The 144,179-nt window shown below is 47.4% G+C and overlaps 3 protein-coding genes and 1 non-coding gene across 11 annotated transcripts; 1 reads left to right on the top strand and 3 right to left on the bottom strand.

The window, feature by feature from the left end:
* Window positions 1-12,176: 12,176 nt before the first annotated feature.
* Window positions 12,177-12,249, bottom strand: trnak-cuu (transfer RNA lysine (anticodon CUU)). The gene has a single exon. It is a non-coding gene; the product is annotated as a tRNA-Lys (tRNA).
* A 21,725-nt stretch (window positions 12,250-33,974) lies between these two features.
* LOC140489381 (ATP-sensitive inward rectifier potassium channel 11-like) lies at window positions 33,975-47,289 on the bottom strand. Of its 3 annotated transcripts, XM_072588881.1 has the most exons (3): window positions 46,955-47,289; window positions 36,990-38,118; window positions 33,975-34,573 (listed from the first exon to the last, which is right to left on the bottom strand). In XM_072588881.1, exons 2-3 carry the CDS (start codon window positions 38,105-38,107, stop codon window positions 34,534-34,536), a joined length of 1,158 nt encoding a protein of 385 aa, XP_072444982.1. In that variant the 5' UTR covers window positions 38,108-38,118; window positions 46,955-47,289; the 3' UTR covers window positions 33,975-34,533. The 3 variants fall into 3 exon arrangements, with proteins under 3 accessions (XP_072444982.1, XP_072444980.1, XP_072444981.1); XM_072588879.1 differs by having other exon boundaries at window positions 33,975-38,118; XM_072588880.1 differs by having other exon boundaries at window positions 33,975-38,118; window positions 47,068-47,289.
* Window positions 47,290-54,716: 7,427 nt separating this feature from the next.
* On the top strand, window positions 54,717-98,276 carry scaf1 (SR-related CTD-associated factor 1). Of its 3 annotated transcripts, none has more exons than XM_072588873.1 (12): window positions 54,717-54,843; window positions 68,681-68,798; window positions 74,765-74,883; window positions 76,250-76,325; window positions 77,538-77,665; window positions 78,255-78,391; window positions 81,185-81,318; window positions 82,398-86,468; window positions 88,578-88,651; window positions 90,807-91,070; window positions 92,553-92,681; window positions 95,436-98,276. In XM_072588873.1, exons 2-12 carry the CDS (start codon window positions 68,705-68,707, stop codon window positions 95,616-95,618), a joined length of 5,409 nt encoding a protein of 1,802 aa, XP_072444974.1. In that variant the 5' UTR covers window positions 54,717-54,843; window positions 68,681-68,704; the 3' UTR covers window positions 95,619-98,276. The 3 variants fall into 3 exon arrangements, with proteins under 3 accessions (XP_072444974.1, XP_072444972.1, XP_072444973.1); XM_072588871.1 differs by having other exon boundaries at window positions 81,182-81,318; XM_072588872.1 differs by having other exon boundaries at window positions 54,731-54,838; window positions 81,182-81,318.
* Window positions 97,641-124,072, bottom strand: irf3 (interferon regulatory factor 3). Of its 4 annotated transcripts, none has more exons than XM_072588875.1 (9): window positions 123,795-123,930; window positions 119,670-119,835; window positions 118,732-118,903; window positions 116,159-116,259; window positions 113,400-113,454; window positions 110,162-110,401; window positions 101,184-101,549; window positions 100,246-100,367; window positions 97,641-99,568 (listed from the first exon to the last, which is right to left on the bottom strand). In XM_072588875.1, the coding sequence occupies exons 2-9, from the start codon at window positions 119,832-119,834 to the stop codon at window positions 99,416-99,418; spliced, it is 1,374 nt and encodes a 457-aa protein (XP_072444976.1). In that variant the 5' UTR covers window position 119,835; window positions 123,795-123,930; the 3' UTR covers window positions 97,641-99,415. The 4 variants fall into 4 exon arrangements, with proteins under 4 accessions (XP_072444976.1, XP_072444978.1, XP_072444977.1 ...); XM_072588877.1 differs by having other exon boundaries at window positions 113,400-113,451; XM_072588876.1 differs by lacking the exon at window positions 123,795-123,930 and adding an exon at window positions 123,530-123,615.
* Between the last annotated feature and the right edge of the window lie 20,107 nt (window positions 124,073-144,179).

The raw sequence follows: 144,179 nt of genomic DNA, 5'->3' as shown, positions 1-144,179 counted from the left end.
ACGCTCCCTCACCACCAGACACCTGGAGGAAGAACGCCTCATCTTCCGCCTTGGAACACTTCAACCCCAGGGCATCAATGTGGACTTCAACAGTTTCCTCATTTCCCCTTCCCCCACCCCAGTTCCAAACTTCCAGTTCAGCACTGTCCCCATGACCTGCCTATCTTCCTTTCCACCTATCCACTCCACCCTCCTCTCTGACCTATCACCTTCATCCCACCCCCATTCACCCATTGTACTCTTTGCTACCCTCCCCCACCCTCCTCCCTGACTTATCACCTTCATCCCCACCTCCACTCACCTATTGTACTCTATGCGACCTTATCACCACCCTTTACCCTCCTCTCCTTTATCTCGCCACCTTCAGGCACGCTGCCTGTATTCATGATGAAGGACTTTTGCCCAAAACATCAATTTTCCTGCTCCTCGGATGCTGCCTGAACTGCTGTGCTTTTCCAGCTCCACTCTAATCCAGAATCTGGTTCCCAGCATCTGCAGTCATTATTTTTACCTCTGAAGAGTAACCCACCCAGACCCATTTCCCTCTGACTAATGCACCTAACACTATGGGCAATTTAGCATGGCCAATTCACCTGACCTGCACATCTTCGGACTGTAGGAGGAAACCCACACAGACACAGGGAGAATGTGCAAACTCCACACAGACAGTCGCCCGAATCTGGAATCGAATCTGGGTCCCTGGTGCTGTGAGACAGCGGTGCTAACTACTGAGCCACTGTGCCGCCCTGTAACATGTACACCTGACTCTGTCCAAGATTTGTTTTCATTTTGTGATCTATATTTTCTTGCTTACTATGATCTACCTGTACTGCTCGCAAACAGAGCTTTTCACTGTACTTAGGTACACATGACAATAAATCAAATCAATCTATCTCCGTGGTTGCTACCTGAACCAAAGAGCAAAACAGAAGTCACGAGACACCAAGTTATAGTCCAATAGGTTTATTTGAAACCACAAGCTTTCGGAGCATTGCCCCTTCACCCGATGAAATCACTTCAGCTGACAAAGGAGCAGCGCTCCAAAAGCCTTTGATTTCAAATAAATCTGTTGGATTATAACCTGGTGTCATGTGACTTCTGAATTTTGCCCACCCCCAGTCCAACACCGGCACCTCCACAGTGAATGAACAAAATGGCACAGGAACAGGCCCTTCAGCCCTCCAAGTCTGTGCCAACACATTTTGCCCTTCCATACTAAAACTGTCTTCACTTACAGGATCCGTGTCCCTCTATTCCTTCCTATTCATGTATTTGTCCAGGTGCGATTTCCAGCATTTTCTGTTTTCAGTACAGATTTCAGCACCTGCAATAATTTGTTCCTACAAAAACAGAGATTGCTGGAAAAGCTCAGCAGGTCTGACAGCATCTTGTGCAGAGATATCAGAGTTAATTTTTCGGGTCCAGTCACATCGCTTCAGAACTGTTAATTCTGATTTCTCTCCGCACATGCTGCCAGACCTGCTGAGTTTTTCCAGCAATTCTGTTTTGTAGCTAGGAAAATGTTGGTTTACATGCAGAAGATAGATTGAATGGTGGGGATAAGGAGTAAATAATAGGATGTGGATGGAGCCAAAGTGAGAGAAGAACAGTTGTGCAGACAAAGGAGTCGATAATGATCAGGCTAGGAGACTGAATAGCTATCAATGGGGACTGTTAGTGGCTAACAATGGGAGGTGTGTAACAGTAGACTGTGGTAACAAGGCCTGGTGTGTGGGTGTTGGGTTAAGGACACAGTCGAGCTCAAGCCCTAACGTTATTGAACTTGATATTGAGTCCAGAAAACTCTCAAGTACCTGGGCAGGTTTGCCAGAGAGCTACAAAGACTTTGCAGAGGGAGACTGACAAGTTAAGGGAAGGGGCAAATGTAATATATTAGATTAGATTCCCTACAGTGTGGAAACAGGCCCTTCGGCCCAACAAGTCCACACCGACCCTCCGAAGAGTAACCCACCCAGACCCATTTCCCTCTGGCTAATGCAGCTAACACTACGGGCAATTTAGCCTGGCCAATTCACCCTAACCTGCACATCTTTGGACTGTGGGAGGAAACTGGAGCACCTGGAGGAAACCCACACAGACACGGGGAGAATGTACAAACTCCCCAAAGACAGTCGCCCAAGGCTGAAATTGAACCCAGGTCTCTGGTGCTGTGAGGTAGCAGTGCTAACCACCAAGCCACCATGCCCCCCCCATGAAATATTTCATTTTGGAAGTGTCAACATTCATATTTAGATGGAGGAAAGCTGCAGAAAGCTGTGCACACAAAGGGACATGGGGCTGATATAAATACTGGAAAATTAAAACTAAAACAAAAAGTGCTGGATAAACTCAGTTGTCCAGACAGCATCTGTGGAGAGAGGAACACAGAGTTAACGCTTCCAGTCCAGTGATTCCTTCTGGAGACGTTAACTCTGTTTCTCTCTGCACTGACTGCTGAGTTTCTGCAAAACAGAATCTGTTTTCAGAAAGCAAATAGAGTGATGGAAGGCTCTGATGGTGAGGTGGTAGTGTGCCTGCCTTTAGACCAGGAGACCTGGGTTCAAGTCTCACCTGCTTCAGAGGTGTGTCATAACGTCCTGAACAGTTAAGAAATGGAATGTTACCCCTGATTTGAAAAGGATTGGAGTATAAGAGTAGGGAAGTCTAACTGCAATTGTGCAAGGCGCTAGTGGTGTGACCACGTCAGGAGTTCTGTGAGCCACTTTAGCTCCCCTGTTTCACGTTACAAGCTGCGGCTTCTTTATATTAATTCCACAGAAAGAGCAGCCTCCTCAAAGGGGTCTACTGGATTGCCTGTCTGCATTGGTGTGTGAATGAAAAAGTGACCCATTGACAATTCTGCTCCTGTTTCTCCAATCCTAGAGTCACACAGTATTGAAGGAGGACATTTTGTCAACGTATGTGACTTGGAAAAGAGACACGGTGGCTGAGTGGTTAGCACTGCTGCCTCACAGCACCAGGGAACCAGGTTTGATTCTAGCCTCAGGTGACTGACTGTAAGGAGTTTGCACATTCTCCCAGTGTCTGTGTGGGTTTCCTCCGGGTGCTCCGGTTTCCTCCCACAACCAAAGATTTGCAGGTTAGGGTGGATTGGCCATGCTAAATTGCCCACAGTGTGCAGGGATGGGTAGATTAGGTGCATTAGTCAGGGGTAAATGTAGTGGAATGGGTCTGAGTGGGTTACTCTTCAAACGGTTGGTGTGGGCTTCTGGGGCTGAGGGGCCTGTTTCCACACTATAGGGATTGTTGGAATTTTATTGCTTTTATATAATGTCTTTCACAAGTTCAAGACACATGGGGGTCCTGCCAATGAAACTCTTCAGAAACGTATAATACCTGGGAAACGTGGCATCCAATTTGTGCACAGCAAGCTCCCACTAACAGCAGTAATGGAAGGGTTTAAAATACTTGCGAAGTCTTCGGGTAAAAGTCACATACAAAACGATTACACTATACAAAGGAAAAAATGAACGAACCACCGATGCTGGAAATCTGAAACGAAAACACAAATTGCTGGAGAAACTCAGCAGGCCATCCAGCATCATTGGAGAGAGAAACAGAGTTAACGTTTCAGGTCCGATGACTCTTCTTCAGAACTAGTATACTGTATGTTGTTACTCAGTCTCTCTCTCTCTTCCTTCATTTATAGAGTCATAGAGATGTACAGCACGGAAACAGACCCTTCGGTCCAACCCGTCCATGCCAACCAGATATCTCAACCCAATCTACTCCCACCTGCCAGCACTTGGCCCATATCCTTCTAAACCCTTCCTTTTCATATACTCATCCATTCCCATGCAGAAAGCCATGTTGACTATCTGTAATTTGTCATTAACCTCTTTCACAGTTCATTCATTCTGTGTGTTTCGTCCCCCTATCCCTGTGCTGCTATTGCTGGAGAGCACTAAGACCCTGAGGGCAGCTGCATGTCTAGGGAGGTGCTGCATTGTTGGCATTCCTGCGGTATATGGATGAGGAAGTGATTCATTGCCCTTTCTGCCAATCAACCCCGTGTTTAATACAGTAACTTGAACACTCTGCCGATTGGGGGGGCTGAGGGGTTGAAGGAGTGGTGGTCGGGAGAGGCTGTGAGCTTATTATCTTCCTCAGTCACATGATGGGGGAGTGGGCTGGGCACCAGTCAACAGCCTGCGAGTTTGGACAGGCCTGGCCTTAAACGGACGGAAAGATCAGAGGTTCAGAAAGTCTGTTAAAGCTGCACTGTGTTAGCCGTAACTCAGTGGCTAAAGCTCTCTTTGGCGAATCACAACCAGTGGGTCATGGTTAGCCGTAACCAGTGGAGTTCCACTCCACAGACAGGACCCCCGCATGCGAAATAGTGCAGGGACAGGGCTGAGAGGGGGCTGCACTTTTGGAGGTGCCTTCCCCTGCCTGAGAAATTAAACTGAAGCCGAGTCTTCCTTCTTGGGAAGCTCCAAGGTGCTATTTGGAACACAGCAGGGGTATTCTCCAAAGCTTTCCATCAACTAATGCCACCGAAATGGGACATCTGGGCATTAGAACTTGTTGGTTATGGGAGCTTGCTGTGCACAATAAGTAGCACCTGATCGCACGAGGAAAATCCCTAACCTAAGCACAACATGTAAACTGAATCAACTTCTGAAGCCCAGTGCCACACTTTGGGCAACAGCCGGGCCTCATTTGTGCACAGTGAGATCCCATAGACAGCAAATGAGATGGACGACTGGCCAAGTCTGTTTTTAATAAGGGAGTTGCATCGGCTGATAACATTTAAAGAACATATGACTCCTGATTGAAAGCTAACATGTCCACTTCTGTGTAATTGGAACCTGGCCCCAATGAATCACGAAATGTGGATTCTTCATGGTACTGAATCACACAGGAAGGTGCTGTCAGTAATCCCTGAGTTAACATTACTGATCCACGCCAAGTTTCAAAAGCAGCACTACAATGTCCTATGTTAGAGAGAGAGAGAGAGAGAGGAAATAGTCTGACTCAGTCCCTACCTCCAAATCAACCTCTGGGACGGCTTCAATCAATAGTATTTCAAAACAGGCACAATCACATTGAATTACAGAATAAACTGAAAGGGTTGAATGGCCTTTTCCTGTTCCTATGTGTAAAGGGGAAGTGTTTCTCCAATCTATTTAGCCTTTGTTGACCAGCTCCAGGGTGACCATAGACTATATAGTTCTTCCTGTTTCACAGTCCTCCTTTAAGATGCTCTTTAGAACTTACCTCTTTGACCCCACAGATTACCTGCCCTAATATCTCCTTATCAGGTTTGGTAACAAGTTATGTCTGATTAGATTTCTGTCAAATAACTTGTAACATTTCACTGTGTTCAAGGTGCTACAGAATTACAGAATTGTTAAGGTGGCCATTCAGCCCATCATGCCTGCCAGCCCTGGGTACCAGTATAACCGGCCCAGCTCCACTGTTGCCCCATTGACCTCTGCACTCACCCAGTTAACTATTTTTACTCTGGATTGTCCTGTGCCTTTTTCCTCCATTACCTTAACTCTTACAATATAATGACCCACTTTTCCCTAAACGGTCCCCTGCTCTCATGTGCCATGCTTAATCTACCCCGTTCCCAAGAACTGAGTCAGCAGTGTCTCCTCTGTTGTTGAACTGAGCACATATTGATGTACGTACACCGTTTTCCTCAGCACTATCCAGGCATGCCCATCTCTTGCTGCTCTTTACCGCTATCTCAGCCTGAATTACATAATTAAAGTCCCTCATTATAACTAATTTATGATGTTTGCAACTCTCTGTAATTTCTTTGCAGATGTTTGTTTTCATTCACTTGTGGAATGTGACTGTCACTGACTGGGTCAGCATTTATTGCCCGTCCCTAGTTGCTCTTGAGAAGGTGGGGGTGAGCTGCCTTCTTGACCCACTGCAGTGCATGTGCTGTGGGTAGACCCACAATGCCCTAAGGGAGGAATTTCCAGGATTTTGACCCAGTGACACTGAAGGAACGATGATGTATTTCCAAGTCAGGATGGTGAGTAGCTCAGAGGAGAGCTTGCACATAGTGATGTTTCTGCATGGGGTGTTTGATTTTGAGTTTATTGTCATGTGCACTCAAGTAGAGTGTATAATGAAAAGTGTATAATTGTCACCACACAAGGAGTCATCATAGGTACAAGTACCTGGGTACAGAATCATAAGGACCAAGTAAAAAGAATAAAGTTAAAAGTTAAACATTGCAGTAATTATAGTACAACGTAAAACATACAAAGTAAGTTTAAATGTTGCACATTATTTTCTAATTAAACCTAAGAAGGTCTGTAAAGAAATAAAGCTGGATGTTCAAGCCATTCTTAACCAGCGGGACCACACTTCAAGGAATCACCTTGAGGTCGGAGGTCCATGCTGAAGCCACCCTGGGCCAAGAGACTGCCCATCCCAGGCCGAGAGATTGCCTCACTGGGTCAAATGACCACCCACATTGGGCAAAGAGACCGCTACACCAGGCCGAGAGTTTGGTTCACTGGGTCTGTGCTGAGTACATGGCTACAAGTCTGTGGCTGGGAGAAGAAAGAAGAGAGAAGAAAGAAAAGAAACCCCAAAAGACAAGAAATAAAGGAAAGGAAACAGACTCAGCAGATGAGCTCTATATGATGTGTCCTACTCCGCTGCCATTTTGAATTGACCTGCCCTTGTCCTTCTGAATAGAAGTGGTCACGGGTTTAGAAGGTCTTGTCTGAGGAGCTATAGTGAGTTTTTTTTAATTTCAAAAATATACTTTATTCATAAAATTATTTTGATATCTATACAATTGGTGATGCCATTCATATGTGAACATTGCATTTCTTTACATACAGAGATTGGAATTAATCATTCGTATAAACAAGTCTGTACATTGACTATCCGGCTCTTCTGCTGAGGCATCAGAGGAGCCCAATTACTAAATGGGCCCCCTGTTCTTTTTAGGCAGGCAGATGTTACACGGTAGTCTTTCCCCACCGCGCCTTGGCGGCAGCTGCCCCAAGCTTCAGCTCATCCCTCAACACGTAGACCTGGACCTTGGAATGTGCCAGTCTGCAACACTCAGTCGGGGTCAACTCCTTCAGCTGGAAGACCAACAGGTTTTGGGAAGACCAAAGAGCATCTTTCTTTGAGTTATTGATCCTCCAGGCACAGTTGATGTTCGTCTCGGTGTGCGTCCCGGGAACAGGCCGTAGAGCACGGAGTCCTGCGTCACGGCGCTGCTCGGGACAAACCTCGACAAACACCACTGCATTCCTCTCCAGACTTCCTCTGCATAGGCACATTCCAGAAGGAGGTGTGTGACAGTCTCATCCCCCCCCGCAGCCACTTCGAGGGCAGTGTGCGGTGCGGCAGAGAGTCCGGGTGTGCATAAAGGATCTCACAGGCAGAGCCCTTCTCACCACCAGCCAAGCCACGTCTTGGTGCTTGTTGGAAAGTTCTGGCGATGAGGCATTCTGCCAAATGACTTTGACAGTCTGCTCAGGGAACCGCTCGACAGGATCCGCCCTCTCCTTTTCCAGAAGAGTCTCGAGGACACTATGTGCTGACCACTTCTTGATGGACTTGTGGTCAAAGGTGTTTTTCTTCATAAACATCTCCATGAAGGACAGGTGATACGGAACGGTCCACCTACTCGGAGTGTTCCGCGGCAGCGAGGCCAGGCCCATCCTTCGCAACACCAGGGACAGGTAGAACCTCAGTACGTAGTGACACTCAGTGTTTGTGTACCGGGGATCCACGCACAGCTTGAGTTGTGCCATCAGGATGAGGGTGGCATTGGACGTGCTTTTTTCCCCGTTGCCCTGATCTTTGTACATTATGCCCCTTCGGACCCGGTCCATCTTTGATCTCCATATAAAATGGAAGATGCCTGGGTGACTGCGGTGGCACAGGTTCTGGGAATATGCTAGACCCATGCCACATATAACAACACTCACACCTGATGACCAGATTTTTTCCCACGATGGAGAGTGACCGTTGCTCCCATCTGCCCAGTTTCTGCCTCACTTTGCTGATACGCTCCTCCCAAGACTTGGCGCATGCCCCAGCCCCCCCGAACCAAATACCCAGCACCTTCAGGTGGTCAGTCCTGACGGTGAAGGGGATAGAGGATTGGTCGGCCCAGTTCCCGAAGAGCATGGCCTCACTCTTGCCTCGGTTTACCTTGGCCCCCGAGGCCCGTTTGAACTGGTCACATATGCACATGAGTCTGTGCACGGACAGTGGATCTGAGCAGAAAACAGCGACGTCATCCATGTACAGGGAGGCCTTAACCTGTAGGCCCCCGCTGCCAGGAATAGTCACCCCTCTCAGGCTCGCATCCTTCCTGATGGACTTGGCAAATGGCTCTATGCAGCACACAAACAAGGCAGGAGAGAGAGGGCAGCCCTGCCTGACTCCAGATCTGACTGGGAAGCTATCTGATTCCCACCCATTGATTGAGACTGCACTGACAATGTTGGTGTAGAGCAGTTGGATCCAATTGCAGATTCCCTCCCCAAAGCCCATTTTGGAGAGAACATCTCTCATACACGTTTGTGATATCCTGTCAAAGGCTTTTTCCTGGTCCAGGCTGATCTGGCAGGTGTCCACCCCCCTGTCCTGCACGTAGGCGATCGTATCCCTGAGGAGTGCGAGACTCTCAGAGATCTTCCTGCCCGGTACAGCACAGGTTTGGTCAGGGTGAATCACCGACCCCAGAGCAGTCCTGACCCGGTTGGCGATTACCTTTGACAACATTTTGTAATCTACGTTTAATAGTGAGATTGTTCTCAAATTTCTAATTTCCTCCCTCTCCCCCTTCCTCTTGTAGATGAGGGTGATGATGCCTTTCCTCATGGATTCACTCATGGTACCTGCCCGAAGCATACTGACATACACCTCCAGCAGGTCCTGGCCAATCAAGTCCCACAGTGTGGAATAGAGCTCGACCGGTAAGTTGTCGCTTCTGGGAGTTTTATTCTTTTCGAAGGACTCAAGGGTCTTGGTCAGCTCATCCAGGCATAGCGGCTGATCCAGCCTCTCCCGTGTTCTGTCGTCTAGGACCTCCGTGATAGAGGACAGGAACGACTGGGAGGCCACATTGTCGGTCAGCTTCACGTCATACAGACTGGCGTAGAAGGATTTACTGATCCTCATGACGTCAGCCTGAGATGACATTACCGAGCCATCTTCTTCCTTCAGGCTGCTGAGCACGGAGTTCTCTTTGTGCTCCTTCTAGAAGAAAAAACGTGAGCATATCTCGTCCTGCTCCACCGAGCGGACCCTGGACCGGAAGATTATCTTGGAGGCCTCCGAGGCAAAGAGCGAGGCTTGCTGGCCCTTCACCTCCTTGAGATCCTCCGTGACATCGACCCCCATCGTCTGCAGCAGGAGCAGGTTCTGCATACTTTCCTGGAGCTGGGACAGTTTTCCCCGCCTCTCTCACGCCTCCTGAACACCTTTGAGGATGAAGAACCTCTTGATGTTCCCTTTTACTGTGTCCCACCAGTCTGCTAGGGACTCAAAGAGGGGCTTCACGGTTCTCCAACCTGCGTAGTCCCTCTTGAGCTCCTCAATGTTTCCCGGGGTCAACAGCTTTGTGTTCATCTTCCACATTCCCTTACCAGCCCGCTGCTTGTCCTGTAGGTGACAGTTGGCCAGCAGGAGGCAGTGGTCAGAGAAGAACACCGGCTTGATGACACACTGCTGCTGCTGAGTGTTGGTGGTGGAGGGAGTTGGTGTTTGTTCCACCACATCCTTCCCACTTCTACACCAAACAATGTAATTGCACCCTTTTGGTTCCTCAACTTCAACTAAATTGACTCTGTCATTGAACTCTCTGGAATATGCTGTTTCTGCAGAAAATCTCACAGGCACGAACAATGCCCAGTAAGACAATTGATCACTTTCAGAAACAGTGCAGAAGTAGGACATGGTCAAGCAAATCTGTTAAAGGGATAGAACAGCCTACAATATGACAAAAGCTCAAGGTATCTCTGGGGAAACCATTTAATCCAGATTTTGACAAGAAGACAATTATGTCAATGACATCTCACTAATTTAAAAGTTGATGCAGGGGCGAGTGTATATTATCAGATAGTGCACCTTGAAGGGGACTAATATACTGGCAGTGAGATTTGCTAGAGCTGCTCGGGAGGATTTAAACTCGTAAGGTGTGGGGGGGGGGGGGGGGGAGGCGGGGGAATGGATGTGGCACCCAGGGGTATAGTGAGGAAAGAGATCAATCTGAGACTGGTACAATTGAGAACAGAAGCGAGTCAAACAGTCAGGGCAGACAGGGACAAAACAGAGAACAAGGTAGGACTGAAAAATTTAACACCATTTACTTCAAGGCAAAGGGTCTAACAGGGAAGGCAGATGAACTCAAGGCATGGTTAGGAACATGGGACTGAGATATCATAGCAATTACAGAAACATGGCTCAGAGATGGACAGGACAGGAAGCTTAATGTTCCAAGATACAAATGCTACAGGAAGGACAGAAAGGGAGGCGAGAGAGGAGGGGGAGTGGCGTTTTTGATAAGGGATAGCATTACAGCTGTACTGAGGGAGGATATTCCCAGAAATACATCCAGGGAAGTTAATTAGGTGGAACTGAGAAATAAGAAAGGGATGGTCACCTTATGAGGATTGTATTGTAGACGCCTAATAGTCAGCGGGAAATTGAGAAACAAATTTGTTAGGAGATCTCAGTTATCTGTAAGAATAATAGGGTGGTCATGGTAGGGGATTTTAACTTTCCAAACATAGACTGGGACTGCCATAGTGTTAAGACTTTAGATGGAAAGGAATTTGTTAAGTGGGTACAAGAAAATTTTCTGATTTTCTTTGTGGATGCACCTACTAGAGAAGGTGCAAAACTTGACCTACTCTTGGGAAATAAGTCAGGGCAAGTGACTGAGGTGTCAGTGGGGGAGCACTTTGGGGCCAGCGACCATAATTCTATTCGTTTTAAAATAGTGATGGAAAAGGATAGACCAGATCTAAAAGTTGAAGTTCTAAATTGGAGGAAGGCCAATTTTGACGGTATTAGGCAAGAACTTTCAAAAGCTGATTGTGGGCAGATGTTCGCAGGTAAAGGGACGGCTGGAAAATGGGAAGCCTTCAGAAATGAGATAATGAGAAACCAGAGACAGTATATTATTGTTAGGGTGAAAGGAAAGGTTGGTAGGTAGAGGGAATGCTGGATGACTAAAAAAATTGAGGGTTTGGTTAAGAAAAAGAAGGAAGCATATGTCAGGTATAGACAGGATAGATTGAGTGAATCCTTAGAAGAGTATAAAGGAAATAGGAGTATACTTAAGAGGGAAATCAGGAGGGCAAAAAGGGGACATGAAATAGCTTTGGCAAATACTGTTAAGGAGAATCCAAAAGGTTTTTACAAATACATTAAGGATAAATGGGTAACTAAGGAGAGAATAGGGCCACTCAAAGATCAGCAAGGCAGCCTTTGTGTGGAGACACAGGAGATGGGGGAGATACTAAACAAGTATTTTGCATCAGTATTTACTGTGGAAAAGGACATGGAAGATATAGAATGTAGGGAAATAGTTGGTGACATCTTGAAAAATGTCCATATTATGGAGGAGGAAGTGCCGGATGTCTTGAAATGCATAAAAGTGGTTAAATCCCCAGGACCTGATCAGGTGTACCCTATAACTTTGTGGGAAGCTAGGGAAGTGATTGCTGGGCCTCTTGCTGAGATATTTGTATCATCGATAGTCACAGAGGAGGTGCCAGAAGACTGGAGGTTGGCAAACGTGGTTCCACTGTTTAAGAAGGGCGGTAAGGACAAGCCAGGGAACTATTGACCAGTGAGCCTGACATCGGTGGTGGGCAAGTTAGATTAGATTCCCCACAGTGTGGAGACAGGCCCTTCAGCCCAACTAGTCCACACCGACCCTCCAAAGAGAAACCCACCCAGACCCCACTCCCCCTGACTAATGCACCTACCTCCATGGGCAATTTAGCATGACCAATTCACCTAACCTGCACATCTTTGGACTGTGGGAGGAAACCGAAGCACCCGGAGGAAACGCAGACATGGGGAGAATGTGCAAACTCTACACAGACAGTCACCCGAGGCTAGGTTCGAACCTGGGTCCCTGGGGCTGTGAGGCAGCAGTGCTAACCACTGAGTCACCATGCCGCCCCAAAAACTTAGCACATCGCCCAACGTGGGGCTCAAACCCATGACCCTGAGATTAAGAGTCTCATGCTCTACTGACTGAGCTAGCCGGGCACCACACAAAGTTGTTGGAGGGAATCCTGAGAGACAGAATGTACATGTATCTGAAAAGGCAAGGGCTGATCAGGGATAGTCAACACGGCTTTGTGCGTGGGAAATCATGTCTCATAAACTTGATTGAGTTTTTTGAAAAAGCAACAAAAAGAGGATTGATGAGGGCAGAGCAGTAGATGTGATCTATATGGACTTCAGTAAGGCATTCAACAAGGTTCCCCATTGGAGACTTGTGAGCAAGGTTAGATCCCATGGAATATAGGGAGAATGAGCCATTTGGATGCAGAACTGGCTCAAATTAGATTTGTGAATGGACTCTCAAATTTTCAATTTAATATTATGATTTGCAGGTGCCAGTGTTGGACTGGGGTGTACAAAGTTAAAAATCACACAACACCAGGTTATAGTCCAACAGGTTTATTTGGAAGCATTAGCTTTCATTGCGCTGCTCCTTCATCAGGTAGTTCTGGACATAACCATCTGATGAAGGAGCAGCACTCCAAAAGCTAATGCTTTCAATTTAATGTTGACCTCGCTCTTTGCGCTTGTTCTCTGCAGCTGTAACATTGTGTTCCTCACTCTTTTTAACCCTATTGGTGTGATCTGCTTATACTGCATGCAAGACAAAACGTTTCACTGTACCTAGGTACATGGGACAATAATAAATCAAATCAAGCTTCAGAGTTAAGATATACAAATTAGATCTGTTTTCTTTAGAATTTAGAAGGTTAAGGGATGATCTGATTGAAGTCTTCAATGTATTAATAAGAAAAGACAATGATGATAAAGAGAAACTATTTCCACTGGTTGGGACTTCTAGAACTAGGGAGCTTGGGGTCAGATAGAAGAGATGTTCAGAAGAACTTCTGCACACACTGGGTGGCAGATATTTGGAACTCTCTCCCAAAAATGGCAATGGATGCTAGATCAGTTGTTAATTTTAAATGTGAGATAGATACTGTTTTCATTAATCAAATGTACTATGGGATATGGGCCAAATGCAAGTTTATGGAGTTAAGCAACAGATCAGCCACAATCTCATTGAATGGCAGACCAGGCTTGAGGGGCTGAATGGCCTCCTCCAGGTCCTATGTTCCTGCTGTTGGCTGCCTCAGTCTGTGAGAGCAGATTTTTATTCTCAATCTGCAGCCAAACCTGTGTTACAGTACGTAGACTCATTGTTTCAGCTTGGGTTTTGATGCTTTCATTTTCCCACAATCATTGCATTATTGGTTAAACCAACAAGATTACTTCCTCAAAATGTACAACTTGTAAATTGCCTCTTGTCTGGCATGATCTCTGGTGCTGATACTGACAATACTTCCTGAAAATAAAACAAGAACAAAATATTCTGCTCGAACTTGCGTCTTCTCAGATTCTGATGTTATGTTTGAGTCTGTCATCAAGATGTATTGAATTCTGAATCACATTGATTGAGAATTCATCAATGAACACAAGTTGTGTTTGCTTCTCATATGCTCCCTCATTATCACCAGCATTGCCTTGTAAACTTTGCAGATTGAAAAATCTTCAGTGCTGATCAGAGTGGAAACCATTTTTGCCAATCTTGTATTGGCATCTTGCTCACAGTATGAGACAAATTTCTTTTGCCAATATAATTAACCTCAATCTCTGGACTGTGTCTTTTGTTTGGATATTCATAGAATCCCTAGAGTGTGTGCAGCAGGCTATTCAACCCATCAAGTCCATACTGACCCTCTGAAGAGCATCCCAATCAGACCCACACCCACACCCTAATCCTGTAATCCCACCTTTCTCATGGCTAATCCATTGAGCCAGCATATCCCTGGACACTACGGGCAATTTAGCATGGATAATCCACCTTAACCTGCACATCTTTGGACTGTGGGAGGAAACCGGAGCACCCAGAGGAAACACAGACACACACATACATGCATGTGCACAGACAGACACACACAGAATGAGCAAACTCCACACAGCTACCCGGCTCCCTGGCACTGTGAGGCAGCAGTGTTAACCACTGAGTGACTGTGCTGCCCATTTACTATGAATCTAGAAAGCCCTTTGAAATCTTTTACCGGTTAACCCATGACCATATGTTCAGGAACTGAAATTTATTTGACCATTCCCTCCAGGATTGCCTGTTGCTGAAGCACTGTTATTCCAATACCACAAGAGGAATCAGGTCAATACAGATATTTATGCTCATTCGTGAGTATTCTTGTCCAAGAAGAACATAAACGTTCTCTACATCTGATATGCCTTGTGCAGTAGAATCTTTTTTGCATATCTTTAAAATCTTAAATGATATATTTCCCAGCCCATGTAGATGCACTGCATTAGAATGTAAACTGTACTTATTGAGTCATAGAGATGTACAGCATGGAAACAGACACTTCGGTCCAACCCGTCCATGCCGACCAGATATCCCAACCCAATCTAGTCCCACCTGCCAGCACCCGGCCCATATCCCTCTAAACCCTTCCTATTCATATACCCATCCAAATGCCTTTTAAATGCTGTAACTGTACCTGCCTCCACCACATCCTCTGGCAGCTCATTCCACACACGTACCACCCTCTGCATGGAAACGTTGCCTCTTAGGTCGCTTTTAAATCTTTCCCCTCTCACTCTAAACCTATGCCCTCTAGTTCTGGACTCCCTCATCCCAAGGAAAAGCCTTTGCCTATTAGAAACCTCTATGAGGTCACCCCTCAGCCTCCGACGCTCCAGGGAAAACAGCCCTAGCCTGTTCAGCCTCTCCCTATAGCTGAAATCCTCCAAACCTGGCAATATCCTTGCAAAGCTTTTCTGAACCCTTTCAAGTTTCACAACATCCTTCCGATAGGAAGGAGACCAGAATTGCACACAATGTTCCAAAAGTGGCCTAACCAATGTCCTGACATGCCTTCCAACTCCTGTACTCAATACTCTGACCAATAAAGGAAAGCATACCAAATGCCTTCTTCACTATCCTATCTACCTGCGACTCCACTTTCAAGGAACTATAAACCTGCACTCCAAGGTCTCTTTGTTCAGCAACACTCCCCAGAACCTTACCATTAAGTGTACAAACCCTGCTAAGATTTGCTTTTCCAAAATGCAGTTCCTCACATTTACCTGAATTAAACTCCATCTGCCACTCTTCAGCCCATTGGCCCATCTGATCAAGATCCTGTTGTAATCTGAGGTAACCTTTGTTGCTGTCCACCACACCTCCAATTTTGGTGTCATCTACAAACTTGCTAATTATACCTCCTATGTTCACATCCAAATCATTTATGTAAATGACAAAAAGTAGTGGACCCAGCACCGACCCTTGTGGCTCTCACTGGTCACAGGCCTCCAGTCTGAAAAACAACCCTCCACCACCACCCTCTGTTTTCTACCTTTGTGCCAGTATCTGTATCCAAATGGGCTAGTTCTCCCTGTATTCCATGAGATCTAACTTTGCTCACCAGTTTCCCATGGGGAACCTTGTCAAACACCTTACTGAAGTCCATCTAGATCACATCCACCGCTCTGCCCTCATCAATCTTCTGTTACTTCTTGAAAAAACTCAATCAAGTTTATGAAACATACACAAAGCCATGCTGACTGTCCCTAAACAGTCCTTGCCTTTCCAAATACATGTACATCCTGTCCCTCAGGATTCCCTCCAATAACTTGCCCACCACCTACGTCAGGCTCACCGGTCTATAGTTCCCTGGCTTGTCCTTACCACCTTTCTGAAATAGTGGCACCACATTAGCCAACCTCCAGTCTTCCGGCACCTCACCTGTGACTATCGATGATACAAATATCTCAGCAAGAGGCCCAGCAATCACTTCCCTAGCTTCCCACAGAGTTCTTGGGTACACCTGATCAGATCCTGGGGATTTATCTACTTTTATGCATTTCAAGACATCTAGCATTTCCTCCTCCGTAATATGGACATTTTTCAAGATGTCACCAACTATTTCCCTACATTCTATATCTTCCATGTCCTTTTCCATAGTAAATACTGATGTAAAATACTCGTTTAGTATCTCCCCCATCTCCTGTGTCTCCACACAAAGGCTGCCTTGTTGATCTTTGAGGGGCCCTATTCTCTCCTTAGTTACCCATTTGTCCTTAATGTATTTGTAAAAACCCTTTGGATTCTCCTTAACTCTATTTGTCAAAGCTGTTTCATGTCCCCTATTTGCACTCCTGAGTTCCCTCTTAAGTATACTCCTACTTCCTTTATACTCTTCTAAGGATTCACTCAATCTATCCTGTCTATACCTGACATATGCTTCCTTCTTTTTCTTAACCAAACCCTCAATTTTTTTAGTCATCCAGAATTGCCTATACCGACCAGCCTTTTCTTTCACTCTAACAATAATATACTGTCTCTGGATTCTCATTATCTCATTTTTGAAGGCTTCCCATTTTCCAGCCGTCCCTTTACCTGCGAACATCTGCCTCCAATCAGCTTTTGAAAGTTCTTGCCTAATACTGTCAAAATTGGCCTTTCTCCAATTTAGAACTTCAACTTTTAGATCTGGTCTATCCTTTGTCATCACTATTTTAAAACTAATAGAATTATGGTCACTGGCCCCAAAGTGCTTCCCCACTGACACCTCAGTCACCTGCCCTGCCTTATTTCCCAAGGGTAGGTCAGGTTTTGCATCTCCTCTGGTAGGTGCATCCACATACAGAATCAGAAAATTTTCTTGTACCCACTTAACAAATTCCTCTTGATCTAAACCCTTAACATTATGGCAGTCCCAGTCTATGTTTGGAAAGTTAAAATCCCCTACCATAACCACCCTATTATCCTTACAGATACCTGTAACTGAGATCTCCTTACAAATTTGTTTCTCAGTTTCCCGCTGTCTATTAAGGGGTCTATAATACAATCCCAACAAGGTAGTCATGCATTTCCTATTTCTCAGTTCCACCTAAATAATTTCCCTGCATGTATTTCTGGGAATATCCTCCCTCAGCACAGCTATCCCTTACTAAAAACACCACTCCCCCTCCTCTCTTGCCTCCCTTTCTATCCTTCCAATGGCATTTGTATCCTAGAACATTAAGCTGCCAGTCCTGTCCATCCCTGAGCCATGTTTCTGTAATTGCTATGAGATCCCAGACTCATGTTCCTAACCATGATCTGATTTCATCTGCCTTGCCTGTTAGGCCTCTTGCTTTGAAGTAAATGCTGTTTAATCTATCAGTCCTACCTTGTCCTCTGCTTTGTCCCTCCCTGCCCTGATTGTTTGACTCACTCCCATTCCCAACTGTACCAGTCTCAGATTGATCTCTTTTCTCACCTTCTCCCTAGATCTCCCCCCCACGTTACTAGTTTAAATCCTCCCGAGCAGCTCTAGCAAATCTCCCTGCCAGTATATTAGTTCCCATCCAATTCAGATGCAATCCATCCTTCTTGTACAGGTCACGTCTACCCCAGAAGAGATTCCAATGATCCAAAAATGTGAATCCTTCTCCCATGCATCAGCTCCTCAGCCATGCATTCATCTGCTCTATCCTCCTAGTCCTATCCTCTCTAGCTCGTAGCACTGGGAGTAACCCAGATATTACTACTCTCGAGGACATCCTTTTTAAATTCCTGCCTAACTCTCCATATTCTCCCTTCAGAATCTCAACCTTTTCCCTTCCTGTGTCATTGGTTCCAATGTGTACAATGACCTCCTGTTGGCCCCTCTCCCCCTTGAGAACATTCTGCACCCTCTCTGAGACATCCTTGATCCTGGCACCAGGGAGGCGACACACCATTCTGACTTTTCGCTGCTGGCCCAAGAAACATCTGTCTAGACAGTCCCCTATCACAATCGATTGCTTGGAACCTGACATACCCCTCATTACATTAGAGCCAGTCTCAATTCCAGAAACTTGGCTGTTCAAGCTACATTCCCCTGAGAGTCCATCACTGCCCACATTTTCCAAAACAGTATACTTGTTTGAAATGGGGATAGCCACAGGAGATTCTTGCACTACCGGCCTCCCTCTCCTAACGTTCCTGGAGTTAACCCATTTATGTGACTGTATCTGCAGCTTTTCTCCCTTCCTATAACTGCCATACATCACACCCCTGGCTCTTGTGAATTCATTATTGCCTCTAACTGTCACTCCAACCAATCCATGCGATCTGACAGGATTCACAACCAAAGACACTTCCTGCAGACATAATCATCAGTAACATGGAAACTCTCCCTAAACTCCCACATCCAACAGGAAGAGCATACCACTCCACTAAAGACCGTCTTTGCTCCTTCACAATCTACAGACCCAGAAAATAGCAATGTCTATTTGCTCCACAAAACAGTGCTCCAGGCTAACTTAGTACTTATTGCTTAAACTTTTAAAATTTAAACGAGACAGATTTCAATGAAACATATAATCAAGAACAAACCCTCTCTACTCACTACAGTAGACTTACAGCAAGGTTACACATTAAAAACTATGCACTTATCTGTTCCTGTGCTGTCAGCTCCCCCACACAGGTTCCTCCAGGGTCAGCTGTGAATTTTGCTGTTTGTTAATTTTCCCTAGATGCACTCCAATGTCCAGAGATGCATGAACTCAAACAGCAAAGGCAGTAACTGTGCAGATTCACTGCTGTGTCAGTTAGCAATGTGGGTTTCTTTCTCTCCCCCTCTCTCTCCTTCACTGACCATGTGCTGCCTATTGTCTGCCCTTCTCCCTTTTAAAAGTGCTGTTGTTTTGATCTTTTTCCCCAAAGTTCCAAAACATTGCAACGGCATATAAAACAGTAATTGCTGCTCCTGGAATTTGAGGAAATCACCTCCATCATGTAAAACACCTCAAAAAAAAAGGATTGTGAATCTGTGGAATTAGCTACCCCAAAGTGCAGTGGATGCTGGAACAGTGAGTAAATTTAAGGAGGAGTTAGACAGAGTTTTAATTGGTAATGGGTTGAAGGGATATGGAGCAGAGACAGGAAAATGGGGGTGAGGAGCATATCAGCCTTGATTGAATGGTGGAGCAGACTGGAGGGGACAAGTGGCCTAATTCAGCTCCTGTATGTTAAGAACTTCTGAACTTGTGCTCAAATTCCCGACCAATAAAGGCAAGCATGCTATACACCTTCTTTACTACTTTATTGTTCATCCCAGGGGACAGCTAAGAGTCAAATCATTGCTATGGGTCTGGAGTCACATGTAGGCCAGACCAGGTAAGGGTGGCAGTTTCCTTCCCTAAAGGACATTAGTGATCCAGATGGTTTTTTCCTGATAATTAACAATGGAGTCATGGTCATCATTAGACTCATAATTCCAGATTTTTATTGAATTTAAATTCTACCATCTGGCATGTCAAGATTCAAATCAAGTCCCCAGAATATTATCTGGGTCTCTAGGTTACTTGAGTCATAGAATCCCTACAGGGTGGAAACAGACCCTTCGGCCCAACAAGTCCACACCAACCCTCCAAGGAGTAACCCATCCAGACCCATTCCCCTGCCCTATTACTCTACATTTCCCCCGATTAATGCACCTAACCAACACATTCCTGAATACAATGGCAATTTAGCAAGGCCCATCTGTCCTAATCTGCATACCTTTGGACTGTGGGAGGAAACTGGAGCACATGGAGGAATCCCACACAGACACGCGGTGAATGTGCAAACTCCACACAGACAGTTGCCTGAGGCTGGAATTGAACCCAGGTCCCTGATGCTGTGAGGCAGCAGTGCTAACCACTGAGTCACCATGCCGCCCTATGATAATACCTCCAGGCCATTGCCTCCCCTAAAGAGGACATTTTATGTACTGGATTGCTGATGATGAGTTTCCCAATAAAACAGGAAATTCCTCTGTTAGAATATTAATCCCATGAATTTTCTACACAAAAATAAGGTGAGAATTTGTCTTCCATCCAGACTTGGAAATAAACTTCCTTCACTGTCACTGGGTCAGAATCCTGGAATTCCCTCCCTCAGGGCATTGTGGGTCTACCTACAGCACATGGACTGCAGTGGTTCAAGAAGGCAACTCACCCCCACCTTCTCAAGGGGCAACTAGGGACGGGCAATAGACACTGATCTTGTTAGTGGTGTCCACGTCCTGGGAATGAATTTCAATAAGTGTCAGCAAAGGTTGAAATTAAATGATAGAAACTTAGACTAATACATTATGGAACAGGCCCTTTGACCCATTGAGCCTGTCCTACAAAAAATAGACTGCTACATTGGGGAGACAGGCCACTACTTACGGAAAGTTTCAGGGAATTCCCCTCCGACGTGGTCGACGATGGTCTCCACCGCATCTCCTCCACTTCCCGCACCTCTGCCCTTGAACCCCACCCCTCCAATCGCCACCAGGACAGAACCCCACTGGTCCTCACCTTCCACCCCACCAACCTCCGGATACATCGTATCATCCTCAGTCATTTCCGCCACCTCCAGACAGACCCCACCACCAGGGATATATTTCCCTCTCCACCCCTATCAGCGTTCCAGAGAGACCACTCCCTCCGCAATTCCCTCGTCAGGTCCACACCCCCCACCAACCCAACCTCCACTCCCGGCACCTTCCCCTGCAAATGCAAGAAGTGCAAAACGTGCGCCCACACTCCCCCCTCACCTCCCTCCAAGGCCCCAATGGTTCCTTCCATATCCGTCGCAAATTCACCTGCACCTCCACACACATCATTTACTGTATCCGCTGCACCCGATGTGGCCTCCTCTATGTTGGGAAGACAGGCCGCCTACTTGCGGAACGTTTCAGAGAACACCTCTGGGACATCCGCACCAACCAACCCAACCGCCCCGTGGCTGAACACTTTAACTCCCCCTCCCACTCCGCCAAGGACATGCAGGTCCTTGGCCTCCTCCATTGCCAGACCATAGCAACACGAGAGCTGGAGGAAGAGTGCCTCATCTTCCGCCTGGGAACCCTCCAACCACACGGGATGAATGTAGATTTCTCCAGCTTCCTCATTTCCCCTTCCCCGCCCACCTTATCTCAGTCCCAACCCCCCAGATTCAGCACTGCCCTCTTGACCTGCAATCTTCCTCCCGACCTCTCCGCCCCCACCCCCTCTCTGGCCTATCACTCTCACCCTCGCCTCCTTCCACCTATCGTATTCCTAGCGCCCCTCCCCCCTACCTTTTATCTCAGCTGCTTGGCACACCAGCCTCATTCCTGAAGAAGGGCTTATGCCTGAAACGTTGATTCTCCTGCTCCTCGGATGCTGCCTGGCCTGCTGTGTTTTTCCAGCACCACATTTTTCAACACTGGTCTCCAGCATCTGCAGTCCTCACTTTCTCCTGCTACTAATACGAGTCCCACTTTGTCACATTTGAATGTTATGGCACTTCAAGTGCTCATCCAAACGCTGTTTAAAGATTGTGAGGTTTCCTGCCTCTCCTACTCTCCCAGGCACCTCCCCCTGGGTGAACAACATATCCCCTCTAAAACTCCTTCCTTTCACTTTAAAATTATGCCTCTCATTATTGCATTTGATAAGGTTCCCCACGGGTAGGCTATTGTACAAAATACAGTGGCGTGGGATTGAGGGTGATTTAATGGTGTGGATCAGAAATTGGCTAGCTGAAAGAAGACAGAGGGTGGTGGTTGATGGGAAATGTTCATCCTGGATTTCAGTTACTAGTGGTGAACCGCAAGGATCTGTTTTGGGGCCACTGCTGTTTGTCATTTTTATCATTGACCCAATTGAGGGCGTAGAAGGATGGGTTAGTAAATTTGTGGGTGACACTAAGGTAGGCAGAGTTGTGGATAGCGGTGAAAGTTATTGCAGATTATAGAGGGACATAGATAAGCTGCAGAGCTGGGCTGAGAGGTGGCAAATGGAGTTTAATGGGGAAAAGTGTGAGATGATTCACTCTGGAAGGAGAAACAGGAATGCAGAGTACTGGGCTAATGGTAAGGTTCTTGGTAGTGTAAATGAGCAGAGAGATCTCTGTGTCCAGGTACATAGACCCCTGAAAGTTGCCACCCAGGTTGATAGGGTTGTTAAGAAGGCATACAGTATGTTAGCTTTTATTGGTAGAGGCATGGAATTTTGGAGCCTCAAGGTCATGCTGCAGCTGTAGAAAACTCTGGTGCTGCTATACTTGGAGTATTGCATATGGTCACCGCATTATAGGAAGGATGTGGAAGCTTTGGGAAGGCTTCAGAGGAGATTTACCAGGATGTAGCCTGGTATGGAGGGAAGGTCTTATGAGGAAAGGCTGAGGGACTGGAGGCTGTTTTCATTAGAGAGAAGAAGGTTGAGAGATGACTTAATTGAGACATATAAGATAATCAGAGGGTTAGATAGGGTGGACAGTGAGAGCCTTTCTCCTTGGATGGTAATGGCTAGCACGAAGGGACATAGCTTTAAACTGAGGGGTGATAGATATAGGACAGATGTCAGAGGTAGTTTCTTTACTCAGAGAGGAGTAAAGATGTGGAACACACTGCCTTCAACAGTAGTTGCCTCGCTGGCTTTAAGGGCATTTAAATGGTCATTGGACAGACATATGGATGAAAATGGAATAGTGTAACATAGATGGGCTTCAGATTGGTATCACAGGTCGATGCAACATTGAGGGCTGAAGGGCTGTAATGTTCTGCATTTTATTGACCCTTTGATTAAGGGCAACTATTGCTTTCCCTTCACCCTGTCTATGCCCCTTATAATCTTATATACCTCAATCGGAATCCCCCCTCAGCCTTTGCTGCTCTAAAGAAAAACTATCTGAGCATATCCAATCTGTGTTCATGCCTGAAACGTTCCATCCCAGGCAACACCCTGGTCAACCTCCTTTGTAACCCCTCCAGCACAAGAAAAAGGGTTAACGTTCAAGACCCTTCCCCAGAAAACACTGAGGGGTCAACACCAGAGTAAAACACTTTAGGCTATTTGTTTCCGAAAACATTGAAATATAAGGTGCACATGAATGAAATCTGCATTGCAAACTGAGTTGGGTATCATTGGATACCATATACTGTGTTTAACCAAAGATCCATTTTACTGTCATTAGTGAATTCTGGAAGTTTAGGAATGAAGCATATTTTTCTGAAACTAGTGTGGAAATTCCAGCTGCTCCTTACTGACGCTCAAGCTGCAGTGTCAGTAGGGAACTGTGAGGAGATCTCTCACCCTAGCCCAACATCTTTGGTTGCAATTAGCATAGTGCGAGGATCATGGCTTTAATCTGTCCAACCTTGTTAAACACTGGCCTCAGTGAGGAATACAATATAAACTCCACAGCCTCCAGGCTCTATGTAATTCTTTTGTTCCTTATCTACACAGGAAACAATTCAATCTCTGCCCATTTGTGAGCACTTTGGGCTCGTCAATTGTGAAACCAATGTACAAAGTTAATCAGTGTTGTGAGTAGTTCCTGTTGTGTGATGTCTCACCGTCAGCATGTTTATAAGAGACAAGCAGATTATATCACAACTTCATTATAATATGTGACCTGAGAGTATAAAGATCACAGTCATTTTACCTCAAGGATCATTTAAGGTTTAAAAATCATACACCACCAGGTTATAGTCCAACGCTACCACCTGATGAAGGAGCATCGCTCCGAAAGCTAGTGTGCTTCCAATTAAACCTGTTGGACTATAACCTGGTGTTGTGTGATTTTTAACTTTGTCCACCCCAGTCCAACACTGGCATCTCCAAATCATTTAAGGCTTGACACTCTATAGGAGACCGAAAGTGAACTTAGAGAATGGTTCACTGAGCATCTCAGCCGGGCCCACAGGGGCCAACCAGACCTCCCAGTCACCACCCATTTCAATTCCCCTTCCCACTCCTTCTCCAACATGACCATCCTTGGCCTCCTCCATTGCCTCAGTGAATCAGACTGCAAGTTGGAGGAGCAACACCTCACCTTACACCTGGGCAGCCTACAGCCGGGAGGACTCAACATTGAGTTCTCCAATTTCAAATAACCTCACTCCCCATCCCCCGACTCCCTTCCCAGCCCTTCCCTCTCCCTTCCATTGGTCCCAGCCACCAACCAGATTCATTCCTCCCTTTGACCAACCAGGTCTTACCCTCTGCCTGTCTTCACCTATCCCCACTTCACCACCCTGCCCCAACCACCTCCTTTATCTCCACCCCCCCCACACCCACCCCCAGTCCTGAAGAAGAGTTACACCCGAAACGTCGTCTCCTCCACCTCCTGATGCTGCCTGGCTTATTGTGTTCTTCTAGACTCCTGCGTGTCTACTTTGGATTCCAGTATCTGCACCAGAGTATGACTATTGAGGCTGGCAGCAAGGCCATGGCTAGCGTGGTCGGCCTGCTAGCCATTGTCACTGCTCCCAAATATACGGGAAGGCCGGATTTTTGCAGAGGACTGAGCAGGCGGTCCATCTGACTGTGGACATGGGGCTCACTGTGGGCAGGACACATCTACCCATCGATCCATTGGAAGTCATGATCTCTCATGTCCCACCGTTCATTTCCAGTGAGCTCCTTCTCCCCCATCTCAACACCTCAGGGAAAATCCGGTCAGGTGTCCAACCGCTCCTGCTCGGTCTAAAGGGCCCTGCCCTCTATCGCGTATATTCCTTCTGTTGCCAGGTGTTCATTTGCCTGGCCCGGGAGGAGGTCACCAAGAGCTCTTTCACCCTCTTCCACGAGTGCACAGCCTACAGCGTCTTCTGGACGGTGAAAGGCGTGCGGTGCCACCTGTGCCGCGAGGTGAGGCGCATAAGGAAGAACTGCCCCATCCATTTGGCTGCCCAGCCCACACCAACGGCTAAGGGTGGTGCCGCCGCACCCACTTCTCCTCCCCCGAAGCAACACCACAAGCCCTGCCAGTGGGGGGCTAAGCCAGGGGCTTCTAGTTCCTCGGTCTCTGGCATGGAGGGGGGTGAGCGCTGGATGGACATAAGACGTGGAAGAAGACCCAACATGCCAAGCATACCCCATGGATGGAATCCCATGGCCCCCTCAAAATCAGACCCTCACCCTGCCCCACCCTGGCGCAACAATGCCCTTGTGGCTGCACCAGCATCACCCTGGCACAGGAACCCTGACCCCTAGTCCCCCGATTCCATGCCTCCTGACCCCATGCCCAACCCTGCCCCATTACGGCAACCCCTGGGCACCAATGCCTGGTCATTGCCCAACAATACCTGGCCCAAAGGTTTCTGAGCCCAAGCCCTGCCCACCTCACTCAGACTCCCGCACCAATCTTGGGGAACCCACTGCTGACCCCCATCCTGCAGCAGCTATGTCTCTGGGGTCTGAACAGGAAGCTGGGCCCCTGCCCCATCCACCATCACCTGATAACCCAGGGGCAGGCCAGGAAGTGACACAGCTGGCTCTCCCTGCTCTTGCCATGCCCCCTGCCTTCCCCCAGCCAATTGTATTCTGTGAAAAGCTGGGGGAAGGAGCCTCTGTCCCCATGACCATCAGGGCGGGCAGGGAGTCAGCGCTTTCCCCATGGGTACTGTCACCTCAGGGAAGAGGCGCTCCTCCAGGAGGGGGAGGACTTCTCCGAGGATGCCGACAGTGCTGCCCCCTCCCAAGAGGGCGTACCCGTACCCCTGCCTTTCCTGCACTATGGGCTGACCCACCTGGAGCCTCGGGGGTCACAGCAGAATCACCTGATGCTGCCATTCCACCAGCCCCTGGGGATGGGCCTGTATGCCATGTAGGCCACGGTGTGGGCTGCAGTATTTTAAAGACTGTTGGATCATCGAGCGGTGGAGGACAGGAGGGTGTTATCCTCACTGCTCCCTCTCAGACTGCTTTTCTGGGGGCCTTGGCCCTGGGGGAGGACCTTTTCCCCAAGGAGCCAGGCATCCCAGTGTCGGGAGAGGAGCGGGGCCCCAAGCCTCTGCCACCCGACGACCCGACCCCAGGGCATTCTGGGAAGGAGTGTACTGAGGAAGTTACCGCCGGTGACCCTGGTGTTGGGAGCTCTGGAGTTTGAGGCCAGTTGGCGGTGCCGGACCAGTTCCCAATTTCATGGTGAGGGAGGGGCCGGTTACCGAGATCGACTTCCAGGAAGAGGATTCAGGTTCGGTGGTGGGCACTGGGGATGACATGGAGTCGGTTTCCAGTGATGTTTTTGAGTCCCAGATGCCCCCCACCGATCTCCCCCTCATACCCCTCGAGGAACTCTGGGAATTTGTCGAGGAAACTCGGGAGTTGCCTGGATAGATCCTAACTGGCACTCGACCGCTGGACCTCCTTTGAGCGAGTGTACTGATCGACCCACACTGCTCACCAGGCACCTGGGCTTGACATGAACGAGCAAAAGCGAGTCAGGAACTTCCTGGGTGCAATCCTGGTGAGGGTGAGGGACTTCTGCACCCCTCCCTCGTCCTCCCAGTAACTGTTTTAATTGCATTGTGGTGGTTGCATGATACTGCTGACATGAAGACAACTATAGCCAGTCTCAGCATCAACGGCAGCAGGGAGTCACAGCGCAGATTCCAGACCCTCTCGGTCCTTCGGCACAGGAGGTATGCGGTGTGCTTCCTGCAAGAAACCCACACTACCCCGGGAGACGAAGCCACCTGGCTCCTGGAGTGGAGAGGGGGGGTCTACATGAGTCACCTCACCCGCAGATCTGGCGGGGGGGGCTATCCTGTTGGCCCCACATTTTCAGCCGGAGATCTTGGGGGTCAGGGAGCCAGTGCCAGGCCGTTTGCTTCACCTGACGGTTCGGCTGGGGGGCGCGGTGCTTCACTTGGCGAACGTCTACGCTCCCCTGGCCGGGCCAAGGCAAGCGAGCTTCTTCGAAGAAGTGTCCGCTCATCTCGCTTCCATCGACGAGAACCAGTGCGTCGTCCTCGGGGGAGATTTTAACTGCGTCCTCGAGGGCAGGGACCACGGCGGTACCCGCACTGGCTGGGCGTCGGGGAAGAGGTTGGGGGACTTAGCCAAGTCCTTCGACCTGGTGGGCGTCTGGCGGACTCTCCATCCCGACTCCATCGCCTTCACCTTCGTGAGGCCTGGGATCGGAGTGTCCAGAATCGACCGGCTGTACGTTTCGCGGGCGTACGCCTCCTGTTTTCTGAAGGCCTCCACGCGGCAGGTGTCGTGCACGGACCATCGCCTGGTGTGGGCGGAACTCCTTCCGTTCGGCGCCAGGCTCGGCTCCGCGTACTGGCACTTTAACAACCTGCTGCTGGAGGACGAGCGGTTCCGGGACTCGTTTCGTCGTTTCTGGGCCGGCTGGAGAAGGAAGCGGGGAAGCTTCCCCTCCCTGAGGCTATGGTGGGACGTGGGCAAGGCTCACGTCCGCGTCTTCTGTCAGGAGTACGCGAGGGGGTCGACCAAGAGGCGGAAATCCAGGATCGTGGAGTTGGAGAGGGAGATGCTCGACCTGGAGTCACGCCTCGGTCAGCCCGACGCGGACCCGGCCCTGCGCGGGGTGTACGAAGAGAACAAGGCCGCGCTCCGGGACCTGCAGCTCGTCGGGGCTCGGGGCGCGTACGTGAGGTTGCGGATCCAGCTCCTCCAGGACCTGGACCGCGGCTCCCCCTTCTTCTACTCACTGGAAAAAAGGCGTGGCACCCGTCAGCAGCTCCTTGTGCTGCTGGCCGACGACGGGTCCTTCGTCTCGGATCCGGAGGGGATCAGGGCCCACGTTTGAAACTATTACACGGCTCTGTTCTCTCCGGATCCGTCCAGCGAGGATGCTCGCAGAGTTCTGTGGGAGGACCTGCCGCAGCTCAGCCCGGAGGACGCCGGAAGGCTCGACGCTCCCGTCACTTTAGAGGAGCTGACCGGTGCCCTCGACCGGCTCTCGAGGGGCAAGTCCCTAGGGCTGGACGGGCTGACTGTGGAGTTCTTCAGGGCATTCTGGGACGTCTTGGGGAACAACTACGCACAGGTCCTGGGGGAGTGTCTAAATGCTGGAAAGCTGCCCCTTTCTTGGCGCAGGGCGGTCATCGTCCTGCTGCCAAAGAAGGGGGACCTTCGTTCTTTGAAGAACTGGCGTCTGGTCTCCCTCCTCAGCACGGACTACAAAATCTTCGCCAGGGTGTTGTCTTCTCGCCTGGCTTCCGTGCTGGCCCACATGATTCACCCGGACCAGTCCTACACGGTCCCGGGCCGGAGGATACACGACAACGTCCACCTGGTCCGGGACCTGATCCATTTCTGTCGACGGGCTGGTCTGCCGAGCGCCTTCCTGTCTCTCGACCAGGAGAAGGCGTTCGACAGGGTCGATCACGAGTACCTGCTCGGGACTCTGCGGGCATTCGGGTTCGGGACACAGTTCGTCACCCGGATCCGACTTTTGTACGCCGCTGCAGAGTGTCTGGTTAAAGGTAACGGGTCCCTGACGGCGCCCCTTCACTTCGGGAGAGGAGTGCGTCAAGGCTGCCCCCTGTCCGGCCAGCTGTATTCCCTGTGCGTGGAGCCTTTCCTGCGCCTCTTGCAGAGGAGGTTGTCGGGGCTGGTTCTGCGCGGCGCGGGCACAGGGGTGGTCCTCTCGGCCTACGCCGACGACATGCTCCTCACTTTCACCGACCCGGCTGACCTGGGGAGGATGCGCGAGTGCCAGGCCGTGTACTCGGCAGCGTCTTCCGCCAGGATCAACTGGGCCAAATGTTCCGGACTACTGGTCAGTCCGTGGCGGGTGGACTCTCTGCCGGAGGAGTTACGGGGGTTCAGCTGGAGTACCACCCATCTCCTCTACCTGGGGGTCTACCTCAGCCCGGCTGAGGAATCCTGGCTGGCCAACTGGCAGGAGCTGGAGGCCAAAGTCTCGGCTCGCCTAGGCCGCTGGACAGGACTGCTCCAAGTGCTATCTTACAGGAGTCGAGTGCTGGTCATAAACCAGCTGGTGGCCGCCATGCTGTGGTACCGGCTGGTCACTTTGGTCCCTCCTCCTGGCTTTGTCGCTGACATCCAGAGAACGTTGGTCGACTTCTTCTGGGACAAAAAGATGCACTGGGTCGCCGCGCAGGTTCTGAGTCTCCCTATTGAGGAGGGCGGTCAGTCGCTGGTGTGCGTCTGCACCCAGGTCGCGACGTTCCGCCTTCAGACCTTGCGGCGATACCTTTACGTCGAGCCTCCTCCTAGGTGGTGCGCCCTGGCAACGTATTTTTTCCGCCAGGTGCGTAACCTCAACTACGACACGCAGCTCCTGTTCGTCGACCGCGACGGTTTGGAGGTCGCCCTCAAGGTGCTGCCTGTCTTTTACCAGGACCTGATCACTGTCTGGAACATGGTCGAATCGCGTCGCGCCTACCCTCCGGCTGGAGTAGCGGCTGTCGTCAGGGAGCCGTTGCTCAGGAATCCGCACCTCCGTACTCGCGGGTTCGAGTGGCTGTCGGAGGGGAGGGCCGTGGCGGCGAGGGCGACCAGGGTCGGGGACGTGCTGGGTGCCGGGGGCCTGGGCTGGACGCTGCCGCAGGACATAGTGAGCAGGGCAGCGGTAGACGTCCGGTACGTGGCCACCGCCATCCGACGCCTTAAAACGGCGGTGCTCGGACCCGACGTAGTGCACCGGTTGGAGGACGCTCAGGTGTGCGGTGGGATCCCGTCCGCGCTCACCCCGGCCCGGACGGAATTTCACATTGGCCCCAAGGTCCCGTACTTCCTGCGGGAGCCTGTGCCTCACAACCTGAGCCGTCTCCGGAATTTTAATTTTGTTTCTTTCAAGGATATAAAAAGGAAGGCCCTGTACAGATCGCTGCTGCACATTGTCCACCTCTTCTCCCTCATCCACCACCCAGACACATATAAATTAGTGGGGTGAATTTGTACGTGCAGACTTACATTGTATTTTGCTCAAAAACTGTAATTCATTTTTTTAGATGAGAATCAGCCTAAACATTATGGCACAGACAGCAGCAGACGGGGCTAACACCTCCAACACATTATCTGGGCTGATACCAATTGTTAAAGTTCACCTGAGAATGTAACTTTTAAAAGAAGTTTTGTGACTTACATATGAAAGCAGTGAAACTATCATGGTCATTCTAACAGATGAGAGACTTAACAAACAATCAAGGTATTTTTCAATGTATAATTTCAGTTACATCACTCTGTAAGCGGTTGCTATAAATTCTGTGTCCTACGATCTTATACTCCACAGCCACCTGATGAAGTAGTGCTCCGAAAGCTAGTGCTTCCAAATAAACCTGTTATTTATTCACGGGATAAACACATCGCTGGCTAGGTAGCCATCCATTTATTGCCCATCCCTAATTGGCCATAGGGCAGTTCAGTGTCAACCCCATTGCTGTGGGTGCTGAAGAAGATGTTTGGTATGCTTGTCTTCATTGGGCAGAACATTGAGAATAGGAGTTGTGGGGTCATGTCCCAGTACAGGACATTGGTTAGGCCACTTTTAGAATGTTACATACAATTCTGGTCGACCTGTTATAGAAAGGATGTTGTTAAACTTGAAAGGGTTCAGAAAAGGTTTACAAGAATGTTGCTGGGACTGGAGGGTTTAAGGTATAGGGAGAGACTGAATAGGCTGGGGCTACATACCCCATTGAGATGTCTTTTAAGTGTTGTCATTGTACCAGCCTCTACCACCCCCTCTGGCACATCATTCCATTCAGACACCATGTTGCCCCTTAGGTCCCATTTAAATCTTTCCCCTCTCGCCTTATACCTTAGCCCTCTAGTTTTGGACTCCACTATCCTGGAGAAAAGACCTTGTCTATTTACCATACCCATACCCCTCATGATATTATAAACCTCTATAAGCTCACCCCTCAACCTCCAATTCTGGGATAACTGTTACGACATAGAAATCAAACCCCTCTGTCAATTAAACCAAACATCCCAAAAAACTCACCTCATGTCATAACCTGTTAAAATAGAGTGACAGAGAACTCCTAAATTCCACTATTGAAAGAAAAATAACAATTTATTTTCTTAACTCTAATAGTGAACACTAAATAACAACTATTCACAATCCCAAGCTTCCCTTTTCTTAATGACTATCTTACCCCAACTCTATAAAAAATATGCTGTTCCAATAACACACTTATTAAACATTACACTAACTCAATCTCAAAACCACACAGTCGCTCTCCTCTTCGCTGCCTTCAATCTTCCAACTGCTCATCTGCCTGGGTTGTTTTCTTTTATTTTTACTATGTGTAGGTTTAATATGAAAAGGGAACCGTTGATAGAATGTACTTTCTAATTTCTTTGAGAGCAAGATATTAGATGAACATTTACGTCCTTGACTCTATGTCAGTTGCTCTGTTTGATGGTGGTTGCTCTTTGACCAATTTTCAAGATGTCTGTGTTTTTTACAACTCCACACGATACATTAAATCCTTATAATTTGATTGGTTTCCAGGTGTCAAAACAATAAAATTCAAATTCCATTGGGTTTTAGCATCCTGGGTCTAATTTAAACTGGTTAAATTCAAAGCATTGTCAAAACAGCAGTCAACACTCAGGTATCCATTTAACAGCCATTTGCTGTATGTATCTATTTTCGAACAGCTCATCTTCCAGTCTTTCCACTTGGGGAGCTGAGCCTGCACTTTACTTCAAAATTCAGAAAACACTTCCTACTTTAAAGTGAATATACATGCTTCTGACTTTAAAACATATCTAAATTAAAGTCCTTCTGCCTCTCCTCAGTCCATTGGCCCATCTGATCAAGGTCCCATTGTAATCTGAGGTAACTTTTTTCACTATCCACTACACCTTGAATTTTGGTGTCATCTGCAAACTTTCTAACTATACTTCCTCTGTTCACATCCAAATCATTTATATAAAAGCCATGGACCCAACACCAATCCTTATGGCACACCGCTGGCCCTACTCTTGGAAGTAAAACACCTTATTTTCCGCCTTGGGGCCCTTCAACCCCAGGGCACCAATGTAGATTTCACAAGTTTCCTCATTTCCCCTCCCCCCCAACCTCATCCCAGATCCAACCTCCCAACTCAGCACTGGCTTCACGACCCGTCCTACCTGTCCATCTTCCTTTCCACCTATCTACTCCACCCTCCTCCCTGACCTATCACCATTACCCCCACCTCAATCCATCTATCACACTTTCAACTACCCTCCCCCCGGTCCCACCCCCCTCCCATTTATCTCTCCACCCCCTTGGCTCACAAGCCTCATTCCTGCTGAAGGGCCTTTGCCCAAAACGTCGATTCTCCTGCTCCTTGGATACTGCCTGACCTGCTGTGCTTTTCCAGCATCACACTCCCAACGCTGGTCACAGGCCTCCAGTCTGAAAAGCAACCCTCCACCACCACCCTCTGGTCTGTTTCCATGCTGTATGACTCTATGACTGTAACAGGGTTTGCTTGTAAATATTCAATTGGCCATAAGGGTGTTTTCCTGGTGGAAGAGTAAAAAAAAATAAAGTCTATTCACAACAGTGTCTCCTTTACCTTTCTGTCTCACTACATAAAGACAGAAATAGGAGCAGGAGTTGACCATAAGGTTGTTTGAGTTTGTTTTGTTATGCAATAAGATTATGGGTAATTTTCGACACTTGACTCCACTTTCCTGCCCTCACACCCTTGATTCCTTCAATGCCCAAAACCATGGTCTTGAAATATTTTGGGCAACCTGCAGCCCTCTTGGGCAGGGAGTTGCAAAGAGTCACAACCCTGAGTGATGAGATGTCTCCTTCCCAGCTCAGTCCTGACTGGCAGAACCTTTCCCCAGCGATCGGGATCCCATAGTTCTAGACTCACCAGGAGAAATAACTGACAGGAAAGTTCCTGATCAAGCTCTCTTCATATTTTAGATATTGCAATAAGATTGTCTCTCATTCTTCTATGAACCAGAACTAAAAAGTCCACCTTGGCAGCACTGTGGCTCACTTGTGGAGAAAGAAAGTTACCCTTTTGGATGTCCAGTGACTCTCTACCTAATTGGATAACATTAAATGTTAGAAATTTATTTTCACCAAGACACTAGTAACAGTTGCTCGTAAATCACCAGGTTATTACTTAGTTGCAGGCAACACGGTGGCTCAATGGTTAGCACTGCTGCCTCACAGCAGCAGAGATCGGGGTTCAATTCCAGCCTCGGGCAACTATCTGCGTTGAGTTTGCACGTTCTCCCCATATCTGTGTGGGTTTTCTCCAGGTGCTCTGGTTTCCTCTCACACTGCAAAGATGTGTGGGTTAGGGCAGATTGGCCGTGGGAAATGTGAGGTTATGGGGGAATAGCTTTGGCCAGAGTGTTGTCCTCTAGGTAGGATGTTCTTCAAAGAGTTGGTGCAGATGCAATGGGCTGAATGACCTCTGTCTGCACTGTTGGGATTCTGTGTTTGGTTTGGAAATTGAGCAATGCCATACCAATGATACCTGTGACTGTGTCTAATACATGAGTCAAGCCTAAACTATCATTATCTGTCCATGAGATGCTTTGTCTTACAGTCTTAAGAATTGTAACAAGTAAACCCAATAAACAATCGTGTGTACCTTTCATAATTTACATGTAATTGACAGATCCATTCAATTTTGAAAGGTACGTTTTGATCTTCCTCTGTCTTACTTCAAGACAAAGAGGGAGTCGCCAGTACCCCCTGCTGAAGGCTTCTTTTAAACATACTGTCAATTCCACCAGCTAACTATGAAGCTGTGGTTGATTGGACACTCCCCAAATATCTGACTACATGTGTGACAGTTGCCTCATAGATCGAAGTAAAACTTTAACAGAACAGAGTACAGTACAAACAACACTAGACTTCATTGTTTGGAATCAGGAAATGCACGAGTGAAGTTCTAATCAGACCTGTTGCATTTCTTCTTGCTTCTGCATAGTTTTATTTCTAAATAAACCAGATTTGTAACTGTAGCCTGAGAATTACTACATGTCAGAGAAATATATATCCTTCAGTCAGTGAGGTTTGATGTTGCTGCTTCCAACAGACACGCCATATAAGTTAAATATAAGCCAAGAGGACGCCACCTGCCAGATTACTTTATGCATCAGACATGCTTTGGTTCATAGCAATTTACAGGTGTGCCTTTGTAAAAAGGCATGATAAATTCATATTGTAGCACATGACAAATTGTAATACCCAACACCGACAATACATGTTATAGTGCAACCTTCCAACAACCATAAAACAGAAATGAAGACTTGCTCATATTTTGTGCCTCACTTTGGTATGTGATGAGGGTTAGTTTAATTAAAACATTAGCAATTTTAATCACATATGTTCCAACGTCCTGGTGAGAAGATGAATGCACCTTGGTGGCTGGTTGGTTGATGAAATGTTGAAGTCCTAGTTTGCACCATGGGGAATCTTTGCCATCACCAGAAGTGCAGACGAGACAACGATTCATCCTAAGATTTATTAATAAATGCAGAACGTGGTCGTAATGTTCTGGAGGATCAGCTTCAATCACACCTTCAGATCTCGGAGTGAGTCTTGAACCCTGAATCTCTGGCTCTGCAGAAGAGATTGATATGGACTCACCAAATCAGGGCAAATGTAGAGCAGCAAGGAAGAAACAGAGACTTGCACTTATATACCACTTTTCACAAATTCCAAAGTACAAAGTAAATCACATGAGATTCTAAATATCTCCTGGACCTCAATGAAAGGTGACAAATCATTACATAGAACACAAATGGATTTGTTGGAACCTCACAGGAAACTTCATTAAATAGTATTATCACAACAATAATGATAAAATGTGACGTGCTCAGTCCTGAGATGTAGAAGAGCAGAATGAATTATGGAATAGGCCAGTACAGCATGAAGCCATTCAGCTCATATCTTTTCTGTAGCAGCATTTATCTTCATATAAATGATCAAGTCCAACTCTTCTGAATATTCTTTTAAATAACCATAATTCCCTTTTAAAACAGATGATGGATTCATTCTCAACATGAGTTTGTCTTTAGAGGTTTTACACTTATCAGCCTTTCTGTCAAACGATTATTTTTTCTTACCTTCCCCATTAGATCTTTTGAAGACCATCTGAAGTTTGTGCCTCCTTGTCGTGGTCATACAAAACTAGAAGTTAATTGTGTCTTCTTCAATAAGACCAATCTCTGCTTCTGTGTCTCATTGGATCTTCAGACTGGAGAAGGACATATGCCTTAACTTAAAAAAAAGCAAGATCTAACAGCATGGTCCCTGGACCGTGCTCTTCCATTTAATAAATAGCTGATCTTCTACCTTAACTGCACCACCCTCCCTCAGATTTTCCTACAAGGCTCAACCATTTGATCACCCAAAGATATATTGCTGCCTTGTCTTGAATTTAATGAATGACTTAGCACCCACTGATCAGTGGAGTAGTCAATCTCAAAGATCCATAACCTTCAGTGAAGAAATTTCCCCTTATATCAGTTGTCTCCTTATTCCTGAGACTGTGAACTTGTGTTCTAGAGTCTATGGCCAAGAGGAAAACAGTCTTTCAGTATCTATCCGCCAAACCCTCTAATAACTATTTTTGTTTCAATGACATTTGCCACCTTTCTAAAATGCAGAGACCCTCACTACCAATTTTCCTCTCATTGCCTCTCCCCATAGTCATGTTGTCCATAAGACATAAGAACAGAAGTAGACCATTCAGCCCATTCATACTGTTTTGCCTTCTATTGCTTCCTACTTCCTTTGCCAGCTCTTAATTGGACAATCCCATCAGGTCAAGGGTAATATCTAATGAGCTCCTTCCCATACCTCACCCCACCTCAAAACAGGTCAACCAGTGATATAGGAAGATGACACGGTCATGTCACATTAGGACACTGCAGACAATAACAGTTGCTTTGTGCTTCTCACGTAGCATTTGTGCTTTATTCCAATCATCATGAGTCCATGTGCTCCCAGTTTTGGTCTATTAAAATGTCTTTCCGAATCTTGTGCTTCTTGTGAGGAATGCAATGTTGGGGAATGGAATACATTTCAACAACTCACATCATGACCAAACACACACATTAACCTTCTACACGGCTCAAACAATTAGATTCAGCGCAGCCTGTGTGTGTGGCTGTGATCCTTTCCAAATCCCATCCATTTGTTGATCACCCAATGATTTGTTCAAGGATGTGGATGAGAGAGCCCATCTCATGTCACAAAGGGGTCTTAGTTTGTGGCATTGGATGTTATCAGTATGACCAGTGTCTAGATTGCTCCATCACTTGGTTTTTACTTTTAAAGAAAGGCAGACAAACTAAGGATCAAAGGCCCATTGTAGCATTGCTACTACTCCTCCAAGTCTTGGCAAAGATAAAAGTATAATGGGAAAAGAGTATCTACTGTAGACTATAAAAAGAATAGGAAGACTGAAGAAGTGACTTTATTGATCTCAATCTGGAGAGTAAATTTCAGCCCAGGATTCCTGCTCTGATTGCCATGTCAGTGGCCAAGATTTCTATAGATGTGTCAAGATAGCAAGACTAGTTTTGAAGGACCTGCAAATAGTCAGAGCAAATGGGGAAAGCTTGGGATCTCAGGATTAGTTAGACAGCTCTTTCAAATGAGCCAGCCCAGGGTGACAAAATGAAAGGCCATTCGACCAAAGTCGGCTTTACACGTGAAGGGGAGATTCACAGTTTCAAAAAAAAAATGCCTGAAAAAAATAACTCAACTAACCCCATATCTCTTACTGCCTTCAGCTTTCAAAGGAGTGAATGCTAGCAGTTGAACTGATTAGTCTTGATGGTAATATCATGAGGATGTGATTGAGTAGGAGGGATAATGAATTTTGCAATGAAAGAAGGGAACTCAGAGGAGCAATGACCTTGACTCAACTCCCTCTTGTGACTCTAAATCTGGCAAAGAATCCAGGGACTGAAAACGCACAGATGATTTCAGGCGTGTTCCAGGGAAACTGACGGACTTGGAGAAATACCTTTCCCTGAGGGCACTCATTGGCAGGTTGGGGCCATTGTGCGTCTGATTTTGACTTCTCTCCTGTGCTTCGAGTTCTCTGGCACTGCACAGTGGCGTTTTGGACCTTGTGGTGTTGCCAAACTTGGAATAATCAACCGAGTACCTTCCCTCTTCTTCCGTCACAATCGACACAAATCTGTGGCCCCAAAGTATCTCCTCCGGCAAATAGGATGTCCTCGCCTGGGTGGTGATGCCGGTGGTCTCCACCACCCCTTCAAGGATGACCACTACCTCAAGGTCCTCTTGTTGGAGGCCAGCTGCTGATAAGTCATAGAGCGGGCTCTTCTTATCAATGGTGTGACTAATGATGAGGGGAGAAACCAAGAAGATCGCATTGATACCAACTGGGTTCTCCACTTGGATGTCAATCTGCGAGATGGGGATAACCTCGCCTTCCTGAGTGGTGGTCTTCTTAACCAGTTGCATTTGGATAGTGGCACTAATGATCATACTCTTTCTCAAGTCCCCCACCCGGAACATAAAGCACAATTTCTTATTTCTCTGAGCGATTACTGCATACTTGCTGAAAATGATGGTTTCTGCTCTTCGGTTGGCCTGGGCAGTCTTCATGAAGATGCAGCCCAGCATGACTGCATTGACAATGAGGCCCGAGATGTTCTGGATGATCAGGACTGTGATAGCCAAGGGGCATTCCTCGGTCACCATTCTGCCTCCAAACCCGATGGTCACCTGGACCTCGATGGAGAAGAGGAAGGCGGATGCGAATGATGTGATGCTGGTGATGCAGGGAACAATATTGTCCTGATGGGTGTCCAGGTCACCATGGGCGAAGGCAATGAGCCACCAAAGCATCGCGAAAAGCATCCAACTGCATAGGAAGGACATCGTGAAGATCACAAGCGTGTAAGGCCACTTGAGGTCCACCAAAGTAGTGAAGACATCTTGAAGGAAGCGGCCTTGCTCACGGATGTTCTTGTGAGCCACATTGCAGCCTCCATTCTTGGTGATAAAGCGAGCTTTCCTGGACTTGGTTTGGTAGTGAGGCTGAGAGAGGTCATCTTCCACCAGCCTGGTCAATAAATACTCTTCTGGAATGATTCCCTTTCTCGCCAACATTGTCCTTGTGCCTGTGGGACCATAACAAACAGAAACAAGAGTTAATATCTTCACTGCCTTAATGCAAATTGAGATCTAGTCATTGGGCTATTTTGTCTATGGCCACTTTTGTCTCGCCATGTTGTAAATGTGTGTGCCAAGCAGCCGTACATTTTTATTTCTCTTGTAATTTCCTCCTCTGCCCCATCAATTGTCTCTTCCCCAAGCTCAAATGGTGTCCAGTGTCTCACTGAGGATGGCAAAGACCACATGGTGCTAAGCTATTTCAATATGAGACCATCATGACTGTTGCAATCAGCTCATGGGCGGCCCGGTGTCACAGTGGTTAGCACTGCTGCCTCACAGCGCCAGAGACCCGGGTTCAGTTCCCGCCTCAGGCGACTGACTGTGTGGAGTTTGCACGTTCTCCCCGTGTCTGCGTGGGTTTCCTCCGGGTGCTCCGGTTTCCTCCCACAGTCCAAAAGATGTGCAGGGTCAGGTGAATTGGCCATGCTAAATTGCCCGTAGTGTTAGGTAAGGGGTAAATGTAGGGGAATGGGTGGGCTGCGCTTCGGCGGGTCGGTGTGGACTTGTTGGGCCGAAGGGCCTGTTTCCACACTATAAGTCTAATCTAATCTAATCTCATGTCTTGGATGACCATCCAGTTGATTCTCTTGCCCTTTTTTCACCTCAGACTCTTCAGATTTAGAGAATTCTATCATTGCCACCCCATTGTAATCAACATTTCCTGAATGACAGATGAAGCCAGAGACCAAAAACTAAGCTTGCTTTTTTTTCCCTTTTTTTTCACTCAAGAGCCAGCTCTCAGTGAACAGAACCTCAAAACAGTCCTGTTTATTTTTTTACCCTTTTTCTTTAGGATGTCTGACACTCCTTTTAAGCTTGCATTTTTATAGCACCTTCCCAAATCTCAAATGAACCAAAATGCTTCATTGCCAATTAGCTACTTCGGACTGTGGTCTCTGTTGCAACGTAGGAAGCGTGGCAGTCAATTTATGCAGAGGAAGATCCCAAAATAGCAGAGATAAATGTCCAGTTCATTCTGATAAAACTCTTTTGACACGGGATTAGTGTGGAGGACAGCTTTTCAAAACTTTCAGGTACTCGGAAGCAATGATGAACTGTGGGGTAGAGTGAGGGATCTCAAGAGGAAGCAGATAAGTTGGCTGTAATGGGTGGACAACTAGGCATGAAACAGAAAGAGCAAAGTGTGAAGAGATTCACTTTGGGGAGAAAAATAAAGAGAGAACAATGCAAAAATAAAGGGAAATATTTAAAAAGGAGTCACAGAAGTAGAGGGACTAGTGATTTATATGCACACAAATCACTGAAGGTAGAGCACAGGTTGAGAGAAAGTGATGAAGAAAGCCCACAGGTCAAAGACCTTCTAAATGGAGACATGAAATAGGAAAACAAGGGAATATAACAAACCTTTTCCGAATCCTGGTTTAAACCACAACTGGAAGATAGTGTACATTGCTGGTCATCACACTTAAAGGAAGGATATAAAGTCTTTATAGAGAGTTCATAAAAATTCACAAGGTGGGTCATGGACGTGAGGATAGAAGATGGGATTGTTCAACTTGGAGAAAAGACTTTTGAGCGATTTAGTAGATCTGCTGAAAACCATGAAGGGGCTGGATGGGATTGTTAGGGAGAAACTGTTGTCATTAGCACAGGGCTGATACCAATTTAAAAGGGTGACTGGCAAAAGAAACAAGTGACATAAGGAAAAAGGTTTATACACGTTGGGTATTTTAGGGTCTGGAATGGACTGGATGTGGGGTGAAGGCGAGGTCACAGGGGATTGTGGGATTGGTGAATCTAGATGCTTGATGGGGTGAATGTCCTCCTGCTGTGCTTCAATCATTTTACACAAATGAGAAGAGGTTGGCCATTTGACAAGATCATGGCTGATCGAAATATTGTCTTTATTTTTCTGTCTACCCCCATGCCATTAGTCAAGACATTATCCAACTCAGCCTTAAAGATATTTGATGGTTCCGCCTCCAGCACTTTCTAAGGAAGAGAATTCCACTAATCCCAACCCTCAGAGAAAGAATGTCTCCACACCTTTGTCTCAAATAGGAGATCTCATTACTCCATGATAAACTGTTGCCAAAATACTGACTGAGGATAAATATTGGCCAAGACCCTGGAGAGAGTTCGCCTTCAACTCTTCAGTTGTGGCTATTGGGGCTTTTGTATCCACCTGCCAAGATAGTTTATTATCTCATCCAAAAGTTCACATCTCCAACAACGCTGCACACCCTCAACACTGCGTCAATGTTTAGACTTTGTAATCATGTCTGTCATGGGACTTTAATGTCTAACACAGGAACAAGAGAGAGTGCTACCACCAGTGGTTCAGGAAAACTCCAACAAATTTATTAGAGTTCAACCAATTTATAGGCATTATTTGAATAATTAACATGTACTGTGGATAAAGGGGAGCTAGTAGATAGACTCCCATATCACCATGTGATGAAATATGATTAAGAGCTAACATTGACATGGATAGGACATTGGCAAGTTAGCAGGTAACACTATGTATAGGGCTAGTGTTTTTTGCTGAATCAAACAGAAATAACTGGAGAAACTCTGTAGGTCAGCACAGTGGTTCAGTAGTTAGCACTGCTGCCTCACAGCACCAAGCACCCAGGCTCGATCCCACCCTCGGGCGACTTTCTGTGTGGAGTTTGCACATTCTCCCTGTATCTGTGTGGCTTTCCTCTGATTACTCCGCTTTCCTCCCACAGTCCAAAGCAGTGCAGGTTAGGGTGAATTAGCCATGCTAAATTGCCTATAGTGTCTAGGGATGTGTAGCTAGGTGGGTTAGCCTTGGGAAATGCAGTGTTACAAGGATAGGGTAGAGATTGGGTCTGGCTGGGATGCTCTTCAGAGGGTTGGTGGTGGACTCAATGGGCCGAAGGGCCTGCTTCCACAATATACAGTCATTCCCTGTACCCACAGGGGTTACGTTCCAAGACATACTGCAGAAGCCTGTAACAGCAACTAGAAGTGAACCCATTTATTTAAATGGGATAATTTGCAGCCCCCGGTCCCTGGTTCCGGAATGTTCCATATAATATGTTCGGGCCGTGGTAAATTGGGGGTAACTGAAACCGCGGAAACCAACTCCACCGATAGGCAGTCACTCTGTATTCTAAGTCTGACAGCATTGATGGAGAGAAAAACAGAATTAATGTTTCTCTACTGATGCTGCCAGACCTTATGAGTTTCTCCAGCAATTTCCATCTTTGTTTCAGATCTCCAGCATCTGCAATTCTCTGTATAATTTTTGGGTATTTTTCTATTGGCCAGATGTAATAAATGGCGTGGCATAGGGATGAGTGCTTTTTACGGTTTATACAAGTTACTTGAAAGAACCAAAGGTGCAATTGCTAAATTTGCTGATGACACAAAAATGGGGGGGCAAACAAGTTGTGAGGAGGATATAAGAATTTAGACGTAGGTTAAGTGTGTGGGCAACGATCTGGCAAATGGAGTATAGTGTAGGAAAATTTCCCGATTTGGCATGAAGAATTAAAACGTTCATTATCCAAATGGTGATAGATTGCAGAGTCTGGGATGGAGAGGAATGTGAGCTATAGGGAGAAGCTGAACAGGCTAGGGCTAATTCCCCCCCACAGGGACAGAGGCTGAGGGGTGACCTTATAGAGGTTTATAAAATCATGAGGTGCATACATAGGGCAAATATACAAGGTATTTTCCCTGGGGTGGGAGAGTCCAGAACTAGAGGGCATAGGTTTAATGTGAAAGGGGAAAGATTTAAAAGGGACCTAAGGGGCAACTTTTCCACGCAGAGGGTGGTGAGTGTATGCCAGAGGAAGTGGTGGAGTCCGGTACAATTACAACATTTAATAGGCATCTGGATAGGTATATGAATAGGTAGGGTTTAGAGGGATATGGGCCAGATGCTGGCAAATGGGACTACGTTAGTTTAGGAATGGACGAGTTGGACTAAAGGGTCTGTTTCTGTGCTATGACTAATGCTTGAACATCAAAAGCACAGCAAGTGCAGAGTGTTATTGTTCATTGGGAGGAGACTGGATTACAAAACTATGCTTCATTTAAACAAGGCACTGATGAAATTCCATTTTGACTCCCATGTACATGATTAGTCTCCCGATAAAGAAGGATATAAATGCATTGGTAGCAGTTCAGAGAAGGTATGGCAGACTCATCCCTGGAATGGACAAATAGTCTTTTAGGAAAGATTGTACAGGTCAGGCTAGTAACTACTGCAGAGTAAGATTGATGCACACAAGATCCAGAGAGGTCTTGACAGACGGATGCCGAAAAGACGTTTGTCTTGTGGGAGAATCTAAAACTAGGGGTCACCACTTAAAAATAACAGTAACTAACAAGCTCTGCTGTGTATGTCCAAAATTTCTCTTAAGTTTTAATTAAGATAATGTCTTCAATTCCTGAAATGTTGTTTTTACTATGAATTATAGAAGGGCCATAATGTCTCAGGAAATTCCACAAGGACTCTTACCAATTTTTATAGGTGCACCATACAAAACGTCCTATTGATACATCACAATGTGGTCTGGCAACTTCTCTTCCCAAGACTGCAAAACCTACAGAGAGTTGTGAGCACAGCCCAGTCCATCACACCAACCAGCCTCCCATCCATTAACTCCATCTACACTTCCCGCTTCCTCAGGAAGGCAGCCAACATCCAAGACCCCTCCCAGCCCGGTTATACCCTCTTCAGTCAGATAAAATATATAACAGTTTGAATACATGTATACGAACAGATTCAAGAACAGCTTTTTCCCTGCTGTTATTAGACTTCTGAACAGATCACTCAAGTGTTAACTCTGATTGCCCTCTCTCTGCACCATCTGTGTGGCTGTAACACTATTTTGTGCTCTGCTACCCGCTGCACTTTGTATGGTACAATTTGCCTGTATTGTACACAAAACAACATTTTTCACAGTATCTCGGTACAGGCGACAACAAGTAAATAAATGCATAAAAGAGTTGATGTTCCACTTTGATTTAGCTTAGTGTATCAACAGGAATAAAAAGCAAGGGTGGCTTAAGCCTTAGAGATATCGTGGGATAATGGGATAGAGGAGGGAAAGGGACACAAAGTGCAAGATCAGCCATGAACTGTAGAATAGTTGAGCAGACTCAAGGGGCTGAATAGCCTGCTGCCACCCCTACTCCTAATTCATCTGTTTAGATGAGTCACCAGTTTTTTATTCAATAGCAAGAAGAGGCATGATACAACTTTGGGCTTTTGACCAGGTGATCTGACAGGTATTATTACTTCCCAATGACACACACATCTGAAAATAATGCTAATTTGATGACCTAGGCCAGGACCTCTCGAGTGTCAAAGAAGAAAGCATCAGATTTCAGCAATTTTAGTTCTGGTCAATCCCGTGATGCAGAGTTTGAGACTCACCTGCCACATTGCAGGAGTCCCACAGCCACATCTGGAATTGAATTGTTCTTAAAATGAGTTACTAAACAAAAATCTACTCAAACCTACCAAAACCAACAAAAAAGGTGGAAACAAAGAGGGAAGTTGGTCAATGTGAGAAATATACACCTGAGACAGATGTGAAAACAATCAGACTGGAGGTAAGCCAAGAGACAAGCTAAATTATTTATGCCACACTATATATAAAAAAACAATAATTAGAAAGTCTGGAGATAGATGCAGAGGTTTGTGTCAAAGTTCATCCCAAGCAGCCCTCCATGACATGGGACTCTGTGCTCTGCGGTCTGTTCCCTGGGACACACATCGAGATAAATGTTAACTACGCCTGGAGGACTCACTGAATAGGACTTCTATCAACTCGGTGAAAGATGCTCACTGGTTTTCTGGAGTTTTTTTGGTCTTCCAGAGCAAGGAGTTGACCCTGACTGAGTGTTGCAGACTGGCATATTCCAAGGTCCAGGACTACGTGCTGAGGGGTGCACTAAAGCCACCAAGGCACAGTGGGGAAAGACCACTGTCTGAGGTCCTTCTGCTGAATGGGAGTAGTTTCCTCCCACAGTCCTGTGCAGGTTAGGTGGATTGACCATGGTACATTGCCTCATAGTATGCAGGCTAGCCATGGTAAGTACACTGTTACAGGGACAGGGTGGGGGCTGGGTCTAGGTCTAGGAGGGCTGGTGCAGACTCAATGGGCCAAATGGCCTCTTTCTGCAGGGTAGGTATCCTGTGATTCTAAGGTGGTGGGTGAGCTGCCTTCCAAAACCACAGTCTTTGCATTGTAGTACACCCACAATACCCTTAGGGAGGGAGTTCCAGGATTTTGACCCCGCGCATTGAAGGAACGGTGATGTATTTCCAAGTCAGGATGGTGAGTAGCTTGGAGAGGAACTTGCAGCGGGGTGGTGTTCCTATGTATTTGCTGTCCTTGAACTTCTAGATGGAAGTGGTCTTGGGTTTGGAAAGGATTGCCAAAGGAGCTTTGTTGAGATATTAAAGTGCATTCTATAGATGGTCAACTGTGCATCTACAGTTGTGGTGGAGAGAGTTAGATACATGCTAATCAAGTGAATTTCTTTGTCCTCAATGGTGTTGAGTTTCTTTAATATAATGGATATTGGATGAATGCCTTGGCCAGTGTAAGACTCGTCAGTGTGTGTTGAGCTCCCTTTATAGGTCAAGTGCCCTTGACTGGCAGAGTGTCAAATCTGCCCGTACACGCACTGTCGGACATTTTTCAGCTACTGCCCAACAGAAAGCACAGGGAGACATCAGGTGAAAACAGGATTGAGACAGCCAGCAACGACCTACGTAGTTGAATAGCCCACAACCCAATGGCCGCAGTTCACACTGAAGGAGTAGGCATTTGAAGGAGCAGGGCTGGAGGTGGCCTGAATCACAAAAGGCTAACAAAAAATTGTAACAGCTAATTGGGAAGGAAAGTGGGGTGTTAGCCATTAATTCAAAGGGAATGGAGTATTGAACAAAAAAAGGCTGGCAACTTGCTCTCCAGGAAAGAAAAAGACGGAGAAAAATAGATATTGAGACCACTGTCACATAACAATGTAAAGTACCACATGCAGGGCTCATGCTTACTAACAGACAGTGTCTCCACTAAACAATCCTGAAATCACCACATACCACAATAAAGGGAAACAAACATTCTCACTACGTTGAGGAGATGGAGAGAAAATTCAGTCCTTGCCATCAGAACTTACAAACCGTGAACAGGTGAAGGCTGAAAAAAACGTCCTTGTTGGGGATTGAGAAACTATGATGGTGGCAGTGGGGGCTGAGGGGGATTAAAAAGAGAGGCGGGGGGGGGGAGCTCAATGGCAGGTGGACCCAGGAGAGAAGGTAACACCCAGCTGCTGTAAACCGCCACACCTTTGCCTGTAAGACAGAAGGTTGTAGAAATCAGCACTCCACAGCAAGGCTCCAAACACAACATCAATATTGACACTCCAGTGCAGAAGTGAAGGAGCCCTGTTCTGCTGTAGATGCTGTTTTTCACTATTGTCATAGAGCCAGACTCATGGAGTCATACAGCACAGGAACAGATGCTTCAGTCCAACTCATCCACACCAACCAAGCTTTCCCAAACTAATTTAGTCCCATTTGCCTGCATTTGGCCCATATTCCTCAAACCCCTTCTTATTCATGTACCTGTCCAAATGTCTTCTAACTGTACCTGCACCTGCCACTTCCTCTGGCGGCTCATTCCACATACAAACCGCCCTCTGTGTGGCAAAAGTTGCCCCGCAGATCCCATTTAATACTTTCTCCTCTCATCTTAAAAATATGCCCTCTAGTTTTGAACTCTCCCACCCTAGGGAAAAGGCCTTTGCTATTCACTTTATCCATGCCCCTCGTGATTTTATGAATCACCGCAAAGTCATTCCTTGACCTCCTACACTGCTCTCTCATTACAGAGAGTGACAACTGGTGATGGTTTAACCCAAGGGTCACAGTGCCTCAGGCGAGGGGAGGGGTTGAGAAGGTGGGACCTTTACGGTGACCTCAGCCGGCAGCAGAACTGAAGCCACTCTGTACGTGTTTGTCTGTATTGCAAACCAGCCATCCAGGCAACTGAGCTAACTGAGGAACCATTTACAATATAGACGGGGGAAGATGGGGGACACAAACAGAAATTGCTGGAAAAGCTCAGCAGGTATGGCAGCCTCTGTGGAGAGAATTTAGAGTTAACATTTCAAACGTGTCCTCTGCAGATTCTGCCAGACCTACTGAGCTTTTCCAGCTATTTCTGTTTTTATTTCTGATTTACAGCATCCACAGTTCTTTTCCTGTGGATGGGGGGATCCTGCCTGGTGTCCAGGCTTGGAGTCATCCTTGAATCAACATCACAAACACAGATCATTATCGCAATGCTGTATGTGGGAGCTTGCTCTGCACAAATAGGCTGCCCCATTTCCTGTATGATAACACTTGCTATAGCACTTAGAGTCATAGAGATGTACAGCACAGAAACAGACCCTTCAGTCCAACACATCCAACCAATCAAGTCCCATTTGCCAACCCTTCCTATTCATATACCCATCCAGATGCCTTTTAAATGTTGCAATTGTACCAACCTCAACCACTTCCTCTGGCAGCTCATTCCACACACGTACCACCCTCTGAGTGAAAAAGTTTCCCGTTAGGTCCCTTGTAAGTCTTTCCCCTCTCACCCTAAATCTATAACCTCTAATTCTGTTCTCCCCCATTGGGATGTGGTGAAAGGGCGCAGCACAAATGCAGTTCTTCCATCCTTTCTCGTGCATCAGAACGTCACTTGAAACGTTAAAAAAAATCTAATTGTGGCTGTGTCTTCCTAACCCAGCCACCAGCTGAAGCAGTCACAAGCTTACCTGAGTAAACATAGGATGCACTCGCTGTAAAATAGCCTCGAACGCCCCTTTATCTTGTTGCAAAATTCTGTGGACGCACAATAAAAGGTCCAGAAACCGGAACACTTACTGACCTTGGATGCAAAGGGGATTCAGATCAAGGATTGTATCCTCCCTGTGTCTTGGCTGTTCCCCCTGGAACCTAGAGGTGTGAATTGAGCATCCCCTGTCGATCAGGGACCTGGCCTGACTGGGGAGAAAAAATATTTACTGAATAGCCTGGTCCAAAAATACAAGAAAGCCTGGGGGTTGTGCTTCCAAAGAAGTAACACAAAAGAAGCAGCTGATCCATCTATTCCCATGGAAACAAGTAATAGATAGGACCTTTAAAGTGACGGCTTAAGGGCAACTGGTGGATTTTATTTTGCCGAATTGCCCTTAAAGGGGAAGTACAACATTTAAAATGCGAGATTTTCCTCATGGATTCCCAGCCTCGCTCGTTTGGCGTTTTTTTTATTTCTTTAAAATTGCTGACAAAGTGGAGCCTCCAAAAATCGCTTCTTCACAGAATTCTAAAGATTTGCAGGAAGGTTAGGCATTACTATAATATTCTCTCATCTGTGTATTCTCCAGGAGGCGCCAGATCATTGTCCCCAACCTAGCTTTCTGTTACCGACGCTTCATGAATGGGCCAGCTCAGAAAGACGCCATTCAGCCCATTATAGCTGTGCTAGCTCCTATCCAAACATACCCTGTTTTGTTTTGTTCATAGCCCTCGAATTCCCTCACCTCTCAAAAGAATTTCTACACTGTGAAGGCAGGTCAAAATAGTTCTGCTGACCCTATATTGGCATGTTGCTGACAGTATGGGACAAATTTCTTGTGCCAATATAACTAAGCTCATAATTTCTAGGCTTTGTCTTTTGTTTGGATTTTTCATCAAACCCCTAGAGTGTGGAAACAGGTCACTCACCCATCAAGTTCATACTGACCCTCCAAACAGTGTCACACCCAGACCCATACCCTTGCCCTATTCCTATATTACCCATGGCCTGCCCATCCCTGGACACTATGGAGCAATTTCCCATGGCCAACCCACCCTGACCTGCACATCTTTGGATTGTGGGAGGAAACCCACACAGACACGGGGGAGAATGTGCAAACTCCACACAGACAGTTGCCCAAGGATGGGATTTGAGTTTGTGTCCCTAGCACTGTGAGGCAGCAGTGCTAACCACTGGGCCACTGCATCACCCCTCTGTTCATAATTTCCTCTTGAATATCATAATTTTTAAAATCTGCTTCCACTGACCTTTTCAAACTACACACTCCAGATTGTAACCACTCACCATTGTAGAAAATGGATTTCCCCCACACCTTCCCGTTGTCCCCTTTACATTCTCCGAGTCAAGCGAAGGTGATACTTTAAAATGTCTGCTCCATCTTTGTTCCACGTTCCTGAAGAAGGGCTTATGCCTGAAATGTGGACCCTCCTGCTCCTCGGATGCTGCCAGACCTGCTGTGCTTTTCCAGCTCTTTTTGTCTGTCTGTTCTCAAACCCATTCATCCAAACCATGCAATCTTTTATTGAGAAGGACAACACAGATTTAATGAAACATTCCCATAATCTGTTTGTCTTTTCTCCTGAAACAAACAAAAACAGAAATTGCTGGAGAAGCTCAGCAGGTCTGGCAGCATCTCTGGACAGAGAAACAGAGTTAACATTTCATGTCCAATGACCTTGCTTTCTCTTCACAGATGCTGCCAGCCCTGCTGATTTTTTTCCAGCAATTTTGGTTCTTGTTTGTTTCACGGTGGCTCAGTGGTTAGCACTGCTGCCTCATAGCACCAGGGACCTGAGTTCGATTCCTACATCAGGCAACTGTCGGTGTTGAATTTGCACATTTTCCTCATGGGTTTCCTCCCAAAATCCTGGATACAGAACTGGCTCAAAGGTAGAAGACAGAGGGTGGTGGTGGAGGGTTGTTTTTCAGACTGGAGGCTTGTGACCAGTGGAGTGCCACAAGGATCGGTGCTGGGTCCTCTACTTTTTGTAATTTACATAAATGATTTGGATGTGAGCATAAGAGGTACAGTTAGTAAGTTTGCAGATGACACCAAAATTGGAGGTGGAGTGGACAGTGATGAGCGTTAGCTCAGATTACAACAGGATCTGGACCAGATGGGCCAATGGGCTGAGAAGTAGCAGATGGAGTTTGATTCAGATAAATGCGAGGTGCTGCTTTTTGGGAAAGCAAAACATAGCAGGACTTATACACTTAAAGGTAAGGTCCTAGGGAGTGTTGCTGAACAGAGACCTTGGAGTGTAGGTTCATAGCTCCTTGAACGTGGAGTTGCAGTAGATAGGATAGTGAAGAAGGCATTTGGTATGCTTTCCTTTATTGGTCAGAGTATTGAGTACAGGAGTTGGGGGGTCATGTTGCGGCTGTACAGGACATTGGTTAGGCCACTGTTGGAATATTGCGTGCAATTCTGGTCTCCTTCCTATCGGAAAGATGTTGTGAACCTTGAAAGGGTTCAGAAAAGATTTACAAGGATGTTGCAAGGGTTGGAGGATCTGAGCTACAGGGAGAGGCTGAACAGGCTGGGGCTGTTTTCCCTGGAGTGTCGGAGGCTGAGGGGTGACCTTATAGAGGTTTACAAAATTATGAGGAGCATGGATAGGATAAATAGACAAAGTCTTTTCCCTGGGGTCGGGGAGTCCAGAACTAGAGGGCATAGGTTTAGGGTGAGAGGGGAAAGATATAAAAGAGACCTAAGGGGCAACTTTTTCACACAGAGGGTGGTACGTGTATGGAATGAGCTGCCAGAGGAATGTGGTGGAGGCTGGTACAATTGCAACATTTAAGAGGCATTTGGATGGGTATATGAATAGGAAGGGTTTGGAGGGATATGGGGCAGGTGCTGGCAGGTGGGACTAGATAGGGTTGGGATATCTGGTCGGCATGGACAGGTTGGACTGAAGGGTCTGTTTCCATGCTGTACATCTCTATGACTCTATATGCAGGTTAGGGTGGATTGGCTATGCTAAATTGCCCATCCTGTTTGGTGCATTAGGCAGGGGTGAATTTAGGGTAGGCAAATGGGTCTGGGTGGGTTACTCTTCTGGAAATCAGTGTGGACTTGTTGGGCCAAAGGGCCTGTTTCCATACTGTAGGCAATCTAATCTAACCTCCAGTTTTATTGTTTTATCTTAGTGCCTTTTCTGGTTGCCCTGAAGTTTGGGTTTCCATGAGATTGGGTCCACACTTACAGGCAACATACTGCAGTGGTTTGTGATGGAGAGGGTGCAGAGGAGGTTCACTCACTTGATTCTGGAGTTGAGAGGGTTGGCTGATGAGGAGAGCCTGACTATACAAACTGAAAAGAGCATAGACCCATGGTCTGGGGTTTGCTTGTGGAATCCATCTGTGTGACTTAATTGGAGTTTAAGTGCACCTATTCTTTTGGAACTTGACATAAAATTCAAGATATTGCAACCAATATCCACCCAGATTTTTGGAGATTCTTTCAGACTAATAGCATTTTTACGGGTTTAAGAGGGAGATTGTATAATTTGCTCACTAAAGAGTATTTGAAGAATGAAGAGCCTTTTCATTAGTTGTGTGGCTTCTAATTATCACAGCTGATTCATTACAGGATTAGACTGGGTTCACATCCATAAGTTTAGCAATGCTGTGAAGTAATTTCTCTAACACAATAGCGTTAAAGCATTTTTTCCCGTACAGATGCTCGGTCGAGGTGTGACCCATGTTAATGAAACGTTCAACAGTCCCCTCCCCACTCAACCCCTATCCTCCCAAGACAGGCCTTGTGACCCCAGAAACAGCTGCATTACCTTTACAACATCAACTTACATTCACACAGTGTCTTTATGCCCAAAATGCTGGACAAGCATGACTATCATACAAAGCAAGCCCACATAAAGGAGACTTGGTCAAAGATCTATATTTGAGGAGGATCATAATGGTGACAGAGAAGCGAAGAAGGATTTTCAGAGCTTAGGGCCTTGACACTCGAAGACAATGATCACTAATGGTGGAACAGTAAATATTTCTTTAACAGAAACGCAGGAGTGTGGTAGAAATACTTCACACTGAGTAGACAGTGTTGGTGTTGAATACACCCTCAATTGTGGCTTTTGTACTTGCAGTACCATGTGAGCCCTAGTGGGGGTAGTAATGGGCTCCACTGTGGTGGCGCCATCTGTAAGAACAATATGGCATTGCACCCTGGATTGGCAAGCAATTGGCAACATACACAAGATCCATAAAATAAAAATAGACTTTGAGTTTGAATTGGATTGATTGATGTCACATGTACTGAGATACAGTGAAATGTGTTGTTTTATGTGCTATACAGGCAGATTGTACAATACAAAATGCATCAGGGTAGCAGAACCGAGTGCAGTGTTATAGCCGCACAGAAGGTGCAGAGAGAGACAGAGATCAGAATTAATATTTTTGGGGTCCATTCAGAAGTCTGAAAAAAGCGGGGGAGAAGCTGTTCTTGAATCTATGTGTACATGTATCCAAACTCCTATATCTTCCGTCTGACGGTAGAGGGTGGAAGAGAGTATAACCAGGATGGGAGGGGTGTTTGATTATATTGATTGCTCTCCCAAGGCAGCGGGAAGTATAGACGGAGTCAATGGAAGGAAAGCTGGTTTGTGTGATGGGCTGGGCTGTGCTCAGGACTCTAGTCTTTTGCGCTCTTGGGCACAGCAATTGCCATACTACGCTGTGATGCATCCAGGTAGGATGCTTTCTATGGTACATTGATAAAAATTTGTGAGCACCTTTATGGACATGCCAAATTTCCCCAGGCACTTGAGGAAGTAGTGATATTATTGTGTTTTCTTGACCATCACAACAATATGGGTGGACCAGGATAGGTTGCTGGTAATCATCACTTCCACCAACTTGACCTGTTTGACTATCTCCACCTCAGTCCCCCCATTGATGCAAACAAGGGGCATGCCTTCCATTCCACTTCCTGAAGTCAACTACCAGCTCCTTCATTTTGCTGATATTGATGGAGAGATTGGTGCTTTTACATCATGCTGCTAAACACTATCTCTTTTCTATACTGTTTCTATTTTTTGAGATCCACTCCACATGGGCAGTGTCATCAACAAACCTAGGAATGGAATTGGAGTGGAATTGGGACACACACTCACGAGTGTATAAGGAGTATAGTAAGGGGCTGAGTACACAGTCTTGTGGGTCACTGGTGTTCAGGATTATGATGCAGGACGTGTTGTCACCTATTCTTACTGATTGCAGTCTGTGGGTCAGGAATTTGAGGATCTCGTTACAGAGCGGGGAGCTGAGATCTTGGTATCAAAATTTTGAGATGAGTTTGTATGGAATTATAGTGTTGAAGGCAGAATTGTAGGCAATAAGTAGGAGCCTGATGTAGGTATCCCTATTATCCAGACATCCCAGGGATGAGTATAGCGCCAGGGAAATGGAGTCTGCTGTGGACCTGTTGCTCCAGGAGGCAAATTGCAAAGGATCAAGGCAATCTGGGAGGCTGGACTTGAGGTAAGACTCTTCAGAGTTATGGAGGTCAGAGCCACCAGACGGTAGTCATTGAGCAACACTGCATGATTTTTCTTTGGCACCGGGATGATGATGGTCTTTTTGAAGCAAGTGGGGAACACAGATTATAGTAGGAAGTGGTTAAAGATGTCCACTAATATTCCCACCAGCTGGTCCACAATAGGATCTGAGTGAATGGCTGGGGACTCCCTCAGTGCAGTCTCGATGGACTGAATTGCCTCTATCTGCACTGTAGGGATTGTACAAAAGCCATGAAGTGCTCATAGAATAGCGGTCGACTCTATAAGGAGGTGTTTGTAGAGCTGAAACAGGATTTATGCCCCCAATCCCAAAGTATGAGGGCTAGAAATTAGGACCGCTGTTCCATCAGATTATTTCCTATTTGAAGATCGTGGTGCTGGAAAAGAACAACCGGTCAGGCAGCATCCGAAGAGCAGGAGAGTCGACGTTTTGGGCATAAGCCCTTCATCAGGAATGAGGCCCGTGGGCCATAGGGGCTGAGAGATAAATGGGAAGGGGTGTGGCTGGGGGGGGGGGGAAGGTAGCTGAGAATGCGGACAAAAGTGATAGGTCAGAGAGGAGGGTGGAGGTGCTGAGTTGGAAATTTGGGACTGGGATGGGGGGGGATGGATGGGGAAACTGGTGAAATCCACATTGATCCCATATGGTTGAAGTGTCCCAAGGCGGAAGATGAGGCGTTCTTCCTCCAGGCGTAGGGTGGTTTAGGGTTTGGCAATGGAGGAGGCCCAGGACCTGCATGTCCTTGGCAGAGTGGGAGGGGAAGTTAAAAAAGATGTTGTGAAACTTGAAAGGGTTCAGAAAAGATTTACAAGGATGTTGCCCGTGTTGGAGGATTTGAGCTATAGGGAGAGGCTATCCCTGGAGCATTGGAGGCTGAGGGGTGACCTTATAGAGATTTACAAAATTATGAGGGGCATGGATAGGATAAATAGGTAAAGTGTTTTCCCTGGAATCGGGGAGTCCAGAACTAGAGGGCATAGGTATAGGGTGAGAGGGGAAAGATATAAAAGAGACCTAAGGGGGTGGTACAGGTATGGAATGAGCTGCCAGAGGAAGTGGTGGAGGCTGGTACAATTGCAACATTTAAGAGGCATTTGGATGGGTATATGAGCAGGAAGGGTTTGGAGGGATATGGGCCGTGTGTTGGCAGGTGGGACTAGATTGGGTTGGGATATCTGGTCGGCATGGACGGGTTGGACCGAAGGGTCTGTTTCCATGCTGTACATCTCTATGACTCTATTCAAGCGTTAAAGCGACAGGGCGGTGGGGTTGGTTGGTGCGTGTGTCCCAGAGATGTTCTCTGAAACAATCCGGACGTAGGCGACCTGTCTCCCCAATGTAGAGGAGACCACATCGGTTGCAGTAGATGACATGTGTGGAAGTTCAGGTAAATTTCTGTCGAATGTGGAAGGATCTTTTGGGGCCTTGGACAGCGGTGAGGGGGAGATGTGGGCGCAGGTTTTGCAAAACACCAACTCTCCTGCTCCTCATCTCCAGCATCTGCAGTCATCACTTTCTCCTATTTTCTGTTTGGTCTTAATGACCCATGCATACTTAGACACTCAAAACTTTCTTTGGCAGTCTATTACAAAAGTAAAACTCTGCAGATGATGGGAATCTGAAGTAAAACAGAAAATGCAAGAAATTCAGCGAGTCAAGCAGCGCATGTATTGGGAGAAGGCAAAGTTCATGTCTCAGGTCAATGACCCTTTGCCAGGGTTCCACTGTTTTCAGCTTGACACCATTTATGATGATGCATTTTGATAGAATCTTGAACTTAGAGCTAACCAACGTATTTCTCGATCCATCTTTCCCTCATTTGCTCAAAGTGGAAACTGGATAAAAATGAGTGTGCTTTTCCCTTTAAGAAACAGGCTTCGTGGACTTCCGTCAACCTTCGGTCACTCTCCCCTTCTGCCTCTACCCAACCTCCACCCCTCCTTCGGTGATCTCCGGCGACCCTCGGCCATTTCCGGAATCGTCCGTCCGCATCTCGTCCTTCCCCGCTTCCGCTCGGATCCCCTCTCTCCGCTGTAGCCGGGCCGCCGCTGCGCAATGCACCTTGGGAGGTGTGGTCCCTCTGCGGTAGGTGCGCCGTCCGCTTCCATGGCAGCAGACGGAGCTACTGAACTACAATTCCCGGCCCGCCCGGCGGTACCCGCGCCTGCGCGCTGCGCTGTGGGAGCCGACAGTGCATTGTGGTAAGATGGTGGCTGCTCCATTGTTCAGCTGTATGTTTGCAAGAGAAAAAAATCCCCTGAAAACGACCGGCGGAGGAAATAAGGCCTGAAATTCATATGTAAGGTAATATTAAACCCATCTGTACAAAAATTAATGAAGGTACAACGTGTTTTTAGGGATTTGAGGTTTTGACTGTAATGGATTGGGAATATGTTAATCTCAGTGGGGGCAGAGCACCAGAACATCTTCAGGGATCTCCAGTTAGGAGAGCCAGATTATTGCAGTTCACAGCCACTGAGGATATTTCAAACCCTAAGAGCTGCTGATGCTTATTGCTGCCTCTCCATTGCCTCCCTCTCCATCCTTTTGGATTTGCAAGCCACAACCATCAGACCAAACTTTGGAAAAATCTGCATCGAAGCCCCCCTCAGCCCTTTCCACCCTGTCGCTCTTTGGGAAAATGTAAGGTTCTGCTCTCACCGCAGTGCACAGTTTGTGATACCATTGCACTGTAACGCGACGAGCAGAGGGAACTTTAATATGCACTCCCCAGCCTCCTGCTCCCACCCTCCCCACTTCATCCCTGTGCCTTGCCCGTCTCTGCCACACTCTCTGAAAAATTGTCAACTTGTTCTTTTATTGAGCAAAATTTAACACCGTTGTATGTGCTTGTTCTTAGCATTGCTTTCTCTCTTTTGGAAAATTGTGAATCATAAGATGTTCTAGGTTGTCAATGTGTCAAAACTATTAATGCATGTAAGAGGATGTCTTGTGTGCATTGACAAACTTTAAGTCTCATTTGAGTTGAATCTGGATGGGGGGGCTCATTAACTCGTGACTGAACTAAAGGATAATTTTTATTTTATTTTCCTGCTCATGATTCTTTTTGTGTATTTTCTGCTGGATGTCCGAGACTGGAGAAGTTGAACTTTTGTCTGTCTCAGGGATCCAGATTTCTCATTAAGCATGCACAACGCAGTTGGATACAGAATAAATCTTCTTTGATTCAACCCAAAACTCAGTATTCGGCATGTAAGCTTGTGGTGTCATTATCTTCCAGAGCTTGAATTAAGACTAACACAGTTAAGAGTTTTTACAACCATCAGATTATCACAGTATTAGACTGTGCTAGATTGGAACTTAAGACGAGGGACAAAAGCCTAGTGGACTCTAATTTCAGGAATATTTTCTTTAAATATTTAAGCAGTTCAAAGAAAGAAGTAGGCAGCTAAGCATCCATGGAGAGAAAGCAAGTTTTGAGTCCATATGACTCTTTGTCAGCACATTTTTTTTGTTTTCAATACAGATTCCAGCATCTGTAATAATTTATTTCTAAAGAGGCAACTGACCTCAGGTTCTCTGTCACTCCAGATTTTGAGTCATCCAGGTACCATTGGGATGATTTTTGAGTTCCCTCCTTTGAGCATAGCAATTGGATAATATCAACATTACCTTCCTGCTGGCTTTGATGCCTAATTCATATCAGCAGGTCAACTTTCATTGTTATTCACTGAGGAATTACTGTTTCTTTAGCAGACCAACACCCCCGCCTGCACTCTCTCTCTCAGGTATCTATTTATTCAAGTCTGAAGTTGCACCATAAAAATATCAGAAGGCTAGCTCAATCCATAATATATTTTCCAATCCATTTTATAATAGTCATTGGAGGCTCTGCATGTAACTAATATTATTGTAACAGTTATGGCATCGGGCTTGCAATACCGAAGTTCTGAGTTGCAAACCAACCCTGACAAGTTGTGAAATTCACTTTGATAAATCTAGTAATTTGTGGGCTAGTACAGGAAACGAAACGTATGAACGTTGGTGGATTGTCTTAAAGTACCCATGATAATCTCCAACAGTTAAGATGGTAATGGGCTCCAATGAAGTAAATATAGAGAAACTATTTCTGGTGATTGGCCAATCCAGCATTCTGTGACATAAGTCTGGCACAAATTTCTTAGGCTTTCAGGAGTGATGTATGGTAGAAATCAGAAAGTATTCCATGAAAGGCAAGAGATCGATGCTAAATTTTAAATATGACCTATGTGAACTCTGCTATTACAGAGGTACAAGGGCCAAGGGCATGTACGTGGATTTAGGCGATTTGATGGTGATCTCATTGGTGGGGAAACTGAATGATCTCCTTCCCTTCCTACGTTAAGGGATAGGATCTTATCATGCGTACTTTGTCCGGTCAACATGTCTTCACTGTCCTGCATGTCTGAGGCAGTTTGACACAACTGAAAGTGACCAAACTCATTCGACATTGGCTGATACTCTGTGACCATGGAATCTTGCTAACTAAGAATGTCTGGTTTCATTGGAACTTTTGTGTGTGGGGAGGGGGAAGCATTTCAATGCAGACTATGAGTAAAAAAAACCTTGGCTTTTACCAGGAAGTTCTCAAATTTGATTCCTCTGTAGTCTGTGTTGACCTCAACTCAAGCAAAGCCTTGAAGTGAGGTGATGCTTGCTCCGTTTTAACATTGACTGCGCATCAATGGCTGAGAAGAGCTTTGGAAATCCTGAATTCTAGAGGTGCAAATTCTTCCCTTCTTCCCATTAACTTCATCCATCTCAAAGTACTTGAGGTCAATTTGGGATTTGTCTGTCATGTGCCTGGTGTTTCCAAGCATTCAGTCCCACCAAATTTGAAGAGGAACCAACCACTAATTCAGAATGAAACCTAAATAGGGCTGAGTTGCTTTAGAACTGAGACCTTGATTGTGGCATTTTGTCCCTGAGTCAGCGTGAAAGCTATTTTCCTCTTACCTTGGCTCATTTGGCCTACCAGAAAACAAAATTGGAAAAAATGACCAGTAACTGCTTGGCAATTTTTACATGTAATCTCCAACTGCACTTGGGAGAGGAGGGGAGAAAATTGTTCTGTTTCTGAGGTGCTGTTGGTTTGGTGGTGATCTGATAGTCTTGTAACCCACTTGCTTTCTCACTGGTCATCACCGAGATCAGGATTTGAAATTTATACTTACTTCTGTCCCAGGACCTCAGAACACTTGGGCCTTTTTACCTCTGTCAATGGTCCCTTCTGCATAAAATCATCAGGTTTCAATTCCTGACTCACCCCATCTTTTGTCTGACTCCACCCAAAGTTGCCAGCCTTTTGGAGGGAGACTCCACTTGATCTTTAATGTCACTACTTTGGCTTACTTCTCCCTCAGCAGCAGGCGTTGGGAAATGTGGGGAACTCAAGAGAAATCATAACATCTAGCCTGTGGAAAATTTTTCCCATCCTTTGCTGGTTCTTTCTCATGGCAACTGGATTTGCCTAAAATCCTTCCTCATAAACATTTTGATTATTTTGTTTTCAGTGTACAGAGGAACCTCGATTATCTGGAATTCGATTAACCAAATTTCAGATTATCCTAACAAGATAGTAAGGTCCCAATGCTTGGCTAACTATGTCATCCGGCATTCGATTAACTGAACAAAATACTCCTGCCCGTGTCCTTCGGATAATCGAGGTTCCTCTGTACTTACCTTCCTATCTTATTTACTGTTGCTATTCCCCTTCTTAGATCTACTAGGTATGATATCAGGTGTATTTGGAAGGAATTGGGTTAGTGCAGGTGCAGTGGTGCCATTTAGTAACCAGGAAGTGCTGAGGAATAACTGATCCACTTCACAAATCACTTGAGCACTGTGAAAGGGATGTCACCAGGGAACTTGCATTGCAGGTGAAAATGTCCATCTCATTCTTGTCTCTCCTCTCTGGACGCTTTTAACGACTGGCGACTCTCAAACATCTTTGTCCAGCATCCGGTCTTCACCAAAGAGCCCAGACCAAAGATTATTGATTGACGATTTGACAGCGAGGATGTAAAATGGAATTGTGGATCATCAGCCTGCATCCAGTAATCCTTCCAGACGGTGTTCAGTGTTATTGCACAGGAGGGAGAAGTTTGTCTGATTCTCTACCTCCTGTCCCCTTCCCAGATTACACCAACTCTTTCCGCGCCCTGAGCCAAGTTTGCTATGTTTGAACTACAATGATAACTAGTGATTACAAATGAATGGGGACTGGAGACCAGGATGACCCCAAATAGCTGTGATGATTGATGTGATGAACAAATGAAATAAGATCAGAAATAGACCATTTGACCTTTTGGGCTTGCTCCACCATTCATTAAGATCATGGCTTATTTGCTTTCATTTTGAATTCTACATTTCCTTTTACCCCCAATGACTTTGATTCTCTTTGCTAACAAAATGTATGTACTTTGGAATGGTCGGCAAGGACGGGTTGGACCAAAGGGACTGTTTCCATGCTGTACATCTCTATGACTGTGCCTCTAACAGCTTCTGAGGCAGAGAATTCCAGTGTCGCACAGCCAGAAGGCACAAAAATTCTCTTCATCTGTGCCTGAAAGGGGCACGTCCTAACTTTAGAGCAGTGCTCCCTACTCCTGAACTGCCCCACTAGAGGAAATACCCTTTTCACATTGACTTTGTTAAGACCATTCAGGATTTTATTTGTTTCAATCAGTCACTCCTCTAACTCCAGTAGGAACAAGCCCAGTCTGTCCAATCTTTCTTCATAAGATAACCCACTCATTCCAGGTATCAGTTTATTAAACCTTTTCTGAGCTGCTTCCTCATTTACCTAAATCCTTTGGTGATGTGTTGCCTGTTTGCCTTCAGTTACATTCACTGCTGATGAGACTGGAAAGAATGGCTTTGGTACAAAAAGATCCTAAACAGTTCTGTTGGGTCAGGCAAGAGCATCTTTATGCCATGCCAAAGTGGGACCCAATGCCCATCTCAGCCCACTAGGAGACACACCAGATACTTCCTAACATCAAGGGTCGATTAAAGGCAAATGAGGTTCTAGGGACCTTCATCTGCCAGTCGGTGCTGGCAGGTGCCTTGGAGATGTTCCCAAGGACAGCACTTGCTTCCCTCCCCACCCCACCACCACCACCACCACCAGCTAAAGTGCCTTAGGTTGTCTGAATGCTGTGAAATATGCAATGGAACAAACACAATAAGCATGCAGGATGTTTACTCAATTAAAGTCTCAGGTTCTTGCGAATCCTCTCCCCATCACACCTTCCTGAGCATTATTGCTGTTCTTGTATTGTCACTGTGTGAAAATCCTGAAACTCCCTCCCTATCAGCACTGTGGATGTACCCACATCCCATGGACTGCATAGTTTTGGAAGACAGCTCAACACCATGTTCTCGAGGACAGTTAGAGGTAGGCAATAGCTGTTGCCCTAACCAGCCTATGTTCCATGAATATTGTAGTGTTCTAGAACAGAGACCAAGGGATTTAGGTACATTATTTTTTGAAATTTGCGTTACATGTAGAATGGTGGTTAAGATGGCGTTCAGCACGCTTGCCTTCATTGCTCAAACCTTTGAGTATGGGAGTTGGGATGTTACGTTGAGTTGTACGGGACGTTGGTGAGGCCCATCTGGAATACTATGTCCAGTTCTGGTTGCCCTGTTAAGGAATTATTAAGCAGGATAGGGTTCAGAAGAGATTTACTAGGATGTTGTTTGAGTGACAAGGAGACACTGGATATACTGGGACTTTTTCACTGGAGTGTAGGAGGCTGAGGAGTGACCACATAGCAGTTTATAAAATCATGAGTGGTATAGATAAGGTGACTGGTCGGTGTCTTTTCCCTAGGATGGGCAATTTCAAGACTAGGGGCATATTTTTAAGGTGAGAGGAGAACAATTTAAAAAAAGAAATGAGGAGCAGTTTATTTTTTTTACACAGTGGTTCGTGTGTGGCATGAACTTCCAGAGGAAGTGGTGGATGCAAGTACAATTATAATGTTTAAAAGACATTTGGATAAGTACATGAACAAGAAATGTTTGGAGGGATATGGGCCAAGCGCAGGCAGGTGGGACTAGTTTAGTTTGGGAATATGGTTGGCATGGACTGGTTGGACCGAAGTGTTTGTTTCCGTGCTGAAAGGCTCTATGACTGTAAAATAACAAAAGAAGCTGATAAGCTGCTCTGAAGATGAATAAATTGACAAAGCAATGGACCCATGTGTAGAGACTCTGGTTTGAGGTCAGCGACAAATTCGAAGCAGCAGGATTTAATCGTGGATGTTTTTGGTTCAACAAACATGGCTCCACTTGTGAGAAAAACCTAAACTGCTTGCAATAAATATAAGGCAGTTGTTTATAAATTCTGTCGGGAGCTCAGGAGAAATATTTTGAAGCAGAGCGCAGTGAGAATGTGGAACTCTCTCCCGCAGAAATAATTAAGGTGAATCTTAAATGCATTTAAGTGGAAGTTAGACAAGCATAGGGAAGAATGAAATAGAAGTATATAGGTACTGATAGGCTGGCAGTAGAGGCATAAAGACCAACAATGCCTACTTGGGCCAAGTGGCCTATTTCTGTGCTGTAAATACTTGGTAATTCTCTTCTTCATTATTTACAATTATTTATGAGATCTCTTCTTAAATCTTCTAACTTCTTTTTCTTCCATTGTCTCCTAACCTCACCTAGAAGGTACTGATTCCATTGGTGGCTGCAGATGGATATTTTCTGATCCATCTGTTCAGAGATGTTATTACACACCTCTGAAGCAGACGGTACTTGAACCTGGGTGTCCTGGCCCAGAGGTAGGGATACTACCACTGCAGCACAAGAACCCTTGAAGTGTTGTGATGTACTTTCTGATCACCCTGTTCAGAGATGTTACTCCACACTTCTGGAGCAGGTGTGTTGGGCCTCCTGGTTTAGAGGTAGGGACAGTACCACTGCGCCACAAGTGACCTTGAAGTGTTGTGATATGTTAGTTGAATTTCCACCTCCAGTCTCGGGAAGCTCCTTAGCTCTGGGGGTGTGGCACAAACTAACCTGCTTCTCCCCAACTGCACCTTGCAAGTTGATCGGTTTATTTGATCACTAGCCCATTGGTGCTGAGATCAGTGGGCAGTGCTTGAATTACAGACCTGCCGAAAATGAGTGAATTAAGATCAGCCTGAAGTTGACCTTCCTGATCCATGTATCTTTGTGTTTCACTGTTTATCTGCTGAGCTATCAGTGGGGCTTCCATTGTGACTGCTGAGATTTAAAAAGGGCCTGGGGTGATCTCTGATCGTGGCCTGGTGTGTTTGTTGAGGTAATGGAGTCCACGTAGGAGGAGGTGGATAGTGGTAATGTCACTGGGCTAGTCATCCAGAACCGCAGATTAATATTCAGGGGAGATGGGTTCTTTATCCCACCGTAGCAGATGGTGAAACTTTAATTCAGTATAAGTCTGGAATAAAAATCTAGCCAATGCTGACCATGTAAGCATTAAGGAACCAGTTGGTTCAGTAATGTAAGGCAGCAGCAGTCAGGTTGTGCCACCATCCACCCACCCCCACCCAAAAAAAGGATTAAATAGCTCCCTGAGTCTGCAGGTGGAAAAGACTCAATCAGCTGATGTATTGTGATCCTTCAAGGTCTCCTGTGGTGCAGCGGTACTATCTCTACCGCTACCTTCCCATTAAGGAAGGAAATGATTAGATTAGATTAGATTGCCGACAGTGTGGAAACAGGCCCTTCGGCCCAACCAGTCCACACCAACCCTCCGAAGAGTAACCCACCCATTTCCCTCTGACTAATGCACCTAACAATGTGGGCAATTTAGCATGGCCAATTCACCTGACCTGCACATCTTTGGACTGTGGGAGGAAACCGGAGCACCTGGAGGAAACCCACGCAGACACAGGGAGAATGTGCAAACTCCACACAGACAATTGCCTGAGGCTGGAATTGAGCCTGGGACTCTGGTGCTGTGAGGCAGCAGTGCTAACCACTGAGCCACCGTGCCGCCAAATCTACCACCCTTGCCCAGTCTGGCCTTCATGTGACTCCAGACTCACAGCAGTGTAGTTGATTCTTAACTGCCCTCCAGTGATGGGCAATAAATGCTAGTGATGCCTACTTCTCATAAATGAACACAAAACAGTGAAGTCGGCATAGTAGCTCAATGGTTAGCACTGCTCCCTCACAATGCTAGCGATGCAGGTTCGATTCCACCCTCAAGTGACTGTCTGTGTGGAGTTTGCACATTCTCCTCAAGTCTGCGTGGGTTTCTTCTGGGTGCCCCAGATTCCTCCCACAGTCCAAAGATATGCAGGTTATGTGGATTGGCCATGGGAAATGCAGGGTTATAGGGATAGGATAGGGTAGTAAATGAGTCTGGATGGACGCTGTCGAAGAGTTAGTGTGGACTTGTTGGGCCGATCGGCCTATTTCCACACTGACAAAAAAACTATTTGCTGTTCATTTAAGTTCATAGGTTCCTTTCTAGATTTCACACAGGTAACTACTGGCAGATCCCTCACTGGAGTAGCCTGCAGCTTTGAGTGTAATTGACCCAACAGTGCTGCTATCCCATCAGTATATAACTGATCCCTCTATAATACTCAATAGTGCTGTTCTGTCACTATATGACTGACTGGCTAACCCCATGTTAATGTAGTCTTGTCACTGTAACTAACCTCATGTTAAAGCAGACGTATCACTCTGACTTACTCTATCCAAACTGCTGTTGTGAGTGGGGTGTATTTCACTCCTGTGTACTTTCACCTGAATGAGGATTTATTAACCTTTTAGTCATTGTAATTCTGACCTAAGCCACCGGTAAATAGCTTCTGGATGTTTTTCTTTCTAGTGGTACACTCATTGTGTATGCAAAGAACAAAGAGGCTATGATTTGGAGGTGCTGGTGTTGGACTGAGATGGACAAAGTTAAAAGTCACACAACACTAGGTTATAGTCCAACAGGTTTATTTGAAAGTAAAGCTTTCGGAGTGCTGTTCCTTTGTCAGGTAGTTAGCTGATGAAGGAGCAGCGCTCTGAAAGCTTGTACTTTCAAATAAACTTGTTGGACTAAGACCAGAAAGGTGATGAATGTTCAGTATATGAGCACTCAACGAGAACTCAGTATTTTCCTAATGCACCAGAGGTTTCCAGCTGCAACCCTCTCCCACATCGTGGAAAATTGAGAATGATTAATCCCAGAAAAAAATTAATAGCATTAGTATCTTAATGTGTTCCTGGACCTTTGAGGGTAAAATTAGGGGTGCCTCTGTTCATTTGACTGAGTTGAGTCTGACTGTGAATTGATATTGATGGGAAACAGTATAAAGTACCAAGTTATTGCAGTGAGTGAAATGGTTAGGTAAAGTCAGACTTGGACTTTATTAGCTAGAAGACTGAAGTAAGAAGAGAAGATCAAGCATGGTAAAGAATGCTATGGTTTTATGCCCGTGGGAAAATCTTAATTTGAACAGGAAGTTGTGTGCTGTATTGTCATTTCAATGTAATGAAGTTTTAATGCACACAATCCATTCAAGAGCATCAGGCAAGGATTTTTTCCACTTTCAGAAGTTCCTTGAACTGACCCATACTTTACTCCATCTCTCCCCAACAGAATGCAGCTGCTTACTGGGAGTGTAACAAAAGCAACATTGTGGAAAGTCTAAGTGACTGATACAGTATGGCTGTGCAGTCAATGTAACGGTTGAGGAAAGTGTGGCTGGAGTGTGTGCAGTGCACGGGTGCATACATGGTGTTAATTTATCTTTAAGATGTTCAATAGTGCTATGGTATCGTTCCATAAAGCTACAATGAAGTAAGAAAGACTTGCATTTGTATAGCATGTTCATGTCCTGGGGACCTGTGAGAACTCTTCACCGGCACTGAGATGATTTTTGAGTTGTCATCGTGCACAGTGTAGGGAAACAAAAGAGCAAATTTTAGAAATTTACAGCGTTAGGGACCTCTTACCTGGTCCAGCTTTGACAGCTCTGTTCAGATCATGCCGTAAGTACTGTAATCCACTTCTGGCCACTGTGACACAATGAAAGCATTCAAAAGCTGAGGTGATGATGAGGAGAGACTTAAAAATCTAGGTGCTTTGATTCAGGATTAATCCAACAACAAAGCAATCCCTTTCTAAACCTACAGATACACAAGCATTTTGACTTCTGCATTTGAATTTTTGTTAGAAGCTTAAGTTCTGAGGAGCAGCTAGAGAAATGTGAACTGCATAAAATACAGGCAATAAAGTATGTAAGTTATGAAGTATTATAGTCAGGCTCAGCTGGAGCAGGTCTTTGAGGTTCATCTTGAAAGTACAACAAATTAGGTAGACGCATATGTTCAAAATGCTGAACGTTAAATTCAGGACTGAAAATTCTGGAGATTCTTTACACTAAGTGTGACTAGCTTCCCAATAATGTGGGGCAAAGACCTGAGTTGTTGGAGAGACAGTTGAATGCTATACCAGTAAAGCAAGCTGGTGTTGAGCTTCTTAGTTGTTGTTGGAGCTGCACTCATTTGGGGTAAGTGGTATTCCATCAGACTCCTGACTTGCGCCTTTAGACGTTGGAGAGGTTTTAGAGAGCCAGGAGTGGATTAAATGCTACAGAATTCACAGCTTCCGACCTGTTCTTGTAGCCGTAATATTTATATAGCTGGTCCAGTTCATTTTCTGGTCAATGGTAAGATTAGATTAGATTAGATTCCCTACAGTATGGAAACAGGCCCTTCAGCCCAACCAGTCCACACCGATCCCCCGAAGAGTAACCCACCCAGACCCATTTCCCTCTGACTAATGCACCTAACACTATGGGCAATTTAGCATGGCCAATTCACCCTAACCTGCACATCTTTGGACTGTGGGAGGAAACCGGAGCACCCAGAGGAAATCCACACAGACACTGGGAGAATGTGCAAACTCCACACAGACAGTTACCTGAGACTGGAATCGAACCTGGGACTCTGGTGCTGTGAGGCAACAGTGCTAACCACTGAGTCACCGTGCCACCCAGTTATGTTGGTAGTGCGGAATTCTGAGATAGTAATGCTGTTGAACATCAAAGGTTCATAGTTAGATTCTGTTTTGTTTGGGATGGTCATTGTTTCACTCTTGTGCGTCGTGTATGTAACTTGCCAACTATCAGACCTTAGCCTGAATGTTGGCCAGGTCTTGCTTCATGTAGGCACAGACGGCTTCAGTTTCTGAAGAGTTTTTAATGGCAGTGAACACTGTACAATTGACTGTGAGCATCCCATTTCTGACCTTGTGGTGGAGAGAACGTCATTGATGAAGCAGCTGAAGATTGTAAGGGGCTAAAGCACTATCTGACAGAATTCGAGCCGTGATGTATTTGGTCTGAAGTGATTGACCTGCAATGACCACAACCGTTTTCTTATACGTTCAATGTAACTCCAGCCTGTGGAAGGTTTCCTCCCTGATTCTCATTGCCTCCAGTTTTACTCAGACTCCATGATGCCACACTTGGTGAAATATGACCTTGTTGTCAAAGGGGCATTATTTACTTAACCTCTTGAATTCAATTCTTTTGTTCATGTTTGAACCAAGACTGTAATCGTGTCAGGAGCTGAGAGGCACTTGCAGGAACACAAACTGCATCAGCCAGCAGATTATTGCTGAGTAAGTGCCACTTAATTGCACTGTCAACAACAACTCCCATCACTTTGCTGATGTTGGAGAGTAGATTGGTGGGAATGGTCATTGAACAATTTGGACTTGTCTTGCTTTTTGCGGACAGGGCATACTTAAGTAATTTATCATTTTGCCTATGTAGATGTCAGTGTTATAGCTGTATTGGAACAGCTTGGCTAAAGATGTAGCCAGTTCTGGAGCAGAAATCTTATCTTCAACTGCCAGAATTTTGATAGGGCCCTTATCATGTGCAGAATCAAGTGCTTTCAGCCCTTTTTTGATATCGTGTGGAAGAATCAAATTGGCTGAAGACTTTAGAAGCCTCAGAAAGAGGCTGAAATGGATCATTCACTCAGCACTTTTAGCTAAAGATGGTTGAAAATATTTCAGCAAGTGCTGGGCCATCCCATTACTGAGAATAAGAGTATTTGTCAAGGCTCCTCTTGTTACTGATTAAATTTCCACTACCATTTATGGCTGAATGTGGCAGGACAGCAGAGCTGATATCTGCTATATTGGTTGTGAGATTGCTTGACTCTAGCACATTTAGTGTAAGATTACCAAAAAGGTAGCTTCTAAGTCCAGAAAACTCTCTTAGGCAAAGCTTGCATCTATACAGTGCCTTTCACTTCCTCAGGACGTCACAAGGTTCATTACAACTAACTAAATACATTTTGTATTACAGAAGTAGAGAAATGCCAACTTGTACACCAGAATGAAACGAGTGACCAGTTAAACCTCTCTTGGTGTATGTTGAGAAATATAGTCCAGGACACCGAAGGGCACTCCTCTCTGTTTTACAAATAATGCCAAGAGATCATTTTCATCCAGTTAAGAGAGCAGATGGATATCATTTTAATGTTTCATCGAAACATTTGCACCCTATATGGTGATAGTATCATAAAAGTATTTAATTGGTTGTAAAGTGCTTTGAGACATCTATTTGTGAATAGCACTATATAAGTGCAAGTCTTTCTGACTTTTGGGTTTATCCCTATCTGACTTTTGTCTGTCTGGAGTTTTGGAAAAGGCTGTTCTTGATATTTCAGAGGTGGATAAATCCTAAATCAGAACACCAAGACCCTTTGGTATCAACAACTGGAATAAATACATGTTAATGGGAACTTGGACTTGAATATTATGCACACCATCTAGCAGAAACATCTTTGAAGGGGTGCCCTTGTGCAGTGTGACTTAGAAGTCGCCCACAGCTGAATGGGTATTGGGTTGTCTCTGTACAGTGAAGTTGTGCTGTGGTTCATCTGACTATCATTTATCTGTGGTTAAACAATGTTGCTGCAGAATTTCAGGAAAGAACAATGCTTGTTTTGTGAACATTTCCCATGTCTGAATTATGTACAAGAGCCCATAGTACAGTTTCTGATATTGTTCATCTAAAATTTATATGTGTGTGGAGGGAGCAGCCCAATCTGTTTTCCTAACAGGGTTGAAGTACAGGTGGTGATAATGAGTGGTAGCAATTTGAAGCAATTCTGAGAAACACAAGAAGCAAATAGTGCATCATTAAAAATCCATTGCATTAACTTTTTATTCCCTGTAATTTATAAGGTAACTCTGTGATCTTTTAAGTATGAGACTTCCTGCTGCAGTTTGTCATCACATTTCAGGTATTTTTGATGTATCCTTTGACTCTCGGTGAACATCGCCAGTGGAGATCTGAAAACACACCTTTTTTATAATACTAACAACTTGCATTTTATAGTGCCTTTAACATCACAAACATCCCAAGTGTTATTACAAAAGTGTTATTAATCAAAATTGGACCCTGAGCCAAGGAGATAATTGACAAAAAGAGGGGGATTTTATGGACCATCTTAAAGGAGATGAAAATATTCAAGAGCCCACCTCTACTGCTCTCTAAGGAACAAAGTCCCAAAGGCTCATGACCATCGGAGAGTAAAAAAATCTCTTCATCACAGTTTTAAATGGGTGACTGCTGATTTTTGAATTGTGTTCCCCTCATTCTAGTCTCTCCTATAAGAATAATTATCCTTTCCGCATCAGCCATGTCAAGTTCCCTCTGGATCTTGTATGTCTCAATAAGGTCACATCATTCTTATAAATTGCATTGAAAAGAAACTGAGACCTGTCCAATTTTGCCTCATAAGATAACTCTTACCCATCTCATATATCAGTTGAGTGAGCCCTCTCTGAACTGTCTCTAATGTGTATACAACCTTTCTTAAAGACCAAAATGTTTAGTAAGAGAATTCCAGAGCGGAGGGCCCAACAGTGATTGTTAGCAATTGCTGACTGAGTCTTAGCTACAGTCTGAAACTATCAAATAATTTCCAAGCTGCAGCAATCAAACTCTGATTGTTCTTATCCTGTGTTTACCCGACACATCTTTGTTGCCTTGAAGGCCAGGTCCCTGAGCAGCACAATATTACCATTACATTCCAGTCTTCAGCACTCTTGTCCTTGTTAACAGCATGACATACTTTCAACACCGTACTTATCAATTGTGTCTCATTTCTGTAGTGGTTCTTCTCCTGATCTGGAATTATGGAAGATGATGAAAACCGGGATCCACAGCAGAACGAGTGCTCAGGGGATGAATCCGAATCGGATCAATGCACTGAATCTTACAGGGAGCGAGGTACCAGAAACAATCTCTTTCTTTATTTCCTCCAATTTCCTGCCCTCCTGAAGGTGCTAATTCCAGAAACATCAGTATCACTCTGGTACCTTACCCAAATGGGAATTCTACCTGTCTGAGTTAAGATGGTTATTACTGGTTGACTAATAGATAGAGAGATGGTGGTAAAGAGAGGGGGCTGATGTTGAAAGCAGGTCAAGTCCGTCCAGTTCTTTAGGTCTGTCTGCTATTCAATTTGATTATGGTTGATTTGTACATTTTGGTTTATTTTCAGGGACTAGCCCTGCTGACCAGGTACCCGTTGAGGTTATGTTCACTGGAACCATCTGAGGTGCTTTGGGGCAGATTAGTTGCCACCAATTCTCCTTCTTGACATTAGTTTTAGTTACTTATAGCGAGTGGCAAGGGTGTCATACAATATCTCGAGGAGATGCTTGGTCTTGAAAGCTGAAATAGGTTTACTACATAGTACTGAATGGCTAGTTACATCTGAGTTACATGAGAGGTTTTTGTAAGACCTCAAGCTATACTTAAGAGTAAGTAAACTTTGCAGTTTGCTACATACACTTAGCACGGACCTAGAACTGACTTAGAATTTGTTCTTCTCCAAACAATCCTTGAGATTTTGGTGGAGCTCATCTCATGACATCAGTTAACCCTTTCAGGTGCTAACTGCAATATACAGCAACCTTGATTCCTCACCTTTCCAAACTGTTAGAGTTTTGTTAGGTACAGATACTATCTTCTATAGAAGAGCCCTATTGGGCTCGAGACATTAATTCTGTTTCTCTCTCCACAGTTGACCTTAGATCTACTGAGCTTCTCGGTAGCCCTTTGTTTTATGTTAAAAATTTATCAGTCTCAGTTTATCACTTCCAACTGCTGTCCTCAATGCCCTGAAAGATTAGCAATATTTGGGCAGAGGGAGCATACTATGACTGGTAGAGCAGTGGAAAGTAATGAAGGTCCAAGGGACCTCGTTCTGAATATCCACAGATCCCTGAAAGTAGCCGAACATGTAGATGCAGTAGTTGGGAAAGTATATGGAATACTTGCCTTTATGAGCCAGAATTCCTGATGAAGGGCTTATGCCCGAAACGTCGATTCTCCTGCTCCTCGGATGCTGCTCGACCTGCTGTGCTTTCCCAGCAATGCACACTCAACTTTATTAGTCAAAGCATAGAATACAAGAGCAAGGAGGTTACACCGAAACTGTATCAAATGCTGGTTAGGCTACAAATAGATTGCTACATGCAGTTCCGGTCACCACATTATCGCAAGGATATGATTGCAATAAAAATGTTGAGGAGAGATGTACCAGAACACCACCGTGGAGGATCTGAGCTATGAGGAAGGATTGGATAAGCTGGGGTTGGTTTTTTTCTTGTAGTAGTGAAGGTTGAGAGGTGTACAACGTATGATGGACATAAGAGTGGATAGGAAAGCAGTTTTTTTTATCAGTTAATGTGTCGACAGCCAGGAGGCACAGGTTTAAGGCACGAGGTAGGAGGCTAAGAGAAGAATTTGGGAGATTTTATTTTCACCTAGAACATGGTGGGAGTCTGGAAATCACTTCCTGAAAGGATGGTTGAATCAGAAACTCTCATAACCTGCTAACAGTATTCTGATTTTCACTTGCATTAGAATAGTTTCAATGGATGTAAACATCCATGAGTTCTATATTTTCATTGCCTTTTGTTTGAAAAGGTGTTTTGTAACCCAAGGAACATAAGCCTGTGTTTTTGGTTTTAAAAGAAACAGAAATGTTGTTTGTTTTTCACATTGGGCGGACCAGTGGGGATATAATTGCGAGTGGATATGCAGTGATGGTTCAGAACCACATGGTGTCAGTGTTTGGTCACCAGGCCATCCACATGTTCCTTAGTGGGTTCATTCTGGTGTTACTGTTGCCTGGGTTCTCTGGTAAGCTAGGTACCATTTAGGGCTGGTTTCACATTTAGCCCAGATCAGTGGGATGGAGTGGAGTTTCCTTCACTCATTGGCTACGTGCTTATGCAAAATAAGTCAGGTGATCGAGTTTTAGTTGGCATTCATCCATAGCAGAACTTATCACCTAAGTTGACACTCGCCTATACCCAGCCTAACCAATAGCAACCACCTGTTTTCTTTGGGTCCACCATTGATCCTTCTTGGCTTCCCTGACCCATCTGCCTCCCCTTCGGTTTTGCTTTCATGATGCTCTCGTTTTTTTTTAAACTACTTCTTATGAGAAACCATCAATAATCCAGAGAGTCCAAATCCATCCCAGACTTGAATGTTAAAGGTCTGACAAAATGCTATCGGCCTGAAAAGCTGAATCATTTTGTTCCTCTCTCTCTCTCTCATGGTGCTACCTGACCTGCTGACCATTGTCAGCATTTTCACCTCCTCTTTCAGATTTGTAGTATCCACCCTATTTTGTTTTTATTTTGTTAAATGCTAGAGAGAGTACTTTTTAACATCTTGTGGATGGCATTGAGCTTGCCTGAAAGATGATTCCTGTCTCAACTCTCTACACTCTCTTGATTCCTTGGTCTCTTTTATTGATAATTTCTAATTGACCTTCTCAGAGATGTTACTACACATCTTTAGAGGAGGTGAGACTTGAACCTAGGCTTCCTGGCTCAGAGATAGGGTCTCTACCATACTCCACCAGAGCCCTTTTTTGCTCTGTTTTATTGCTCTGTACTTCCTTTAGCTTTCTAGTTTATCAATGGTACTATGTCGTTGTTCTGAACTTTGTTTCTAAGTTCCAAAAGCCTTTGCCCCAATATTCAATCAAAACTTGCCACCCAGTCTTTCCCAGAACTCAAGCAAAACTCAAGTATGTCAGTCTTTGATTCATTCTCTTATTATAGATTTTTTTTTAACAATCCACAGAGCACAGCTGACTAGTAGTTCCTGATTTGTCTGATTACTTCTGCTCTTTCCAATATCACTGCCATCTTATCTTATAAACTTCAATCCTTCAGCTTGATTTCTTAACTAAAAAGCTAGAAATAGCAGCTCCACTGGGTGGAATCACAATTACATGTATTTATATGCAAGCTTAAACATAGTAAAACATTCCAAGCTACAGGACAGGTAGACCACTAAGAGATGTGGATATCTGTCACATTACACATTAAAATGTTGTCATAGTCCTAGAGAACCATAGGACTGCTCGCTCATTAGAATGAAACAAATAGTGAATTTAACCCGAGGGTCACTCTGTGTCAAACGAGGTTGAGAAAGTGAGACCTAGTTTGTGACCTCCGCTGTTGCCATCACTCTGCATAATAAACGAGCCATCCAACCAACTGAGCTAACTGACCTCCAAAGTATTGGACATTCTTCTGATGATGGTGTAAAGTCCTGAGAGCTCTGCACTGCACTTAACCATCCTACCAGTGACCTGGGAATGCTGGAAGTGCTCAGTTCTCCAGCACTAACGTCCTTTGCTTTGCTGAGATCACTCGATGACGTCTTCGAAACTTTGATTAGCCCAGAGGCGCTCCTGCTGTGGAATCCCATTTGAACTGTGATTACTTTCATCTTGCTCGTTGTTGCAATCTACTGCAGGGCGGAGAGGATGAGCAGAAGCCTGCTCACAGGCGTCTGTTACTGCCATTTGTGAGACAGTGCTGAGACCTGCAGAAACTGGTCTACAGGCAAAATTCAATTCTTGCTGCTCCCTGCTGTAACACATGAACCATATGTAGTTCATGCAGAGATGTACTAACAGACCCTAGGGTACTGCACCTTGCAACAGTCCCCACTGCATTGACTTTCAATGGAAATTCACACTCTGAAAACAAGAGCCAGTATTACAAGGATGCTTATACTTCAAGAACAGGGTTACCCCGGTATAAAGTATTATTTGATCATGATAAAGATTATAATATTAAATGTGCTGTCATTGTTTGTTCGTCAGTATAAAAGTGCGAGGTAGCATAGAGATCTTTAAGATGATAAGGATAGACTTATGGATATACAGATATTTGAATTAGGAACATGAGTAGGGTATTCAGTCCCTTGAACCTGTTCTGCCATTTGATGGAATCGTGGCCTGTTTGGTTGTGGCCTCTGTTTTGTCTACTGTCTTTCCTTCAATACTTCGCCAGTCAAGAATCTGTCGAACTTGGCTTTAGCAGTACTCGATGGCACTGCTTCCACTGTTCTCTGAGGAGGAGAATGAACAGATCAGTGATCTGCTGACAGCAAAACAATTCTCATCTCCAACATTAACCGGAGACGACTTACATTTAAACCATGTCCCCTCATTTCAATTTGTCCCACAAACATGCATTCAGTGTCAATCCTGTCAACTTGGGAACAGCTTTTTCTCTTTGTGGGGAAAGGTCAGTCACCAAGAAATCCTGTGCTGAATTAAGGGGAGGCTTCTGTCCTTGAGTGGGGTAAGAATGTTGTACTCACTGACACAGGGAGTATTGAGCCAAATAGTATATCTGTGGTCAAAGCGTTGCTGGATAAATGCGAGAGAAAGGGATAGAAGGGAGAGAAAAAAAGCAAAGAACTGCACATGCTGGAAATCAGAAACTGCTGGGAAAACTCAGCAGGTCTGGCAGGATCTGAGGAGAGAGAAACAGAGTTAACCTTTTGAGTCTAACGACCCTTCTTCAGAATGTTAGCTCTACTTTCTTTCCATAGGTGCTGCCAGACCTGCTGGGTTCTCTCAGAAGTTTCTGTTTTTGTTAAAGGAATAGAAGGATATGTTGATAGGGTGCGATGGTTAAAAGTACTTTGGACAAGTTGGGCCAAATAACTTGGGCGGAAGTGAGGACTGCAGATATTGGAGATCAGAGTCTAGCTTGGCGTGGTGCTGGAAAAGCACAGCAGGTCAGGCAGCATCTAGGAGCAGGAAAATCGACGTTTCGGGCAAAAGCCCTTCAAGGCCGAAACGTTGATTTTCCTGCTCCTCGGATGCTGCCTGACCTGCTGTGCTTTTCCAGCTCCACTCTAATCTGGGCCAAATAACCTGTCTTTGTGTGGCGCACACTGTAATAATCTCTTTACTCATAATTCTTTAATTCCTTAATTCTGTCATTCCTTAATCTCCTCACATCAAAACCAACTACGTAACCTCTTATACATTTTTTAAATAGAAATAAAACAGAAAATGCTGAAATGTTCACTAACATAGATCTGATGATGTCACACACCTGAGATGTTAATGCTGCTTTCCTCCACAGAGACTTCCAAACCTGCAGAGGATTTCCAGCCCTTTCTGCATCCTCAGTATTTCTTTCATTCCTAGCCTTATTCTTCTTTAAAAACATTGCCCGAACCATAGGAGCAGGAGGAGGCCTTTAACCCCTTGAGTGTCCTCCACCCTACAGTAAGACCTTGAGTGATCAATGATCTAACACCAGGTGCCCATCTCTGCCCTATATCACTCATACCATTGAAAATCTGGCAATCGCGGATTTAAAGTTAGCAATTGACCCACTATCAACTTGTACTTGTGGAAGGGAGTTTTTGGAGTTGTTCTGGCATTTATGGTGTAGAAACGTTGCTTCTTTTGCTCCTGATTAGGTTATGTTCCCTAATCCGATATTCCCCAACCAACAGAAATAGTTTATCTCCATCTACTTTATCAGTCCAGCGGAAATAGTTTCTCTTTAACTACCCTATCAGTTTCCCTTAATAGCTTAAAACTTTGGTCAAATCTGGCCTTAATCTTTTAAATTCCAATTTGTGTTAATCTCTCTTTGCCATTTCGTAGATGGAGTTCAGCTTTCATTCTGATAAATCAACGCTGCATTCCCTCCAGGGTTGATATTTCTTCTGAAAATGTTTGTCGGAGTCGCAGTGTACTTTTTTCAGCTTACAGCAATGCCTCCTTCAATTTCTTCTAAATCAAATTTATAAAACAGGCTCTCTCATTGTTAGTCATTATCAGGAGTCCACATTCCTGGTTTGCTGGGTGTTGTTTTAAGCAGTGGCTTTGGTTCTGTGTGTTGCAGGTGCTGAGCAAGTACGGCTGATCCTACAGCCACTGGGGAGGAGCCCACTCGATAAATGGACTGAGTGCAACACTTCGACACAGGTCAACTGCACCCAGCCTTGTGTGCAGCAAGTTAAGGTAATGTTTAACGTTGTAACGCTGTGCGGACATCTCCAAAAATTCCTGCTATTCTCAGGGAGCTGCAGATCTGATATTCAAATATTGAAATTGGAGACATTAAGGATTGCAGATGCTATAGGCCAGATATGAGGCTGGAAAAATACAACAGGTCAGACAGCATCCGAGGAGCAGGAGAGTCACTTTTTTTTTTAAGACTAGATTAGCTACAATGTGGAAACAGGCCCTTCGGTCCAACCAATCCACACCGACCTCCGAAAAGTAGCCCACCCAGACCCATTTCCTTCTGAATGATGCACCTAACACTATGGGCAATTTAGCATGGCCAATTCACCTAATCTGCACATCTTTGGACTGTGGGAGGAAACCGGAGCACCCGGAGGAAACCCACACAGACACTGGGAGAATGGGCAAACTCCACACAGACAGTTGCCCAAGGCTGGAATCGAACCTGGTGCTGTGAGGCAGCAGTGCTAACCACTGAGCCACCGTGCCGCCCCAAACATTGACTTTCCTGCTGCTCAGATACTGTCTGACCTGCTGTGCCTCCAGCTCCAAATCTGTTGACTGTGATTGAAGTTGGTTGGCCATTCTCAGTCAGAAGGTTAGAGAGTTAGACTGGATCTCCTTCAGCACTACTTGAAAGACAAGTACTAGGGATGTACACCCTGGTTTCCATGCCACTGTCGAAACCTCAAATAATATTCATAAAACAGCCTTTTAGGCCCTTACCTGTTGCTGTTCATAGGATCTGCTTCGCCTTTCACTTCTCAAATCACTTTGCATTCTGTACAACAGTTTTTGAAGTTAGATGCTGTTAGGATGTTGGGATGATAGCAGCTAGTTTTCAAGCAGCAAGATCCAACGTTAAATAAGACAGTGAGGAGATGATCTGGCCTGGTGTTAACTGAGGGATCAACATGGAAAGATGACCTGTTCTTCAAAATAATACCAGAGGGTCTTATATGTCTAGAGGCTAGAGTGATAGAGTCGACGGGGGTCTCAGTTTAACATCTCATCTGAATGACAGTAACTCTGACCTTGCAGCACTCCCTCCATATTTCAGATCTGCCACCCTAGAGCTCTCCAGAGAGGGATTGAACCCATACTCTTCTGACTTTGGGATGGAATGCAATTCAGTAAGCCATAGCGACACTGACCTCACGCTGTAGCTAACATATCATTAGTCACAGTAACTCGTATATCAACTATTATTTCTAAAGTGTTTCACAGTGATGTAGAGTTGATTGAAGACAAGAGTGCTCCCATTCAGTACAGAGTGCAGAATGCTGGGTTATGGATGACTGTGAGTGAGCTGACCGTCACATCAGCCTGTGTCAAAGAGAAACCGTGATTTATTTTCCAGAACACGCTGCAGCACTTAAGAGATTTGAATGCAGCAACTCGACAACCAAATGATTGCGGGAAAACATGTCAACGAGGTATGTGTGACCCTTCATAAAGTGCATCCGAGCTTGAATACAGTTAAAACTCTCCTGCGATCAGGTCCGGAGATGATTATTATCTGAATTATTAGAGGTAGGACGTTCAAGAGTCAAATCAGAAAGTGCTTCTTCAATCAAAAAGGCTGGTGGAAAACTGGAAACCTCCTGTATGTACAGTAATTGATGATGAGATAATTCAAATTTTCAAGAGTTCAGGTCAATAGATTTTTGTTATGCAAAGGTACAAATGATAATGGAGTTGATGTCCATGCTCCAGGGGCTGAAAGGGGCTGTATATCTGTAAAGATACCTGTCAAGGGTGTGCTTGATGTCACTTAATGAGGTGTGGGGATCAGCAATCTTTGAAGCTTAATCTAGTTGGAGAAGTGTGCAGTTGCCAACAGAGTTGCCTTGTAACAACCATGTCCTGTGGCAGGAATAACAAAGGTAATTAATTAGCGATTGATGTAGATATTGACACCTGTGTCTTGGAGGAGAAACCTGTAATTTTGATTTCTTGTCTGCATGTGTGTTAACCTTATTTATCATCTCAAGTTGGACCTGCTGCCTTTTTTATATTTGTGGGATGAATGCTGTTAGCAAGGTCAGCACTTAATAACCATCCCTAATTGCTCTACATTGCCAGTGTCTGGTTTGTGCACACGGCACTATTGTGACTGTTTGAGAGATGCAAACCCACATTTGTATGGCTGAGAGCACTCCAGTAAACATTGTGTGAAGATGTCCTATCCCAACCATTATTCTTCACTACAGTCTAGATAACAGCACAGTGGTAGTGCTGCAGGGCTACATGTTGACTTATTTAAGGTCCATTGCGTCTGTGTATGTATAGAAGCACTGTAAATACACATGCAGTCCCATTGCATCACACAAACCTGCAGTGTGTTCTGGGGCTGTGACAGAATCTGAGATCCCAGTGATGTTGTAAGCTTAAATGTGAACCTTTATTAAGCTACGTGGAGGCTGTCTCTGAGATAGCCCTTCTACGTTCCTTTGGTGATCTGAAAGGGCAGTGCAAACTGATCAAGCAGTCAAAGGAGAATTGAGTTTCTACTTGAATACGAGCAATTTACAGGATTATAACAAGAGAGCAGCAGGTAGTTTTGCCAAAGAGCCAGCACAGCTGAAGTGGGCTGAATGCCCTCATTACACACTGTATGATTTTATTTGTGGCTCCTATTCCCCCAGATTCCAGGAAGCAGAAACAGATTAGAAGGAGGAAGACATGCACACCAGCAGGTTCAAATGCCATCACTAGGAACTCACCGGAGATTGCAGTGGCTGGCCTTCACAGTACAACCAGCAATGGGAACCCGGTAAGATATTGGAACTGCCTATTGGCTGTTAATTTGCCCTCACATCCTAGAAACGTAAGAGTTGCTGGACATTTTAAAAAATGCACAGTCCTGCATTCTCCCTTTCTAATAATCTCCTAGTCACATTATACCATGATAACACAATCACTGATTAATCTCAGTGATCATTCTCTGTCAATGACTTTACAACAGACATGAGGTGAGGACAACCTTCAGTGCAAGAGTTTTTTTGTGAATGCAAACTCCAAACTTGCTTTTCCTTCCACTGCCCGTACGTTATGTGTCAAATTATTCATGTACTGATCGTCCTATCAGCCTCTGTCAAACAGAAACCGAAACAGGTGTTACTTCTGGAAAAAATCTGTACAATTTTGAAACAAACACAGAAAATGCTGGAGAACCTCAACAGCTCTGGCATCATCTGTGCAGAGGGAAGCAGTTAACATTTCCAGTCAGATATGATTCTCATTCAGATTACCAGCATCTGTAGGATTTCACTTTTGTATTTAACACTGTCTGCTTCCACCATCATTGAGACTGTGCTAGAGATTGACTTTCTGCACTCTTTACTGTTCTTTTTCCTTTGAAGGAGAAGGAAGTGGTATCTGTTTTACTGTCCCACCTCACCAGTGCACTGCAACATATCGGATCCACATATGGAGCCACTTTCCGAACACGGCTGAATCCAGAACCTGAGCCTGTTGCAGATCTGGGAGCTTCTTATTTGTAAGAATCACCTTTCTTCTCCCTTTATTGCTGAGTTAGATGCTACTGTCTCTCTTCCCTAACACATACACTTGTTAAGTTATAGAAGAAACAAAGAACTTGCATTTCTTTAGTGCCTTTCGCAACGTAAGAGCGAGAGTAGCCCATTCAGCTTTTTGAGTCTAATCCACCACATTCCAAATTCCTTTACAATCATCATAGTTTGTCTTGAGTCAGTTGCTGTTGTCTTTTTAGGCACAAAGTTACCAGTTTGCACACAGCAAGCACTCACAAACAAGAATGAGATGATTATGAGAATGGGCGGCACGGTGGCACAGTGGTTAGCACTGCTGCCTCACAGCGCCAGAGACCCGGGTTCAATTCCCGACTCAGGCGATTCTCTGTGTGGAGTTTGCACGTTCTCCCCGTGTCTGCGTGGGTTTCCTCCGGGTGCTCCGGTTTCCTCCCACAGTCCAAAGAATGTGCAGGTTCATGCTAAATTGCCCTTAGTGTTAGGTGCAGGGGTAAATGTAGGGAAATGGGTCTGGGTGGGTTGTGCTTCAGCGGGTCAGTGTGGGCTTGTTGGGCCGAAGGGCCTGTTCCCACACTGTAAGTAATCTAATCTAATCGAATCAGGCAATCTCCATTTTCTTTTCATATTATTGGTTATAGAGTCATAGTCATACAGCACAGAAACAGACCCTTCGGTCCAACCAGTCCATGCCGATTACAATCCCAAACTAAACTAGTCCCACCTGCCTGTACTTGGCCCTTATCCCTCCAAACATTTCTTATTCATGTACATATCCAAATGTCTTTAACACGTTGTAACTGTTCCCACGTCCATCACCCCCTCTGGAAATTCATTCCACGCACGAACCACTCTGTGTTTTAAAAAAAGAGTTGCCCCCTCCATTAGCTTCTTTTAAATTGTCTCTCCTCTCATCTTAAAAATATGCCCCCTAGTCTAGAAATTCCCCACCCTAGGGAAAAAATACTTACCATTCAACCTATCTGTATCTCTCATGATTTTATAAACCTTTATAAGGTCACCTGTCAACCTCCTACGCTTCAGTGAAAACGTCCAAGCCTATCCGGCCTCTCCTTATAACTCAAACCCTCCATTCCTGGCAACATCCTGGTAAACCTTCTGAATCGTATCCAGTAATAATATCCTTCCTATAACAGGGTGACCAGACCTGGATACGGTACCCCTGAAGAGGCCTCAGCACAGGGAAAGATCAGTACTGGCAGCCATGCCTTCAGCTGTCTGGTGATCATGGGACCTTTTATTCCACCTGGGAGATCTGTTCAGTGTCACATTCAAAGAGAACAGGTCTCACAAGCGCAGTAAACCCTCCTTTCTAGACTGGGGGCTTATACATTGATTTTGTCCTTGAACCCTCAGACCCTCTGACTCAAAAGTGAGAGTGCTACCCAGTGAAGCCACAACTGCAATGCCTCATATTATACAAAGTTAAAAATCACACACCACCAGGGTTATAGTCCAACAGGTTTAATTGGAAGCACTAGCTTTCAGGTGATGACGGAGCGACGCTCTGAAAGCTAATGCTTCCAATTAAACCTGTTGGACTATAACCTGGTGGTGTGTGATTTGTAACTTTGTACACCCCAGTCCAATACCGGCATCTCCAAATCATATTTATATAGTACCTATAACCCAGTTAATCTAGTATTTCAAAGCAGCTACCTAAAGAGATTTTCAGAAGTGTGGAGGATGCAGGTTTCAGAAAGATGTGCTTGAAATCTAGGCATCTGAAGGTGCGACTGTCAAAGATGTGCAAAAGGCCAGACTTGGAGGAGTGCAGTTATAAAGCTGTAGGAAGGATTACGGAAATAGTGAGGGGAAGAATCAATAGAGGATTAGAACAAATAAACTGCCTGCACTTCAACACAGTGACCGACTGTTTCACCTCAAATTCTTCAGATTAGCTGTTGCAGGAAATGGAAAAAATGCCATTGATGTGTGACTGATACATTGAAGCTGATTAAAGGATTTGATCAGGTACATAGAATCTGCATCCTCTGGGAGAGTCCAGAACAAGTGTGCATAATCTCAGAATAAGAGCCAAGTAGTTCAGGAGCGATGTCAGGAAGCATACATTCACACAATGGGGATGGAAATCTGGAACTCTCTGCCCTCTCCTCCCCAAAAGAAAACCTATCGTTGAAAACGAATTGTAAATTTCAGAACTGGGTTTGCTAGATTTTTGTTCTGCAAAATTTTGGGTGTTCTGGGATCAAGGTTAGAAGCGATTAAGGTGCAGCTCAATGGCAACATAATGAGATGGCAGCGTGCACTATCTCTGGAACCTTTTCTAGCCCCACGATCTTTTAATTGCATTCCTCACATTCAGGCCTCCTGAAATCCTCGCATTTGATCATTTCACTGGCAGCCATGCCTTCAGTTGTTTCAGTCTTTCTCCTCCTTTAAAATGTTTCTGCAAATTCCCTTTTTCATTGGACCTGTCTCTCTGAATAGCTGCTGCAAAGCAGCTTGGCATATTTTGCAAGGTTAAAGTGCTACACAAATGCGCATTGCTGTCATGGGTTGAATGCTTGCATTCTGTTTCAGTGTAAGTGCCCAGTTCCATGTTGAATGTTTGCTGAATATACGCCATCATTAGAAAAATGACACCTGTCATTTTTTTAGCTGGCAGCACAATGCAAGCTCAGGACCTCCTGGACTGTTGGTAAATTTGATTGCTTAAGTTGGTGGTCTTTGTTTCCATGAGGTTGAGTTTAGCTCCATTAGGAGTTCTTTAATCTCTGCATTGGTTTGGCTCCTAGTAGCAGGTTGGAGCCGGAAAGCACGGAGGCCACAAGTGACCTGCAAGAAGACGGCATCTCCAGTCTTGGGATCCGCGTTGTGCATCACCCAGGGTTTACGCTCAAGAAGGATCGAGCCTGGAGATACAAAAAGTCAGGTGGGGAAAGGTCTTTCTTGTTTCCTTTCCACTGTCTCTCCAACAGAAGCAACTCAGGATGAGTGACACCTGTCATTGGGTTGCATTACTCTGGGTTGATGCACTGTGATATCTTTCAGGTAGATCTACAAGGTGTGTTGCACCACTCGTGTGCTACACTCAAGGTATGAATGATGCTGTTAAACATTGAATTATTTGTTGTCCTTAAATTATTTTTGGGGTGAGTGGGGATGATGTACAGAATTAAATGGAATGTACATCATAGAAACAAGCCATTTGGCCCAACCAGTCCATGCTAGCACTTATGCTGTATGCAAGCCTGCTGTAACCTACTTCATCTCAGCCTAGTTTATCCTTCTGTTCCTTTTGTGTTTGTCTAGCTTCCCCTTGGAGCCATTCACACTTCTCGTCTCAACCATACTATGGTTCTCTGCATCATTGCTTCCCCACTCACTGCACATGGTGTAATCGGGTAATTTGACATTTACTTGCTGAAGATGACCCTCTGCAAATAGAGGTCCCACAGTGCTCTTATTGCATATAAAAAGCTAATTTCCATACCATAAGCTTTACATGGGCTATATTTAGTTAAGTTTCATGGAAATTGCATAAAAAGGTGTACATTTTAATATTACTCTTCCTGTATAAAGAAGGCAGAGGTTCTCTGATGTTAAACCATACGGTTCAAGAAATACCTCATTTCATTTCTTAGTCTCCACTGAGATGGCTATTTTCAGCCAAAGTATGCATTCAGAAGGTTTCATTTGACTTCCAAGTCCCTGGGCTAGATATTTTGCCATCTAATAGTTCCAGTAGCAAATGGCAAGTTTGGTACCTTCTGGTGAGGATAGAATTAAACATTCTCCATGCTCAAATAGGCCACCCACCCCCACTCGCTGCCTGAGTTCTTACACACTGTCTAACATCTTGGTTAAGGCTCTGCACTGTAACCATACAGACTAGCAGAAATCACCCTCTACAAGAAAGAAAGAGGGGAGGGCATTGCAATTAATTAAAAATGTGACTTCTGATGAGTCAGTTGCAACTTACTGATGTATGTTTTGCATTTCTCCTTGCAGCGTCGGCTGGCCTACCATCTTCATCACAGAGAGTACCGTTTCACAGCATCTTGGGAGAAGCTTTACCTTACCAAGATTGCGTATGCAGTGGTGGACTGTCCGGCATGAGAGACGATGCAAGCCCATCTGTGGAGTCCCATGGCGTTAAAAAAATAAACAATGGATTGCATTTATTGGATCGATATATGTTGTCACCAGCATCCTTGGAACTTCTGAGACAAGGTTTGCTGAGGAACACGGGCAGCCTAGAGGAATCTGAAACTCTGGGGATCTCTCGAATGAGAAACACAGAACTAAGGACAGAGACAGGTAGTCAGCCAGTGACTAAAAACTTCAGAACCCCAGTTTTCTCCCCAGATAAAGATTTGGGAATGAAGAGAAAACTGGATCTATTGGATGTGGAGCTCAACTGCCTATCTCAGAGAGGCAGTGGGCTCGGTGGAATTGCAAACCCTAGCACAGATCAAAAATCATCGGATTCTCCTTTAAAAAGGCTAGTGGGTGATACCCAGAGCTCTCAGCCCTCTGAAGGAGCCAACTGGGGCCTGGTTCTTGGGAATGGCAGTGGTATCTCAAATGGTCAACAAAGACCATTGAATGGAGGTGGGTGCTCCAACTCAGGGAACCAACCAAGTTCATCAAGTGTCTCTCAAACATGTCCAGAAAAGGCTGAATCCAGCTCTGTCTCTTGCCAGCAGAACATTACAAACCGGATTACTTGTTCTGATAGTCGATTGGGCCCTGATACCTATGACCCATTCAGTCCAACTGATGAGGAGAATGTCAACGGAGAGTTTATGGGTGGTGACTTCTCCCCAAAAGACAGGATTGAATTGGATGACGGTGAGGAGGAAGCTGAAGAGGAGGAAGAGGATGAGGAGAAATATGATCCTTTTGATCCCACAGGGTCCATTGCAAGTTCTAATAATTTAAGTCCATTAGGAGATGATTCAGAAGGTGAGCTGAAAATTGTAAGTGATGCCGGGCTAACTGAAGAAGAGGATTGTGAGAGTCCTGAATACGAAGAAGACCAGTCACCGGAATCAACAACATGTGCTCTGTCAGATGTGGAACTGCAGATTGACTGTGGCAACGTGGTCAAATCCAGTCTGGAACCTGACCTCTACAGCTCCCCCGAGTACAGAGATTTAGAATCTGAGCTCCAGACGGGCTTTGCGGAAGGGTTAAGCTGTGCGATCAAAAATGAATTTGAAAGTGATTCCAAACTGCAGATCAATGTTCAGCTGGACTCAGTCTCACAACAAGAGACTGAATCGATTGACTCAGAAAATGATATTCAGTCTCAAAATGAGCTGGCTAGAGAGGGGACCAGCGATGCAATGTTTGAAGATGAGGAGCCATTGTTATCACCAGTTGGCATTGATTACAGCTTAATGCAGAGTCCGGACCCCAATTTACAAATGGAGAATGAAACAGTGAAGCTTTCATTGAAATCGGTGCAGAAAGATGTCTTAGTCTGCTCCTTGCAGGAGGGAGACCTTTGGAAAAGTGAACACACAAAAGAGCTGGGTCTTGAAGCAAAGGGCAATTCTGGCCTCCTGGAGACAGCGAAACAAGAAACAGATGCAGGTTCGCTCAGTGCCCCCAGGTACCGAAAGAATTCTGAAAGGACCATCTCTGAGCCAGTGGAATCGCTGGAATCCCAGAGCCGGTTAAAAGCAAAGTCGAGCTCAAGTAGCTGTGTCACGTCCAAGTCTGCATCGAGGCAGCGGGCAAGAACTGAAGTGGTTCGAAAGGACAAATCCGACTCCAAAGTGCATTCAAAGGCAGAGCACAAGAGCAAGTCTGCTTCTGCCTCCAGGTACCACCACAAATCCCACCGTACTGTGGAAAGAAAAGACAATCTGGTTTTCACGGTGAACGTTTCCAAGTGGCCAGAGGATGCACGTAAATACGAAGACTCTGAAATCGAAGAGGGCGAGATTGTGCAGCAAGATGAAGAGAACTTCAGTCCTGCTAGAACCTTTCGCAGTCGCGGGCGTATCTTTGAGCGCCTGAGGGGAGTTGAAGGAGATGATTTCATCTCTTTGCACGCCGATTCCGACGAAGGGGCACTGCAGATAGATCTGGGCGAGAGCTCAGCAGATGGAGGGCGAAAGAAAGTGGACCAGAGAAGAAAAGTGACAAACCAGCAGAGGGAGAAGTATGTGAAAGAGTCCAGGTCGCCAGCAGAGTCCAAGACCCAGTCTGGGTCACATTCCGAATCCAGCTCCCGCAGCCGGAAAAAGCGCAAGAGAGAGCACAAAAAGGCCCGGTCAAAAGATCGCAAACGATCCAGGTCCCAGTCACGGGAACGTAAAAGGTCCTCATCTAGAAGTAGGTTGCGAATCCATCGCAAAAAGTCCAGATCCAGATCCAGATCCTGGGAACGAAGGAGGTCAAATTCCAGATCACGTCATAAGGTATCTCGGTCCCGGACCCGTTCTCGAGAGCATCGTAGATCCAGATCGTGGTCACCCTCCAACAGCACTAGCATTTCTGCGCTTGGGCCTCTGAGGGCTTCAGCCGAGAGGTGGAAAAACCGCGTGCCCCAGTCGAAGGAGAGTGGGTCATTCCATCGTTCCCGGTCAAGCAGCAAGTCCAGGAAGGAGAGGAGGAAGAAGGAGAAACACCGGGAGCTGGAAGCAGTGAAACGCCGAAGGCATTCAAGGTCCAGGTCCACAGAGCGGTCACAGAGGGAGAAGAGAGCACTCAGCCCTTCTCCCAGAAGATCGAAAGAGAGGAACGAGAAAGAGAAGGACAGAAGTAGAGAGAGAAACCCCCCAAGTGAAAAGAAACATGAGAAGACTGTAAAGGGAAGGCGGGACAGCAGAATAGTGGTCCCCCCCTCAATTCAAGACCTAAACGATGATGACATCTTAATTAAAGCTCGCTCAATTACCAGGACCATTACTGTGAATCCAGGTGAGGAAGACCAAGACGATCCCATGGAGGTGGCAGCTCTGTCTCCAACCCGGGAAGCCATGTACGACTCCGACGAGTTGGGCTTTGAGAACAGTTTCTCTGACGTTGAGGCTGGGGACCACGCGCAGGAGAGCAGGGTTCCTGGAAAGGGGCAAGGGAGCAAGAACGAGAGGCGAAGCAGTCATGAGAAAAGCCACAGAGCCGGAGACCCTGGGGCAAAGCTTCTCAAAGTCAAAGACCGAAAGCGAGCTCATGCAGACGAGAAGTCGGGCAAAGAGAAGCGAAGGAAAAAGCTAGCGGACGGGCAGAAGGGGGCATCCGGGTCAGAGAGCTTGAAGGCAGAGAAAAAAGGGAAAGAGCACTTGATTGGCAGCCAGTCTGGGAAAAAGGTCAAGTCTGTGCCCAAGGAAAGCAAACAGGTGCCCAGGAAAGTGAAGCTCCAATCCAAGGTAGCAGTTCTAATCCGAGATGGGGTGAGCTGTGCTGCCTCAATGAAGGAAGACCGTGGCAAAGGTGGAGGCTTGATTGGCGTGAAGTTCAGCCGCGATAGGGAGAGCAGATCGCCGTTTATGAAAACCGAGGAGCAGATCCATGACTCCAAGCCCGGCAGGCACCGAGCCGTCAGTTCAGAGAGCAAAGGCATCGCCTTGCGGGCGCCAAAGGGAAAGGCCGTGGCCAAGCCCCGCTCCGCGCCCAAGAAAACAAAAGCAACCGGCGCCAAGGTGAAGGGATCCGGGAAAAAGAAGAAGGAAGCCAAGCCGAAAACGGCCCTGAAGAAGGCAACGACTGACAGTGGCAGCAGCAGCAGCAAAGAGTCCAGTCCCTTCAGGATCAAGGAAGAGCTGTCGTGGTCTTCGTCGGAGAAATCCGACGACAAAGTCAACCTCCCGAGCCCGTCGAAGGACACAGTGGAGCAGGGGCTGTCCCCCCTCTCTCAGATCTCAGAGTGTGCTCCCCAGCCCGTGGAGGCTGCCTTCACGCCAAAGGAGCCAACTGTCCACCAGCAGCCCCCTCCCCCACCCCCTCCGCAGCAACAGAAGGACTATCACGAGCACAGCGACACTTCAAAGGTCAATGGAGACAAGCCGAGAGCACTGAGCAAACCGTTGTCGTGGGACCTGCAAACAGGCGGAGGAATGTTAGCACGTAAGTGACGTCTCTGTGTAGTGTTGGAGAGGAGGCCCTAATGAAGCCTGGCTTTGGCCACATGCCACACAAAACCGAGCTGAATGATCCTGTGTTTCAGACTGATGTGCAAACCTTTCTGAGTTGCACTGTATATTTTATCCTGGAAGTGAAACCAGTGTTAGAAAAGGAACCGTTATTAAGATCAGTATACTTTGTATTCCTCTCACTGACCTCACCTCAGGGTGTTATTTCAGGCAGGCATGAGGTTTACACTGCCAAAGGTGGTGTCTGATGTCTCCATTGAGTGATTGCTTTAGGGGAAGATCTCCCTGTCAGATTTCTTTGGGCTTGTCTCGCTCAATTCCGATCCTCTGCTTGTGTGTGCCTGGGTAGGGGAAGGCAGGGCTGATGTTCCTGCAGCGAATGGACAATATGGTCAGTCCTATAACTCCTGCCTCTGCTCCCTCACAACTTAGCTGAATACTGCTGTTGTGTGCAGGCATTGCCGGGACTTTGAGCAATGTATGATATTTTACTAATAACTCCTTGGCAGAATCACTAAGCCCAGCCCCTCGTTTCCTATTGCACGCAAGTTATCATCTCATGCAGTCAGAAGCATTTGAAAACTTGAATTAAAAGGACTCAAACCTGTAGGCACATTGGCAAGAAGTCATAAACATGAGTGTGGGAGGCAGCTGTCCCAGCCGAGGCCAGTACTTGCAGAGTGTCACATCAGTAAGCTGAGCGATTCCATCCATATCTGGTTCGGGAGAGCTCCAAGTTCAAGAAATGGTCAGTTAGTTCCTCGGAGACCTTTGGAGTGGTTTGTTGTCTATAGGTTCTATCACAGTTGATAATTTTATTTTCCCAAGATCAGCTCATTCTGCAAATTGCCAATAACGTGGCATTTGTAGTTTTTTTGTTGCCCACGTTTGTGTTTGCAGGTCATGAGAAACTAAACACTCCCTTTAACAAGGTCTTCCCTTTCTACTGTTAGATACATACTGACACACACACACACACACACACACACACACACACATCTCTTCCTTTGATAAAAGTTCAAGATTGGGGTCAGACAGGAAACAAATTCACGTAAGTTAACCTGTTTGGGCATTATCCATGTCTGAGGGGGAACTTGTATCTGGGCCCTCTGGGTGAAAGTGAGGACTGCAGATGCTGGAGATCAGAATCAGGATTAGAGTGGTGCTGGAAAAGCACAGTAGGTCAGGCAGCATTGAGGAGCAGGAAAATCGACGTTTCAGGCAGGAGCCCTTCATCAAGGATCCCTGATGAAGGGCATTTGGCCGATACACTGATTTTCCTGCTCCTTGGATGCTGCCTGACCTACTGTGCTTTACCAGCACTACTCTAACCTTGCCTCTGGGCCCTCTGGTCCAAAGACCCACATCATCATTGTACCACGAGACCCAATGTATGTATGTTGGAATACTGGAATGAAGCAGTGCAGAAGGAGGCCATTAGGCCCATTATGTCGGTGTTGGCTTTTTGGTAGAACCATCAAGATAGTGCAACTTCATATGCCCTTTCCTCTGCAATCTCCTCTCCCTTCAAGTATTTAACCAATTACTGTTTAAACCAAGGTTATTCATCGTCTTTCCATCTCTGTTCAGTGCAGCGCTGATGGGAATTGTGGTTGAGGAAATGGGGCCAAGAAAATGTGGTCAACTTTCCTAGCTATGGCAAGATTCCTATTTTGGGGCGGCACAGTGGCTGAGTGATTAGCACTGCTGGCTCACAGCACCGTGGTCCTCGGTTTGTTTCCACCCTCGGGTGACTGTTTCCTTCCATGGTCCAAAGATGTGCAGGTTAGGTGGATTAGCCATGGGAAATGTGGGGAATTGAGTCTGGGTGGGATACTGTTTGGAGGGTTAGTGTGGACTTGATTGGTTAAATGGCCTGCTTCCACATTGATGGGATTCTATGATTCTTTGCCCAAATGCTTGTACACTGTGGAGAGCAGCCAGATTACTCCTGGAAGTTCTGTTGCCTCAGTTCTATATTCACTGCAGCCTCTGCCAATAGTTGGTTATTGAGTTCTGAGACTGCCATTTGTGCTTTGAACAGTATAATTTTCGAACATTATCCTTGTGTTTTGGTTCTTAGTTACTGCACTGCTGTTCAAGATGGAGGAAGCCAACCGAGCAAAAGCCCAGGATTCTATTCAAGCAATCACCCAGGTAATGTCGCTGCAACTGACAGCTCCAAATCTGTACTTACGGATTCTCTAGTAAAGCTGCAGTTAATTCCAAAGAAAGATTTTCTTTATTCTTTCATGGGATGTGCATTTCACTGGCAAAGGCCAGTATTTGTTATCCATCCCTCAGTACCCTTTTAACTGAGTGGCTAGTTTAGCCATTTAAAAGGGATTAAAAGAGTCAGCCACATTACTGTGGGGTCTGAATTCACACATAGGCCAGTCCTGGTAAGGGTGGCAGATTAGATGGAGTTTAATTTAAATAAATATGAGGTTGCTGCATTTTGAGAAAGCAAATCTTAGCAGGACTTACACACTTAATGGTAAGGAATGTTGCTGAAAAGAGTGTAGTTCGTAGCTCCTTGAAAGTGGAGTCGCAGGTAGATAAAATAGTGATGAAGGTGTTTGGTATGCTTTCCTTTATTGGTCAGAGGAATTGGGAGGTCATGTTGCGGCTGTACAGGACATTAGTTAAGCCACTAATATTGGAATATTGTGTGCAATTCTGGTCTCCTTCCCATTGGAAAGATGTTTTAAAATTTGAAAGGGTTCAGAAAAGATTTACAAGAATGTTGCCAGGGTTGGGGGATTTGAGCTACAGGGAGAGGCTGAACATGCTAAGGCTGTTTTCCCTGGTGTGTCGGAGACTGAGGGGTGACATTATAGAGGTTTATAAAATCATAAGGGACATGGATAGGATAAATAGGCAAAGTCTTTTCTCTAGGGTGGGGGAGTCCAGAACTAGAGGGCATAGGTTTAGGGTGAGAGGGGAAAGAGACCTAAGGGGCAACTTTTTCACCCAGAGGGTGGTATGTGTATGGAATGAGCTGGCAGAGGAAGTGGTGGAGGCTGGTACAATTGCAACATTTAAAAGGCATCTGAATGGGTATATGAATAGGAAGGGTTTGGAGGGATATGGGCCAGGTGCTGGCAGGTGGGACTAGATTGGGTTGGGATCTTTCGTCGGCATGGACGGGTTGGACCGAAGGGTCTGTTTCCATGCTGTACCTCTCCATGACTCTAGTGAACCAAATGGATTTTTCTAACAATCAATTGTAGCCTCATGCTCACCATGAATAAATTCCAGATTTATGAACTGAACTTCAATTCTCCCAGCAGTTGTGTTGGGATCTGAACCTATAGGCCTCCAGAACAAAAAGCTGGGCCTCTGGATATTCATTCAGGAGGTATTGCCACTCTGGCATCTGCATAAATACCCATATACCGCTACTGCCCCAGCGACCATCACAGTGGGATGGTCACTCACTACAGTGAGGCACTTGACTGGGAATTTTCATCATGTGGGTTTGTGGTGCCCTCTGAAGGGTTAGTGCAACCTCACTGCTCTAAGGAACATTTCAAGAGCCAGTTCTCTATAAGAAGAATCTGTTATTGTACCTAAACTGCACTTCATAGTGTGGTGGTAGTGTGTTACACTTCACTCTGGGAGTCCTCAAGTTGCTGTGGATGCTTGCACCTTCTTCTGCCCTGGAGGCCTGGATCGTGACGGGAGAGGCTCCCAATTTTCTCTCCGTCACCACAGCTGACCAGGAATCTGTCCCACTCCCACCCCCAGCCGTTGGTGTGTGCTGGAACAATTGATGATTTGGCCCTGTTATGAACTCTCCTTTAAGTTTGGCCTTTGAATTCAGGCTGACCCAGAGGCAGTGACTGTACAGGACATCCACTATCCATGGAGAGCAGCAAATTCAGATGCAGATTCTCTGCAAGAAAGAGCAAAGGTGTGCCATCCCACCCCTGTGCTCACTGTGTAGTTTTTTTCTGTGATCATGGGCCCATTAGTCTTTACAGGTCTAATTGCTGGATAAGGTAGTGGTAGTAGACACTTTCAAAGCATCTCATAAGAATTATACGACTTTAAGGCATGTGGACATGAAATTTGTGTATGGTTAATACATTAAATTTGCAGGGTTTTGGGGAAATGAGGAAGGCTGGTGTGGGACTGATAGGACACTGCTTTCAAACCCAGTACAGACAAACTGGCAAATGGTCTTGTGTGGTCTGTAATTGTCTGAGCATCTCTGGATATTGTGACACTGCAATCTGTGATACCTTGTGTTGAAGAAGCCTCAGTAACATACAAAGCAATCCTCTCTAACTGCTCTGTTGGCCTACAGATTCTCAGCCAGACTAAGCCCCCCGTGCCACCAGTGCCGACCAGCCTGTCCTCCCACCTTCCTGCCAACCAGCCGGCACCCAAGTTTCTCCGGCAGGGCTCCTTGTCGATGTTGGGCTGCTCAGCAGGGCTGCCTGCGCTGTCAGGGTCTGCAGTTCAGCCTCCGACCTCCAGCTCTGGGAAGCTGTATAGCACATTGGAGAGCACAGAGCCCAGCAAGATGGAAGGCACCACCAGCACAGATGGCAACATGGACAGCGACAGGGTAAGCCTTTTGCGTGACCTCAGCGGAATGCCCCAGATTCGTCCCACGTACGAAGAATCTTATGTCTTCTTTATGATAGAAGCACAAGTGTGGTTGGGCTTGGGTGAGAGGGTGGGTAGATGTCAGTGCCCATCCCACCTCTTGGACACCCTTGTCCCCTCAGCCTGGAGTCACTGCTCTCCTGCAAGGGGATTGGAATAAAAGCAGGCATGGGAAATTTCATCAGAAACCCTGCAACTCCCCACCCCAAACAAACTTTACTTGTGAAGCATCAGCGCACACACAGAGTTAACCTCTCTCCTTCACCCAAATGAGCGCACTGTTTTGACACAGCATTTAACCAACCGCTCACAAGAACGTATGGAACTGGAGGTGGAAGCTAGATGTTCCCTTGGCCTTTTCCACCATTAGGTTTCACAACAGATCATCAGCCTCTGTCATGGATGTTCTTAACCACTGAACATCCACAGCTGCCTTGAGTATAGAAGAGCAAACGTTCACAACTTTCTGCGTGGAGTAGTGTCTCTTGATATCAGTGTTAAAAAACTCAAGTCCTTATCCTGAGATGGAGGGTCTAGCCAGAGACAAAAAAAAACCTCTCATCATTACCCTGTTGACCCCTCCAAAGAATTCAACAAGATTAGCTCTAGTTCTTCGACCTGCCATAGACTGTGAACTCATTCCACTCTCTCTTCTCTCTCCACCTCATTCTTTGTTCCTTTATTCCCCTCCTTCCATTCCGCTCCCCACTCTTTATCCTTCCCTGTACAGTTCACCTTCCCTCCTGGTTATCATCTGCAGCTGATTGACTTCCTTATCCTCACTGGATCCTTCCCACAAGACAATTGTGGTTCAAAGCAATGAGGCTTTCTACCTCGCCTTTTCGCTCCCTAATCGTATAGAACAGGCTTTTCAGCCCATCGAGTCTGTACTGCGAGAGATACGCCACTCCCTACGTTAGTCCCACTTTCCCACACTAGACCCATAGCCTTCAAGTGCTGATGTGTCTCACCCACCCTCCCAGGCAGTGCATTCCACCCCAACATCCTCCAGGTGACAAAGCATTTCCTCAAATCCCCTCTAAGCCCCTTGCTTTTCACTTTGAAAGTGAGCCCTCTTGTTCTGGCCCCTTTGACTGAAGGGAACAGCTGCTTCCTGTCCATGCCCCTCATCATCTTATTCACCTCTATCTGGTTCCCCCTCCCCCCCTCCCCCCCCTCAAGCCTTCTCTGTACCAAAAAAAAACAATCTGAGCTTCAGCCTCTCTTCATCACTGAAATGCTACATCCCAGGCAATAAATCTCCTCTGCACCCCATCCATGATATATACAGTATCATCTTATTAAACACACCCGTGCTTAACCAGTCTGTGCTCGGTGACAGAAGGGATGCCCACTTTGGGTTGAGCTGCTCGGGCAGACAAGGGAGAATGTTTCACGGAGAGAGGGTGTGCGCTGACCGTGTTTCTCCCTCTGGTCGCAGTACCTGAAGAAGCTGCACACGCAGGAGCGTGCAGTGGAGGAGGTGAAACTCGCCATCAAACCCTTCTATCAGAAAAAGGAGATCAACAAGGATGATTACAAAGATATTCTCCGCAAAGCCGTACACAAGGTAAGCCCTTCTCAACTGTTGGTGGATGGTTTCTGCAGTGACTCAAAATGGTGAGAACTTGCACACTCATCCCCAACTCAGTCTAAAATGTATTGACTGTCATTAGTTCCCTTTCTCTTGGTCTAAGTGTCAGAACTGAAACAGAATAAAAATAACTAAAATGCTGCAGATCACAGCGGATCATCCGGGGATGCTGTCTGAACCCCTGGGATCTCCAGCATTTTTGTTTTCAGTACAGTTTCCAGCATCTGCAGTAATTTGCTCCTATAGAATAAAAATAAACTTTGTTGGATCCTAGTCTCCAAAGGGCTCCAACATGCCAGACTGCCAGCTGTGCAATTTATAGTTCTGGCTTTCTGAATGTGACTGGTCTCTGACGAAAGTCATCACCTTTTCACTGGGGAGACCAGCATTTATTGCTGTTCCTAGTTACCTCTTCAGAGGTTATAGTGTCACAGAGATGTACAGCACAGAAACAGACTGTTCGGTCTAACCCGTCCATGCCGATCAGATATCCCAATCCAATCTAGTCCCGCCTGCCAGCATCCAGCCCATGTTCCTCCAAACCCTTCCTAATCATATACCCATCCAAATGCCTTTTAAATATTGCAATTGTACCAGCCTCCACCACTTCCTCTGTCAGCTCCTTCCATACACATATCACCCTCTGCGTGAAAAAGTTGCCCCTGAGATCTCTTTTATATCTTTCCCATCTCACCCTAAACCTATGCCCTCTACTTCTGGACTCCCCCATCCCAGGGAAAAGACTTTGTCTATTTATCCTATCCATGCCCCTCATGATTTTGTAAAATGTTGGTGGTGAGATATGTAGCTGAACCGCTGTAGTGACACCCATTGTGCTGCTAAGAAGGTAGTCTCAGGATTCAGACCCAATGTCAGTGAAGGAACAATCGACATTATGTTCTGGGCTGTAAAAAGACTGGTGGGTCGTAGCTCACGCTGATGTAATAAAAGTTATTAATGGCGGTTATACTCTCAAGACTAGCCCTTCCACCAAATGTGAGAAGTATTTTGTGTTAGGGAATTCCTAAATTGATGTGGGTTTGTAATTTTCAGTCACCCCCCCCCCCCCCCCCCCCCCCCGATGATGGAAGATGGAAGAAAGGGTATATTCATATATAGACAGGAAATGACATCAGAGACAAGCCACCCTTCTACAAAACTTGAACGTTAGGAGCTAGAAACTATTCAGCTCTGCTGCACTGTTAATCAAAATCATGACTGATCCATCTCAACTCCACTTTCCCACACTATCCCACGCCTCTTAAGTCCAACACCTATATTTTCAATTGATCAGTGGACTGAGCAGCCCCAATTCTCTGCAATAGAGATTCACAACTCACAGGTGACGAGGAATTTCTTCACTCTCAATGCTGACTCCATTATTTTACAACTTGTCCCCTTAATCAATATGTCTGTATCCCTCTGCAGGTTTATTGTATTCCACTCCATGGGTCCCTTAATCGCACTAAACACATCAGTTTTCACATTGCTCAAGTCAATAACAGGTCACTTGAGTGTTGAGAGAAAGTGGGTGGGGAACTGTGTCTGGAGGGCAGAAGGGTCTAGGCAGGGAGGTTGAGGTGCTCTCTACTGCAGAAGAGGAGCCCAGCTTTATGATACACCCTCCCCAAATCCCAGGAATCAAGCTGGGAAATGCTCTATGCACTCCCTCCATAGCCAGAACTTCCTCCTTCATATAAGGAGATCAAAACTGTACATAGTACTCCAAGTGTGGTCTCCCCGCTGTCCAGTACAGTTACAACAAGACATTGCTGCTCCTGTACATGAATCCTCTTGCTGTGAAGGTCAACATAATCATTTACTGCCTTCATCACCTGCAGTTATAGAGTCCTAGAGATGTACAGCATGGAAACAGGCCCTTCGGTCCCACCCATCCATGCCGACCAGATATCCCAGCCTCTTACTTTTCAGTGGCTGGTGTACGAGGGCACCCAGGTCTCGTTATACTTCCCCAATCAACGGTCATTCAGCTAATAATCTGTCTGCCGGGTTTTGCGGCCAAAATGGATAACCTCGGATTTATCCACATTATACTGCATCTGTCATGTATCTGCCCACTTAGCTTGGCCAAATCACAGTATAGCCTAGTATTTGTAGAGCTGAGTGTGTGGAGAGCTGTACTCACTCAGGCAACTTAGGAATATTCCATCATACCCCTGACATAAGCCGAGTGATGGACAGGTTTCTGGAGTCGAAGGTTCCTCTGTACAATTTCCACTCGCTGACCAGCTCTTGAAGCTGAAGTATTTACGCGGCTGATCCAAATATGTTGCTGTTCGATGGTAACCCAGGATGGTGGCCATTCAGTGAAGGTGATGCCATTGAACGTCATGAGATGGTTAGCTTCTCCCTTGTTAGAGATGGTCATTTCCTAGTATTTGTGTGACACGAATGTTCCTTGCCGCCTATCAGCTTAAACTCAAGTGGTTGTCCAGGTATTGTTGAGGTCAAAGTGGTGCTGGAAAAGCACAGCAGGTCGGGCAGCATCCGAGGAGCAGGAAAATCGACGTTTTGGGCAAAATTTTGCCCGAAACGTTGATTTTCCTGCCCCTCGGATGCTGCCCGACCTGCTGTGCTTTTCCAGCACCACTCTGATCTAAACTCTGGTTTCCAGCATCTGCAGTCCTCACTTTTGCGCTGTCCAGGTATTGTTACCTCCCGAAAGTGCCCATTCTCGGCCGAACCTCACCTCACCCCTCTCTGCTGCAGATCTGCCACAGTAAAAGTGGCGAAATCAACCCTGTCAAAGTTGCCAACTTGGTGAAAGCGTACGTGGAGAAATACAAGTATGCACGAAGACACAGTAAGAGACCCGAAGAAGGAGGACGCCAGAGCAACGGGAAGGAGGCCGGGAAGTTAGACAAACATGGAAAAGCTTCAGCACAGACGTAAACGGGAACGAGAGACAGTTTTTATTATTTACCAGAATTCAATAATTTTGCGCACCTCCTTTTATTTTCATTTTAATAAGTGTGAAGACTTTTTTTTAAAAAAGAAAACTTTAGAAAGTCATTCTGACGTTCCTGGGTTTATCTCATTGTGGCAGTGCCTAATGATCCTGAATTAGATGTAAGAAACTTGGGACACTTTTAATGAAATGCTGAGGGGTGGGGAGGGAGGGGGCAGAATATCCTTGGAAAGTAAAGGACAAAAAAAGAACCTTTTAAGAACTGTTTACTGTATCTCCTGATCGCTGTATATAAGATAGGAGCCACTGGCAAGCTTTCTCATCTCCTCCCGTGTCCTGTTGATTTTTATTTGTTTTTCTCTTCCTTCTCCTCCTCCTCCTTCCTTCTTCCCTTCCCTCCCTCCCATTTTCTTCATGCATGAAGTTTTTTTGTAGGTCAGTGAATTCCATACAGCTGCACTGTCTTTTAAATGGTAATAAACGATATTACACAGTCAGCCATTCTGAGAGAAGGCAATGTATCAGAGAGAAATGATTTTTCCTGTTGATGTCTATGCTATTCTACTCTTTCTTTTAAAAAAGTATATATACACACATGTATAGTACAATGTTGGAAAATGGCAGAGGGGAATTGATTTAAGTATTTTCACTTGCGTATTTTAACTAGGGAAGTCATAAGGATTGTACTGGTGAGCACTGTTTCAGGATTGCAGTCTCTGGACCCTTTTAGGTTCACCATCCACCCAAAACTGGAGTTAGTGGCCCCTGAGGCATCTATGGCCAAAATATTTTCATCCGCTGCAAATCACTGTTGTAAAGTGAGTGTTAGTTCTTGGAGAATGGGGCTGTTTTATTCTGTATTAGGGACCGTCTAATCACACATCTGGTACAACGCTGTGCCACCATCTTTCTCCCACAGAACCATTTGTGAGTGTCAGGCATTAGGCACAAGGCCCACAGAAGGGACTAGAAGACTTGCTCAGACTTTCTGGCGAGGGTTAAGAGTCTCATCCCCAAGACAGAATTGAGGAGCCCTCATGAAGAATGAAGGAATACCTTTAATTTGAAATTTCTGGCAATTACTTTTCCAACCAAAAAAAAACACCAAAAGATTTTGACCCCAGATATTTTATGGTAAGCTCAGGCAATCAAATGGCTGTGACCACCCTGCCCCGCGGTCTCTCTGGGTTTCTGAGAGGGAATTTAGGCAACACTGCTGTTTTAATTTTAGTGCTTTTAGTCAGCAATTGTGCCCCATCCCCTTCCCATACTCACACCCCATCCCCCTCTCAATCTGCTGCCAATCATGTTATAGAATACGGGATTAACTCAGGCAATTTGCTAGGCATCGCACCCCCGTTGCGCACCTCAAGGTTGAATTGCCACATCTGACTCTGTTGCTGTAATTTGCTTTTTTGTTTCTGCACAGGAAGAGTCTAGCTCAAAGGTGCAAAGAAGTTCAGCCGTCTTGTATGTGTGACCTGCTTTATGTCATTTCTGGCAATGTGATAAGGGGCTGGGTTTAAGATTTAAGCTGAGGCTATGTCCTGTACATTCTGTAATTTCGAGGAGTGGTTTGTGGGGGAGGGAGGTGATGAAGCTTGTGAAGAAGGGGAGGGTGGGCGGGCGGAGAAATTCAGTGTGATGACAGTGCAACATTCCCAGCCTTTGTCTGACTGTCGTTTGATGTCGTCTATACCTCTGGATGGATTTGCCAGTGTGTGTGTCTGTCGAAAGGTGGTTATTTGATGAATGAGACTGCGTGTGAGAGAGTGTGTGTGTGTGCGTATGTGTCTGTGGAACCAAAGCAGGTTTCACTGACCCAAGGAGTATATATATATTGATATTTGGGGTTTTGCTGGCCTTTTTAAATACTAGGTAATAAAGAATGCACATTTAAAAGGAGGCAGTAGGGCCCCCCTTGTGAAATTACAGTATCTCATTAAAAACAATTTTTTTTAGTTAAAAGAAATAAGCTCACTGCCTCAAGAAAATTGGACAAACTGTTTTGTAAAACAACTAATTTATTTGGGCTGTTTATATTCGCAGTTGAAGGGGCCCGCCCTAATGTTTCCACACCTCCCACCCTGAATAAAAATAGAACTATTAAACAGTATTAGCACCGCTGAAATGAGGAACACACTGATGTTAGGATTTGCTGAGCTAAACGAGGTGAAATGTTTTAATTGTTATTCTTCCTACAATTCCCACTGTGTCCTTTCACCAACGTGACTGGCAGTCTCTGACATCACAGCACCAACGATGAAATAAATCACTGGGCAATCAGCAAAGATGCTGCTTTGGATGAAGTGGGTACCGCAGCAGGGGTCAGTTGCCAAAGAGAAAAGGAATGGACAATTATTTTTTAAAAAAACAGCGACTCCCTCCCCCTTGCGTGGCTCTTGATAAAATCAGGCAAAGTGAAATCATTGTAAAAGTTTGAATCTCTATCTGAAGAGAAATAAATTCCAATTGTACAGTCATCCCCAACCAGAAGTGATAATGGGCCTGTTGTTGTTGGATTGGTGGGGAGATGGTCAGTTTTGGTAGACAGCTCCAGTGCTCCATCAGCCGTGCTAATATTGTATTTATCTGCCTGTTATTGAGAATATTGTAAAAATAAAAGTCAGATTGTTACAGAACAGGAGTGCTTGTCTCTTTGAAAAACAGTAGGAGACATGAGACAGCATTTTATTTCATTTAGTTCTTTCTCTCTGCCTGGCACAAGTTGGTGGGTGACTGATTCTGGGCTATCAACAAGGACAGCAGTGTTGGCTTCACCAGCAGTGAGCTAGTGAGAGGAGCTGGTCTGTACAGGCAGGTGCTTGCCTACTTGCAGTCTTGGGACCACTGCATTCCAGTGCTGTGGCGCATTGTGAAGAACAACTCAGAGTTTGCTTTATATGCCTGGAGGAACCCTAACTCCAGCAGCAGCCTCTGCGTGACTCATGTACAGACAAAGATTTGTATACCTTTGCTTCAGAGTGCATACTGGTAGCAGATCTGTTCCCAGAAGCTCATTGATTCATGTGTTCGAAACTTCACAGCGTTCAAAAGGGGGAATTACAGAATAGAAATAAATGCATAATTGGATCCACAGTCAGAATTTGAAAACTGGCTGCTTTAGCAACTTTTGCCTTTGGCATGTGGTGCCATGGATTCAGCCAAGCCCAATTCTCAGCAGGGTTTCCCCATGGAAAAGTAGGAATGTTATTTACATAAATACATCGAGGTTTCCAGTGAAGCCTCTTCAGAATTGAGTCTGCCCTCCCCACAGTCACTGACCTGCTTTGGCTTTCAATTGTTAGTAGCTGGCCTCTCTGATTCCCTTCATTTCTCTGTTGATCTGGAGTGTTTTGCCTATACTTAGGCTTGCACCCTTTCTCTGGTGTTTACTGCCCCTCCTGTGGGCTCTCCCGACCAGTGGTTAACAGCTTGGTATGACCGAAGGTCTCATTTCCGAGAGACTGTTATGAGTCAAGTGTTATTAGTGTGGGACTGGATCACCTATATTTTCTCACTTCCCAGCCTATCGACACAAGTTGGGCTTTTACAGTGATGCAACAGTTTCACAATCACTTGCCAAACCACTGCCAGATTACTTTTCTTTCCAAATTTTTTATCATTTCAGCCATTCACCCATCCATCCCTCTTTCCCCCCCCCAAATCATGAAATTTGAACTCCCAGTCTCTGGATTATGCGTTCATTTCGATATAGTCACTCCCTCTTGTCACCACAATGGTCATCAGAGGCCAGTTGTCCAAGGGAGGTACTGTCTGTTTACTCGACATCCATGCACTGTTCCAGTATGGACAGGAGGCTGGAGGAGGAGAGGGGGTCAGAAAGCTGGAGGTTTATAGAATCACCAGTCAGTGAGGAGGCTCCCACTCCATGTGCCAGTTCATGTAACAGCTTGAAGGTTATAGGTGTCACCTGAAAGGAGGGGAAGAAGAACCCATCAGTCCAGCAGCTGGAATCCCCTGCCATAGTTAAAACATATTTGACACTAATTGTAGTTCTGGGCAATCAGTGCCCTTGGGCAGCTCATCGCACCTTAGAAATGTCCCCACACCACTTGATATAACCTGCCACAAATAACAAGGAAACTGGAGCTAAGGTAGGAGAATGCAAGTTGAGGAACACATCAGCCACCATCTTACTGAATGGCAGAACAGATTTGAGGGGATGAATGGCCTCTTCCCATTTCCAGTGGCAGTTACAGGAGGTTGTGTTGTAGGCTGCGGAGAGAAAGTGGATATTGAGTAGAAATTTTCAGTGGTCATGTTTGAGGAAACACTCTCCGGTCCCTGTCATATTGGACTGAGGTCTTTCCCAGCTGGCAGGGTTTAAGCATCTCCAGCCTCAGCTTGGATAATGTGGAATGTACAATACTAAGTAGGCCATTTGGCCCAACTACACGGGGTCTGAAAGTTCCCCTGTCAAGAGAGGAAGAGCGATTTCAGAGTTTGAGGAATAGGATTGTGGTAGTGGTGGGATGGGGAAAAAACGGGGAGAGATGCCTTGGATTCAGGGTGGAGTCAACAGAGCAGGGAGGGACTGGCCGAAGTCAAGGGGTAAAATCCACTGTGGGTATCACAGGCTGGCCTTACCTGCACCATGATCATCTTCTTACTCCAGGGTCTATCACCACAGTCTGGCCAGAGCTCCCCAAAACATAGCCAAATCGAATACTGCGGAGAGCCACGCTCAGAGTTCAGAAAGGCACACAGTTCTGTGGAGAAAGGTTTTGGAATATTTACGGTGTGGCAGAACCCAATAGCAGCCCTTGTGCTGACTAAACAGTAATGGAACTACTGGAGGTTTATACCAGTGGCTGGTTCAGACCTCACCACGTGCCTTGTCTTGTGTTCCCACACCTACACCTCCCTTCAACCTGTTCACCTGCCTCTCCCCTCAGTGCCCTTACAAGTGGACTCCTCAAAAATGTGGAAAAAGTTTTATTATTCTTTTGTAGGATGTTGGTGTCGCTGGCAATACCAGGATTTATTGCCTGTCCCTAAGTGCCCCTGAACTCATTAACTGTCCCGGCTATTTTCAGAGGGCAATTAAGAGTCGAACACAATTCTGTGGGTCAGCAATCACGGAGACCATCTTAGAGAGCTTCCCAAAGGGACACTGATGGAACCAGATGGGTTTTTACAACAATTGATGCTCACCATTACTGAAACTAGTTTTATACCTCAGTTTCTTGTCAAAATAATCCTGATTTTTGTGGCCATTTCTTTCTTGATACCTGAAAGCACAACCTGGGATCAAAGTTTTGACTTATTGAAAAGGTAGAAACTACACCAAGTCATTGAGTGTATTTAAGACAGTTGGATAGGTCCTTGATTAGCAACTGACCAGGCATTAACAGGGAGAATGGAGTTGAGAAACCTATCAGACATGATCGAATGGCAGAGCTAACATGACGGGCTAAACGGCCTAAATCTACTCCTGTATCTTATGGTCCATGTGTGAGTCAAATGGTGACAGGTGTGGAGGATGTCTGTAATGTGATGTGTGCTATGTCAACTCCAGCACCAACCTTGGTGAAACTGGGGCAGGTCATAGAGAACAGTGAGCTCCCTGCTGGAGATCTGTCGAGGTTCCTTACTGCTGGGGTTCTCCGTCATTGACCAGAATGTCCTACAGTTCCCGTGTCTCTGCGCGCAGATCTGATTATTGTTCACTTCCACAGTCAGCCCTTGGCCCATCCCGTCCAACAAGACGTTTGTGTACATGATTTGTTGCTGGTCAGTCAAACAGGAGACTGCTTCTGGGAACTGGAGGTCCTCCAGGTACGGGAATTTAGATTCTGATGTGTAAAACAGTCGGAATCCATTGATGTTCTTCAAAGTCTGCTCCTTCACCCTCTTGCCACGATAGTAGATTGTTATCTCAAACTCGGTTGCTGTGGAAACACAAGCTTTGTGTAAATATTTAAATATTCCATGTTCACTGTGATTCTTTGTATCCCAAACCTTTGGGCCAGTGTCTCATTTCACCCCAGTGAAACTGTAACCTTGTAAAACAAGACATGTTTGTTACCATACCATGACCACACTGTTAGTTACCAGGGTGGCACAGTGGTTAGCTATTGCTGCCTCAGAGCACCAGGGATCCGGGTTCGATTCCACCCTCAGGCAACTGTCTGTCTGGAGTTTGCACATTCTCCCAGTGTGTGTGGGTTTACACCGGGTGCTCCAGTTTCCTCCCACAGTCCAAAGATGAGCAGGTTAGGTGGATTAGCCATGGGAAATGTAGGATAGGGGTTGGGTCTGGTGGGTTGGTGTAGACTCAATGGGCCAAATGGCCTATGTCCACACTGTAAGGGTTCTATGATACTCTGAGACATAGAAGCAGAAGTCAGCCATCACACAAGACAGTGAAGATGGTATATGGTATGCTTTCCTTTATCGGTCAGAGTATTGAATATAAGAGTTGGGAGGTCATGTTGCAGCTGTACAGGACATTAGTTAGGCCACTATTGGAGTACTCCACGCAAAACTAGTCTATCTGCAATCGTAAGGATGCTTGAAGGTGAAAATTGAAAGGGTTCAGAAAAGATTTACAAGGGTGTTGCTGGGTTTGGAGGGTTTGAGCTATAGGGAGAGGTTGAATAGACTGGGGCTGTTTTCCCTGGAGTGTCAGAGGCTGAGGGGTGACCTTCTAGAGGTTTATAAAATCATGAGGGGCATGGATAGGGTAAATAGTCAAGTTCTTTTCCCTGGGGTGGGGGAGTCTAGATCTTGAGGGTATAGGTTTACGGTGAGAGGGAAAAGACATAAAAGGGACCTCAGGGGCAATGTTTTCACATAGAGGGTGGTGTTTGAATGGAATGAGCTGCCAGAGGAAGTGATGGAAGCTGGTACAGTTACAACATTTAAAAGGCATCGGGATGGGTATATGAATAAGAAGGGTTCACAACTCTATTTTGATTTAATCCCTGCCCTCCCCTTCACTGTTTAATCACCCAGCATTGTCCTTTGGTGTGAAGGGCACTGCTTATCACTGGCCACTCGGGTGTTTCCTATCTTCCTGGTGGTGGAAAATGAATAAAGATTGGTGCACTTTGTGCTTTCACTGTGTCTCACATCTACACACACACACACACACACACACACACACCATGGGTGCGGGGGAAAAAATAAGCACTACTGCAGTTAGGGGGTAGTGTGGGGGGAATAAAAAGGTTTAGAGGGATATGGGCCAAGTGCTAGCATATGGGACTAGATTGGGGTGGGATATCTGGTCGGCATAGACTATGACTCCACCCCCCCCCCATTCAATGAGATTATGGTTGATCTAATAACCCTAATTAAAATCTGCCTGCCTGTCTCCCTACATCAGACTTGAACAGCCTCAGTCTGACAACACAGAACTGATGTAATTACGATCAGCACCTCTTCACCCGTAGACAGCATTAACTTCTGATTAATTCCCTTCACAGCCAGGGTCACACCCTAGTCGTGTACTCCAAGGATTAAGTTATCAGATGAGGTGATGTAAAATAGCACTGTGTACCTTGGAACAGAGGACCAATGGTAAAAGGGATAATTTGAGTGGTATTTCCAGTTATCTTCAAGAATCTACAAAGAATCCCTCTCAATCCAGTCACCAAGTCCCCCTTTACTTACAGATGGAGAGTCCTTAACACTGCTCTAGCTCTCTCAGAATGAATAGAACCTCTGCCACTCCTGTTTTTTAAAGCTGTTTATGTTGCTTAAATAGTTGTAATTCAGGGAAGAAGTCATTCACTACACTATCCATGCTTTCTATTTGTTGTTGAAAGTTTGTGGAGAACTTTTATTGAAATGGAATACAGGGCTTGTTTGTTTCTCTCTACTATTGGTCATCCTCTGTTCTGCCTTTTTAGTTTCTTTCTCCTTTTGCTTCGATGTGACTGTATTTTTCAGTATTGTAGCCTTTCCAATGGGAGTGAACCTGCTTCCGAGGCTGGGTCTTTACGAATAAAAAGGACTGTCGTCAGGGAGCCGTTGCTCAGGAATCCGCACCTCCGTACTCGCGGGTTCGAGTGGCTGTCGGAGGGGAGGGCCGTGGCGGCGAGGGCGACCAGGGTCGGGGACGTGCTGGGTGCCGGGGGCCTGGGCTGGACGCTGCCGCAGGACATAGCGAGCAGGGTAGCGGAAGACGTCCGGTACGTGGCCACCGCCATCCGACGTCTTAAAACGGCGGTGCTCGGACCCGACGTAGTGCACCAGTTGGAGGACGCTCAGGTGTGCGGTGGGATCCCGTCCGCGCTCACCCCGGCCCGGACGGAATTTCACATTGGCCCCAAGGTCCCGTACTTCCCGCGGGAGCCTGTGCCCCACAACCTGAGCTGCCTCCGGAATTTTAATTTTGTCCCTTTTAAGGATATAAAAAGGAAGGCCCTGTATCGACTGCTGCTGCACACCGTCCACCTCTTCTCCCTCATCCACCGTCCGGACACCCCTTGGCGTGCCCATTTGCCACCGGGCGGTGGGGATCCCCAGTGGAGGGCTCTCTACGCGGGAGTCCTCCCCCTTTCTCTCGGGGATCTGGGGTGGAGGGTGCTGCACGCAGCAGTCCCCTGCAACTGCAGGTTGCGGTGGTTCATGGACTCCCAGCCCAACTGCTTGTTCTGTGGCGCTGTGGAGTCCGTGGACCATGTATATATTGGGTGTGGGCGTTTGCACTCCCTTTTTGATTTTCTTAAGAACCTTCTCCTCTGTTTTTTGGCTGCACTTCAGTCCCACGCTCCTGATCTTCGGGCACCCGGTACGGAGGAGGGAGGGCAGGTCTGAAGACCTCCTCGTGGGTCTGCTCCTGGGCCTGGCCAAACTGGCCATCAACAGGTCCAGGCAGCGGGCTGTGGAGGGGGTCGTTAGGGCCGACTGCCTGCCCCTCTTCTGGGGTTACGTTAGAGCCCGGGTGTCTCTGGAAAGCATAGAACAATACAGCACAGAACAGGCCCTTCGGCCCACGATGTTGTGCCGAACATTTGTCCAAGCTTAAGCACCTATCCATGTACCTATCCAAATGCCGCTTAAAAGGTCACCAATGATTCTGACTCTGCCACTCCCACAGGCAGCACATTCCATGCCCCCACCACTCTCTGGGTAAAGAACCCACCCCTGACATCCCCCCCATACCTTCCACCCTTCACCTTAAATTTATATCCCCTTGTAACACTCTATTGTACCTGGGGAAAAAGTCTCTGACTGTCTATCTATTCCCCTGATCATCTTATAAACCTCTATCAAGTCACCCCTCATTCTTTGCTGTTCCAACGAGAAAAGGCCGAGAACTCTCAACCTATCCTCGTACGACCTATTCTCCATTCCAGGCAACATCCTGGTAAATCTCTGCACCCTCTCCAAAGCTTCCATATCTTTCCCAAAGTGAGGCGACCAGAACTGCACACAGTACTCCAAGTGTGGCCTAACCAAGGTCCTATACAGCTGCAACATCACCTCACGACTCTTGAATTCGATCCCTCTGCTAATGAACACTAATACACCATAGGCCTTCTTAAAAGCTCTATCCACCTGAGTGGCAACTTTCAAAGATCTATGAACATAGACCCCAAGATCCCTCTGCTCCTCCATCTTACTAAGAACCCTACCGTTAACCCTGTATTCCGCATTCTTATTTGTCCTTCCAAAATGGACCACCTCACACTTGACAGGGTTGAACTCCATCTGCCACTCCTCAGCCCAGCTCTGCATCATATCTAAGTCCCTTTGCAGCCGACAACAGCCCTCCTCACTATCCACAACTCCACCAATCTTCGTATCATCTGCAAATTTACTGACCCACCCTTCGACTCCCTCTTCCAAGTCATTAATAAAAATTACAAACAGCAGAGGACCCAGAACTGATCCCTGCGGAACTCCACTTGTAACTGGGCTCCAGGCAGAATATTTACCATCTACCACCATTCTGTCTTCGACCGGTTAGCCAGTTCTCTATCCAATTGGCCAAATTTCCCACTATCCCATGCCTCCTGACTTTCCGCATAAGCCTACCATGGGGAGCCTAATCAAATGCCTTACTAAAATCCATGTACACTACATCCACTGCTCTACCCTCATCCACATGCTTGGTCACCTCCTCAAAGAATTCAATAAGACTTGTAAGGCAAGACCTACCCCTCTCAAATCCGTGCTGGCTGTCTCTAGTCAAGCAGTGTCTTTCCAGATACTCATAAATCCTATCCCTCAATACCCTTTCCATTACTTTGCCTACCACCAAAGTAAGGCTAACTGGCCTGTAATTCCTGGGGTTATCCCTATTCCCTTTTTTGAACAGGGGCACAACATTCACCACTCTCCCTTGTTGACAGTGAAGACGAAAAGATCATTGCCAACGGCTCTGCAATTTCCTCTCTTGCTTCCCACATAATCTTAGGATATATCCCGTCAGGCCTGGGGGACTTGTCTATCCTCAAGTTTTTCAAAATGCCCAACACATCTTCCTTCCTAACAAGTATCTCCTCTAGCTTACCACTCCATTTCATACTCTTCTCTTCAACAAAACCGTCCCTCTCATTTGTAAATACTGAAGAAAAGTACTCATTCAAGACCTCTCCTATCTCTTCCGACTCAATACACAATCTCCCACTACTGTCCTTGATCGGACCTACACTCGTTCTCGTCATTCTCATGTTTCTCACATACGCATAAAATGCCTTGGGGTTATCCTTGATCCTATCTGCCAGAGATTTTTCATGCCCTCTCTTAGTTCTCCTAATCTTTCTTCAGCTCCCTCCTGGCTATCCTGTATCCCTCCAACGCGCTGAACCTTGTTTCCTCAGCCTTATGTAAGCCTCCTTCTTCCTCTTTACTAGATATTCAACCTCCCTCGTCAACCAAGGTTCCCTCACACAACCATCTCTTCCCTGCCTGACAGGTACATACATATCAAGGACACATCGTATCTGTTGCTTGAAAAAGTTCCACATTTCAACGACATCCTTCCCTGACAGCCTATGCTCCCAATTTATGCTCCTCAGATCCTGTCTTGCAGTATCGTATTTACCCTTCCCCCAATTGTAAAATCTACCTTGTTGTGCGCACCTATCTCTCTCCATAACCAAGGTGACAGTCACAGAATTGTGGTCACCATCACCAAAATGCTCACCCACTAACAAGCCCATCACTTGTCCTGGTTCGTTACCGAGTACCAAATCCAATATGGCCTCCCCTCTGGTCGGACAATCTACATACTGAGTTAGAAAAGCTTCCTGGACACACTGCACAAACACCGCCCCATCCAATCTACTTGATCTAAAGAGCTTCCAATCAATATTTGGGAAGTTGAAATCGCCCATGACTACGACCCTGTGGCTTCTGCACCTTTCCAAAATCTGTTTCCCAATCTGTTTCTCCACATCTCTGCTGCTATCGGGGGGCCTATAGTAAACACCCAACAAGGTGACTGCACCTTTCCTATTTCTGACTTCAGCCCATACTACCTCCAGAGGCAGATCCCCCTCGATCTGTCTTTCTGCAGCCGTTATACCATTTCTAATTAGCAATGCCACACCCCCCTCCTTTTTTTAAACCACCCTCCCTAATCTTACTGAAACATCTGTAACCAGGAACCTCCAACAGCCATTCCTGTCCCTCATCTATCCACGTTTCCGTGATGGCCACAACATCGTAGTCCCAGGTACCGATCCACGCCTTAAGTTCACCCACCTTATTTCTGATACTCCTTGCGTTGAAGTATACACACTTGAACCCATCTCTGTGTCCGCAAGTATTCCCTGTCAGTGCTACCTTCTCCACAGCCTCCCGACATTCTTGGACATCCTGAAAAACAGCTAACCTACTTGCTGGACCACAAGTCCGGATCCCATCCCCCTGCCAAATTAGTTTAAACTCCCTCAAAGAGTGCTAGCAAACCTACCTCCCAGGATATTGGTGCCCTTCTGGTTCAGGTGAAACCCGTCCTGCTTGTACAGGTCCTACCTTCCCCAGAATCCAGTCCAATTGTCCAAATACCTGAAGCCCTCCCTCCTACACCATCCTTGCAGCCACGTGTTCAACTGCACTCTCTCCCTATTCCTTGCCTCACTGTCACGTGGCACCAGCAACAACCCAGAGATGACGACTCTGTCCATCCTAGCTTTTGGCTTCCAGCCTAACTCCCCGAGATCCTGAATGACCTCCCCACCCCTCTTCCTACCTATGTCATTGGTGCCAATGTGCACCACGACTTCTGGCTGCACACCCTCCCCCTTAAGGATTCTGAAGACACGGTCAGAGACGTCTCAGACCCTGGCACCCGGGAGGCAACAAACCATCCGAGAGTCTGGCCCATGTCCACAGAACCGCCTGTCTGTCCCTCTAACTATAGAGTCTCCTATAACTAGAGCTCTCCTCCTCTCCCCCTTTCCCTTCTGGGCCTCAGAGCCGGACCTCGTGCCAGAGACCCAGTCACTGCAGCTTACCCCTGCTAGGCCGTCCCCCCCAACAGTATCCAAAGCGATATACTTATTGTTGAGGGGAACAACCACAGGAGATTCCTGCACTGCCTGCTTCCTCCTCTTCCCACCTCTAACTGTTACCCAGCTACCCCTGTTCTCTGGTGTAACTATGTCCCTGTAGCTTCCATCTATCACCCTCTCGAATAATTTTCAGTTCATCCAACTCCAGCTCCAGTTCCCTAACGCAGTCTGTGAGGAGCTGGAGCTGGCTGCACTTCCTGCAGATGAAGTCGGCAGGAGCATCGGTGGTCACCCCTACCTCAAACATCCTGCAGGAGGAACATTCCACTGCCTGCGCTGCCATAACTCTACACTTAGTCTCCAAAAAACGAGAACACCAAGTAGCTTACCTTTTTTTTAAGGTTAGAGGAGGAGGGAGGGTGGAAGACAATGCACGTGTAGTGTCTCGGGTTCCTTCACCACTGAAATAACAAATTACTTACCTTCCCAACCGGCTTTGCGCTCCAACTTTACTTTCGCCCAGCTCCTGCTGCTCTCTGCTGCAAAAAGGAGTGTGCAGTGTCCACCGACACCCTTGAGCTATTCAGGGGGAAGTGGGCGCCGCAGGGAGTGGAGTGTATTATTTCCCTCTCCAACTCTACTTTGATTTAATCCCTGCCCTCCCCTTCACTGTTTGATCACGCAGCATTGCCCTTTGATGGGAAGGGCCACTGCTGGTCACTGGCCACTCGGGTGTTTCCTTTCTTCCTGGTGGTGGAAACTAAATAAATAAAGATTTGTAAACCTGTTGTCTTTCACTGTGTCTCACATCTGCACACACACACACACACCCCATGGGTGCTGGGGAAAATACTGCAGTTAAGCAGCAGTGTGGGGGAAAATATGGTATAACCCAGAAAAGGGCTGTTGTAGCAGGCTTCAGCCACTAGAGGGATGACATCACATAAACTTTGGTGCCAAACGAAAGAAATAAGATGGAACCAATAGATCTCTACACACACACACACACACAAGATTCTTTATGTCAGAAAATCAATTCTTAGTGCTTAAAATGCTTTTCTCCCCCCCAAACAGAAGGATTCCAAAGCTAAATTAACAGAACACCTTTGAAATAACTGCACAGAGGACTCCCTGATTGGTAGTATTAATCCAATCAGGAAACTCATCTTCCAGGAGGTCTCCCTGGCTGACCTCATTACAATCACTGCACTCTACACAGTGCAGAAATAGGCCAATCAGCCCACCGAGTCTGAACTGAGACCCTCCGAACAGAGACTCAACCCATCACTGACATGGTGTTTTCCCATGGCTAAACCACTTAATCTACACATCCCTGGACACTACAGACAATTTCCCATGGCCAATCCACCTGACCCGCACAGCTTTAGATTAGGAGGAAATCGGAGCACCTGGAGAAAACCCACGCAGACACGGGGGGGAGGAAACAGTGTGCAAACTCCACACAGTCACCGGAAGCTGGAACTGAACCTGGGTCCCTGATGCTGAGAGTGCACTAACCGCTGTGCTGCCCCAGTAGATGGACAGAAATTGTTTCCACTGGCACACAAAGTCTACAAGCTGCATGCAGATCTTTCAGAAGTGAAATTAGATATAACCTTCACACACAAGGTGTAGTCCGGTTTTGAAACTCTCTCCCTCAAATGGCAATCAGTTTGGAGTTGAGGCTGAGATGAGATCAGCTATGATGGTATAGACTGGTGGAGCAGGTGTGAGGGGCTGAATGGCCTACTCCTGCTCCTAGTTCTGATGTCCCCTCACTCAGTACCGTACTGGAACAAATCAGTAACTGAGCGGGATTCACATTTACAATCTTGTGTCTCACACAACCGCAATTAAAAGATACAACTTGTACTTTCACAGAACCTTTCACGAGTTTCCGACCTGCTTTAACAGCTTCCAAGGAGAATCAGAATTCCTTACTGGACGAGACAGTAATCTTTGTCCAGACCATGCCTATCTGGAAGTTAGAGGGACTTGAAGTTAAACCTGTTAAATACCCATTATTTGTGTACAGAACGCGTAGGCTGAAGGAGAGAAAAAAAAAAGACCGGAAAATTAAAACTAACCGAGGTGTCCATTCTGGAAATAGCCCCTCATCTGTGTTTGAAACTCGCCAACGTTTGGGATGACCATGTTGGGACCTTCGACTGCAAGTGGCATCGCACAGGCAGCATCTGCACCGGCAGTGGGCTGGCCACTGGGGTCTATTTGACTCAGGTTGTTTGGAGCCACAGCATAGTCTGGAGCATAGTCCGAAGGATACAGGGCTGCTCCCAGTTCCATCATGGTTCCTTCTTCACTGCCCCCTGAGATGAGATAGGCACCAGATTAATTTGCGACAAGGTCCACTCCGGTTCTTGCTGTCCGCCATTGGGCCTTTTGGACCCTCCGTGGACAACAGCTGGTGGCATAGAGAATGGCCACCCCCCCCCACCCCCGACAGGCCATCAGCCCCACCCAGACTCAGTGGAACCTCTGAGGTGAAGTTAACTTGCCCCTAATCTCAACACCATGGGGGAGCATTCCATTGTTGGAGGAGGGACAGTTCAAAGTGAAGTGCAAAGACACTTGGGAGTTCTAGTCCAGGATTCTCTCAAGGTAAACTTGTAGGTTGAGTCAGTAGTTAGGAAGGCAAATACAGTGAGGGCATTTATTTTGAGAGAACTTGAATATAAAAGCTGGAATGTACTTCTGAGGTTCAAGGCTCTGGTCAGACCACATTTGGAGTATACTGTGCAGTTTTGGGCCCCATATCTCAGGAAGGATGGACTGGCCTTGGAGCATGTTCAGAGAAGGCTCACGAGAATGGTGCCAGGAATGAAAGACATAACGTATGAGGAATGTTTGAGGACTCTGGGTTTCTATTCATTGGAGTTTAGAAGGATGAGAGGGGATCGAATTGAAACATACAGAATATTGAATGGCTTGGACAGAGTAAATGTTGGGAAGATGTTTCCATTGGTAAGAGGGACTAGAACGCAAGGGCATAGCCTTAAAGTAAAGGGAAGGCCTTTTAGAATGGAGATAAGGGGAAACTTCTTCAGCCAGAGATTGGGGAATCTGTGGAATTCACTGCCAGAGAAGGATGTGGAGGCCGGGTCATTGAGTATATTTAAGACTGAAATAGATAGGTTTTTGAGTAGCAAGAGGATCAAGGGTTACGGGGAGAAAGTGAGAGAATGGGGTTGAAAAGCCTATCAGCCACGATTGAATGGTGGAGCAGACTCGATGGGCTGAATGGCCTAATTTCTGCCCTTATGGTCTTATAGTTCCTGGGCCACGGGAGCAGGTTTCTGGTAGCCACAAAAGCAATGCCAGGGAGAATGGCTAGACAGTGGATTACAGCATTGTCAAGGATGGTCTATTTAAGGGTGGAGCAGAATTTTGGAATCAACTTATTCAGGAGAGATCACTATACACAGTGGTGGGATTTGTGCCTGGGACTCCTGGCTCAGATGTAGGGACACTACCATCACCTCAAAAGAGCCCCTAAGAATGGACCAGACCTGTTTTCTGAACAACCTGTTCAAAAGATGTTATTACCCCCATTTTGGAGCAGGAGAGACTTGAACCCAGACCTCCTGGTTTAGGAGTAGGGTCACTACTACAGTACCCAAATAGCCCCATAGCATGCTCCACAGATAACAGGCAGCAGTGTATGCTCATTGGAGCATATGTTTAGGGACTAGTTTTCTTTGATAGGGTAGTGTACCCTTAATGGGTTTTGCACGTATATTATTCGATTGGAAACATGGGGTGATTTACTACTGGTGGTTACTAGATGGGGAAAAAAAACAAAATGGGTGATTTGGTGATGGGGAATAACATATCAATCATATGTAAGAGAACTTTTGGATACGGGATTAAAAGTAAAGGAAAGAGCCTTGTCTTTTGTAAGGTTATTTTGGGGAGACAGTGTGTCCCTACCTCACAGCCAAGATGCCCCAGGTTGGAGTCCAATCTACTCCAAAAGCATGTAACAACATATTTTCAGATTTAACTTGTTCAGACATATCAGCAGCTTGTTGCTGGTGTGTGAAATTCTCACCTGCCCCAGAGTGGTGTCCTGACAGGTTGGTTTGTTTTTCCTGTGTTTTTACTTTAAGAAAGGGCCAGTTTTTCCCCCAGAACAGGGGAGTTGGTTAGAGAGCAGACTGCGGTTTGCATTAAATTATGAAATGCAAGCAAACCGTTGTGGAAAGCAGACAGACTCTAGCTTTGGATAACCCGGCAACTTCACAGCAGGCCAGCCCACAACCAGAGAACTCAGGTTCATCTGTCACTGGGGTTGGGTTAACTCAGTACTTCAGGTGAAGGTGGAGTTTGCGTGCTGAGGTTTTCAATAGAAGAACTTTTTTTTTGAAATTCATTCACGGGATGAGGGATTCAGTGCCTAGGTCAGCATTATTGCCCATCCCTAATTACCCAGAAGGCAGTTAAGAGTCAATTCACATTGCTGTGGGTCTGGAGTCACGTGTAGGCCAGACCAGGCATGGATGGCAGTTTCCTTCCCTAAGGGGCATTAGTGAAACAAATTAGTTTTACTGACAATCGATTTATGGTTATTATTAGACTCATCATTTACAAATTTTTATTGAATTCAAATTCCACCATCTGCCTTGTGGTGAGATTCAAACCCAGGTCCCCAGTACATTTCTTGAGTCTCTGGATTGGCAATTCAGCAATAATAGGGCTAAGCCATCACTTCCCCTTCCTCTCTAAATACCCCAGCTCCTATCTCCATGGAGACTGGTCCTTCAACCCCATTGTTATGCTCCTGTTGATGCCCTCAGTTCCACAGTCCCCAGATATTTAAGGGAAAAACAAAAACAAAAACCCTTAAAATTCCATCCCTCCCCTACCATTTTCTGTCAGACGGTAAAGTCTTGTTGCTCAAAATGTCCAAAGCAATGCATGAACCCTGACCTTTGGAGGTCAGAGGTGAGAGTGTTAGCCACTGAGTCAGCAAGGGGGAGGGAGCTAATGGAGAAAAGGCAAACTAATTACCCCCAAAGGGATAGCGACGGTTTGCCCCCGCCCAACACCCCATGCCTGAAGGTACAAAACCAATTGGTCACCCCATTGAATCTTGAACAACCGTAAGATTGGGGGGAGGGGGGGGTGGGGGGGGTGGGGGGGGGGGGGGGGTGGTGGTGGTGTCAGTGCTTGAATTGGCCTCAGTGCCCTTTTGTAAAAATCCACTTGCGATTGACTATTTTCATCGGCGGGGAAAAGCCGAGGGTTTTAGCGATATCAAAGACACAGACAGCTATAGTATGATAGAGACGAAACAAAGTTGCTTACCTGACTCCCAGTCGAATATCGTCATGTCTCGCAAACTGCTCTCCAGGGTCCCCTGCTGAAAGACAGAGTTAAGATTATCCCACGGAGCAAACTAACACCACTCCCTCAGAAAACACAACTCCGATTCCAAGCCTGATCAACTTGGTAATGACTCTAGCAAGGTCATCCCAATGGATCTCATAGCATATGAGTTCCCTGATTGAACCAGTTTAATCGCCCCAATCAGGGAGCCCTGGCTGACAGATATATCCTGGAGTGTCAGAGGTTCTGTTCACTCCGAGAGCTGGCCCTGAGGGAGCGAGGTCAGTGTCGAGGATTCTCAATTTGTAAATAAAAGGGATCCTAGTGACGGGATACCAGCTTCTGTGGAGATATTTCAGACACTTTCACGAGAATCTTCCAGCCACTGAATATTGTGAAGGGATCCTCTAGCCTCAGTGGGTAGCCCTGGCAACTTATGATCTCTGGGGAACAATTCAAGATCCAGGTAAGTATCTTCTCCCCCCCACCAGGAACAAGATAATGGAGTGGCCTAATCTAAGTTGTTAATATTACAAAGGGGTGTGTGACTGGGTGGACTCAGGAAAGATGTCTCCACAGGGAATTAGAGAGGAGTGAGGGATCAGTTACACAACTTGGCAGTGTTGTGTGAAAGTTAGCAACCCATTTAGTCTTATTCCATAATGGCATCAGCATCAGCTGATATCAAGGTGGAATAAATTAGACAAGTAGACTACTGGACAGGCTTTTGAGTTGATCCTAGAATCATTGAGTCATACAGCATGGAAACAGTCCAACCAGTCCATACCAACCACAGTCCCACACCAAACCAATCTCACCTACCTGTACTTTGCCCATATACATCCAAACATTTCCTATTCATGTACTTATCCAAATGTCTTTTAAACATTATAACTGTACCTGCACCCACCACTTCCTCTGGAAGTTTATTCCACACACAAACTACTCTGTGCCCCTAATGTCTGTTTAAATCTTTCTCCTCTGACCTTAAATATATGCCCCCGATCTTGAAATCCCTCAGTCTAGGGAAAAGACACCTGCCATTCACCTTATCTATGCCCCTCATGATTTTATAAACCTCTACAAGGTCACCCCTCAACCCCCTATACTCCAGTGAAAAAGGTCCCAGACTATCCAGTGTCTCCTCATAACTCAAACCCTCCATTCCCAGCAGCTTCCTGGTAAATCTCTGCTGAGCCCTCTCCAACTTAATACTATCCTTCCTATAACAGGGCGACCAGAACTGGACACAGTACTCCAGAAGAGGCCTGTACAACCTCAACATGATTAGATTAGATTCCCTACAGTGTGGAAACAGGCCCTTCGGCCCAACAAGTCCACACCAACCCTCCGAAGAGTAACCCACCCAGACCCATTTCCCTCTGACTAATGCACCTAGCACCATGGGCAGTGTCCCATGGCCAATTCACCTGACCTGCACATCTTTGGACTGTGAGAGGAAACCGGACCACCCAGAGCAAACCCGCACAGACACGGGGAGAATGCCTGAGGCTGGAATCGAACCTGGGACCCTGGTGCTGAGAGACAGCAGTGCTAACCATGTGCCACCCCCAACATGATGTCCCACCTTTCACTGGATGAGATCCATGGCCATTATGAAGCTGCAGAAATCAAACGAGGTAGAAATATTAAAGCAGTTGTGTTGAAAAACGCAAGCATGAGAAGGAAGCGCTTCAGAAAGCTCCGGAAGAAAAACGGTCAGCTTCAGGAAAAACGGCAGAAGAGGAACTGACCAATGGTGGAGCTAACAGTGAGAGCTGTGACGCCCAAGTGGGTGTGCTGAGGGGAGAAGGAAAATCAGGTGGAAGAAATGTGAGAGAGTAAAAAGAGGTCAAAGAACAAAGTGAAGGTGAGCTCCATGTCAATTTTGTTTTTACTTTGTTCAGAATTTGAGGATTTTCAAACCTACGCAGAGGTGTTTGATTTTTAAATAGTCAGTGTGGGAACTCCCCCTCATTCGTAGTAATGCTGGAAAGTGTGGAACACTGAACAAACAGGGTTTTGTATCCTTTTTGTCAGTAATCCAGTGGATTATTCTTCCCTTGCCTCCCAGACCCCAGAGTAGATAACAGCACGCCGCCCACCCCCCATTTAAACCCCGACAGCCCCTCACCCACCAATCACCCAGAGGGACAATTAAGAGCCAATTACACAGCTGTAGGTATGAGGTCACTTGTAATGCAGACGAGGTAAAGATGGCAATTTCCTTCCCGAGAGGACATTAGTGAACCAGATGGGATGTTCCTGACAACGGATTCATGGTCATCATTCGATTCTTAATTCCAGATATTTTTTGTAATGAATTCAAATTCCATCATATGCTGTGGCAGGATTTGAACCTGGGTCCCCAGACATTAAAATGCCAACCCTCCCCTATCATCTTCTGCCCAAACAGTTAAACCGGAGTCTCTGGATTAACACTTATGCCTGAAACATCGATTCTCCTGTTCCTTTGATGCTGCCTGACCTGCTGCGCTTTTCCAGCAACACATTTTTAAGCTCTGATCTCCAGCATCTTCAGTCCTCACTTTCTCCTCTCTGGATTAACAGTCCAGCGATAATACCACCAGGCCATTACCTCACTTTTATTCACGTGAAGCACGAACAGCAGCTTGGATCGGATGGGCTGAATGGCCCCCATTGTTGCGCTGGAAACTGCTCATTCACAAAACCCCACAGTCAGTGGGTCATCGAACGTCGTGAATTGTAACACGTACCACGTTTGGGGATGAGCCCGAGGAGAGTCCAGGGCTGGCGCTGTCAATGGCAGGACTGACTTCCTCACTCTCCTCCTCGGCACTGGCCCCACTCTGCTGGCCTTTCAGTGAAAAAGAACAAGGCTTTCAGTGAGACACAGTCAACTTTATAACTTCACACAGCAGGAGAGAGTACAGAAACCTAGGCACTCATACTATGTCAGTGCCAATGGCAGGTCTTTCTCTGTAATCTCTCAGGAGTCGCTGGCCTGGTGAGTATTTATTGCCCATCCCTAATTGCCCTTAGGCCGAGTGGCTCCCTAGGCCACTTCAGAGGGCAGGTAAGAGTTAATAACAATCACATCATCAGGGGTCTGGAGTCATGTGTAGACCAGACCGGGCAAGTGCAGCAGATTTCTTTCCTGAAAATATTTTAATGAATTAGATGGATCCATATATGGATCCACAGTTGAATTCGACCAGCTTTCTCAGTCATTGAGAGGCATCAAAGAATCTGACCAAAAACAAACAAAACAAAAGTGTTGGAGATCACAGCAGGACCGGCAACATCCATGGAAAGAGACAGAGAGACAGCCAGCTAATGTTTCAAGTCTAAATGACCTTTCGTCAGAACTGAATCTGATACCAAAGTCTGAAGATTGGGCAGGTTCAAGGGAATCGGGAGCAAATCTCCTCGCTGGGTGGAGTCATACCTGGCACACAGATGGTCACGGTTTAGATTAGATTAGATTAACTTACAGTGTGGAAACAGGCCCTTCGGCCCAACAAGTCCACACCGACCCGCCGAAGCGCAACCCACCCATACCCCTACATCTACCCCTTATCTAACACTATGGGCAATTTAGCATGGCCAATTCACCTGACCTGCACATCTTTGGACTGTGGGAGGAAACCGGAGCACCCGGAGGAAACTCACGCAGACACGGGGAGAACGTGCAAACTCCACACAGAGAGTCGCCTGAGGCGGGAATTGAACCCGGGTCTCTGGCGCTGTGAGGCAGCAGTGCTAACCACTGTGCCACCGTGCCACCCACCGCCTCCAACCTCAATGTCCTTGAACCTAGCACTGCCTGATTCTACCTCCTACCAAAGATTCACAAACCTGACTGCCCCGGTCGACCCAATGTCTCGCCTGTGCCTGTCCCATTGAACTCCTGTGTTCCTATTTCCACACCAACCTGTCCCCCTTAGTCCAGGAGCTCCCTACCTATGTTCATGACACCGCCATCATAACACCGTTGGTTGTTCAAGATCAGTCACGTCAACTCCAGGACATCTCATCAGGCGTTCCTCAGAGTCAATACTTGATAATCAATTTGTTCAGAAATGGTACTGCACACTTCTGAGCCAGGTGGGGCTTGAACCTGGGCCTCTTGGTTCAGAGTTATGGACAATACCACTGCACCACAAGTGTCCCGATTCCCCACATTAGTCTCCTAGGCCCAACCATCTTCAGCTGCTTCATCAATGACCTTCCCTCCACTATAAAGGCCTGAAGTGGGGATGTTCATCACCATTCGTGACTCCTCAGATACTAAAGCAGTCCATGCTCAAATGCAACAAGATCTGGACAATATCAAGGCTTAGACTAACAAATGGTAAGTCACACAAATGCCAGGCTATGACCATCACCCACAAGAGACAATCTAATCACTGCCCCTTGACATCACCAAATCCCCCACTACTATCAACATCCTGGGGATTAACAATGACCAGAAACTCAACTGAACTCATTACACAAACACAGTGGCTACAAGAGCAGATCAGTGACTGGGAATACTGTAGTCACCCACCTCCTGACTCCCCAAAGCCTGTCCACCATCTACAAGGCACAAGTCAGGAGTGTGATGGAACACTCCCCCACTTGCCTGGATGGGTGCAGTCCCAACAACACTCAGGAAGCTTGACACCATCCAGGACAAAGCAACCGCTGGATTGGCACCACCCCCACAAGCATCCACTCCCTCCACTCTATAGCAGCAGTGTGTAACCATCGACAAGACGCACTGCAGACACTCAACAAGGCTCCTTCGACAGCACCTTCTAAAACTATGACTTCACCCACCTAGAAGGGAAAACGTAGAAGAGAGGAGCAGGAGTAGGCTATTCGGCCCTTCAAACCTGCTTTGATATTCAATTGTGATCATGGCTGATCATGTGGCTCAATAACCTGCTCCCACTTTCTCCCCAGACCCTTTGATCCCTTCAGGCCTAAGAACTACACCGAACTCCTTCTCAGAATATTTTGTCCTCAACCAAAGGACATGAACAGCAGGTACATGGGAAAACCACCCCCTGCCAGTTCCCTTCCAAGCCACTCACCATCCTGGCTTGGAAATATATCGCTGTTCCTTCAGCGTCGTTGGGTCCAAATCCTGTAGTTACCTCCCTAAGGATATTGTGAGTCTATCTCCAGCCCATGGACTACAGCAGTTCAAGGCGGCAGCTCACCCCCACCTTCCCAATGGCAACTAGGCAACTAAATATTGTCCAGTCAGAATAATAAATAAATTGTCCCATTCAGAGGCTTGAGAACATAGTCTCTTGTAGCCTTGAGAGAGCAGAATACTCACCAATGCTCCGGATCTCATAAATCAGGTGAGGTCTCTCAGAATTATTCCTACTGTCAACCACGCGGTGAAAATGCTTCTTCCGATTCAGAGCACTGCGAAAATTTCTCTTCCATACAATCGGGTCAGGAACATCAATCCCTGGCTTATATCGGCCACTTGCTATCGCCCAAGCCTGTGGAATATTTAAAATGTATTCATCCTTACCCTGCTGAACTCAGCTTCCACACAGACCTCTCAGTCTTGAATAAACAGGAACTTAAGCAACCATTACTACTGATCTTGGATTGTACAGAAATGAAAACAGAAATTGCTGGAAAAGCTCAGCAGGTCTGGCAGTGCCTGTGGAGAGAAATCAGAGTTTACATTCCGGGTCAAGACCTGAAACATTAACCTTGATTTCTTCGCAGCACTGGTGGTATGGGGGGAGCATGGCTGCCTTCCAAGCAGTTGACCCGGGTTCGATTCCCGGCCATCACAAGCTGAGCCTTTATTTTAAAAAGAAACAAAATCAACAATCCTGATTTCTCTCCACAGATGCTGCCAGACCTGCTGAGCTTTTCCAACAATTCCTGATTTACAGCATCCACGGTTCTTTCAATGCTATATAGTTACACAGTAAGAAATGTTACTCTGCTGAATTAATGGATACAAGTTTGTTTCTCTTTCTATGTACTCAGAAGTGCTATCACACACAATTGAGCGACCCTCCCACCTTCAAAATCACCATGACATTTTTCTTGCTTTTTTTAAAAACTACTATCCACCACCAGCCCTTGCAGACAACCCAATATTCACACACAGAGTCCATTACGGAAACTACATACCAACGGTTTTTTTTTTGAAAAGCAGGGGAATAGAATTAGACACAATCAGGACTACTTCAAAAAAATCAAGCCACCAATCATTTTTGGACAAGTAGGAAGTTGACACAACTGCACCTCAAATATTTTGAAGTCATCTTCAGAAACGTCGTGCCTCGAGCGATGTTTCCAGGGGATCTGGAATCGAGTTTTCTCCGCATTCAGCCAATAGAGGCCAGGGTACAGCCCACTGTTTATCTGCTCAATAAGCCAATCACACAACAACGGCTTCTGGGAACCCATTCTGTCGGGATCAAAGGAAAAAGTAGGGATTTTTAAAAATTTTGTTCATGGGATATGGGCATATATGAATAGGAAGGGTTGAGAGAGACACGAGCCAGTGCTTACAAATGGGACTAGATTAATTTAGGGATGTCTGGTCAGCATGGACGAGTTGGGCTGAAGTGTCTGTTTCAGTATGGCCGTTCAGACCCAAAGCAATGTGGCTGGTTCTTGAGTCACATGAAGGCCAGACTGGGTAAGGATGGTAGTTTCCTTCCCTGAAGGACATTAGTGAACCAGATGGGATTTTCCGACAATCAGCAACAGATTCACAGTCATCAAATTAGACTCTTAATTCCTGATCCTATTATTGAATTCAAATGCCAGCAGCCGCCCTGGTGGGATTCGAACCTGGGTCCCCAGAACATGACCTGGGTCTCTGGATTAATAGCTCAGCAATAATGCCACTAGGCCATCATGTCCCCAGGGAGCTGAAGCTTTGGAGCAAAATCAATGAGGAGGAATAATCTCTTGGGTGGGTGGGAGAGGGTGGGGTTGGTGATGAAGAGGGGCAGAAATGAGTACGCAGCACAGAGAGGACAAGAAAAACATTTTTGGAAAATGTGACGCAACGCGAATCAGATTTTCTGACGTCAACTGAGATCTTTCTTCAACGTTCCCTCAGCTCGATGATCATACATGGAATCCCTACAGTGAGGCAAAAGGCCACTCCCTTACCCCAAGACTGTGATCCTGTGACTAAGGGAAGCACCTCTCAGCGTCCACTCGATCAAGAAAGAAAGGCATACATTTACATAGCAACCATCCCAGCCACTAGATGCCTCAAAATGCTTTATTGCCACCGAAGTTCCTTGGAAGCGAGCCACAAGATGCACAGCAAGATTCCACAGACATAGTGAGCAGATTGTTTGTTTGGATGTTTCCTGGTCCACCTGCTCAGAGACGTTATTACACCCCACTACAGCAGGTGGGATTTGAATCCAGGCCTGCTGGTCCAGGGGTAAGGACACTACCCCTGCACCTTAAGTGCCCTGAGCAAATTTGCTCCTCACAATGCCTTCCATTCCAGCGGTAGGGACACCACCACTGTACCACAAGAGGACCCCTCTTGCTCTGAATTTTTTTTATTTGAACCCATTTTCAGAGACGTTATTGCACAGCTCTAGAGCATGTTGGGAGGGAACCCAGGCCTCCACTCAAGAGGCGGGGACATTACAACTATGCCACAAGTGCCCTTAGTTACTTTCTTTGTATTGATGGGAATAATTACCAGCTCAAATCATCCAAGAATATAATCGCCTGCACTTTCTCCTCGACTTGTCCAACATTGTAAATATCAGGCTGAACTTTAACCCTGTTGTCGGGAAATGGAGGGGAATTTGGAGCTGTAGGGAGTTACATCCAGCTGCTTTGGACACATTTACGGCTCCGTCTCCCAGCTCCAAATCCAAGCATGATATTTTGCCAATCCATTAATGAAGCAACCCTGAATTTCATAAAGGCTGTGAATTACAGTGTCCTGTGCTTTTTCATAGAAGAATCGTAGAATGTGGAAGCAGGCCATTTGGTCCATCAACTCCACGCTGACCCTCTGATAAGCTTCTTGTCCAGGCTCACCCTCATCACTCTGCATTTCCCATGGCTAATGCACCTAACCTACGCATCCTGGACTGAGAGGGGAAACCCACACAGACACAGGGTGAATGTGCAAACTCCACACAGACAGTCACCCAAGGCTGTGATTGAACCCAGGTCCCCAGCGCTATGAGGCAGCCGTGCTAACCACTGAGCCACCGTGCTGCACTTTTTCCTATCCCTTGTGTTTGCAAATGAAAAAGAGCTATGTTACCATAGTCCAACCAGGCCATAGGGCTACTCTCTCATTGGAGACAGAGTGAGAAAGTGAGACAACTGGTGGGGTTTTAAGCTGAGGGTCACCTCACCTCAGGCGAGAGGAGACAGTGAGAAGGAGAGTCCCTCACCAGCGCGGGAATTGAACCCACTCTGTTGGCATTATAAACCAGCTGTTCAACCACTTGAGCTAAATGATAAAATTTAAAGCAAACAGCTAAAAGGGGTTATTATTTGCAAAAGATATCCATTATGGTTAATCGCGGAACCATTATGGTGCAGAAAGAGGCCATTGGATCACTACATGTGGAGCTGATATCATTGCGCCTTACGGTGGTGAGTGACATTATCAACTCATCCCAGTCCATGCGCAGCAGTGCAGCCAATGTGTCTGCATGTGGACCATTGGCGATTCCTGCAGAAACGTTCATCACCTCTACCATCCCACCATCCTCCCGTAAAAACGCTAACCCTTACTCCCAATTCCTCCACCTCCGCTGCATCTGCTCAGAACATCCCAGATGGCCTCCTATTTCATGGACTGCAATTTCCCCTTCCACGTGATCAACAATGCCCTCCAGTACATTTCCACCACTTCTTGCACCTTCAATCCCATCCCTCCAATCACAACAATGATAGAACCCCCCCACCCTGGTCCTCACCTTCCATCCCACCAACCTCTGAACACAACGCAGCCTCCTCTGCCACCTACAGTCAGACCCCACCACCACAGATATGTTTCCCTCACCACCCTTTTCAGCATTCTGCAGAGGCCATTCCCTCCGCAGCTCCCTCATTAGCTCTACACCCCCCCACCAACCCACCCTCCCCTCCTGGCACCTTCCCCTGCCACCACGAGAGGTGTAAAACCTGCGCCCACACCTCCCCCCCTCATCTCCATCCAAGACCCCAAAGGATTCTTCTACATTTGACAGAGATTTTCGTGGTCTCCTCCACATTGGGGAGGCAGGACGCCAACTTGCGGAACGTTTCAAAGAACATCTTTGGGACACACGCACCAATCTACTGCCCTGTGGCCGAACACTTCAACTCCCCCTCCCACTCCACTAAGGACATGCAGGCCCTGGGCCTTGTCCATCGCCAAATCCTAACCACCAGACTTCTGGAAGAAGGATACCTCATTTTCTAAGATTAGATTAGATTCTCCACAGTGTAGAAACAGGCCCTTCAGCCCAATAAGTCCACACCAACCCTCTGAACAGTAACCCACCCAGACACATTTCCCTCTGGTTATTACACTTCACACTACGGGCAATTAAGCACTGCCAATTCACCTAACCTGCACATCTTTGGATTGTGGGAGGAAACTGGAGCACCCGGAGGAAACCCACACAGACACAGGGAGAATGTGCAAACTCCACACAGACAGTCACCAGAGGCTGGGATTGAACCTGGGTCCCTGGTGCTGTGAGGCAGCAGTGCTAACCACTGAGCCACCGTGCCACCTTGGGACCCTCTACCCACACAGAATCAAAGCCGATTTCACTGGTTTCCTCCACCCTTCTTATCCCAGATCCAACCCTGCAACTTAGCGCCGCCCTCTTGACCTGTCCATCTTCCTTCCCACCTATCCACTCCACCCTATCACCATTACTCCCCACCTTTATTTACCTATCACCTTCCTAGCTGCCTTCCCCCAGCCCCAACCCTACCATTCATCTCAGTGTCCCCTTTGGCCTCATTCCTGATGAAGGGCTTATGCTCGAAACGTTGACTCTCCTGCTCCTCGGATGCTGCCTGACCTGCTGTGCTTTTCCAGCAACACCCTTTTTGACTCCGACCTGCAGCCCTCACTCCCCCCACCGTCCCGTCTGTTTTATTACCACCAATTGCTGGAGATCGATCTGTTTCTCCGGCGAGGACTGTTAAAGGATTGATTCGTGTTAACTGCAGCACCACCACCCCCACACCACACCAGCCCCTCCCCTCCTCCTCTCCTCTCCTCCTCCTCTCCCCTCCTCCTCTCCCCTCCTCCTCCTCTCCTCTCCTCCTCTCCCCTCCTCCTCTCCTCTCCCCTCCCCTCCCCTCCTCCTCTCCTCTCCTCCCCTCCTCTCCCTATCTCAGGGAAGTGAACGAAAGCATCTTTACCTGGAGCGTTATTTTCAAAGAGTCTACTTCAATCTTGCAGCAGCCACTGAATTGTTGCAGGACACAGCGATGCCAGGTTTTGGGGCCAATTTCCCCCCCGAACCAGATCATATCTTACTTTCACTTCGGGATTTCCTCTGGCCAGCCAATCGCTTATAAACGCCAGCCAGCTCCACCTTCCCTGACATCAGTTCCTCTGGTTTCTCTCGAAGTCTTAAAGGGAAGTTTCCCCAGCTCTGCTGTCCTGGATTTCAGGATTGCCCAAGAGCGAAAGTTTCCCAGTAGAAATTCCAGTGACGCAGAAAATGGATTATCCGCCCTTTGTTTAGATTGCAAGTTGGAAAGTTCATCTCTGTGATGGGGAGGTGCTGGTGTTGGACTGGGGTGTGCAAAGTTAAAAATCACACAACACCAGGGGGTGGGGATGGTTCAACCCGTTTTAACCCCTGCCCTTCTAGAGATGGTTTAAAAAAATCACACAGCATTGGGGATGGGGATGGTTTAACCCCTGCCCTCCTAGAGATGGTTAAAAATCACACAACACTAGGGGGTGGGGATGGTTTAACCCCTGCCCTTCTAGAGATGGTTAAAAAAAATCACACAACACCAGGTTATAGTCCATCAGGTCTATTTGGAAGCACTAACTTTTGGAGCGCTGCTTCTTCATCAGGTGGATGTGGAGCAGGAGCATGAGACTCAGAATTTATAGCAAAAGATGATCATTTCAGTTGCATGACACTGTAATCTTTTGGGATAAATTCTGTGTCTCATGAACCTGCTCCACATCCACCTGATGAAGGAGCAGCGCTCCAAAAGCTAGTGCTTCCAAATAGACCTGGTGGTGTGTGATTTTTAACCATCTCTAGAAAGGCAGGGGTTAAAACAGGTTAAACCATCCCCACCCCCCCAGTTCCCAAATACCAGGATGCACACAGGCCAACCCAACCCAATATCACGTGTTGAGTATTCTTTCCTTCCCAACATCCCTCGGTCTACTGTGTTCCAAGAAAATAGTTCACCACCACCTTCTCAAGTAGCAGTTAGGGTTTTGGGATGGGCTCATCCCTAGATTTCACATGACGATGTGGGAGGGTCAGGATTTTGCATCCTCAGGTAAGGCTGAGAACAAGGGCCCCGTATCCCAGCACTGGGTCATTTTCCTGGCAAGGGTTAGGGTGAGGTGGGAAGGAGGCTGCTCCCCTACACTCAGATCATGGATGACCACGTCCAGGTGGGTGAAGCAGCACGGCTGGGTCTCCCAGGGCAGTCCCCATGGCCCAATGCAGACACTGAAACAGGCCGAGCAGATCCAGACAAGGGGCCAATGCTCCAGGCTGCTTTCCAAGCTCAGCTATAGCAGCAGGGTCAGGCTGGAAAGGTCTCCTCCAGACGTCTACCCGGTAACCCCAACACCACTCTCTCCTCCCCTTCCTCCACCCCTCGTCCAAACCTCCATTCCTCTTTCACCCCCCCCATTCCATCTGCTCCACCATCACCACTCTCCTACATCACTCCTGCCCCTTCCAAACTCCCTCCTACGCACTTCCACTTCTCCCAACTTCTCCCCCCTCCTTCCCCTCCATTCCTCTCCTAACCCTCCATTCCTCCTCCCTCCAACCCACTTCTCCCACCTCCATTCCTCATCTCCTCCTTCTCCCTCTTCCCCAACTTCACCCCATTTCTATTCCCCTTCTCCCTTTTGCTTCTCGTTCCCACCTCCATCACCCCCACCGCCCCCTCCTTCCCCTCCTTCCCCCATCGCCCCCTCCTTCCCCCATCGCTGCCTCCTTCCCACCCACTGCCTTCCTCATTCCCTCCTTCCCCCACCGCTCCCCACCAACCCCCTCCTTCTCCCAGCCCAATACTGGTCTCCTATGTAGTTTGCATAAATTGGAAGACACTGCCTCTAGATGTGCCCCCTCCCCTCCACTTACCTGTCATGGCACTTTCGCATTTTATTCACTCATGGGACATAGGTGTTATGGGCTGGGTCAGCATTTATTGCCTGTCCCTAGTTGCCCCTTGAGAAGGTGGGGGTGAGCTGCTTTCTTGAACTGCTGCAGTCCATGTGCTGTACGTAGACCCACAATACCCTTAGGGAGGGACTTCCAGAATTTTGACCCAGCAACAGTGAAGGAACGGCGATATATTTCCAAGTCAGGATGGTGAGTGGCTCAGAGGGGAACCTGCAGGGGGTGGTATTCCCATGCATCTGCCTTCAAGCTGGAAGGTCTCTGATTGGCTGTCCAACATTAATACCTCACCTGCCATCATTAATTGGATAAGTGATTGGCTGGCTCCTTCAGACAGCAAGTATGGCAAGATAGGCCGAATGGCCTCCCACTGTGCAGTACGATTCTATAGGGTTAGTCATACAGCCACTTGCCAGTGTATGTGAAAGCTGGAGCATTATAAAATCAAATGAATGAACTATCACAGTCTGCTACACTTAAGTACATCCTTGACGTTTAAAAAATTAATTCTGAGGTGTGGGTGCTACTGACCAAGGCAGCAATTATTGCCTGGACAGTAATAAAGAGTCAGCCAAGGCTGACTCCTGTCCTGCAGGAAGGCTAGCCAAGGGTGGTCTGATCAGTATGTTGTGAGGATGGGTGTCAGGTGTCTTTTATAGCTACATTGGATCTGTGCTCTATGCCCTGTTTCTCATTTGATTGCACTGTCTTGTCTGTGTTTGTTACTGTTATCTTTGATGAACGGAAGTGGGATTTGAGGTTTGTCCTCATTTCTCTGAAAACCTGTTAAACAGTGAGGTTTGGCTTTGCTGCCTTTCTCATGTATATAGGTTTTTTTTGTAAACTGCTGCTTTCTGATTGTTGTCAATTGTATTTTGTACTGTTTAATAAAATAAAGAGTCGGCCACCTGCCTTCGCCACTGCTGCCTGGGGCCTAACTCCACCGCTGCTGCTGCCTGGGGCCTAACTCCACCGCTGCTGCTGCCTGGGGCCTAACTCCACCGCTGCTGCTGCCTGGGGCCTAACTCCACCGCTGCTGCTGCTGCCTGGGGCCTAACTCCACCGCTGCTGCTGCTGCCTGGGGCCTAACTCCACCGCTGCTGCTGCTGCCTGGGGCCTAACTCCACCGCTGCTGCTGCTGCCTGGGGCCTAACTCCACCGCTGCTGCTGCTGCCTGGGGCCTAACTCCACCGCTGCTGCTGCTGCCTGGGGCCTAACTCCACCGCTGCTGCTGCTGCCTGGGGCCTAACTCCACCGCTGCTGCTGCTGCCTGGGGCCTAACTCCACCGCTGCTGCTGCTGCCTGGGGCCTAACTCCACCGCTGCTGCTGCTGCCTGGGGCCTAACTCCACCGCTGCTGCTGCTGCCTGGGGCCTAACTCCACCGCTGCTGCTGCTGCCTGGGGCCTAACTCCACCGCTGCTGCTGCTGCCTGGGGCCTAACTCCACCGCTGCTGCTGCTGCCTGGGGCCTAACTCCACCGCTGCTGCTGCTGCCTGGGGCCTAACTCCACCGCTGCTGCTGCTGCCTGGGGCCTAACTCCACCGCTGCTGCTGCTGCCTGGGGCCTAACTCCACCGCTGCTGCTGCTGCCTGGGGCCTAACTCCACCGCTGCTGCTGCTGCCTGGGGCCTAACTCCACCGCTGCTGCTGCTGCCTGGGGCCTAACTCCACCGCTGCTGCTGCTGCCTGGGGCCTAACTCCACCGCTGCTGCTGCTGCCTGGGGCCTAACTCCACCGCTGCTGCTGCTGCCTGGGGCCTAACTCCACCGCTGCTGCTGCTGCCTGGGGCCTAACTCCACCGCTGCTGCTGCTGCCTGGGGCCTAACTCCACCGCTGCTGCTGCTGCCTGGGGCCTAACTCCACCGCTGCTGCTGCTGCCTGGGGCCTAACTCCACCGCTGCTGCTGCTGCCTGGGGCCTAACTCCACCGCTGCTGCTGCTGCCTGGGGCCTAACTCCACCGCTGCTGCTGCTGCCTGGGGCCTAACTCCACCGCTGCTGCTGCTGCCTGGGGCCTAACTCCACCGCTGCTGCTGCTGCCTGGGGCCTAACTCCACCGCTGCTGCTGCTGCCTGGGGCCTAACTCCACCGCTGCTGCTGCTGCCTGGGGCCTAACTCCACCGCTGCTGCTGCTGCCTGGGGCCTAACTCCACCGCTGCTGCTGCTGCCTGGGGCCTAACTCCACCGCTGCTGCTGCTGCCTGGGGCCTAACTCCACCGCTGCTGCTGCTGCCTGGGGCCTAACTCCACCGCTGCTGCTGCTGCCTGGGGCCTAACTCCACCGCTGCTGCTGCTGCCTGGGGCCTAACTCCACCGCTGCTGCTGCTGCCTGGGGCCTAACTCCACCGCTGCTGCTGCTGCCTGGGGCCTAACTCCACCGCTGCTGCTGCTGCCTGGGGCCTAACTCCACCGCTGCTGCTGCTGCCTGGGGCCTAACTCCACCGCTGCTGCTGCTGCCTGGGGCCTAACTCCACCGCTGCTGCTGCTGCCTGGGGCCTAACTCCACCGCTGCTGCTGCTGCCTGGGGCCTAACTCCACCGCTGCTGCTGCTGCCTGGGGCCTAACTCCACCGCTGCTGCTGCTGCCTGGGGCCTAACTCCACCGCTGCTGCTGCTGCCTGGGGCCTAACTCCACCGCTGCTGCTGCTGCCTGGGGCCTAACTCCACCGCTGCTGCTGCTGCCTGGGGCCTAACTCCACCGCTGCTGCTGCTGCCTGGGGCCTAACTCCACCGCTGCTGCTGCTGCCTGGGGCCTAACTCCACCGCTGCTGCTGCTGCCTGGGGCCTAACTCCACCGCTGCTGCTGCTGCCTGGGGCCTAACTCCACCGCTGCTGCTGCTGCCTGGGGCCTAACTCCACCGCTGCTGCTGCTGCCTGGGGCCTAACTCCACCGCTGCTGCTGCTGCCTGGGGCCTAACTCCACCGCTGCTGCTGCTGCCTGGGGCCTAACTCCACCGCTGCTGCTGCTGCCTGGGGCCTAACTCCACCGCTGCTGCTGCTGCCTGGGGCCTAACTCCACCGCTGCTGCTGCTGCCTGGGGCCTAACTCCACCGCTGCTGCTGCTGCCTGGGGCCTAACTCCACCGCTGCTGCTGCTGCCTGGGGCCTAACTCCACCGCTGCTGCTGCTGCCTGGGGCCTAACTCCACCGCTGCTGCTGCTGCCTGGGGCCTAACTCCACCGCTGCTGCTGCTGCCTGGGGCCTAACTCCACCGCTGCTGCTGCTGCCTGGGGCCTAACTCCACCGCTGCTGCTGCTGCCTGGGGCCTAACTCCACCGCTGCTGCTGCTGCCTGGGGCCTAACTCCACCGCTGCTGCTGCTGCCTGGGGCCTAACTCCACCGCTGCTGCTGCTGCCTGGGGCCTAACTCCACCGCTGCTGCTGCTGCCTGGGGCCTAACTCCACCGCTGCTGCTGCTGCCTGGGGCCTAACTCCACCGCTGCTGCTGCTGCCTGGGGCCTAACTCCACCGCTGCTGCTGCTGCCTGGGGCCTAACTCCACCGCTGCTGCTGCTGCCTGGGGCCTAACTCCACCGCTGCTGCTGCTGCCTGGGGCCTAACTCCACCGCTGCTGCTGCTGCCTGGGGCCTAACTCCACCGCTGCTGCTGCTGCCTGGGGCCTAACTCCACCGCTGCTGCTGCTGCCTGGGGCCTAACTCCACCGCTGCTGCTGCTGCCTGGGGCCTAACTCCACCGCTGCTGCTGCTGCCTGGGGCCTAACTCCACCGCTGCTGCTGCTGCCTGGGGCCTAACTCCACCGCTGCTGCTGCTGCCTGGGGCCTAACTCCACCGCTGCTGCTGCTGCCTGGGGCCTAACTCCACCGCTGCTGCTGCTGCCTGGGGCCTAACTCCACCGCTGCTGCTGCTGCCTGGGGCCTAACTCCACCGCTGCTGCTGCTGCCTGGGGCCTAACTCCACCGCTGCTGCTGCTGCCTGGGGCCTAACTCCACCGCTGCTGCTGCTGCCTGGGGCCTAACTCCACCGCTGCTGCTGCTGCCTGGGGCCTAACTCCACCGCTGCTGCTGCTGCCTGGGGCCTAACTCCACCGCTGCTGCTGCTGCCTGGGGCCTAACTCCACCGCTGCTGCTGCTGCCTGGGGCCTAACTCCACCGCTGCTGCTGCTGCCTGGGGCCTAACTCCACCGCTGCTGCTGCTGCCTGGGGCCTAACTCCACCGCTGCTGCTGCTGCCTGGGGCCTAACTCCACCGCTGCTGCTGCTGCCTGGGGCCTAACTCCACCGCTGCTGCTGCTGCCTGGGGCCTAACTCCACCGCTGCTGCTGCTGCCTGGGGCCTAACTCCACCGCTGCTGCTGCTGCCTGGGGCCTAACTCCACCGCTGCTGCTGCTGCCTGGGGCCTAACTCCACCGCTGCTGCTGCTGCCTGGGGCCTAACTCCACCGCTGCTGCTGCTGCCTGGGGCCTAACTCCACCGCTGCTGCTGCTGCCTGGGGCCTAACTCCACCGCTGCTGCTGCTGCCTGGGGCCTAACTCCACCGCTGCTGCTGCTGCCTGGGGCCTAACTCCACCGCTGCTGCTGCTGCCTGGGGCCTAACTCCACCGCTGCTGCTGCTGCCTGGGGCCTAACTCCACCGCTGCTGCTGCTGCCTGGGGCCTAACTCCACCGCTGCTGCTGCTGCCTGGGGCCTAACTCCACCGCTGCTGCTGCTGCCTGGGGCCTAACTCCACCGCTGCTGCTGCTGCCTGGGGCCTAACTCCACCGCTGCTGCTGCTGCCTGGGGCCTAACTCCACCGCTGCTGCTGCTGCCTGGGGCCTAACTCCACCGCTGCTGCTGCTGCCTGGGGCCTAACTCCACCGCTGCTGCTGCTGCCTGGGGCCTAACTCCACCGCTGCTGCTGCTGCCTGGGGCCTAACTCCACCGCTGCTGCTGCTGCCTGGGGCCTAACTCCACCGCTGCTGCTGCTGCCTGGGGCCTAACTCCACCGCTGCTGCTGCTGCCTGGGGCCTAACTCCACCGCTGCTGCTGCTGCCTGGGGCCTAACTCCACCGCTGCTGCTGCTGCCTGGGGCCTAACTCCACCGCTGCTGCTGCTGCCTGGGGCCTAACTCCACCGCTGCTGCTGCTGCCTGGGGCCTAACTCCACCGCTGCTGCTGCTGCCTGGGGCCTAACTCCACCGCTGCTGCTGCTGCCTGGGGCCTAACTCCACCGCTGCTGCTGCTGCCTGGGGCCTAACTCCACCGCTGCTGCTGCTGCCTGGGGCCTAACTCCACCGCTGCTGCTGCTGCCTGGGGCCTAACTCCACCGCTGCTGCTGCTGCCTGGGGCCTAACTCCACCGCTGCTGCTGCTGCCTGGGGCCTAACTCCACCGCTGCTGCTGCTGCCTGGGGCCTAACTCCACCGCTGCTGCTGCTGCCTGGGGCCTAACTCCACCGCTGCTGCTGCTGCCTGGGGCCTAACTCCACCGCTGCTGCTGCTGCCTGGGGCCTAACTCCACCGCTGCTGCTGCTGCCTGGGGCCTAACTCCACCGCTGCTGCTGCTGCCTGGGGCCTAACTCCACCGCTGCTGCTGCTGCCTGGGGCCTAACTCCACCGCTGCTGCTGCTGCCTGGGGCCTAACTCCACCGCTGCTGCTGCTGCCTGGGGCCTAACTCCACCGCTGCTGCTGCTGCCTGGGGCCTAACTCCACCGCTGCTGCTGCTGCCTGGGGCCTAACTCCACCGCTGCTGCTGCTGCCTGGGGCCTAACTCCACCGCTGCTGCTGCTGCCTGGGGCCTAACTCCACCGCTGCTGCTGCTGCCTGGGGCCTAACTCCACCGCTGCTGCTGCTGCCTGGGGCCTAACTCCACCGCTGCTGCTGCTGCCTGGGGCCTAACTCCACCGCTGCTGCTGCTGCCTGGGGCCTAACTCCACCGCTGCTGCTGCTGCCTGGGGCCTAACTCCACCGCTGCTGCTGCTGCCTGGGGCCTAACTCCACCGCTGCTGCTGCTGCCTGGGGCCTAACTCCACCGCTGCTGCTGCTGCCTGGGGCCTAACTCCACCGCTGCTGCTGCTGCCTGGGGCCTAACTCCACCGCTGCTGCTGCTGCCTGGGGCCTAACTCCACCGCTGCTGCTGCTGCCTGGGGCCTAACTCCACCGCTGCTGCTGCTGCCTGGGGCCTAACTCCACCGCTGCTGCTGCTGCCTGGGGCCTAACTCCACCGCTGCTGCTGCTGCCTGGGGCCTAACTCCACCGCTGCTGCTGCTGCCTGGGGCCTAACTCCACCGCTGCTGCTGCTGCCTGGGGCCTAACTCCACCGCTGCTGCTGCTGCCTGGGGCCTAACTCCACCGCTGCTGCTGCTGCCTGGGGCCTAACTCCACCGCTGCTGCTGCTGCCTGGGGCCTAACTCCACCGCTGCTGCTGCTGCCTGGGGCCTAACTCCACCGCTGCTGCTGCTGCCTGGGGCCTAACTCCACCGCTGCTGCTGCTGCCTGGGGCCTAACTCCACCGCTGCTGCTGCTGCCTGGGGCCTAACTCCACCGCTGCTGCTGCTGCCTGGGGCCTAACTCCACCGCTGCTGCTGCTGCCTGGGGCCTAACTCCACCGCTGCTGCTGCTGCCTGGGGCCTAACTCCACCGCTGCTGCTGCTGCCTGGGGCCTAACTCCACCGCTGCTGCTGCTGCCTGGGGCCTAACTCCACCGCTGCTGCTGCTGCCTGGGGCCTAACTCCACCGCTGCTGCTGCTGCCTGGGGCCTAACTCCACCGCTGCTGCTGCTGCCTGGGGCCTAACTCCACCGCTGCTGCTGCTGCCTGGGGCCTAACTCCACCGCTGCTGCTGCTGCCTGGGGCCTAACTCCACCGCTGCTGCTGCTGCCTGGGGCCTAACTCCACCGCTGCTGCTGCTGCCTGGGGCCTAACTCCACCGCTGCTGCTGCTGCCTGGGGCCTAACTCCACCGCTGCTGCTGCTGCCTGGGGCCTAACTCCACCGCTGCTGCTGCTGCCTGGGGCCTAACTCCACCGCTGCTGCTGCTGCCTGGGGCCTAACTCCACCGCTGCTGCTGCTGCCTGGGGCCTAACTCCACCGCTGCTGCTGCTGCCTGGGGCCTAACTCCACCGCTGCTGCTGCTGCCTGGGGCCTAACTCCACCGCTGCTGCTGCTGCCTGGGGCCTAACTCCACCGCTGCTGCTGCTGCCTGGGGCCTAACTCCACCGCTGCTGCTGCTGCCTGGGGCCTAACTCCACCGCTGCTGCTGCTGCCTGGGGCCTAACTCCACCGCTGCTGCTGCTGCCTGGGGCCTAACTCCACCGCTGCTGCTGCTGCCTGGGGCCTAACTCCACCGCTGCTGCTGCTGCCTGGGGCCTAACTCCACCGCTGCTGCTGCTGCCTGGGGCCTAACTCCACCGCTGCTGCTGCTGCCTGGGGCCTAACTCCACCGCTGCTGCTGCTGCCTGGGGCCTAACTCCACCGCTGCTGCTGCTGCCTGGGGCCTAACTCCACCGCTGCTGCTGCTGCCTGGGGCCTAACTCCACCGCTGCTGCTGCTGCCTGGGGCCTAACTCCACCGCTGCTGCTGCTGCCTGGGGCCTAACTCCACCGCTGCTGCTGCTGCCTGGGGCCTAACTCCACCGCTGCCGCTGCCTGGGGCCTAACTCCACCGCTGCCGCTGCCTGGGGCCTGTCTTCACCGCTGCCGCTGCCTGGGGCCTGTCTTCACCGCTGCCGCTGCCTGGGGCCTGTCTTCACCGCTGCTGCTGCCTGGGGCCTGTCTTCACCGCTGCTGCTGCCTGGGGCCTGTCTTCACCGCTGCTGCTGCCTGGGGCCTGTCTTCACTGCTGCTGCTGCCTGGGGCCTGTCTTCACTGCTGCTGCTGCCTGGGGCCTGTCTTCACTGCTGCTGCTGCCTGGGGCCTGTCTTCACTGCTGCTGCTGCCTGGGGCCTGTCTTCACTGCTGCTGCTGCCTGGGGCCTGTCTTCACTGCTGCTGCTGCCTGGGGCCTAACTCCACCACTGCTGCCTGGGGCCTGTCTTCACTGCTGCTGCTGCCTGGGGCCTAACTCCACCACTGCTGCCTGGGGCCTGTCTTCACTGCTGCTGCTGCCTGGGGCCTAACTCCACCGCTGCTGCCTGGGGCCTAACTCCACCGCTGCTGCCTGGGGCCTGTCTTCACCGCTGCTGCCTGGGGCCTAACTCCACCGCTGCTGCCTGGGGCCTGTCTTCACTGCTGCTGCCTGGGGCCTAACTCCACCGCTGCTGCTGCCTGGGGCCTAACTCCACCGCTGCTGCCAAAAAAGTCAGCCACATTCCTGTGGGTTTGGAGTCACATTTAAACCCAGGATAACAGATTTCCTTCCTGAAGCAGTTTAGCAAGCCAGAGGAACTAGCTCTCTTGTGCTGACTTCCCATTGGATCCAAATTTGCCGAGGTGGGATTTGAATCCCATGTCCCCAGGGCATTAACCTATAAGTCTGGGTTATCCACCCAGTGACATTATAATTAGACAATCAACATCTTCCTGTATGCAATGTGTAAGATTGCACCTGCAAGGCAGCCAGTGGCCAGCAGGAGCCACTGTTGTGCACATTTAAAGACAGTTGGTGATGTTTTCTTGCACTTTTTTAACATCCTGTTCAGTAATCAATTTACACGAGTCACGAGGAAGTCTCTGGCCGATTCAGTCACTGCCTGAGCCCAGACACTCCCAGTCAGTTACAGAACCTGCCCAGAAAAGGCCAGGGGAGGCATACTAAAATATCATTGGCTATGCAGCACTCTGGGACATCCTGAGGCCACAAAGGATGCTATTCAAATGCAAATCATTTTTGGTCTTGGCCAAGCTTGCTGACATTTGCATTTGAATAGCATCCTTCCTGACCTCCAGGCATCCCAGAATGCTTTGCAACCAATAACATGCTTGCTTGCGAGGCTCAGCCACTGCTGTAAGGTGGGAATTGATTTGAGCACAGCAAGATCCCAGACACAGCAAAGAGCTAATGACAGAGTCAGGCCACGCTTGATGACACCACACTTGATGAGCATGCACATTACGAACGCTATCTCTTATAAATACGGTTACAAATATTTACAAAAGAAAATTATTGACAGTAGTTTTGTTAAACATTATGTCACCTACAATTTTTTTCCCACAAATCCACCGGGGGCGGGGGGGGATAAGTGCACCAACGCTGAGTGATCTCTACCAGGCCGATACTCCCAGGATCGAGGCAGTGGGCACAGGTAAGCAGCTACGATGGATGAGCCACACTGTTTGTACGCCTAGCACCAGATTCTGTAAATAGGTGCTGTACTCCAAACTCTGTGCTGGGAGGTGATCACTAGGAGGGCACAGGTACCATTACAAGAGCGTTCTTAATAATCTCCCTGAAAGAAATGCAGCATTCCCACTAACACAATGGTTCACTTGACCCTGGAACGCATAAATGGGAGAAGTGTCCACAAAGACACCAACTACTCTGCGTGGTGTAAGTGGAGTGCAAACAGCAGAAAGAGCATGCAGAGGAGTTACTGTAGAGTTAATGGTAAATCTACTGCACAGCAGGCGGAACCATGACAGGGGCCACAATGGCAAACGTGGCAGAACTACATGGGAATCCTGGTGAGGTCTACACTGAGCTTGGAAGCCAAACCCTGCAGCCCACATCGCTCTTCCAAACCAACCCCCAGGAGCCAGTATCCAGACAGTCTCACCCCCCCCATCCACAAACCAACCCCCGGGAACCAGTATCCGGACAGTCTAACCTCCCCCCCCATTCTCAAACCAACCCCCAGGAACCAGTATCCAGACAGTCTCACACCCCCCCATCATCCACAAACCAACCCCCAGGAACCAGTATCCGGACAGTCTCACAGCCCCCCCCATCCACAAACCAACCCCCAGGAACCAGTATCCGGACAGTCTCACCTCCCCCCCCATCCACAAACCAACCCCCAGGAGCCAGTACCCAGACAGTCTCACCGCCCCCCCCCCATCCACAAACCAACCCCCGGGAACCAGTATCCGGACAGTCTAACCTCCCCCCCCCATTCTCAAACCAACCCCCAGGAACCAGTATCCAGACAGTCTCACCCCCCCCATCCACAAACCAACCCCCAGGAGCCAGTACCCAGACAGTCTCACCGCCCCCCGCCCCCAATCCAATCCACAATCCATTCCCAGGAACCAGTACCCAGACAGTCACACCCCCCCACACCCCCCATCCACAAACCAACCCCCGGGAACCAGTACCCAGACAGTCTCACCCCCCCCATCCACACACCAACCCCCAGGAGCCAGTATCCAGACAGTCTCACACCACCCCCCATCCACAAACCAACCCCTAGGAACCAGTATCCAGACAGTCCCACACTCCCCCCCCCCGCCACCACCACCCCCCCAACCCCCCCACCTGTCCCCATGTCGGACAGAGTCTGCTCCTCCAGGATTGGATGGTTCACCCACCACAAAACCGACTCTCCCAAAGAGAATCAAGCCACCCTCGACACGAGGGACCGCCAACAATGAAATAGAGGAACACTGGGACACAGAAACAAAGGAGAACTTTTATCTAAATTGTTAAAAAATCGGTTAAAAATGCATGCATGTGTGGTCGGAAGTAATCAGCTGTGCTTTACGTAACAAAACAACTTAATGAGTACAACAAACTGTGTGTTTTAGCCAGCACGTTTATCAACTAACATCCTTAATAAAGCGGCAAAAATCATCTACCTTAAACACCACAAAGTTTACTGTATTATTCTGTCCAATTATTACAGTTTTATTTTAATTTATTATCTCAGTGTAAATATACTTGCTGTTCAATCGAAGGGCCACAAAAATATCAACAGTTGGTTCAATTCCAAGTCAATTTCTCCCCCTGGAGGCTCAGTGGTTAGCACAGCTGCCTCATAGTACAGGGTGACAGTGAGGTCTGCAGATGCTGGAGATCAGAGCCGAGAGCGTGTTGCTGGAAAAGCACAGCAGGTCAGGCAGCATCCAAGGAGCAGGAGAATCAACATTTCGGGCTGAAGCCCTTCATCAGGATCCATCCTGAAATGTCGATTTTCCTGCTCATAGTACAGTGAACCGAGTTCAGTTCCACCCTTGGTGACCATTATTGTGGGTTTCCTCCGGGTGCTCCGTTTTTCTCCCACAGTCCAAAGATGTGCAGGCTAGGGTGGATTGGCCTCGGGAAATGGCCCATAGTGTCCAGGATGTGCAGGTTAGGGTGGATTGCCCTTTGGAAATTGCCCATAGTGTCTAGGGATGTGCAGGTTAGGGTGGATTGCCCTTTGGAAATTGCCCATAGTGTCTAGGGATGTGCAGGCTAGGGTGGATTAGCCATGGGAAATGCAGGGTTACAGGGATGGGGTGATCTGGGTGGGATGCTGTTCAGAGGGTCAGTGTGGACTTGAAGGGCTGAATGGCCTGCTCCCACACTGCAGGGATTTTATGATATGAATACCGTGATGTCCGAGTGGTCAGCTGAGGGCATGAGTGCGAAGGAACTCTGCTGGTAAGTTTTACTTTAGCCAAAGTTACATCATGAATTCAGTGATTTATGCTGTAAATGAAGTGTAACAGTGACGTGCATAGCCCCTGCATTACATTTCTATTACTTAAAAGTTTCCCTTTACTATTCAATAACTGTTTTGATGTTGTGATGGTGTTAGTAGACAGACTTTTTCATGTTTCAGTCTCATGAGTCACATTCCTCGAATTTGACTGTTGGTGACACATTGAGAATTCAGACCCAATCCATGTCTCTGCCACAGCACACGGCCCTTATCGAGAAAATGTTTACCTGGAAGCAGGAATGTGAGTTGGCCCCACTGCTGATTCTTACATCAGCGCTATCGCCTTGCATGCATTCACATCATCATCACTCTTAACTTCCAGGAGTCTGTCTGGCTCATCGGCCTACTGCTCTCTAAACCACCTTCTCAATGCAATACTGCAATACTCTGCATTTCCATAGCTCCGTTCACATAGTGCAAATATCCCTATGTACTTCACCATTGGGCACTTAAGGGCGGCACGGTTGGCACAGTGGTTAGCACTGCTACCTCACAGCGTCTGAGACCCGGGTTCAATTCCCGCCTCAGGCGACTGACTGTGTGGAGTTTGCACGTTCTCCCCGTGTCTGTGTGGGTTTCCTCCGGGTGCTCCGGTTTCCTCCCACAGTCCAAAGATGTGCAGGCCAGGTGAATTGGCCATGCTAAATTGCCCATAGTGTTAGGTAAGGGGTAAATGTAGATGTAGGGGTATGGGTGGCTTACGCATCGGCGGGGCGGTGTGGACTTGTTGGGCCGAAGGGCCTGTTTCCACACTGTAAGTAATCTAATCTATCTAATCTATCTAATGTCAGGCCAGGTGACCAAAGGAGAGAGGTTCCCCAAGGAGCGACTTAAAGAGAGATGGAGGGAGAGAGTTCGCTGTTATGTAATAATTGAAAATGGGTAATAGGAGATGGGTGAGATAGCAAACAAATATTTTGGGTCGGTGTTTACTGTGGAGAAGAACATGGAAGCGAGGGAAATGGGGGAAATAAATAATGATGTCTTGAAAAGAGTTCATATTACAAAAGAGTAGCCAGAAGAAGTGGTGGAGGTGGGTTCAATTACAGCATTTAAAAGGCAAATGGGTGGGTTTATGAAGGTTTAGAGGGATGTGGGCCAAGTGCTGGCTAACAGGACTGGATCAGTTTAGGATATCTGGTCAGCATGGATGAGTTGGACCAAAAGGTCTGTTTCTGTGACTCTAACCTAAAGGCTGACAAGATTTTATTTGAAGAAATCAGTTCTCATCTCAGTTCAAATGACAGTAATTCACAATTCCAGAGAGTCTAGCCAGGTCAAGTGGCCTGCAGTATCCATTCTGTCACAGCCTCTAGATCCTTACACAAGGGATCCCCAATTTGTAAACGTATGACTTATGAATGCTTCTACTTATAAGCAAAATCCCACACAGGGTTATCATTTTAAAGACCCAACCTACGTACGGCTATTTTCAATTTGCACACAAACCGACTTGCAAACAGACACTAGAATGGAACCCATTCACAGCCCAGGCACTGCCTGGACCATTGGTCATTCTTCAAAACATAGCTCAGGGATGGACAGAACTGGCAGCTTAATGTTCCAGGGTATTGATGCTATGGAAAGGATTGAAAGGGGAGGTAAGAGAGGAGGGAGAGTGGCCTTTTTGATGAGGGATAACATTATGGCTGTACTTAGAGAGGATATTCCTGGGAATAGTCCAGGATGTTATTTGGTCAAATCGAGAAGTAAGAAATGGATGATCACCATATTGGGATTGTACTACAGACCTGCTAATAGTCAGTGGGAAATTGAGAAACAAATTTGTAAGGAGATCTCAGTTATCTGTAAGAATAATAGGGTGGTTATGGGAAGGGATTTTAACTCTCCAAACATTGACTGGGACTGTCATAGCACTAAGGGTTTAGATGGAGACGAATTTGTTAAGTATGTGCAAGAAAACTTTCTGATTCAGTATGTGGATGTACCTACTAGAGAATGTGCAAAATTTAAGCTAAGCTTGGGAAATAAGGCAGGGCAGGTGACTGAGGTGTCAGTGGGGGAGCACTCTGGGGCTAGCAACCATAATTCTATTAGATTTAAAATAGTGATGGAGAAGGATAGACCAGATCTAAAAGTTAAAGTTCTGAATTGAGGGGAGGCCAATTTTGAGGGTATTTCGAAGAACTTTCAGAAGTTGGTTGGGGGCGGATGTTCACAGGTAAAGTTGGAAAATAGGAAACCTTCAAAAATGAGATAACGAGAGTCCAGTATATTCCTGTTCGGGTGGTAGGTGTAGAGAATGCTGGATGACTAGGGAAATTGAGGCTTTGGTCAAAACTAAGAAGGAAGCATATGTCAGGTATGACTAGCAGAGATCGAATTCATTCTTAGAAGAGTATAATGGCAGTAGGAGTATACTCAGCACTCAATCACAGCACCCAGTTTATACACAGTCTGGGAGGAGCCATGAAAGTACGTTGGAAAGGCTTAAGCCCTACAAAGAGGATTATGAAAATCTCCTCAAGGTGAATAAAATACTAACTGATACAGATGATGTAAGCACAGAGGATTACTTCACATTAAAACAGGAGAGTGGAAAGCGATGACACACATAGATTTGGAAGAGCTCATTGACTCAAAGATTTCAGACTTCTAGCAGCCTGGAGGCAACTTTCAAATCCCGCATGTACCAAGGAGGAGGACTTCAGCTGGTTCTGCATCGGCCATATCATGGAGACTAGCATCATACTGTTGAATATATACGTACACTATGTATATCTGTCATGTCGGCAAAAGTGAGGACTGCAGATGCTGGAAACCAGAGTTTAGATTAGAGTGGTGTTGGAAAAGCACAGCAGGTCAGGCAGCATCCAAGGAGCAGGAGAATCGACGTTTCGGGCAAAAACCCTTCATCAGGAATGGAGGCAGGGAGTCTCCAGGGTGGAGAGATAAATGGGAGAGGGTGGTGGGGCTGGGGAGAAGGTTGCAAAGAGTACAATAGGTGATTGGGGGTGAGGATGGAGGTTATAGGTCAGAGAGGAGGGTGGGGGAAAGTAGAAAAATGTACAATAGGTGAATGGGGGTGGGGATGGAGGTGATAAGTCAGAGGGGAGGGTGGGGGAAGGTGGCCAAGAGTACAATAGGTGAATGGGGGTGGGGATGGAGATGATCGATCAGAGGGGAGGGTGAAGTGGATAGGTGGGAAGGGATATTGGCAGGTAGGACAGGTCATGAGGACAGTGCTGCGCTGGAAGGTTGGAACTGGGGTAAGGTAGGGGAAGGGGAAATGAGGAAACTGGTGAAGAACTGGACAGAATATCTGTCATGTAGTGTAACCTGTTTCCTTTATTTTCTCTATTTTTCATACCTAAGGTTTGCACAAAGAGTAAAGAACAATACAGCACAGGAACAGGCCCTTCGGCCCTCCAAGCCTTTGCTGACACATTTTGCCCTTCCATGCTAAAGCTGTCTTAAAGAACAAAGAAAACATTATACCTAAGATGGTGCCATGTGTTGGCAACATTGTACACTTTGCACTGTCCTCCTGTTCTTTTGTAACTTGAGTACACATGGCGATAAACTGAATTCTAATTCTAAAGGGTCTTCTCCCACAACACAGACTGGAGTGTCCCACCAGCGTGTTTTTGTATTTGTTCATGGGAATGTCGTGACACTGGAAGCTGCCCTAATTGTCGTTGAGCTGAGAGATCAGCCAAACTGCATCAGAGGGCTAATGATGCAGAATGGATACAGAAGGGCAAGTTTCCTTCATGAAAGGGCATTGGTGAGTCTGATGGGTTTTACAACAATGAACAATAGTTTCATGGCTATCATGGCTAACATGGGTGGCACAGTGGCTCAGTGGTTAGCACTGCTGCCTCACAGCACCAGGGTCCCAGGTTCAATTCCCGCCTCAGGTGTCTGTCTGTGTGGAGTTTGCACATTCTCCCTGTGTCTGCGTGGGTTTCCTCCCACAGTCCAAAGATGCGCAGGTCAGGTGAATTAGCCATGCTAACTTGCCCATAGTGTGAGGTGCATTAGTTAGAGGGGAAATGGGTCTGGGTGGGTTACTCTTTGGAGGGTCACTGTGGACTGGTTGGGCCAAAGGGCCTGTTTCCACACTGTAGGGAATCTAATCATTGAGACTAATTTTCAACTGCAAACCTTCAGATACTTATTTCTAATCGACCTGTTCAATATTTGTACAGATACCTAGAGCAGGTGAGACTTGAACCTGTGTCTCTTAGCTCAGGTCACTGCATCACAAGAATTCATTCCAGACTTTTCCCTGTTTAATTTAAATTCTATGTAGCTGCCCTGATGGGATTTGAACCCACACTCTACACAGCACTAACCTGGGCCCCTGGATTCTACCCTGCCTAGCATTACTGATGGTCAAGCCTGCATTGCGCTTAACTAAGATTGATCTGAAGCCGGAATCCTATCCAGTAACTCGAAGGTTCACTGTCTTTGCAGGTTGTTAGATGCATAACATTCACAATTTTGAGGAGATAAATGATTGGGTTGAGGTTTGAGAGGGGTTTACCCTCTCTCAAGGAATGGAGTGGGAAGGGAGGATAGAATCTGACTGATCTGGATGAGGTCCTAAAGGTTCCACCACCTGGTCACAATGGCCCTTTCTGAGGTGAACAGACACTGGAAACTAATAACCTGGAGGGGTCAGAGGGTTCACAGACAGAGGAACTGCACTCTCTTCTCCCTCAATATTTCCAACCACCTGGGAAGACAGTAACTCAACGATGGTCAAATGTAGGGTATTGTTTTCCTGCATGGCCCAGTACTCACAAAGACATGGTGGACATACACTGAGGGCGGTTATAACATTATTACAACTACCCTCAACAAATAGCTACATTGTAACTATATGTTGAGGGTGGTTGTAGGCTTACACTGAGGGCTGTGATATTTCACAACACAACAGGAACATATCAGTTAACACTACTGACCATCCGGAATATTTAGAGGAGACGTGGATGGTTCCGTTTTTCCCTCTTGAAGGAACTCATCCAATCATTGACCCGGGGAGTGCACCCCCCCCGCCCTCGACAAACAACAACAACAACTTGCATTCAGAGAGCACCTTCAAAATGGCATAGTGCTTTATTTGACACCAAGTCACATATGCAAGGGTTAAGAGGGGTGACAGAAAGCTCAGTCTGTGAGCTGGATGAAAGGAGGTGTGACAGGAAGAGAGGATTCAGGCAGCTAAAACATGACCATGAATAGTGGAGCAAATAATGACCAGTGGCTTGGTCCAAAAGGTACAGCAATGTCATTATTTATTCACGGGATGTTGACATCGCTGGCAAGGCCTCCATTCATTGCCCATCCCTAACTGAACCTGAACTGAGTGGGCCATTTCAGAGGGCAATTAAGAGTCAATCACATTGCTGTGGGTCTGGAGTCACACATAGACACATAGGCGGATGGCAGATCTCCTTCCCTAAAGGACATTAGGGAACCAGAAGAGTATTCATAAGCAATGGTTATATGGGTGCAGCTGCATGGTGATTAGATAGAAATAGTACAAAGGGAAATTGGGAAAAGGCAGAAGATTGGCATTGGATTAATAATGAGCTGAAAATGTGTTGCTGGAAAAGCGCAGCAGGTCAGGCAGCATCCAAGGAACAGGAGAATCGACGTTTCGGGCATAAGCCCTTCCTCAGGAATCATTCCTGAGGAAGGGTTTATGCCCGAAACGTCGATTCTCCTGTTCCTTCGATGCTGCCTGACCTGCTGCGCTTTTCCAGCAACACATTTTCAGCTCTGATCTCCAGCATCTGCAGTCCTCACTTTCTCCACTGGATTAATAATGCTTGCTTGAAGAGTTGATGCAGGAATCATGGACCAAATGGCCTTGTGAAATTTTTGTGATAAGACCAAGTTTTAATGGGGATTTTTATTGAATTCAAATTTCACCCATCTGCTATGGTATGGGGAATTTGAATCTGTTCCCCAGAACATTAGATTGGGAATCCTGTTAGTCTAGTGACATTACAACTGCACTGTGGTCACCTCCAACCCTTCGTGCTAGCCGGCACAGACTTTACAAAACACATCCAGACCCTCCCAAGCCTGGAAGCTGTGACCTTTGCTCTGTTTTGCACTCATTTACTCATTCTCAAAAGAGAACAATCTTTATCCCGCAGGCAGAGTTTTTGGAATATTTAACCACGTTTATCAATGTTTATATGACTCTATTCTGAGAAAAATCAAAGTGAAGATGTCATGTTCTGTGCGTTCCAGAGCTCAGACAGAGGTGCTTGTGGGTGGGGTTTATGGAGGCTAACTTACTATCTTTATTCTCAAAGTATTTGCAAATTTCAGCGAACTCCCTGTGCATTTCTGTCTGTTCCATTTCCATTTTTTAATTAGACAGGACAGTTTTCTGTGTCTCTGCATTCGCCCACGAAGCACATGCTGTTCCCAGTGATCACTGCGAACACCCACTACAGCCACAAGTTGCTGAACTGGGCCTCTGTGAAAATCTAGGAGAGTGTCATATCTATGTTAAACATTATTCACATCTGAATCTGCTTTAGGCAAATCTAAGATGTGGCTGAGCGATTTATAAATTTAAAATTGCCAAAAAACACTGCTGTTGAACATGTGGCCTCCATGCTCATTTTGACATGATAGGTCTTTTCATTTGTTCCTCTCTCAGGGAGATATCTGTACACTGACTGGTGTCTATCAATCCCCTCTCTCTCAGGGAGATATCTGTACACTGACTGGTGTCTATCAATCCCCTCTCTCTCAGGTAGATATCTGTACACTGACTGGTGTCTATCAATCCCCTCTCTCTCAGGTAGATATCTGTACACTGACTGATATCTCTCAGTCCCCTCTCTCTCAGGGAGATATCTGTACACTGACTGGTGTCTCTCAGTCCCTCTCTCTCAGGGAGATATCTGTACACTGACTG

This window comes from Chiloscyllium punctatum, chromosome 18, assembly GCF_047496795.1.
Source record: "Chiloscyllium punctatum isolate Juve2018m chromosome 18, sChiPun1.3, whole genome shotgun sequence".
Lineage (NCBI taxonomy): Eukaryota > Metazoa > Chordata > Chondrichthyes > Orectolobiformes > Hemiscylliidae > Chiloscyllium > Chiloscyllium punctatum.
The sequence above is the reverse complement of the archived record's forward strand: the minus strand, read 5'-3'. Positions and strand labels throughout refer to the sequence as shown.

Coding starts and splice junctions, on each gene's coding strand:
- LOC140489381 (XM_072588879.1), bottom strand. CDS start 38,107: ATGTTGGCGAGAAAGGGAATCATTCCAGAAGAGTATTTATTGACCAGG.
- scaf1 (XM_072588871.1), top strand. CDS start 68,705: ATGGAAGATGATGAAAACCGGGATCCACAGCAGAACGAGTGCTCAGGG. Junction 68,799..74,764: donor TGAATCTTACAGGGAGCGAG/GTACCAGAAACA, acceptor TGTGTGTTGCAG/GTGCTGAGCAAGTACGGCTG. Junction 74,884..76,249: donor CTTGTGTGCAGCAAGTTAAG/GTAATGTTTAAC, acceptor TTTATTTTCCAG/AACACGCTGCAGCACTTAAG.
- irf3 (XM_072588875.1), bottom strand. CDS start 119,834: ATGGGTTCCCAGAAGCCGTTGTTGTGTGATTGGCTTATTGAGCAGATA. Junction 118,904..119,669: donor ATGACTTCAAAATATTTGAG/GTGCAGTTGTGT, acceptor AATATTCCACAG/GCTTGGGCGATAGCAAGTGG. Junction 101,550..110,161: donor TTTCCAGAATGGACACCTCG/GTTAGTTTTAAT, acceptor GTGTTTCCACAG/CAACCGAGTTTGAGATAACA.